General features: G+C 43.9%; 3 protein-coding genes across 12 annotated transcripts in view; 1 reads left to right on the forward strand and 2 right to left on the reverse strand.

The window, feature by feature from the left end:
• Positions 1-18262: 18262 nt before the first annotated feature.
• adprhl1 (ADP-ribosylhydrolase like 1) lies at positions 18263-58620 on the reverse strand. Its single transcript, XM_041211893.1, has 7 exons — positions 58325-58620; positions 46623-46787; positions 46380-46505; positions 30926-31066; positions 26428-26555; positions 19761-19893; positions 18263-18625 (listed from the first exon to the last, which is right to left on the reverse strand). The coding sequence occupies exons 1-7, from the start codon at positions 58536-58538 to the stop codon at positions 18477-18479; spliced, it is 1056 nt and encodes a 351-aa protein (XP_041067827.1). The 5' UTR covers positions 58539-58620; the 3' UTR covers positions 18263-18476.
• Positions 58621-73112: 14492 nt separating this feature from the next.
• kbtbd7 (kelch repeat and BTB (POZ) domain containing 7) lies at positions 73113-83309 on the forward strand. The gene is made up of 2 exons (XM_041211914.1): positions 73113-73570; positions 79106-83309. Exons 1-2 carry the CDS (start codon positions 73139-73141, stop codon positions 80597-80599), a joined length of 1926 nt encoding a protein of 641 aa, XP_041067848.1. The 5' UTR covers positions 73113-73138; the 3' UTR covers positions 80600-83309.
• Positions 83310-98324: 15015 nt separating this feature from the next.
• Positions 98325-144179, reverse strand: part of mtrf1 (mitochondrial translational release factor 1) — a 49801-nt gene continuing 3946 nt past the window's right edge. For 3 of the 10 annotated variants that reach the window (XM_041210579.1, XM_041210575.1, XM_041210583.1), the window contains exons 2-10: positions 139773-140229; positions 130677-130768; positions 117740-117821; positions 110600-110707; positions 108621-108793; positions 101575-101692; positions 100015-100151; positions 99326-99424; positions 98325-98506 (exon numbers count right to left, since the gene is read on the reverse strand). In XM_041210579.1, coding sequence (XP_041066513.1) covers positions 98384-98506; positions 99326-99424; positions 100015-100151; positions 101575-101692; positions 108621-108793; positions 110600-110707; positions 117740-117821; positions 130677-130768; positions 139773-140184 — 1344 coding nt within the window. In that variant the 5' untranslated portion in view covers positions 140185-140229 and the 3' untranslated portion in view covers positions 98325-98383. Of the gene's footprint in view, positions 98507-99325; positions 99425-100014; positions 100152-101574; positions 101693-108620; positions 108794-110599; positions 110708-117739; positions 117822-130676; positions 130769-139772; positions 140230-143180; positions 143235-144179 lie in introns of those variants that run through there. The other 7 variants (XM_041210581.1, XM_041210582.1, XM_041210584.1 and 4 more) reach the window with 6 other exon arrangements.

A 144179-nucleotide genomic window follows, 5' to 3' on the forward strand; every position in this document is an offset into this window, starting at 1 on the left:
CCCTGGGACACTGCACTCAGTACATCTCCCAGCACCGATCCCTGGGACACTGCCCTCAGTGCATCTCCCAGTACCGATCCCTGGGACACTTCACTCAGTACATCTCCCAGCACCGATCCCGGGGACACTGCACTCAGTGCATCTCCCAGCACTGACCCCTGGGACACTGCACTCAGTACATCTCCCAGCACCGATCTCTGGGACACTGCACTCTGTACATTTCCCAGCACCGACCTCTGGGACACTGCACTCAGTACATCTTCCAGCACTGATCCATGGGGCTCTGCACTTAGTTCATCTCCCAGCACCGATCCCCGGGACACTGCACTCACTCATCTCCCAGCACTGATCTCTGCTACAGTGCACTTAGCACATCTCATAGCAATGATTCTTGGGACACTGCTCTCAGCACATCTCCCAGTGCCAATCCTTGGGAGACTGCACACAGTACCTCGCCCGGCATTGGTCCCTGGGACACTTTACTCAGTACATCTCTCTGCATCATTCCCTTGGGCTATTTGCTTACTATATCTCCCTGTATTGCTCCCTGGGATACTGCCCTCAGTACATCGGCTGAAAATAATGTATTCCTTAATTGATAGCTTTCCATCTAAAGTTTTTATTTCTCTTTGGACCAATTGTTTGATCCACTTTACTTTGTGTCATTCTGCATTTAGCTACCTTGTTGAATTATGTCAAATATTTTCATCAAGTCCATTTACACATTTTGGGAAAGACAATGGCACAGTGGTAATGCCACTGGACCTGTAACCCAGAGGCCCATGCTAATGTTCTTGATATAAATCCGACCCTGGCGCTGTTACCAAAGTACAATAATTTTCATAATATTTTTCTGGTTTAATGTAAAATAGGTTTATAGGGGTTGTGTCTTTCTCTCTGTGTGTGATTTAATTACACTTTGTAGCCATGCAGACCGCAAGTTGAAGTTATCAAAAGAAGCAAGGTGTAGAAGTGTCTCTAAAATGCTAATTAGTTAAACATGTTGGGGTTTTAGCATATAAGGTGTGAAGGGAATTTTCACTTTGAGATAGATGAAGGGTAGTTTGGATTTCAAAGAGTTTAGTAAGAATATTGGCATCATAAAAGATTTATATTATGAGAAATTTAAAGTTCCAAAGACATGTGAAAACAATGGAATTTACATATTAAAAAGAGAGAAACATATATAAATGCGAATGAGGCTATGTGTCAGACAAAGACACTGTGAGATCTAACAGAAATGTATGAAGTAGCCTTAATGAAGCCTCCAGCATTTGTGCATAAGCCTGCTGTCTACAGAAACTGGAGCTGGAGAAGAGTCACTTTGAATTCCACTGTCCAGGGTATTGTGTTAATCTGCTGGATCTGTTTTAAACTTAAAACTATTTTTGGACCATTGCCTTAAAGGGGGTGTAACTGGATGTCAGGTTAAAAAGGAATTTTAGAAGTTATTACAGTAGTAATTTGTAGTCCTATGTATGTGCTTGAAATCTCTTTTGTTAATAAATATTTTAATCTAGTTTTTAAAAAATCTCTAATAGTCTTGGCGATCTTATTACTTCAGAATTCGGTGCACGCATCTCGAAATAAATACAAATTGCAAAACTGTTATGATAGCGGGATCAAGTTTCCCTCAAGGATTTGATCCGCCTGGCACACATCATCTGTCGTGTCATAACAGGCATCTGGTGGAATTTAATTTTAATTAATAAACATTCTGGAATTGAAAGAGAGTCTCAGTAATAGTGACCATGAAACTATCATCGGTTGTTGTAATAACCCAACTGGTTCACTATTGTCCCATTAGCGGAAATCTGCCATCCTTACCAATCTGGCCTACATGTCACTCCAGACCCACACAATGTGGTTGACTCTTCACTGCCTCTGAAATGGCCTAGCAAGCCATTCAGTTCAAGGGCAGTTAGGGATGGGCCACAAATGCTGGCCTTGCCAGTGATACCCATATCCCATAAAAGAATAAATTTTTAAAAACATTGTTTTTATATCAACTTTTCTTATATCAACTTGTGTGGTTGCTTCCCAGGCCTGACAACTGACAGCAACAGTAAGTCTTGTTCTGTGGAATGTGGGTGAGCTGTGGACTAAGTGGGATTTGCATTGAGAGAAGCTCCTTGGAAGCCCCTCATTTCACTCAGAAAGGCTGCGGTACTGCGCATTCCATGAGTAATCAACAATAACTATTGCACCAAACAGCCACTGTTGTTAGATTCTCTCACTGAGTTTATGTAACTTTGCAAAACAACTTTGTTATAAAGTTTAACTCAGTGCAAAGTTAGACAACATGTTTCAGCCTTTTTTATTTAAAAGAAATACCATTCGCTTGTTTTGCTTTTTGTGTTTTTGTGCAGTGCCAGTACATTTAACGTTGCCAAACTTGAAGAGATGGAACGGTTGTTAAAGGAAGCTCAGGCTGAAAAGGCATGGCTAATTGAAAGCAAAGTGAGTTCTAGGCTGTTACATTGGGTTGCTGCAGATAACTCCTCAGTGAGAGCGCATCTCCAATGCGCCTGCCCCTTTCCAGCACTGACTGTCTGTTCTTCCTACACATGGTTAAAAACTCAGGGAGAAAGCTTCTTGGATCATGAAATTCATTTCATTGTAATCTCCTGTGTAAAAATGGAGTGTTTTGCCTGTGGTAAATGTGAGCTCATCCAACACTCTGCTCATTTCCAAACTCGCACAAAGTCCTGCTCACTCACCATCCCTTTGTGTTCAATGACCTACATTGGCTCTCAGTCTGGCAATGCTTCCAATTTAAAATTCTCATCCTTTTGTTTTCAAATCCCACCATGGCCTCACCCACCTCTTTATTCACATCCAGCCCCACAACCCTCCAAGATATCTGGGCTCTTCCAACTCTGGCCTCTTGGCCTTCTCCCACTTCCTTCGCTTCACTAATGGTGACCATGCATTCAGCTGCCCAGGTCCTAAATGCTGGAATTCCCTCCGTAAACCTCTGCGGACTATCTAGATCTCCCTCTCCTCCTTTGCAGTGGTCCATAAACCTATCTCTTTGAGCAAGGTTTTTCCTCACATGTCCTAATGTGAGGTAATGAAATCCCTCTGCCTTCATCACTTGAATATCACCAATGACAAACACTTCTGGCATGGACTCAATGGGCTGAAGGCCCTCCTCCTGTTTCCTTACGACTCTGTGATATGGTATCTCCTCAAGTGAGTAATGTTTGATAATGCTCCTGTTAATGGACATCAATTCGATTGTTTCTGTAAGTATAAGATTTCCATTGGCTTTGTACAGACTATATAAATACACAGAAAATGGATCTGTTCCCAACACGTTTGGACGACATTCCCACCACGTTCGGGCAGTGTTTCTACCAGACTCAGGCAGTGTTCTCATCGGGTTCGGGTGGGTGTTCCCACTGGATTTGGGCAGTGTTCCCACTGGATTTGGGTGGTGTTCCCATTGGGTTAGGATGGTGTTTCCACTGGGTTCGGGCAGTGTTCCCACTGGATTTGGGTGGTGTTCCCACTGGATTTGAGTGATGTTCCCATTGGGTTCAGACGGTATTCCCACTGGATTTGGGTGGTGCTCCCATTAGGTTCAGACAGTGTTTCCACCAGGTTCGGACAGCGTTCCCACTGGATTTGGGCAGTGTTCCCACTGGACTTAGGTGGTGTTCCTGCCTGCTTTGGGCAGTGTTCCAACCCACTTTAGGCAGTGTTACCGTTGGGTTTGGGTGTTGTTTCCACCGGTTTCAGGTGGTGTTTCCGCCGGTTTCAGGCGGTGTTTCTGCCGGGTTCAGACAAAGGACCCTGAGCTCTTGTCTATCCAGTTGGAGTACAAACTCCCACACTTTAAGCCAGCATCTCTTTAAAAACATTTGTTCAAAGTTCTTAATTTAAATCACTGTCAGAAAACAAAACAGCCAGATGGCAGCAAGAGCAGGGTCAGTTAGCTGCAGGGTTCAGAAATGTGCTCAATTGCAGGATGAAGATCAAAGCAACAGGCTGCCGTGTCGTGGAAGAGGAGAGTGAAATTCCTTTGGGATTTTAGCTCAATATAGATCTGTGTAATGTGGAAACAGTGCAGGATAATAGTCCTGTTAGTCATCATGCTTTGAGATTTGTGCTGTGTTTTTTTTCAGAGTCCTAACCCCTTAATTACCTTCAGCACAAAGACATGGGATCGGATCTTCTACATGGTTGCACGGTCACCTGAGACCATGAGAATCTGGATGGATGTCATTGTGACAGGAGCTGAAGGTTATACTCAGTTCATGGTTTAAGTGACTTCATATCATTGTAACCTCATTGTGAATGCAAAGTTTTATATATATATGTGTGTATGGAATTAGACTCTTTCTAGAAACCACTGTCATGGCTTTATCAATGTTATCTTGAAGGTTGTGACAATCATACATTTTTAATTATTAAAGTAGCAGATTATTTTAGACAATTGGAGCAAATTTCAGCCTATAGTTGATCTGGTGTGAACAAGTCACCTGTGTATGACCACCGCCAGTGTTAATTGCTGTGCAAACCAAATCCCAGAGGAAAACTTGGCTTATGGACCATGCCCTTTTCTTTTGTATTCTGAAAATGAGAAGAGAACATACCAATCTCAGCAGTAAGAGGTCCAGTAACACTTCTGAGATTTTTTAAAATGAAAAGTAGAAGTTTTATTAACAAGAATAAAAGAAAACTAAAGCACACAAGATTACAGTTACACAATTAAGGTTAGTCTTAGAAAACATTCCTTTAAAAACTCTCTACTTGTTCAAACCCACAGGTAAACACCTTCTAGGCAACAGCCCCTTATAGATACAAAACAAAAAATGTTGGAAAAAACTCAGCAGGTCTGACAGCATCTGTGAAGAGAAAACCAGAGTTAACGTTTTGAGTCCATATTACTCTATACGGACTCGAAACATCAACTCTGTCTTTCTCTCCACAGGTGCTGTCAGATCTGCTGAGCTTTTTCAGCAATTTTTGTTTTTGTTTCAGATTTCCAGCATCTGCAGTATTTTGCTTTTAGTCCCTTATAGATGTCTAACTATGAAATCAAATAACATTACACAAGACAAACTGCTGTAGCTTCAATAAAGGTCACATGACCTCTACTCTGTTCAACTCTGTGGTGGAATCCACTTCAAAATAAAACTGCTTGTTTCAGCCCAAGACTTTTCTGGCTTTTTTGGATGGCTGGTTCAGATGACATCCTCTCCCAGCCCAGAGCTCCAGCTACAGCTCAAACAGTTCCAACTATCTCTCTATCCTAAGCTCTCCACAGTAACTCTAAAATGCCTTTTTTCCCCTTCATCTCCTGTTCAATTGTTCTCATACCTCTTTGAAACTCAAATCCTTCCAAATTTAAAATCTTTCATGTCTCTATCTAGTCTTTACTCTCGGGTCAATAAAATATAATGTCCCCACTACTATTTACCTATGAAACTCCTGCAAAATGCAAACTTGTTTCGTGGAACCTCTGACTCCCCTTTGATAGTCAACTTATCTAAAAATACAAATGTTAAATGTCTATTTTTGATATAGTATTAAATGGTTAGCTGGTCTACATTATACATAATAAGATCACACATATATTTCAATTAATAATCTGCTTTTGTGATGTGGATTTCCTCTGGGGTCCCCGATTGGACACCAGGCCCCCTGGGTAAACAGGGTTCCTGCCAAAGTTACAGAGGCCCATGGGAGAAATGGCAGTGCCTAAAACTATTGAGGATCTCTGTCAGCGCTGGATTGTGTGATGTTGGGTTTTTGCCCACTCAGTAAGCACACACTTTGTTTCCCCAAATAACTATTATGTTTCAAAGCAATCAGTTTTCAAGATTGTCTTTTTACTGTTCAGGATAAAAGGACAGATAATGGAAGTAAACTTATAAAAGCTCTGTCAGCGCTGATGTGGGAGCCTCTGGCAGGTGCTGACGTTTCTCATGGTCTCTGTGCTCTCAGAAAATTGGTGCTAATACGTTGAGGTTAATTCCCTCAAATAAGGCAAGTGTTTCAGTGGAAGTGGCTGCTTCAAGCACTGAGCAGGAGGTCAACTAGACAGCAGAGATCTCTGATGCTTGGTAAATTCAGGATATTTAAATAGGTTAGAATGGGCGAAAAGCAATCAAGGTGGCAAGTCTGACGGTGTGGAATCTCACTTTTAGCCATCTCAGTCAATTCTTGTAAAATGGCCAAAGTTTTGTGATGAGAACGCCAAGTGTGTCACTGATATTTTATCATTAAGCTAAACAACAAACACCATTATATCATAATCAGCTTAATCAGCTTACTGTGACTTCTAGTGTTGGGTTAGTCAGTTTATCAGCTGCCCCATGAACATGCATCCATGTTCAGTATTTATTCAGTATTATTTTAAAAGTTTGGATTACTTTCCTATTTAAAATGTATTTGATATAAGATTTCATCTTGCAAGGAACCTCTAAGCTTGAATAAAAAATGAATATTTCTTTCTCTATTGCATTTATCATTTTATTTAGTTAAGGATCGAAGTGTGTTGTAAAACATGTTGCTTTAAGTGATAGTTTATTGATTTGTTTAATTTTCATTCTCAGAATGTGGGCTTCACTGGCAAAGCCTGTCATTTCAGTTCCCATTCCTAGCTTCTTTGAGAATGTGGTGGTGAGCTGTTTTCCCTTAAAATCGCTGCGGTCTGTGGTGTAGGTACACCCTCATTGCTGTTAAGGAGGGAGTTCCAGGATTTTTACTGAGGCAATGAAGGAACGGTGATATACATCCAACTCAGGAAAGGGTGTCACTTGGACGGGGAACTTGAAGCTAATAGTGTTCCCATACACCTGCTATCTTTAACCTTGCCGGTGTTGGAGGTCATAGGGAGAGAGGTGCTGTTCAAGTAACAATGCTGGGCTTCCTGAGTGCATTCTGCACATACTGCAGCTGCGGTCAGTTGGTGGAGAGGGTGGATATTGAACCTAGTGCTGTTAAATCCAAGTATCTAAATCAAGTGAAGTTCTTTGCATAACCAGTACATTGCTGCACCAGACTAGGCCTGAGTTGGTCACAACTTACAATGTAGGCCAATCAGCCCCTTGAGTTACATCATTCAATTAGATAATTGCTCCCTATCTTAACTCCATTTACTCCATCTTTGTGCCATCGCCCTAGATACTCTTACCTAACCAATCAGTCTCAGACTTAGAATTTTCAATTGACTCCCCCGACATTTAGACCTTTTTTAGGGGAGAGAGAGTTCCAGATTCCCATTACCCATCAAAGAAGTGCTTTCCCCTGAACAATGCAGCTCTTCATTTTATTGTGCCCGCTTGTCCTGGACTCCCTCCACCCTCAACCAGAGGAAATAGTTTCTCTCTCTCCCAACAATTCCTTTTGTCATTTTAAACACCCCAATTAGATCATCCCTTTATCTTCTAAACTCAAGGAAATACAAAGCAAATTTATGCAACTGTCCTCCTAACTTAAACCCTAAAAGCCCTTGTTGTTTTAAAAATAAAAATAAATATTTCATACTGCCTTTTGGTATGAACGTAGAGTATGATGGAGGTGTGACAGGGTTTAATACTATAACTCATTAGTACTTTAATGCTTGGTACAGGAAAATGCACACTGCATAGATATTAGAAAGTTCACCCAATATATTTTAAAGTACTCACTATTATAGTATTAGAGAGTGCATATTATATAAAGTATACACTGGAAAGTGTTAATGTTGCAATCCTGTAACAACGAAGTGCATGCTCTAGTGAGAACAACAGTTACTAATTGGGGAAAGGTCAGAGTATTATTCTTAAATATATTTAAGAATCGGTTTCCACCTGTTGTGGGGGGAGGTGGTGGCTGGGGCGGGGGTGGGGATGGGAAAGGAAATGTGAGTCAGTGCCTGTGTTCTCTGAGTTTTGTGACTAAACCTATGTTATGGAAAGACTGGCTCCAGATTCCTCCTTTACTCTGTGATTGAGCAGCAAATTATAACATGGGAGCAGACAATCAACATCGAGTGATTAGAAGCTGAATAAGGAACTTTGTCTCTATCTTCTGACAAAAGTGCTGCTCCCAGCAACCTATGGTACAACATGGCTGAGGCTCGATGCAAGTTTTCAAGCTTTGATTATTCACCTTTTTTCAGAGTCTGAATCATATGAGGAATGGGTAAATGAGGTGGAAATGTGGACTCAGGTTACCTCGTTATCCAAGAGGAAGCAAAGTATGACTTTGATTTTGTCAGTGCCAAGATAAAGGTTAGAAGTAGAGTATTAGGAAAATAGGAGCGGGAGTAGGTTATTCGGCCCTTCAAGCCTGCTCTGCCATTCAATATTAGCATGGCTGATCCTCTGGCCTCAACGCCATTCTTCAACACTCTCCCCATACCCCTTGATGCCTTAAGAGTCGAAAAATCTATCTAATTCCTTCTTAAACATATTCAGTGACTTGGCCTCCACAGCCTTCTGTGGTAGAGAATTCCACAGGTTCATCTTCCTCTGAGCAAAGAGGTTTCTCTTCAGCTCAGCCCTAAATGGCCTACCCTGTACCCTGAGATTAAGATCCCTTGTCTAAACCCCCCAGCCAGAGGAAGCGTTATCCCTGAATCCAGAATTTGTATCTTGTTGAAATTGAAAAAGAGTCCTAATTGTGGTAAAGGGAATGTTGATTTGTCTTATATTTGTGTTTCTTATAAATTAGAACTAAATAAAGAAATATATACTCAGAGAAGTATTAGGACCACTGCTGTTATTGACATGTATTGATGATCTGTATCCATATAGGGGACATATTTCAAAGTTTGCAGATAGCACAAAAGTTGGAAACGTATCTAACAGTGAGGAGGATGGTAGTAGATTTCAGGATTTTCCCTAAGTGCAGTAGTGGGTGGCAAAAATGTCATTTTTCCTGACGGCTGCAATGGCGGCTTTTCACTCCATATCATCCCAAACCCGCTGCTTTAATTATGCATTCCTGGGGTACACGCCATTTTGGTGGCGGGCAGGCTCTGATTCGCCTGCCACATCATCACCTCGCTGCTTCATCACACCAGGCACCACATTTAAAGTACAGCTGCATTCAGTGCTTCCAGCCCAGGACTGCAACAAAGAAGACATGGCCCCAATAGGTGCCTTTTGGATGCCGTGAAGGCCCACTCTGATGTCCTGTACCCCTGCTCTAGCCACAGGAGGGGCAGCAACATGTGCTCCACACATGTCCTGGGATACACTCCTTCCCCAGTACAGGCCCCAGCCTCTTCGCTTTCCTGAGGCCACTTCTCCCCCTCCCGCAAGCAAGCCCTAGCCCTGCAGCTACTGAAAATCACCCACATATGGCTGATCTGCTAAGTAGAGACCTGAACATGAGCCCCCTAAAAGTGATGTAGTTCTTTCTGTCTGTGAAGCCTGGCACTGATGTCTGCAAACCCTGAAGTCCCAAGCGAAGTGCAGCCCACCAAATGCTTGCCTTACATATGCTGTTGCAAAACACGTCAGCATGTTTTCCTGCCGACGTGGGTGGATGATCCTGCAGGGATGGGGGATGGGGGTGTGTGGGGTGGGTAGGGAACGTGACTCCAATGGGCTTACGCTGATGTACTACAATGAGGTTCCCGATGTCCAATGGTGGGGAACGGGACCCACCTACAACAGGCTGAGCGGAGGATCGCAAACTGGTTCCACGACATCATGAAACTGATTTTTGGCCTTCTCGCCATAATGTCCGCTCATGCCACTGAACACACCTGACGCCAGTGGGCACGGATGATAAGGAAGATAAAATTGATGCATATTGTGAGGAAGAATGAGGACCATAAGTATGAACTGAAGCTTACAATTTTAAAGGGGGTGCAAGAACCAAATACATAATTGTTTGAAGATGGTAAAACAAGTTGTTAAAAAGCAAATGGGATCCTTTGCTTTCCACATGCAACATAGAGGATAAAGGCTCGGAAGTCATAGTAAAACTTTCATAAATCACTGTTAGGCTTTAACTAGAGTATCATGTCCAATTTTGGGTGCTGCCCTTTTGGAAGGATACAAGAGATGAGGAAATTCAGTTATGTGGACTGACGAGAGATGCTGGAATCGTTCTCCTTAAGGAGAAAGAAATAAAATTAAAAAAGAAATGAAAGGAGGAACGAGATAGTTGAATTTCTATAGTGTCTTTCATATCCTCAGGATGTCTCAAAGCATTTTACAGCCATTAAAGTACTTTTGAAGTAAAAGCAGAAAATGCTGGAAACACTCAGCAGGCCTAGCAGCATGTATGGAGAGAGAAACAGAGTTACCTTTCAGGTCTATGGCCTTTCATCAGAACTGGAAAAACAGGCTTTGAGCAATGAACAGGGGTGGGAAGAGAGCAGTTAATAAAGCATGTAGTATCTTAGGCTTCATTAATAGGGGCATTGAGTACAAGTGTAAGGCGGTCATGTTGAATTTGTATAAGACACTAGTAGGCCTCATCTGGAGTACTGTGTCCAGTTCTGGGTGCCAAACTTGAGAAAGGATGTGAAGTCATTGGAGGGAGTACAGAGGAGATTCACAAGAATGATTCCAGGGATAAGGAACTGTAGCTATGAGAATAGAATGGAGAGGTTAGGACTATTTTCCTTGGAGGAAAGGCTGAGAGGGGACTTGATAGATGTATTCAAGATCTTGAGGGTAAATAGTGAGAAATTGTTCCCACTCAAGACGGCATCAAGAATTAGGATTCAGGTTCAAAATAATTGGCAAAAGGAATAAAAGTGATGTGAGGAAAAATGTTTTCACCCAAAGGGTGCCTGGAGTCTGGAAAAATCTTCCTGAGAGGGTGGTGGAGGCAGGTTCAATCAAGGTATTCAAATAGGAATTGGATTGTTATCTGAAAAGGAAGAATGTGCAAGGTTACGGGGATAAGGCAGGGGAATGGGACTAGGAAGAACGCTCTTTCGGAGAGCCAGTGCAGATTCAATGGGCTGAATGGCCTCCTTCTCAACTGTAAAGATTCTGTGATTCTGTTATCCCTGTCAGAATTATATACACTTCAATGAGATCTCCTCTGATTCTTCTAAACTTCAGTGAATACTAGCTGGCCCAATCTCTCCTCATTTGACACTCCTGCCATCCAAGGAATCAGTCTGGTGAACCTTTGATGCACTCTTTCTATAGCAAATATACCCTTTCTTAGGTAAAAAGACCAAAACTGCACACAATACTCCAGGTGTGGTCCCACCAAGGCCCTGTACAGCTGCAGTTAGACATCTTTGCTCCTGTACTCAAGTCCTCTGGCAATGAAGGCCAACATACCATTTGCTTTCTTAACTGCCTGCTGCACCTGCATGCTTGCTTTCAGTGATTGGCATTCAAGGACACCCAGGTCACTTTGTAAATTAACATTTCCCAATCTATCACCAGTTAAATAATACTCTACCATTCTGTTTTTCTTACCAAAGTGGATAACTTCACTTATCCTCGTTATACTGCATATGCCATCTATTTGCCCACTTACTCAGCCAGTCCAAATCACCTTGAAGCCTCTTAACACCTTCCTCACCACTCAAATTCCCACCAAGTTTTGTGTGGTCATCCAAATCATTGATATATATATTGTGAATAGCTGAAGCTCAAGCACTGATCCTCATTGTACCCCACTGGTCACCGCCTGCCACTTCGAAAAAGACCTGTTTATTCCACTCTCTGTTTCCTGTCTGCTAACCAATTCTCAATCCATGCCAATATATCACCCCCAATCCAATGTGCTTTAATTTTACACATTAAACTCTTATGTGGGACTTTATCAAAAGCTTTCTGAAAATCTAAATACACCACATCCACTGGTTCTCCCTTAACTGTTGTGCTAGTTACATCCTCAAAGAACTCCAGTAGGTTTGTCAGACATGATTTCCCTTTCCATAAATCTATGGTTGACTTTGTCTAATCCCATTGATTTTTTCTAAGTGAGCTGCTATCACATCCTTTATAATAGACTCTAGCATTTTCCCTACTACTGATGTTTGGCTAACCGGTCTGTAATTTGCTGTTTTCTCCCTCCCCTTTTTAATTAGTGGGGTTACATTTGCCACCCTCCAATCTGCTGGAACTGTTTCAAAATCTGCAGAATTTTGGATGATGACACTGATGCATCCACTATTTCCATGGCCACCTCCTTTAGTACCCTTGGATGTAGATTATCAGGCCCTGGGGATTTATTGGCTTTCAGTCCTATTAATTTCTCCAGCACTATTGTTTTAGTAATACTAACTTTCTTCAATTCCTCATTCTCACTAGACCCTTGGCTCCCTAGTATTTCTGAGAAGTTATCTGCATCTTTCTCCATGAAGACAGAACTAAAGTAGTTGTTTAATTGCTCTGCCATTTCCTTGTTCTCTATTATAAATTCTCCCATTTTGGATTGTAAGGGACCTACATTTGTCTTTACTAATCTTTTTCTTTGTATATAATTATAGAAGCTTTTACAGTCCTCTTTTATGTTCCTTTCAAATTTACTCTCAATCTTATTTTCCCCTCAATCTTATTTTTGGAGCTGAATGTGAGTGACTTGGATACTGAAGAGGGATTGACTCTTCTATTACAATTTATTGAAAAGCTTTACTATAAGATGATCTATTGGAAGCCTATGAAGCATGGTCAACTTTTGATAAATTTAAGAAGTCAGACAATCAGTCCATGGAAGAGTATATTATGGACTCTGACAGGTTGTATAAGAGATCGAGAATTTTTGACATGGAGATCCCTTATTCAAGTTACTGGATTGTGCACAGATTTCACACACATAGACTTCTGGTACCTACAAGGATTCAATTTCATGGAAAAGACTCTCTTTTAGACCAAAACAAAACCAGAAACAGAAATAACTGGAAAAACTCAGCAGGTCTGGCAGCATCGGCGGGGAAGAGTACAGTTGACATTTCGAGTCCTCATGACCCACGGTTCTGTTGAAGGGTCATGAGGACTCGAAACGTCAACTGACCAAACGTAAACTGGGCGACCGCTTTGCAGAACACCTGCGGTCTGCCCGCAAGAAAGGCCCAAACCTCCCCGTCGCTTGCCATTTCAACACTGCACCCTGCTCTCTTGCCCACATCTGTCCTTGGCTTGCTGCATTGTTCCAGTGAAGCCCAACGCAAACTGGAGGAACAGCACCTCACCTTCCGACTAGGCACTTTACAGCCTTCCAGACTGAATATTGAATTCAACAACTTTAGATCTTGAACTCCCTCCTCCATCCCCACCCCCTTTCCATTTCTTCCCCCTTCCTTTTGTTTTTTCCAATACTTTATATAATTTTACTTTTCCCACCTATTTCCATTATTTTTAAATCTTGCATGCCGGCTAGTCTTTCAACCTCACCCCCACTGAAGCAGTACCTTGAGTGCCCTGCCATCCATTCTTAATTAGCACATTCATTTAGATAATATCACCACCTTCAACACTTCTTTGTTCTATTGTCTGTGACATCTTTTGATTATCTGCTTGCTTGTCCCTACAACCACACCATGCTTGGCCTAAATAGCCAAGTGGTAATGGTACTGGGCTTGTAACCCCAAGATCAAGAGTTCAAATCTCACAATGGCAAACTATGAAACAATGTAACTTCATCTGAATAGGAACAGATGGAAACGTGTTTGTACTCAAAAGAGTTACAACCACACCACCGCCCCCCCCCACTTCTTTTCCCCACCACCGCCCCCCCCCCCACCTTAAACGAGCATATATTTCACCCCTCTTCTAACATTCAATCAGTTCTGTCGAAGGGTAATGAGGACTTGAGAGGTCAACTCTTTTCTTCTCCGCCGATGCTGCCAGACCTGCTGAGTTTTTCCAGGTAATTCTGTTTTAGTTCAGCAGTATTGTTGACTTCAGGGGATAAGAGTTTGGCTGACAAGCAAAAAATTATTTGGAAGTTACATAGACAATACACACCCTTTGTCACAGAACTTAAAAGCCCTGATGCAGGATACTGAAGTAGTTGATCAGGAATATGTAACTCTTATTGAACAAACTGCGTCTCAATGTGACATTTGTGTCAAATACCAGACAATATTAACATGTCCTGTTGTAAGTCTTCCATGGCCAGAGAATTTAATGACGAAGTGGCTATAGACCTATAGGAATGTGACAAGGATTGAAGTATTTATTTGTTACACTTTGTGGATGAGGCAACTAGATTTGGCCTACCTACAGTGATAAATAGCCAGGGCAAACAGATAATCATGGCCAAGGTCATGGAAAATGGGTTGGTACTGGATCAGGAACCCCAACAAAATGGGGGAGAATTTGCAAATGACGAATTTCAGGACATGAGAGAATTTGAATATTATAGTCATGAATAGTGTGGCTGAGAGCCTGTTCAGCAATGGTTTATGAGAGAGGAGTTACGCAATAATTAATAAGATGTTGCATAAGATATTGGCCAATCAATTGGCTTGTAAGTTGTAAATGGCGCTGGCATGGGCAGTACATGCTAAAAATTCTTTGCAACTGTTTGGGGTTATAGTCCATGCCACTTGGTATGTGGAAGAAATCCAAAGTTGCCTTCTATGCTTTCTGATGTTCCCCCTACCCTGGAATGAACTACCATTAGCTCTATTTTCTCTGCCCATTTGTATGCATTCCATGCAGGCAGAAAAGCCTTTATCAATGCTTTTATGAAGTTTTGGAAAGAATTATGCAACATCGCATAACACCATCTGAAGTAGACTTTATTTCTAGTGATCTAAGAGAGAGAGGGGCATAGAGAATGGAAAGGCCCAGGAAAAATTATAGAATATGAGGGGAAAACAGCGATTATCCAACATGGGAATCAAACAATAAAAGCCCATTCCTTATGGATCACTGGAATGAATTATGAATTTTCAAATACTGACAATGTGATAGAGGATGATAAAGCACTATGTGCATCGCAGACTCATATTTTGATGGGTAGAGCCAGAGGGACAAGATATGATAAATCAGGGGTTAGATGCCAGTAGAGAAACTGATTGTGATGAACAGGAAAGGGTTATTCTGTCTAGAGGTCAATTGCCCAAAGTGGGTTTCCGGGTATTGTACCATCCAGAAAGATCGAATAACTGGAGGGATGCAATAATAGTGGGACAGGCAGGGGAACCTAGAAAATATTAAAATTGGTTGAATGTCCAGCATGATGGACAAACAGTGAAGGCCATGGACTGGGAGAATGGAGTACGAGAATCGAAAATAAGCAAGCATAACTCGAGTTACAGTAATGGATCGGGCAATGAATCCCAGTTGATGAAACATTCACATACAGTGGAAAGGGCCTCAGATAGGGTACGGGGATCTAACAATAATAGCCCAGAAAGATTTCAACAGACAAGTATAGGTCGCAGTTTGACTAGATGACACAGTAGAATGGAGAATACAGAACCATCCAAACAAAACAGTTGAAGTGGAAGTCCCATTGGCCGAGAAACTTATGTAGCTTCCAACAAATTAGGGGATAAAGCCATACGGGAGGCTATATAGAAAGAGTTAGACAGATGGAGAGAGTTTTGTATGTATTCATGGGTTCCAGATAAGGGTCAGCCAGCATTATCACATTGATGGATCTACACAGAAAAGGTCCTACTGGATGGAACTTAAAGGCCAAGGCTAGGTTTATGGCCTAGGGTTTTTAAGAATGCTTAGGAGATAAAGATATCAGTGTGGACTCGCCAACAGCAGGAAAGGTAATTTTGGAACTTTTTTTGGCCCCTTTAGCAACATTTTCTTGGGAATATAAGTCAATTGACATAAAAACTGTATTTCTGCAGGGGGAAAATCACCTCCAGAAGGAAGTGTTTCTCCAACCTCCTAAGGAGGCACTAGATGTAGAAGGAAGACTTTGGATGTTAAATAAATGTGTATATGGTTTGAACAATGCTTCCAGATTATAGTACTTTTCAGTTAGATCAGTTTTGAAGGCAGATCCTACCATGTTTTATTGGTAGCATGGCGGGAAACTCACGGGTACCTTTATGATGCATGTTGATGACTTTCTATGGGGTGGTACTAGCGAGTTCCAAAACTATATTATTGACAGGATTAGAACAGAATTTAAGGTTGGGAGTCAGGCTTCTGGGGCCTTTAAATATATTGGGCTGGAAATAAGACCATATGGGCCTGATGTAACTTTAAAACAACAATCTTACTTAGAAAGTGTTAACCCTATCATAGGCAATCATACCAGGTCCTAACAAAAAGATGCAGATGCTTCCAAAACTGAGACTTAGCAGCTGCAAAGTCTAATTGGACAATTGAATTGGCTGGGCACACAGACAAGGTCCGATGTAAGTTTTGATGTCTTAGAACTGAGTACTGTCATGAAACATCCAAAGGTTTATGGGCATACAAAACACTTAAAAAATTTAAAATGGAGAAATGTATGCTGAAATTTCCATCTTTGGGTGATCCTAAGAATATAAAGTTTATTGTTTTTAGTGTTGCCTCTCATGCAAATCTTTGTGATGGGTTTTCAGGCACAGCTAGTTTTATAATGTTTCTTATGAGAGAAAGTGGGAAATGTTGCCCCTGGGCTTGGGAAGCCAAGAAAATAAGGAGAATAGCAAAATGTATCCTGGTTGCTGAGATTCTCACACTTGTCGAGGCAGTTGACATGGCATTCTTTTTATCAAAGATATTAGGCGAAGTTCTATATCAGGGCGATGCCAAAGAAACCGTACCAATAGAATGTTATATAGATGATTGTTCCCTTTTGGATAATGTGCACTCCACAAAGCGTGTGAATGAGAAGAGATTAAGAATTAATATTCAGAGAGTGAAACAAATGGTGGAAGAAAGGGAACTCTCCAAACTCAAAGCCAACAATTGTCTGATTGCTTTACCAAAAGGAATGCTTCCAGTGAGAATCTTAGAAGGACAGCTCATGATGTGAGTCTTGAGAGTGTATGTTTATTTCTCTTTCTTCAGTTTTCTTTTAAATTTTGTCTGTAAATATGCACTTTTTTCCTTCAAGAAAGGCAATCTGTTACAATGAAGTGCATGCTCTAGCTGTAAGTGAGATCAGCTGTTACTAATTGGGAAAAGGTTAGGACATTATTCTTTAATATATATAAGGACTGGTTTCCACTCCAGGGAAAAGGGTGCCTGTATCCTCTGGGTTTTGTGAACAAACCTACATTAAATGTCATAAATACTTTAATCCTGGAAAACGCTTCATCTCCAAGGTCTAAGGCCATTCTGGAAGAATTTGTGTTTTTTAAAAGACACTGGCCCTTAAAGGGTTAATGCAAAGACTTTGGTTGCTGTTATTCCTGGAGAAGACAGCATTTTACAAGAAAAGGTAATTAAGCAGTTTTAAAGAAGCTGGAAACCTCTTGACCCCAGTGGACTGTTTTCAAGAAGGTCCCTTGGTGGTTTATGGCTTTGAAAAAGAAAATATGCTTTGGAAAACTGTGCTTTAAAAGTTGGTAGGCTGCTTTTGCTTTGGGGAGAACAAGAAAGATCAACTGCTTGGGTAAAGGAGACAACAGCTCCTGAAGCTCCTAACCCAGTCGAAAGCAAAAAGTGAATGCAAATTGCTCTGAAGTCACTCTACATTCTGAAATCGACTGACTGCAAGTTTTCCATGAGGTCTGCCTGAAAAGTAGTGCAAGAATCATCAGTTGTTTCCAGACCAGTGCTGAGAGACAAACCATTTAACCTGGACATCATTTCAAGAACTCCACCATTTATCCTCTCCCCTTGAACCATTGACTTTTAAGCTTTTGACAGAATTCCTATATTTTGTTTGTTTGTGTGTGAGTGAGAGTGTGTTAGGGTATTTAGAAAGAGTAATTGTTCTACTTTCATATTTCATGTTAATAAGCTTTGCCTTTCTACTTGACAAGTCTGGTTTTATAATAAACTAATAATTTTGTTGCTAATTAAGAAACCTAGGCATTGAATGGTCGTTCTGAGATTAATAGGTAATGCACATAATTGGCCTTATAGCTAGGTGGAAAAATCATTTAAATACATGTTGTGACCTGTGGAATAGTGGAACTAGGGACAGACAGTGCACTCCTTCCATCTCAGTCGTAACATAAGGAAAGACTGACTCCAGGTTCTTCCTTTCCTCAATGAATGAGCAGCAAATTATAACAGAAAGTACTATATATAGATTGTAAGGCATTTTGTAAACACTGTGGGGTGAATTTGCTTGGTCTTTCTCTCAATTGGTTACTGTAACTTCAACAGAGGTTGGGCAGAAATTCCAATTGTGCACATGACCTAAAAGTTGAACTTCTGCTGAGAACAGGAGAAGCCCCGAAGAGATTCATGCTCTCTGTATATAGTGAGGTAAACACGTTTATTATAATTATAGCTTTGTGCTCATTCCTAGTTATATTTTTTCATCTGCCCTCATATCAGTAATATTTATTATTGCATAGTTCAGAGAGTAGCTTTGTAGGTTAAGAAAGAGTCTGAAAATCTGAAACTGTAGCTCTCTTAGAGTGACAGGTAGTGTTCCACTTGCCCCCTTATACCTGTTAAGGGGTTTTGCTGTCATTTTGCTGCTTTATATAGTTCTTCTGCAAGCTCCTCCAGTTTCTCCCTGAATTCTAAATTCTCATATAATCCTTTGGGAATGCTCGTCATTCCATAAAGTAAGCCGTAGAGGCAGCCTGCAATTGATCCGGTGGCTCCACTCTCACCTGTTGATTTAAAAATAAGAGGTTAAGTGTTTTCCCTCAGCTGGTTTTGAAGTGTCGTATGGTTGACATGGCAGCAACCAGTTTGTGCACAGGAAGATGCCATATACAGAAGAAAATCACGATGTTAGTTAAGGCTGTAATATTAGCTGATGATATAGATTATACTTGTATATTGATAATTGAATACTAGAGGACGCCCTGATGGGACCAAGTGTCATGAAGCCACAGGGACTCCTCTCACAATGAACATTATGCCCAGAGAGAATACTCCAGAGAGCCTGAAATAAAAGCACCCGTTACATTCCTTGAAAGTTTATTGGATGTAGAAGTCAAGGCATCAAGAGAAATCCTGAACCCACAAACAGATACTTAGTTTAATATTTCTGGAGGAATGAGTTCAGTTCTGAGTATCGTATCTCAGGAAGGATGAACTGGCCTTTGGAAGAGGCACAGCACTGATTCACCAGGGCTAAGTTATGAGGCAAAATTGCATAAACTAAAATTACATTCCCTTGCATATAGAAGTTTAAGGGGTGATTTAATCAAAACGTTTAAATGATTTGATAGGTTAGTTAGAGAGAAATGATTTCCTTCGGTGAGGGAGTTCAGAGCTAGGGGGCTTAAAGTTAAAATTAGAGCAAGACTGTTCAGGAGGGAAATCACACAAAGGGCAGTGAAAATTTGGAACAGAAGGGGTGTGGATGCTGGGGGACGATAGGAGATTTTGAGATGAAGGTCAGTGGAGTTTTATTTGCTGGGGCCATCAATGACTTTATAGCAATGGTGGACAAATGGAGTTGAGGTGTAGATCAGCCATGATCTAACTGAATGACATCTTTATGGCATCCAAATAATTTGCACTATAAGCTGATTAACTTCCTCAGTCATACTCCTAAACATAATGTGCATGAATGACACATAGGAGGAGTATTTTTTGTATTGGTAAGCCCTACCTCTTAATGATTTCCCTCTCCAGAGATTTAGTGGACCACTGCTCTTAAAGGTAGGAATTTGATTAAAATATTTTTGCAGTAACCCAAGGTCACCTCCATCTTTCAACCTCAGACATTGACCACTGATCTGATTCCTGGGAATCACAGTGCAAATAATCCACGGTTGTATTGGAGCCTCTTACCTCCATGAAACATGGCATGATTACACAGTTCTGTCCAGTCACCCCCAGCGAACAGGAGTGCATCATAGGCTATCATTGGAGCATCATGTCCTCTTCTCCCACCCACACCTTCGGAGCTCCATTCCTTGTATACCTTTGGATTAATTTGATTGGATATTATTCTTTTCTCTGTGGTTCTTAATTTGTATCATTTATTCTCTCAGTCCCTCCCTTACATTATACTTAGACAATAACAAAAATCCTGCAGATTCTGGAAATCTAAAAGAAAGACAAAATACTAGAAATATTCAGCAGCCTCTGTGGAGAGAGAAAACAGGGCTAATATTTCAGGCCATGACCTTTCATAAGAACTGGAAAAGTTAAAGATGTGAAAGTTTTGAAGCAAGTACAGAGGCCAGGAAAGGAACGAAGAGGGAGGACAGGGAGAGGGGAGGAGGCAGGAACAATCAAATGAAAAACGGGTTGATGATGCAAGACAAAAGGGGGTGGTGATGGGACAAGTAAAGAAACAAAATATGGGTCACAAACTGAGGTTCTCAAACAGAGTTCCATACAGTATTTCCAGGGATCTGTGAACTAAACCACCTTTGTCACAAGTTTCACCTGAAACATTGAGGTAAAATGGTTTCTAACTGGAGATTGTCTCAATACTGATAAATGTTATTAACACGAATGATAACTTCACCCTGCACCCTCTGCCATGTCAATATCAATAAGCCTCACATCTTTGCATACTGATTGGCCAAAAAGGAACAAAGATTATTGGTTGTTTGTGTCAATAATATGACGTGCTAACATCTAATTGGGAGAGAATAGGTAGAATTGTCCTTTTCAAACCAGGCTTTCTTTTTAACCAATGGAAGCAGTTTTGGAGAGCACCTATCTATAATTAATATCAATCATTATAACAGGAGCCCTAATTCTTATTCTCCAATACCTTATTGGCTGGGGGCTCTCAGCTTGAGGCAGGTGGCGGTTGTCTAATAGAATGCAATCATCCTGCTCACCATTGGAGGCAACTCTTTCTTTACATCAATCGAGTGGGCTTACACTACTACCTCCCATGTTAGTCCCCTCAATAGTGAGAGTAAGGGCGAAGTGTCCCCTCCATTTGTTATTCAGGGTGAAGTGTTCTCTCCATTTCTTTTTTTGGCTGTGTAGCTTGGGCAGGAACCCCACTCGGTTGCAGAAGTTGCCAGAAGTTGCTTGCTTAAAGGGATTACCAGCTACCTATAGGGCTCCACTCCAGTACTTTTGACTCTCCTGAGATAGACCCACAAGTCAGTGGATACTATTTGACCGATAGCTGGGACTTGGTTGGTGGACACCAGGATGTGTCCACATGCCGATGGTCCTGTATATCACAGTTCGGAGGGTCAACGTTTCTCTGACAGTCCCTGCTGTTCAGCTAAGGCCCATAGGGTGCCTAGTTGGAGTGAATCACAGTGACGAGGTACTACAGGGGGTGTTGGTGATGCAGAGGCTGTGTACTGGAAGGTGAGGCTTACATGTTCTGCCAGAAGCAGTGTATCATGCAACTGCACTTGACACATAATATCACCCTGTGCCAAGAGACATAAAAGCCTCAATATCAACCACAAGTAGGAAACTCAAGTAGACAATCGATACGAATGGCAACACCAGCTGTGGAGTATAAATTCGCTACCATGACATGTGATTTCAGAAGCTCCAAAGCAGATGCCAGCCCTGGAAACAAGGCGTCAGCAGAGATCATCCCACACCACTGGCAAGAGGAAGCATCATGTGTGCCACTGTGGTTGACTTTGCCTTTCCAGAGTCAACTTGTTCAGTAATCAAAAGAGGTGCAGCAGTTAACCTCATCTGACTTCGCCAGAGTTCTGAGGCTGCAATCCCATCATCTCTCACAGAAGGAAAGATGTCAGTCACTGCCAATCAGTGAATTATTATACAAACTCTCTCACACAACACACAAATGCACACATATTTTTATACATATACACATATATACTTTTACACATATATATTGAATCATTAATGTTTTTTTAAATAACAAAAACAGTTCATCCCTTTGTCTGATAGTTGGATAGCCATTTATTGGATAAAGTAACTGCCAATGATTACAAGTGTCATTGTCACAAATCACACCAGGATAGACAAACTCTGCAGTGAGAAGCAACCATCTTTCTAAAAGCTGTAAGTAAATATGTAAATAAGTTTTTTTAAAAGCATTATTAAAATGCTCTTTGCCTGCAGTACTTTCATATTATGAGTATTATAACAATATAATTTGAAAAGGGATTCTCCAACCAAGAGAGTTTTCAAAAAAACTGAAGCAGCGGTTACTGTCTGTAATTGTTGAACTCAATTTTGAGTCTGGAAAGCTGTGAAGAGCCTAATTCAAAGGTGAAGTGCTTTTCCTGAAGCTTACATTGAGCTTCATTGCAACAATGTAGGAAGCCGAGAGCAGAGAAGTCAGAATGGGAGTGGAGCAAAGAATTAAAATGGCAGGTGACCGGAAGCCCTGGGTCACACTTGTACAAACCAATCTGCATTTAGTTTCCACAGGAAGAAGGGACCACATTATCATCTACGCTTACCATACGCTAAATTAGAATAAGTACAAGTAGATCAACATTTCACCTGGAAGGAATGTTTGGAACTGTGGATGGTGGGAAGGGAGAAGGTGAAGGGGAAGGTGCAGCACCTTCTGTGCTTGCATGGGAAGGTGCCATGGGAAGAGGATGTTGGGGGTGATTGAGAAGTGGACCAGAGTGTTGCAGAGGGAACAGTCCCTTCAGAATTCTGAAAGGGGAGGGGAAGATGTGTTTGATGGTGAGAATGGAGATAAAACTACAATGGCTGCACTTCGAAAGACATGGCCAATGGAACAGTATGAGATATATATACAATGTTGCAGTCCTGGAACAGGGCGTGCCATGAAAGACAGGATGGTGCCGGGATGGAGTCCTGGACCAAGAGAGCTGCCCGGCAACAACATTTTAATTGGCTCCTGACCAGGAGACCAGGTTTTGTGTGAGGGCAGTGGAGTAGAATTGCTCCTAGCCTGCAAGGAACAAGACCTAAAACCTCTTTCTCCTGTGTGTGGAAGATCCCAGTAATTCCACAATAATATAGTCAGCTGGCTTTTTCTCCTCATATCTCTATAACCTGCTCTCTCTCTGAAAACCCCTGTCAAGAGGCAAAGGGGAAAATCACTGTTAGAGACTTTGAAAGGCAAGTGCTCAAGCAGTGAACTAAACGCAGAAAGTGCTGGAAGACAACTTCTTGTCATCAACAAGAACTGAAAGGAATTTTGAAGACACCAGTCAAAATCAACCAATCAAATCCTGGACTCCGGAATTGGTGCTATTGAACTGTTTTACCCCACCCTTAAAATCCATCTTTTTGTGTGTCATGTTCTTGTATGTGTGTGTACAGGGATTTAAGAAGGGGGTAGAATTTAAGTTATAGTGTTAGAAATTAGCAGTTCATATTTCTTTCTTTTGCCACTGGTTAAAGACAATTTGTTCAATAAGTAGTTATTTACTTAAGTTTACAAACCTGGCGCTCATGTTCTGTTAACCTAAATTAAACAGTTGGGTAGAATTGGAGAAATCTGGTGGTTTGGTCAAACTTTTCATATTTGTTGCAGCTCGGGGAACAGTGGGGCTTGATATTACAGCGCACTATCCCCAGTGAGTCGTGACAGACAAAAGAGCTGAACTCCCGAGGTGAGGTGAGAGTGACCGCCCTTGACATCAATGCCGCTTTTGACCGAGTGTGGCATCAAGAGGCCCTAGCAAAACTGGAGTCAATGAAAATCAGAGGGAAAACTCTCCACTGGTTGGAGTCATACCTGGCACAAAGGAAGATGGTTGTGGCTGTTGGAGGTCAGTCATCTCAGCTCCAGGATATCACTGCAGAGTTCCTCAGGGTAGTGTCCTAGGCCCAACCATCTTCAGCTACTTCATCAATTACTTTCCTTCCATCATAAGGTCAGATGTTTAGCAATGTTCAGCACCATTCACAGCTCCTCAGATACTGAAACAGTCCATGTCTAAATGCAGCAAGACCTGGACAATATCCAGGCTTGGGTTGACAAGTGGCAAGTAACAATCGCGCCACACAAGTGCTGGGCAATAACCATCACCAACAAGAGAAAATCTAACCATCGCCCTTTGATGTTCAATGACATTACCATAACTGAATCCCCCACTATCAACATCTTGGGGGTTATCATTGGCCAGAAAATGAACTGGACTAGCCATATAAATGCTGTGGCTACAATAGTGGGTCAGAGGCTAGGAATCCTGCAACAAGTAACTCACTTCCTGTCTCCCTAAAGCCTGTCCACCATCTCTACGGCACAAATTAGGAGTGTGATGGAATACTCCCCACTTGCCTGGATGAGTGCAGCTCCCACAACATTCAAGAAGCTTGACACTGTCCAGGACAAAGCAGCCCGCTTGATTGGCACCACATCTACAAACATTTACTCCCTCCGCAGCTGACGCACCATAGCAGCAGTGTGTACCATCTACAAGATGCACCGCAGGAATTCACCAAGACTCCATAGACAGCACCTTCCAAACCCACAACCACTGCCATCTAGAAGGACAAGGATAGCAGATGGATGGGAACACCACCACCTGGAAGTTGCCCTCCAAGTCACTCACCATCCTGACTTGGAAATACATAGCTGTTCCTTCACTGTTGCTGGTTCAAAATGCTGGAACTCCCTCCCTAACAGCACTATGGCTTTACCTACACCACATGGACTGCAGCAGTTTGAGAAGGTAGCTCACCACCACCACCACCTTCTCAAGGGCAATAAATACTGGCCCAGCTAGCAAAGCCCACATTGTGTGAATGAATAAAAAAAATCCAACCCAGACAATTCCCGCCTCATCAGTCTACTCTCGATCATCAGTGAAATGATAGAAGGTTTCATCGATAGTGCAGTCAAGCAGCACTTATTCAGCAATAACCTATTCACTGCTCAGTTTGGATTCTGTCAGGGGCACTCAGTTCCTGACCTCATTACAGCCTTGGTTCAAACATGGACAAAAGAGCTGAACTCCAGAGATGAGGCAAGAGTGACTGCCCCTGATATCAAGGCAGCATTTGACCGTTGGCACCACGGAGCTCTGGCAAAACTGGAGTCAACGGGAATCAGGGGGAAAACTCTCAACTGGTTGGAGTCATACCTAGCACAAAGGAAGGTGTTTGTAGGTGTTGCAGGCCAATTATCTCAGCCCTAGGACATCACTGCAGGAGTTTCTCAGGGTAGTATCCTAGGCACAACCATCTTCAGCTGCTTCATCAATGATCCTCCATCCAACAAAAGATCAGAACTGGGAATGTTCATTGATGATTGCACAGTATTCAGTTCCATTCATAGCTTCTTAGACACTAAAACAGTCTGTGCCTGCATGTAGGAATACCTGGACAACATTGGAACTTGGGCTGATAAGTAGCACATTCGCAAGTGCCAGGCAAGGAGTATCTCCAACATGAGAGAATTTAACCATCTCCCCATGACATTCAGCAGCATTACTATCGCTGAATCCTGCACCATTAACATACTGGGAACTTCTACAGGCCAGAGACTTAACTGAACAAGCCACATAGATACTATGCCTACAAGAATAGGTCGGAGGCTGGGAATCCTGCGGCGAGTAATTCACCTCCTGACTCCCCAAAGCCTGTCCACCATATACAAGGCACAAGTCAGTAATACTCTCCACTTGGCTGGATAAGTGCAGCTCCAACAACACAAGAAGTTAGACACCATCCAAGACAAGTTAGCCCACCTGATCAGTACACCAGTAAACATTCAATCCCTCCACTACCAGTGCACAGTGGTACTAGTGCATACCATCTACAAGATGCACTGCATCAGCTCACCAAATCTCCTTCAACAGCACCTTCCAAACCTATGACTTCTACCACCTATTTCTTATGCTGTCATGTAGCACTGATGCAAATCTAACAGAACCCAAACACACCAGATCACAGATACAAAACTAACCAACTCTGATCGTACCAGAACAGATAACAAATCAATAAACCCAGAAGAGCCCCAGAACCCAGATAACTAATGGTGCAACAATCCCAAAGCACAGATACCAATGCAACCGACCTCGACCTTCCACAGAAACTTTACCAACTATTCCACTACCCAGTGCTTATAGACCAATTCAGTGAACCCTGTACTATCCAGAGGATTGGTGCCAAACCTTTCCTTCTAGAATACTGATGTGAAACTAACCAAGTTTGCCTTCCTAGTGCCACACTTGCTAGGTTCCTACATGTACAGATATGCCAACTGACTGTATAATGAGAGAAGATGCCACTGCCTTTCCCTTTACAAAGACCTTTCCACCAGTGTGCTATAAGATCTCTTGCAGTAACATTCTGACACGGTGGCACTGTGGTAATACTGACTCTATCCCTGGTCCTCCACAATGCAAAGCTAACCTACTGGAGTGGGCATCTCCAGTGGTCCTCAGCACCCGGTACACAGTCAATATTAAGTATAATCGTGGCAAAGCAAGGCCACAGTTTGACAAGATGTCCTGCTGGTTGGTAGACCTTTTACCAGATGGGGACCAATTCTATTTGGCCCTCTAGAACTTCAAAACGGCAGAGTTTTAACTCAGGATTCTGTATCAAATGCACCAACCTGATCTCTTTTCTCCGCGTCGTAATTCTTTGGAAAAGTCGGTGTGTTCTGCCCTTCCTGTGCAATTCCTCTTTCTTCCAAATATGATTGCCACTTGGTTTCAAAATAAAACCAATTTTCTTGGTATTCTAAAGCAAAAGGTGCATCTCATTGAGTCCATTCTTACAATTTCAGGATGCTACTGAACCATTAAACAAAGATTACTGTATTTCCTTTTGAATATTGCTAAAAAGGGAGACACGTTGCTAAAGCTTTTCATCTTGCATTCATCAGGACAAATGCAAGAATGCCAAATTTCAAAAGATTACAGCAATTTACACTACAGGAGAAGAGCGTTGATTGGTTAGAAAATTGACTGATTGGCTGTGGTGCTGTCATAGAGAAAGTAATTATTTGAAGTTTGGCATTGTGCTTGTTTGATGAGAACAAGATGAAAAGCTTCAGCAACATGTCTCTCTTTTCAGCAATACTTACTTTTCTTGATTCCTCATCTACTGAAGCCAGGGATCTATCAGAGGCTTCCCCTGTTAAGGCTGTACATCTATCCTAGGCTTTTCATACTGAGGCTTTACATCTATCCTAGTCTCTCATGCTGAGACTGAGGTTTGAGATCTATCCCAGGCCTCCCATGCTCAATGGCTGGCTATTATGAGATCAAGAAAGTACTTGCTGGCAACTGGGTCTTTTTTAACTCTTTCCATCTGGGATAACAATCTACATCTGCCCCTGTGAGGGAAATGGTGTGAGCAAACTGTCCCCTGTCACCAAATAGGCTATTAAAATGAAACAAAGTCTCCATCAGCGTGAGGCAGCCCCACTTGGGTTAATTTGATGTTACTATCGTTCTCCAATTCTGGTGTAAACTGAATAACGCTCTTATAGTTCTGACCCATTTTATATTAATACTATTGACCTACAGCTAATTTAATGGATCAAATTTCACACTAGTTTGGCGGTCAATTGTCGATTTTTCATGGTCAGGTGATACTATCCTTTAGGTGAACTCCCTGACGTTGGTCTGTGATAGGCCACTTGGACCAGGAGAAGAACGGCTAGGCCTCAGGAACCCGCCTGCCACAGTTGGATTTTTTTCTGTTTTGCGAATTGACGGAAATTTTGAATTTCCAAAGGGCCTATTGGGACACTCGTTACTGCTTCCTTACCAGCAGCACCTCAACTTTCCCATCTTCTCTATGCTTCCCTTAACATTGCCCTCCATTTAAATTCTCCTACCATCTCTCATCCTTACCATCTCATGTGGCCTTTCAATTTCTATCATTTCAATCACAGGGGCAGCCATCTCTGATCGCTTTTAACGCTCATCCATTTTCCCTTTCCACCTTCCTCATGTATCAGCCACTAAGTAAAACATTGCCCCATGTAACCTACAACTGTCTGGTCTTTGGTCCTCTAGACATCACATTTCTGCAGCTGTTGATCTTTTCAACCATTTCCTCACTCCATCTATGATGCACTTTGCCTCGGTAAAGCTGTTTCTCTCTCTTACCCTGGTCAATACTCTGGTAAGGTCACCATTACCTTAATTTCAAAGCACAGACTTGAACCCCAATGGTGGACAATCGATTCATTGCCAGATTTGGCTGGACCACGTAAAGTACCTAGGCTCATTAGGGCCCTGTTCTCCTCTAACAAAACTTCTCACTATTCCAGGATCATGCTGAGATGTAAAACTAACCCCCAGCTTCTTTTATCTCCTACAAACTGTTTCATTTAACCGCTCTCTTGCCCACTCCACCCTCACCTCCCACAGGTGCGAGGAGCTGATGGAATATTTTGGGAAATTATCCATTTAGCTGTTTCTGTCACTTCCTTCTCTTTTCTCTAGCCCGCTGAACCAAATTTCCGCTAGGTTTCCACCTTACCCTAACCCTAAACTTTCTCCAGTTTCTCTCCTACGTCTGAGTTCATCTTGTGCATGAGACCCACCTCCTGCTCCCTCAATCCTACTCCTACTAAACTGCTGACAGCCAGCTTCCCCTCCTGGCTCCACATTAGCTGATATCATGAATGGTTCCTTCTCCTCAGGTACTGTCTCCTCCCTTTCAAAATTTGCTGTCATCATATGTCTCCCACCCCCCCCCCCCCCCCCCCCCCCCCCCCCCCCCCACCCCCCCCAACACCCCCACCCCACCCCCCACCCCCCGCCACCTCACCCACAAATAACCCCATCCTTGAATCCTCTGTCCTTGCAAATTAACACCCCACCTACAATCACTCTTTCCTCCCCAAAGCCCAAGAATATGTTGTCACCTCCCAAATCTCTGCCTATCTTTCCCAGAACTTCATATCTGAATTCCTCCAATCAGGTTGCTCCCCCAACCATAGTACTTAAATTGAGCTTATCAAAGTCACAGATGGCATCCTATTGTGACTGCAGTAATGGTTAATTATCCCTCCCTGTCCTTCTTGACCTGACTGCAGCCTTCAAAACAGTTGACCACACCTACCTCCTCCAATGCCTCCCAACTCTTGTCCAGCTGGGTGGAACTTCACTTGCCTGGTTCCATTCTTATCTATCCAGTTCTAGCTAAATTTCACTTGCAATGACTTCTCTCTTCCTGCTCACACACTGTTACCTCTGGTGTCCTTCAAGGATCTATTCCTTATCCACATGTTGCCACCTTGGCGACATATAATCATAAGAACATAAGACATGGGAGTAGCAGTAGGCCATCTGGACAATCAAGCCTGACCTGCCATTCAATAAGATCATGGCTGAACTGATTGTGGCATTTACTCTACTTCCTGCCCAACTGAAACATTTAAGATTTTGAGGGGGCTTGACAGGGAGGTTGCTGGGAGGATAAAACTAGGGGGCACAGATTAAAGATGAGGAGTCTCCCATTTAAGGCAAGATGAGGATTTTTCTCAAAAGGTCCCTGGACTTTGGAATTCTCTTCCCCAGAGAGCAGTGTCAGCCTGCTTGTCCAACATTCAGTCCCCACAAACTCCATTCCCTTTCCACTGACAAATTCCATCCTCCTCCCTGGCCCATTCTCTGAGATGAAGCTGGCTGTCCACAACCAGGGCATCATATTTGATGACATCCTTAACTTCCGACCCTATATCATCTCCACTGTTAACACTATCAATTCCATGTACCCAATAACCCTTGACTCCCTTGTAGATCAAAAATCTATCTAACAGCCTTAAATAAATTGAATGACCCAGCCTTCACTGCTCTCTGGGGAAGAGAATTCCAAAGTCCAGGGACATTTTGAGAAAAATCCTCATCTCTGCCTTAAATGGGAGACTCCTCATCTTTAATCTGTGCCCCCTAGTTTTATCCTCCCAGCAACCTCCCTGTCAAGCCCCCTCAAAATCTTAAATGTTTCAATAAGATCACCTCTCATTCTTCTAAACTCCGAGGAGTATTGGCCCAACCTGCTCAACCCTTCTTCATAATCACCCACAAACTCTGTCAGTTGTTACATGTATGCTGATGATATCTAGCTCTACCTCAGCACCATCTCTCTCAACTCCTCTAATGTTTCTGTGTTGTCAGCCTGCTTGTCCAACATTCAGTCCCCACAAACTCCATTCCCTTTCCACTGACAAATTCCATCCTCCTCCCTGGCCATTCTCTGAGATGAAGCTGGCTGTCCACAACCAGGGCATCATATTTGATGACATCCTTAACTTCTGATCCTATATCACCTCCGCTGTTAACACTACCAATTCCATCTCTATAATATCACTGAACTCTGCCCCAACTTATCAGCTGCCAAAACTCTCACCATGTCTTTGTTACTTCTAGACTCAGCTATTCTTCTCACTGGCTTCCCATGCTGCACCCTCTGTAAACTTATACTCATCCTAAACTCTGCTGCCTGTGTCCTAAGCCACATCAAATTCCATTCATTCATCAGCCCTGTGCTCATTGACCTACATTGGCTCCCATTCCAGCAATGCGTCAATTTTAAAAATGTCATCCTTGTGTAAAAATCCTTCCAGGGACCTCGCCACTTCCTCTCTTTCAAGTAGACAAACCTTCAAGAACTCCCATATGACTTGTGCATTCCCAATTTCCTTCTCTCCACCAATGGCAGTCATGCCTTCTGCTGCCATAGTCCCAGGCTCGGGGTTTTCCGTCTTAAATCTTTCTGTTTCTTTCTCCTCCTTGAAGACCCTCTTTATAACCTGCCTCATTCACCCTGTGTTTAGTCACCTAATATCTTCTTTGGCTTGATGTCAGTCTTAAATTGCCCACCTGTGCAGCACATTGGGCCGTTTTCCCATGCTAAAATCATTATATAAATGCAAGATGTTCTACAGACTATGGCCTGAACTGATGGGAGGTCTGTGCATCATATTCACATCCTGGGAACTCACTTCAAATCCCACATACAAGTAACAAAGGACAATCCATGGAAACACTTGATGGAGTTTCTCCCACAGAATCAGATCTTAAATTTAGATGCTTTTAATACGATGTTTCTGGTAGTCTCCCACCCTGCTCCCACTATAAAGCTCTCACCTGACATATGACGAATGGTTCTCCTACAGTATGCCTCGGCCACACCAACAACCTTTAACATCTCCCTTCCCCACTCCACCATGGGCTTGCGCTGGACAGCATAGGATGCGAACAGAGCTGTGCACAGTGATCCCAGGAAACCTACCATGAATAGAGACGACAATGGTGAAAGGGCAGTGGAAACAGATTTAATAATACCTAACCAAATGAAAGTGAATGAATGCCTGCAAAGGAGAAAAATTACTGGTTAGACCTTCACTGGAGCGATATGTCCAATTCTCAGCACCACATTTAGGGAAGACCTTGGAAAAGGTACAGAATAGATTTACCAGGGTAGTACCAGTGATGACAGACTTACGTGCAGAGATTAGAGAGGTCAAGAGGAGATTTAATAGAGGAGTTCAGAATTACCAAAGGTTTTGATAGAGTAGATACGGAGCTGTTTCCAGGAACAGAAGGCAGATTTAAAATAATTGGCAAAAACACCAGAATTTGTTTTCCCTGGACTTGACACAGCTTAAATCAACTTACTAGTCACTGTGAACTTGCTCAGACTTTACTGAGACTTAATTGCTATGGTGACACCCCACATCACTGTCTATTTAATTAGTCTTCCACTTGCTGTTTCACAGTTTCAGCCTCTTTCATCTTTCATTCTCAGACATTCATAGTTTCCCAGTCAGATGATTGATGAGCCAAGTGAAACATCAGTTCAAATTTCTCAGTATTTAATCAGCTAGAGTAAATAATGGAGCTTCAGGTCATATGAACACAGAAACAGTTATAGGCCATTCAGCAACCCCATAGCCTGATGCATCATTTATTTATATCATGGCTGATTTTTTTCCCAACTCCATTCAACTACATTTTCTCCACATCCTTCATTACTCTTACCCAACAAAAGACATTGATCTCCAGCTTGAAACTCCAATTGTGTCAACATCCACAGTCTTTTGGGGGAGTTTCACACAAAGCTTTGTGGAAATTTGGAGAAGTGTTTCCTGATTTCACGCCTAAATGGCCAATTTTGTGATTGTGTTCTCTTGCTCTAAATTCCCCCAACAGAGACAATAAGGTTATAGAACAGTAAATTACAGAAAGAGGCCATTCAGCCCATCAGGTCTACACTGGCACTTTCCAAGAGCAATCCATTTACTTCCATTCCCACACTCTTTCTCAATATTCCTGCATTATCTTTTTCTTCAAATATTTATCCAATTCCCTTTTGATCGCTATTCCTCAATCTATGTCCAGATAGTTGCTCCATAATCACACTATCAAATTCTTTTTGACATTTTAATCACTTATTAGTTCACCTTTCAATCAACAGCAACAATTTGTACCTATATAGCACTTTTACTATGGTAAAATGTGCCTAGACCGTTCACAAAAGCGATTATCAAAGTTGACACCGAGCCATAAAAGGATATATTAGGGCAGATGACCAAAAGCTTTGTCAAAGACAGAGATTGTAAGGTGTGTCTTAAACATAACATAAGAGACAGGAGAAGTAGGCCATTCAGCCCTTGAGCCTACTCCACCATTCAATAAGATCATGGCTGATCTGATTATGGCCTTAACTATCCTTTCCTGCCAGTCCCCCATTACCCCTGACTCTCCTGTAGATCAAAAATTTGTCTAACTCAGCCTTGAATATATTCATTGACCCATTCTCCATTGCTTTCTGGGGAAGAGAATTTCAAAGATTACCGACCCTCAGAGAAAAAAGTCCTCCTCATCTCAGACTTAAATGGGAGTCTCTTTATTTTGAAACTTTGCCCCGTAATTCTAGATTCCCTCACAAAGGGAAACATTGTCTCAGGATCTAGCTGTCAAGCCCCCTCAGAATCATATATGTTTCAATACGATCACCTCTCATTCTTCTAAACTCCAAAGAGTATAGACCCAACTTGTTCAACCTTTCCTCATAAGACAACCCATTCATCCCAGAAATCAACCTAGTGAACCTTCTCTTGACTGCATCCAATGCAAGTATATTCCTCTTTAAGTAAGGAGACCTAAACTGTGCTCTAGGTGTGGTCTCACCCATGCCCTGTACAGTTGTAAGAAGGTTTCCCTTCACTGTCACTGGGTCAAAATCCTGGAACTCCCTCCCTAAAACTGTGGGTGTGTCTACACCACATGGACTGCAGCAATTCAACAAGGCAGCTCACCACCACCTTCTCAAGGGCAATTAGGGATGGGCAATAAATGCTGGCCTAGCCAGCGATGCCCACATCTCATGAATGAATTTTTAAAAATTATACTCCATCCATTTTACAATAAAAGGCTAATATATCCATTTGCCGTATCTGCATGCTAATGTTTTTGTGATTCATGTACAAGAACATCCAGATCTCTCTGTACCACAGCATTCTGCAGTCTCTCTCAATTTAAATAATATTCTATTTTTCTATTCTTCCAACCAAAGTAGATAACCTCACATTTTCCTACTTTGTACTCCATCTGCCAAATTTTTTGCCCACCTATTAAACCTATCTATATTCCTTTGTGTCCTCCTCACAAATTGCTTTCCTACCTAGCTTTGTATTGTCAGCAAAGTTGGCTACAATATACTTAGACTCTTCATCAAAGTCATTTCTACAGACTGTAAATAACAAGCTTATAATACAATCAGGCAGAGTCAACATGGTTTTGTGTTTGACTAATTTTTTTGAGTTCTTTGAGGGAGTAACAAGCAGGGTGAATAAAGGGGAGCTGGTAGATGTCAAGTATTTAGGGGAAGATGGTGGCATTGTCGTCACTGGACTGGTGATTCATAAACCCAGGGAAGTGCTCTGGGGACTGGGGTGCGAGTCCCACCACAGCAGATGGTGGAATTTGAATTCATTAAATATCTAGAATTAAAAGTCTAATGGTGACTATGAAACAATTGTCATAAAAACTCATCTAGTTCACTAATGTCCTTTAGGGAAGGAAATCGGCTGATCTGGCCTTTATGTGACTCCAGACCCATAGCAATGTGGTTGATTCATAAAAATACCCTCTGAATAAGGGATGGGCAATAAATGCTGGCCTAGTCATTTGCCCACAACACACAAATGAATAAAATAAAAAGCTTGAGGTCCCAACACTGATCCCTGCAGCACTCCACTAATTTCAGCTTGCCAACCCAGAAAATGACCCATTTATCCGGACTCTGGTTCCTATTCATTAACGAATCCTCTATCCATGCTAATGTATCACCCCCAACACCACGAGTTCTTACCTTGTCTTGTTGCCTTTTATGTGGCAGCTTATCAAATGCCTTTTGGAAATTCAAATGCATGCATCCCCTTTATTCGCCCTGCTTGTTACTCCCGCAAAGAACTCGAATAATTTAGTCAAACAATTTCCCTTTCACAACACCTGCCATCTCTAGCCTCTGAAGGCTGTTTGGAAGCCACCCCGCAACTTTATAGCCTTTATCCCCTATCCAATGAAGAGTTGAATTAAGGGCACTAGTAGTGTATTTTTCTTTAGTTGGTGCATGTACACTATTGATCAGAAGCAACAAGAAATATACTAAATGATACCAGGCTCAAAGCATTAAATTATGAAGGCAAGTTTGTATAAACCTGTCTTGTAACCCCCTGACTTCACTTGCCTTATTCCACTTTTATCTATTCAGTCATAGCCAGAGAATCACCTCTATTTCTGCTCCTAAACCATTACCTCTAGTGCTCCCCAAGGATCTATCCTTGGCACCCCCCTCCTATTTTTCATCTACATGCTGCTCCTCAGTGACATAATTTGAAGGCACAGTGTTAGTTTCCACACATAACTAAAGACAGCCGGTTCTACCTCACCACCACCACCTCTCTCAGCTCCTCCCTGTTTCTAAATTGTCACTGTAATCCAGCCCCTACAACCCTTTGAGCTATTTGCACTCCTCCAATTCTGGCATTCTTCCAGCTCTACATTACCATTAAACTTGACTATTCCAATGTCCCCTCTCCAGTCTTCCATCCAACATAAACTTAAGGTTATGCAAAATAATCTACTGTATTACCCTAACTTGCACCAAATCCTCTCTACCCATCATCCCTGTGTTCAGTAAATTACATTAGCTTCCAGTCCAGCAAAGCCTCAATTTCAAAATCCTCATCCTTGCTTTCAAGTCCCTCCTGACCTCACTCCTCTGTTTCTTTGTAACTTCCTCCAGTCCTGCAAGCCTTTGAAATTTCTACACACCTTCAAATCTGCATTTTATGCATACCAGATTTTAATTTCTCTACTATTTGTGCCTATGTTTCCAGCTACTTTTGCCTTAAGCTCTGGAATTCCACTCACTCCATCCAAGCCTTTCCACCTCTTTAAAGTGCTTCTCAAAACCTAACTCTTTGACCAAGATTTTGGCTGTCTGTCTTGATATCTCTATATGTAGCTCAGTGTTAAGTTTTGATTGATAACACTCCTGGTAATCATTTTGGGTGAAGACACTATCACATGCGAGCTGTTGTGATTACATGGAGTTGGTTACCTGAAGGATGATTAACTGTTTCACTAATGTCTTTCAGAGGAAGATATCTGCCATCCTTACCTTGTCCAGCCCAGATGTGACTCCAGATCTACAACAATGTTGTCGACTCTTAACAGCCCTTTAGCAAGCCACTCAGTCATATCAAACCATGACAGAAAATAAACACTGGATGTAACAACATCACATGGACTGCAGCAGATCATGAAGGCAAACTCACCACCACCTTCTCAAGGGAAATTAGGTAAGGGCAATAAATGTTGGCCTAACCAACAATGCTTACATCCCAAGAATGAATTAAAAAATGAGGCTGGTTAATTAGCAATCCTATACTAACTAGTTCTTTAGCAATCTCATACCAATGGATTCTCTGTAGAAGAGTGATCATAATATAGAATTTCATATTGAGTTTGAGAGTGATGTGATTAATCTGAAATTAGGGCCTTAAATTAGAAAAATGTCAATGATGGAGGTATTAGGACTGAGTTGACTCAGGTGAATTGGGAAATTAGTTTAAAAGATACAATGATTAGATAAGCAATTGCAAATGATTAAATAAATAATTCTCAATGAATATACATTCCATTCAGGAGTAAAAACTCCACCAGAAAAGCGTCACAACCGTGGTTAGCTAGAGAAGCTAAGGATAGTAAGAAATTAAATAAATAGATTTACAATTTTGCCAAAAAATGATATTAAGCCTGAGGATTTTAAAAATCAGCAAAGGATGACCAAAAAAGTGATAAGGGAGAAAGTAGAAATATGAGATAAACTAGCAAGAAATATAAAAATTGATTGTATGAACTTTGACGAGTATGTAAAATGAAGAGACTAACAAAGGTGAAATGAGCCCTTTAGAAGCAGGGAAAGCAGAGACCAAAGAAAATGGTACAGACGTTAAACAAATATTTTGTATTTGTCTTCAGAATAGAAGATAAACGAAGAACCAAGTGTTTAATGAAAATGAGGAACTTAAAGTAGTTAATATTTGTTAAGAAACAGTATTGAAGAAATTAATGGGACTAAAAGGTGACAAATCCCTTGGACTTGATGGCTTGCATCCTAGGCTTTTAAAAGGGGTGGCTACAGAGATAGTGGATGATTTTGATCTTCCTGAATTTCCTGAGTTCCAGAATTGTGGATTGGAAGATAGAAAATGTAACCCCGCTGTTCAGAGAAGAAGGGAGAGAGGAAAATAGGGAACTGTAGGCCAGTTAGCCTGACAACAGTTGTCAAGAAAATGTTGGAATCTACTATTAAGGAGGTGGTAACTGGGCACTTGGAAAATCACAATCAGACAGGGTCAACACAGTTTTATGAAAGAACAATCATATTTGACAAATCTATTGGAGTTCTTTGAGGGTAGATGAGGGGAACCTAGTGGATGTAGTATATTTGGATTTTTAGAAAGTCTTTCGTAAGATGCCCCACAAGAGATTGTTATACAAGATTAGGGCTCATGGGTTTGGAGTAATTTATTACATGGATTGAGAACTGGTTAGAGGACAGAAAATAGAAAGTGGAAATAAATGGGTCATATTTGGAATGGGTGTGCCTACTGAAGTGCTACAAAAATTAGTGCTGAGGTCTCAGCTATTTTCAATCTATATTAATAACCAAGATGAAAGGACTGAGAGAAATGTATCCAGGTTTGCCTACAATGCAAAGCCAGCTGGGAATGTAAGAAGTGAGGAGTATACAAAAAGCCTGAAAAGGGTAATAGATTGCTTAAGTGATTGGGCATTAAGCTGGCAGGTGGAATATAATGTGGGGAAGTATGAAATTATCCAGTCTGATAGGAAGAATGGAAAAGCAGAATACTTCTTAAAAGGTGGGAAACAGGTAAATGTCAAAATTCAAAGTGATTTGTTTGTTCTTGTACATGAATCACAGAAAATCAACATACAAGCAATTCGGAAGGCAAATGGTATGTTGACCTTTATTGCAAGGGGGTTGGAGGTTAAGAAAGTAAGGCTACAATTGTATAGGGCTTTGGTGAGACCACACCTGGAATGCTGTGTACAATTTTAGTCTCTTTAAGGAAGGATATACTTGCCTTAGAGGGAGTGCCATGGAGATTCAATTAGATTGGTTCCTGGGATTAAAGGACCATCATATGAGGCGATATTGAGCAAGCCGAACTTACTCTCTGGATTTTAGAAGAATGAGGGATGATCTCATTTAAAAATGTAAAATTCTTGGAGGGCTTGATAGGGTTAATGCTGCGAGGCTGTTTCCCCAGGCTGGAGAGCCCAGAACTAGAATCCATACTCTCAGGATAAGGAGCCAGCTATTTCAGACTGAGATGAGGAAAAGTATTCAATGGAAAGAGAGACATTCAAATTTGCAAAAACTACCAAGGAATTAAACTCCTACCATATACCTTCAAGATATGGGACAGAGTTATGTACCAGAGACTGAGAAAATCAGTGTAAATCCATGAAGATCAGTTCGGATTCATGACCGGAAGAAGCAGCACTGATGCCATTTTTGTTTTGAGACAAGTGTTAGAGAAATATCAGTAAGTCCAATGCAACATGAAAATTGTATTCACCGATCTGGAGGAGGCTTATGGCTGGGTGTCTAGGGAGGAAGATGTACTAGAGTTTGTGCAGTTCCTGAGAACTACGTACAACTATTGCAGGGCATGTACAAGGAGTGATTTAGGTGTTCTTGTACCTCCTCTGGAGGTCTCCACCATCACAGATGCAAGTCTTCAGCCAATTCGATTCACTGCATGTGATATCAAGAAATGGCTGAAGGCACTGGATACTGCAAAGGCTATGAGCCCTGACGATATTCCGACAATACCACTGAAGACATTTACTCCAGAACTTGCCACGCCCCTAGCCAACCCCTAGCTACAACACTGGCACCTCCCCGGCTATGTGAAAACTTGGTATGTCCTGTACACAAAAAAACAGGACAAATCCAACCTGGCCAATTACCGCCCCATCAGTCTACTCTCCATCATCAGTAAAGTAATGGAAGGGGTCATTAACAGTGCTATCAAGTGGCACTTGCTTAGCAATAACCTGCTTACTGCTGCCCAGTTTGGGTCCCATCAGGGCTACTCAGCTCCTGACCTCATTACAGCCTTGGTTTAAATATGGACAAAAGAGCTGAACTCCCAAGATGAGGTGAGAGTGACTGCCCTTGATATAAAGGCCACATTTGACTGAGTGTGGCATCAAGGAGCCCTAGCAAAACTGGAGTCAAAGGGAATCAGGGGGAAAACTCTCTGCTGGTTGGAGTCATATCTAGCAGAAAGGAAGATGGTTTTGATTGTTGGAGGTCAGCAATCACAGCTCCAGGACATCACTGCAGTTCTTCAGGGTAGTGTCTAGGCCCAACCATCTTCAGCTGCTTCATCAATGACCTTCCTTCCATCATAAGGCCAGAAATGGGGATGTCCGCCCCTCGATGTTCAATGGCATTACCACTGAATACCCCATTATCAACATCTTGAGGGGTTACCATTGACCAGAAAATGAACTGGACTAGCCATTTAATGCTGTGGCTACAAGAGCAGGTCAGAGGCTAGGAATCGTGCAATGAGTAACTCACCTCCTGACACCCCAAAGCCTGTCCAACCATCTACAAGGCACAAGTCAGGAGTGTGATGGAATACTCTCCACCTGCCTGAATGAGTTCAGCTCCCACAACACTGAAGAAGCTGGACACTGTCCAGGACAAAGCACTCTGCTTGATTGGCACCACATCCACAAACATTCACTCCCTCCATTACCGACGCACAGTAGCAACAATGTGTACCATCTACAAGATGCACTGCAGGAATTCACCAAGGCTTCTTAGACAGTACATTCCAAACCCATGACCACTACCACCTAGAAGGACAAGGGCAGCAGATAGATGGAAATACCACCACCTGGAGGTTCCCCTCCAAGTCATTCACCATTCTGACTTGAAAATATATTGCCATTCCTTCACTGTCGCTGGGTCAAAATCCTGGAACTCCCTTCCTAACAGCACTGTGGGTGTACCTACACCACTGGGACTGCAGCGGTTCAAGACTGTTCACCACCACCTAATCAAGGGCAACTAGTGATGGGCAATAAATGCTGGCCCAGCCACCAAAGCCCACGTCCCATGAATGAATTTTTAAAAAGTACAAGACAAGAGTAAGATGCAGTGTGGGGGACAACGAAAGTTTCAAAGCTAAAGTTGGATTACACCAAGAATCGACACTGAGCCCCTTCTTCTTCCTGATTGTCATGGGTGTTCTAACTGAGCAAGTGAGATGGGAAGCGTCATGGTCAACGATGTTTGCAGGTGACATTGAGCTATATTGGGGGAGGGGGGGGTGGGGGGTGGAGATGGTCATAAGAACATGACCAAGTATCTGGAGAACTGGAGAAAAGCAGTGGAAGACAGTGGTATGAAGATCAATAGACCAAAGACCGAATTTATGGACGGTCAGTTTGAGTCTAGGGAAGAGTATCAGAGTGAAGGTGTAAAGATTATGGGTGAAGACTTGGAAAAAGTGAATAGTTTCAAGTACCTGGGGTCAGTGATGGGAGAAGATGGAAGTATGGAAATGGTGATTAAACAATGGATTCTAAGCTCCAATTGGAGTCATTGAATGAAATGCAGTGGAGTGTTATGTGATAGAAAAGTATCACTGAATCTGAAAGGAAGAATTGTGAGACCTTGTTATATAGCGCAGAAACTTGGACAAAATCAAGAAGAGAGGACAACTGGATACTAATGAGATGCGGATGCTGAGATGGATGCATGGAGTGATAAGAAAGGACAAAATCAGGAACCACCACATCAGGGGATCAGTGAAGATTGTGGGGGCATCGAATAAAGTAGCTGAGAAATGGTATGGTCATCTGTTGCAGGAAAGAGAGGAAATGTGGTGAGGCAAGTGATAGAGGTGGGACTGCCTGGAAAAATGAAAAGATGAAAGCCTAAGACCAGATGGAAAGATGTGGTGGCAAGAGGGACGGGTGACTCACAGGGGGAGATGGAGAAGTCTGGTCAACCAGCATTGTGGCGACTCTCAGTAAAATTGGAGGAGCCAAAAGAAGAATGAGGAGAAATTTCTTCCCTCAATCTTTACTCACAGAATCTTTAAAGTTCTGTATGCCAGAGGGCTGTGGACACTCATTGAGTATATGCAAGGTAAAGATTGATAAATTTTTTTGGGACTCTGTCATAAATGATCAGCAGTCCTTTTTTACTAACAGGCAACTTGATGTTCATTCTTGATCATGCACAGCTTAGAATTATCAGAAAGCAAAGCATGATTTTCTTTAAAAGATTAAAAAAATAAAATTCAGGATTAAGATCATCAGGTTTTAAGTTACAGCCCAAAAGAAACATGAGAGAAGCAGGTTTGTTGCTGACATACAGCAGGTTGTGGATGGAGATGGTAAATGTAGTGTGATTATAGCCAAGTCCTGCATATTCAATGCACAATCTTTAAGCTTGCTCATGTTTGTGTGCCAAAAGCAGGAGACAAACCAAATAATGCTTTCACTCGAGCCTCAAGAGATTCACATCAAAAATCAAAGTATAGGGTATATAGGGTTGGGGGAAAGTTCATGTAGAAGATCAGTCATTATCTTATTGAATGGTAGAACAGGCTTGAAGGGTCAAGTGGCCTACTTCTGCTCCTATTTCTTATGCTATTATGCACAGAATTTTCTGCCTGGTGGGCAGAGCAGGAATGGCTATGGGCGGGCACGGACCTGATCAGCACATTTCCGACTCCCGTGAATAGCAGGAGTGTGCGGGCTGCGGCAGGCGTGCACAGACCCCCGGAGGTCTGTTTAAAGGAAGGCCTGGCAACCTCCTATAGGCTGCTCACATTGGCCACGTTGAGGTCACACTGCAGGGGGTCTGCTGAGCAGGGCACGCTGGAGGGAAGGGCAGAGGAACAGGGCAGGCTGCAGGGTCTGCCACAGGAGCAGGGCAGGCTGCAGGGTAGGCCACTGTGCCCCCCCCAGCTTTTCTGATGACTGCCTTGCTGCCTTCCTCGAGGAGGTGGCAGCACGGCGGGATGGGAGGAGGAGGCCCCCTACATGACCAAACATGCCTAGGAGGAGGTGGCAGAGGTGGTGAGCTCCTGCGACGTGGTGCGACGCACCTGGATCCAGTGCTGCAAGCGCTTCAACAATTTGTTGTGCTCTGGAAGGGTGAGTACCATGTTGGCATTGGGCATTTAACCCAGCAGGTAGTCTTAGCCTTTGAGACCCCCCCCCCCCCAAGACTTACTGTTGTGACTGCATTGAATCATGTTGGGCATTTCTCGTACGCTGGGTGGGCAAGCAGATAGTGCCCATGCTTACATCAGCCTGAGTGGTTCATGAGATTAGTTCTCCCCGCACCATGTGTTGCTCTTAGTCGCACATGACTAGTCTGGGAGCAACCTGCAGGAGATGCAGCTTGGCGCATACTCAGAGTTCCAACACATGTCCTATTCACGGTTTTGAGATTGTGGAAGGGAACCTCAAGGTCTCGTGGCCAAGAGCCATCTGCTGCCCTCGGCTCTGCATGTAGTTGTGCCTCCTTGCTATGGGAATTAAGACGGCGTGTTCCCTAAAGTGATGGATGCAGAATGTGTCCAAGGTGGCTGTTGGGGGGGTTTGGGAGCAGGCGTACTTTGTGTGACTGATCAGCAGTATTGGGGACAGGAGGCACTGGAGGCCTGAAATGGCCCACTGTGGTAGGGGTGTGGCGTGGGTGTGCAGATTCCATGCGCGATTAGCCGCAATGAAAGATGGTCTCTGTTTTTCAGGAGAATGCTCACAGTGCACGTGAGTGTTCACGGACTGGAGGTGGTCAGGCTCAGCTCATGATTCTAAGCCATTTTGAGCAGGAGGTCCTGGAGCTTGAGAGGCACCATGCACCCAGGTTCACTGGTGTCAGTGAGGCTGGTGTGGAACAGCCAGGTATTTGAGGTCAACAGTGATATCCACTCTGTCTTCCCACCATCCATAGCACTGATGATTGTTTGATTTGTTATTGTTGCAACATTGCTCATTCACAGACTGAGAGAGTCAGAGGTGTGGGTCATAGAGAAAGGTCCCTCAGTCTTTCAAATATGCGTGTGTCAAGCACCTTCCAAAGTCATCTTATCCCATTTCCCACCACTATCCCCATGGCTTTGTATGCCATGGCATTACAACTGCACATCCAAATACTTATTACATGTTAGGAGGGTTTCTGCATCCACCACCCTTTCAGGCAGTGCATCCCACATTACTGTGTGCAAAAGTTGCTCATCACATCACCTGTCAACCTCATGCCCCTTACCTTAAATCAATGCCACCGGGTTACTCATCCCTCCGCCAAGGGGAAAAGTTCCTTTCTGTCAACCCTATCTATGCCCCTCATAATGTTATAAACCTCAATATTGTCACCCCTCAATCTCCTCTGCTCCAGGGGAAATAACCCCAGCCTATGCTATGTCTCCTCATGTCAAACTCTTCAGCCCAGCCAGTATCCTGGTCAATGACCTCTGTACTCTCTCCACTCCAATCACATCCTTCCCGTAAAGTGCATTTCACAACTGCATGCAGAACTATAGCTGTCGCCTAGGCAGCGTTTTCTGCACTTGGAATATGACCTCCCTGTTCCTATATTCTATTCCTTGGCTAATAAAGGCAAGTATGGCATTTACCTTCTTAAACTCCTTATGTACTTGTCCCGCTACCTTAACGGGCATGTCAACATGCCCAGCAAAGTCCCTCTGATCCTCCTTACTTTCCATGGTCCTACCATTCCTCGTGTATTCCCGTACCTTGTTTCTCCTGCCCAAATGCATCACCTCAGACTTATTCACAAAACTTTCCATTTGGCATTCCTTAGGCCATTTGACCAGCCTGTCTGTATCCACCTGTAATGTTTGGGTCTCCTCCTAACTATTTGCCACCCCACCAATATTCGTCTCCATTGGTTCTGGAAGGTTGAGTGCATAATGAGCCTGGGGGAAAGGGATGAAGTGTTTCACTGAGTGCACGCTAACTAATCCACTGTCCTTGTTGTTAATTTCAGCATCATCAGGGCCTGTCCGCCAGGAACAATTCCAGATGCCCCCTCTCATACCTGAGGGCCCTCAACTGTTACCTGCGTCACACCATTTCTGCGAGGCAGGCACCAGCGCACATACTAGCACCTCAGTGGGCGTTGCAACATCAGCTAGTGTCCCGGGGCACAGTGGACAGGGCACTTCACAACTGTTGGAGGAGCCGGCAAAGACAGAGAGTGCTGATGGCGCCAGCAGTCGAACAACTACAGGGGACCAGGCACGTGCTCAGTCAGTGCGTGATGATGTGCCTCTGGAGTCGTCCTCGACACAGCAGCTGCAGGAAATGCGGCCAGGTGTGCAGGAGCATCTGGGAGTGTTACATGAGACCAATCTTCGCCGTGTGGTGTCCGTGGTGGAGGAGTCCACACTGAGCATCACTGATGCAATGAGCCTCATGTCAGAGCATCATGCTTCCTCAATGGAAAGAATGGCGACTCTCGTGGAGAGGGGCCTCCAGGAGTACAAGCAGCTTCTCCTGGGGTTACGCTCAGACCTGCAAGCCCTCACAGCGCCCGTAGCCACAGCTGGTCATTGCCAATGTGGGTGATGGTGTGGGCTTCAAGCTTCCCAGCTCATTGCCCATCCATCGACATTGAGCAGGGATATCAGGGGCGACCTCACATCGGTGCAGCAGCTGCCTGTCATATCTGCGGGCTCCTCTCAAGGCACTCTGGATAAGGGCAACAGTTGCTCTGCCCCTCTCCCAGTGACCACTTCATTAGGTGAGGCTGCAACGACTGGCAGATCACTCCCAGGCAGGGCCAGCACAGGCTCCATGGGCCAGAGGACGGGCTCCAAGGTCATTGAGGCCAACAGGATAGCAGAGTCTGCAGGCTGTCTCTGATACCACTCCGAGCGATGGGGAGGCACCAAGACATAGCACCCGTAAACATAAGCATAAGGCACCCTAGGCACACCACAGTTTTCTCACTGGTGCTTTTGTGTTGGTCATAGATTAGGGAATTATTATTTGTTTATGCTTGAAAAATGTTTTGTTTTGGCTTTGTGTGACCTTATGATGGTGAAAATTAAAACCAGATATGTTACCATGGCTGAGAGTGGCTCCTTTGTTCTGCATTTGTTTGTTTTACATACATGTCATGAGTGTTTGAGTGGACATTGAAGTTTATGTCCAAAGCCCTGAGTTGCAGCTGATGAACTGACAGATTTAACACTTAAGTGCTGAGTATGGAAGCTCTAGGCAAGGCTGGTCCTCGTTGGATTAAAGTCTCCCAGGCGTCCCTGCCTCCTTGGCGTAGTCCCGGGTCAGCGTTTAGCCCCTCATCATTCCCCCGTGCTTCCTCATCCTCAGAATCAGTGCTGGACTCATCGTGTGCAGCTGCATCCACTGCGTCAATGTCTTCCTTGTCCACTCCACCCCACCTCTCCAGCGCAAGATTGTGGAGAGCGCAGCATGCAACCACTATCACCGAGACATGATCTGGGGGTTACTGGAGTGCGCTCCCTGAGCGGTCCAGGTATCAGAAGCGCATCTTGAGAAGGCCGGTGGCTCTCTGCACCGCAGCCTTTGTGGAGGTGTGACTCCTATTGTACCGCTGCTCAGTTTCTGATATTAGTTGGCGGAGAGGTATCATGAGATAATCCTTGTCACCCATCAGCTATCCATCAAGCTGAGCCGGAGCACCTGGGAGTGTCCGAGGATGTAGATGTCGTGGGAGCTACTGGGTACCTGGCACAGACTTGCAGAATCTGCATCCTGTGGTCACACGCTATCTGCACGTTCATGGAATGGAAGCCCTTCCTGTTGACGAAGGCACCGGGCTCACCTGCTGGCGCCTTGATGGCCACATGTGTACAGTCTATTGCACCCTGGACACGGGGGAAGCCAGCAATGGCCGCGAAGCCTCTGGCTCGCTGTGTCTGGCTGGCCTGGTCGCAGCGGAAGTGGATGAAGGTCAATGCACACCTGAACAGAGTGTCTGTAACCTGCTTGACACAAGTGTGCACAGCTGATTGGGAGATGCCGCAAAGATCACCCACCAAGCCCTGGAAGGAGCCAGAGGCATAGAAGTGGAGGGCAACTGTGACCTTCAGAGCCACTGGTTTGGAGTGTCCGTCCACACAGTTAGGAGAGATCTCAGGGCCAATCATCTGACAGATATAGTTGACTGTCTCTCTTGACAGTTGGAGCCTCATTCGACACTGCACCTCAGTCGTACTGAGGTAGCTGCTTCGCCACCTGTATAGCCTGGCAACAGGATAGTGGAGTCTTCTGTGGCCCCTTCCACCTTGGACTACATCTTGGCCCTGCGCTCCTTGTGCCGGTGCCTGTACTCCCAAAGGTGACTCCCCTGGAGGCCGATTGTCCACTCCTGCCTCCTCCTTATTCTAGCCCTCCCTTCCTCCTCAGAGGAGCTGCCTCCAGTGGATATGTTAGAATCGATACCCAGGCTAAAGGGAGACCTCTGGAAAGCTGCAGGCCCGATAAAGATTGCAGAGTACTGACCTGAAGGTTCAAAGTACACAGAAAGCTGCAGGAATTCGTTCTGAACTGTTACAGATCACACAGGCAAGTTTAAAAAACTTTCTGCAATAAATACTCACTGACCAGACTGACAACTCCACTGAGCCCTCTTATCCCACCCGTGGATGAGTTTTATTAAAAAGTCTCTTACCTGCCTGCCCATTGTGTCTGTGCGCCGAGCCAAAGATCGCAAGGGCGCCTGAAAATCGGCGTCGATTGACGATTTAAAGGCCTTAACTAGCCAGTTAATTAATGGCGGGTACACTTCAAACTTCATTGCGCGCCCACTCAGCGAAATATCGTGGTGATGTCAGGTCGCTCACCCAACGTCACTGTGCATCATTTTATGTACTGATGTATGGGGCCCGCCCCATGCACGTCAAGCAGAAAATTCTGGCCTACATTCTTTTGTTTATCTATGGGTGATTACCTGTAGGGTGGTTGTGTGTCATTCGGCCGGATTCAATGCTCACTTGTACAAGATTGTCTAGCTTCTCAGGTTGACAGTATCTCATCCCGATGCACATGGCCTTAGTGGCTGCACCAAATCCTGACCCTTCAGAAAACATGAATTGAGAAGAACAGAGTTCAATTTCTGTGGTCAAACATTAAGATGCTGCTGGTTAGGTTGTCAGGTTAACATCTGGTGATACGTGCAGGTGATTCTACCTACCTTTCACGTTAAAAGGTGTGTGCCATCCCAGGATATAATTATCTGGTTTGAGCTGGGTGCAGCCTTCAACAGTCGCTGGATCTGGTCGCCTCTTATGGATTTTTTCAACAACCTCAACGTAAACCTTCACCATTTCACGATAAAGATCCTCAAAGGACCAGAAATCTAGAAATTCAGTTATGGACAAAGTTAATTTTTGAAAACTCTTTTAAAAATGCAGGTTCAAATCTCTCCATGGGCTCGCCATCCCTATCTCCTCCAGCCCTACAACTTTCTGAGATCTCTGTATTCTTCCAAATCTGCTAACATATGCATCCCTGATTTCCATCACCCTTGGCGGTCATGCTTTCAGCTGTCGAGGCCTTAGACTCTCAAATTCACTCCACAATTCTCTCTGCCTCTCTACCTCACTATTCTCCTTCAGTTTGCTTGTTAAAACATAGCTGTTTGACCAAGAGTTTGATAAGCCTGTCCTAACACCTCTTCAGATGGTTCAGAAAACAAGTGCAGGTGAGGAACTGAGTATATCCCTAGGAGTTTAGTGCGGGGGAGTTTAAAATATTAACCTTGTTCTTGTAAATCTAGTCTAGTCCGTGATTAGCAGTAACTGGAAAGAACTATGTAAGTAGACTAAGCTTCTTTCTTTCTTCCAGCTTTAGACAGGTAAACACACTCTGCTGAGTAGTTAAACAGCAAACTGATTGAATCTGGTTTCTTTAGCCCCAAGTCAGTTTTTTTATTAGTTTGGGGTTCTTTAGTGCAGCCTAGGCAAACGAGTGCAGCTGAGGAACTGAATGCATACCTGAGAGTTTGGTGAGTGGGGGAATTTGGTGAGCAAGGAGGAATTCATTTACTTTTGCATTTTCTACCTTTCCCACTCTGTAGGAATTGATCCTTACTCTCCTATAGGGAAAGGAGCTAGCTGTTTGGTGAGTATCTGGTAATTGGTTAAGGTTGTTCCAATCCTAAGGTTTAAAATAGTATACGAACTGGTGGTAAAGTTAATTAAATATATTTTAAAAGCAACGTAAATAAGTGAATAATATAATTAAGTAATGAATTAAAAACATTAAGGACAGCAAGACTGGTGATGTGTCAAGGTTGCAGCATTTGGGAGCTGCTGGATGCCAGTGTGATCCAGGGCAAACACATCTGTAGTGATCTGGAGGAACAGCACCTCATCTTCCAACTGGGCACTTTAGTTTTCCGGACTTAATATTGAGTTCAACAATTTCAGATCATGAACTCTCTCCTCCATCCCCACTCCCTTTCCAATCCCTTTTTCCAATAATTTATCATTTTTTTACAACTATATTTTTTTTCTTTTCCCTCCTATTTTTAAAATTATTTCAATCTATTGTTTCATCTCCACTTTTTAGTCCATTTCGATCCCTTCCCCCCACTAGGGCCATCTGCCACTAGCTTGTCCTGATTGCTTCCTTAATGTCCCCATTAGCACATCCTCTAGATAATATCACCAACGTCAACACCCCTTTGTCCTTTTGTCTATGACAACTTTGGCAGTCTCTTCTTGGCCTCTACCTATCACTGGCGCCCTATCGAGCACCCCCTTCTACTAGCTTATATTTCATCTCATTTCTATATGTCTTAGTTCTGATGAAGGGTCATATGGATTCGAAACGTCAACTGTATCCCTCTCCACAGATGCTGTCAGACCTGCTGAGTTTTTCCAGATATTTTTGTTTTTGTTCTAGATTTCCAGCGCCCGCAGTATTTTGCTTTTATCTTATTGTAGTGTTTGTGGCTCGAGAATCTTTGCCTCAGAGCCATTGAGCTGCACACCCTGCGACACATCAGAGAGAGGGAAAGTTACCTGGATGCTTTGTGCCAGGAGGCAGACACACCACTTAGGGTAGGGTCTTCTGATTTGGTCAGTAACCAGGGATAGGAGGGTGTGACAGCAAGTGAAGCAGCTAAGGGGATGCAGAGGGCAGGGGTGCAGTAGTGTCATCCTCTGCATTTGTCCAATAGGTCTGAGGTTCCCACAGCTTGTTTGGATGAGAGTGGGGACTTCAAGATGGATAAGCAAACTGACCCATGGCACCGTGGTACAGGAAGCCATGCAAGTGGAGAGGGCAAAAAGGAATGTAGTGGTAGTAGGGGACAGTATATTGAAAGGGATTGATACTGTTCTTTGCAGTGAAGAATGATAGTCCAGACAGTTGTGTTGTCTGTCCGTGCCAGGGTTCAGGACATCTGCTCAGGGCTAGAGAGGAACTTACTGTAGGAGGGGGAGAATCCAGTTGTCATGGTCCATGTAGGTACCAGCGACATAGGTGGAACTAAGAAAGAGGGACATAGACAGCATGAGGAGCTAAATTGAAAAACAGAACCTCAAAGGTTATAATCTCTGGATTATTACCTGAGCCGCATGCAAATTGGCATAAGGTTCAAAAAATTAGAGAGATGAATACGTGGCTCGAAGACTGGTGTGGAAGAAGTGGGTTCCGGTTTGTGGGGCACTGGCACCAATATGGGAAAAATGGGGGCTGTACTGTGGGAAGGTCTACACCTGACTTATGCTGAAAACAATGTTCTTGCAAACCACATAACTAGGGATGTAGAGAGAGTTTTAAACTAAATAATGGGGGCAAGGGATCAAATGTGAGCAGATGTGGTAAATTAAAGAGTAGAGTAAAGGGAAGAGAGGAAGGTATTAATGTGGGAAATGATAAACAGACAGTGACGAGAAGGGACAGAGATACAATTCTAAGACTAAATCAACAGGTAAAGCTAGAAGTTACAAAAGTAATAAAAGGACAAAACTTAAGGCTCTGTCTCTGAATGAACATAGGGCAGAATTTTATGGCCCTGTTTCGGCGCCCGGGGTGGGGGGCGTTGGTGTGGTTGTGGGGACAAGCAAACAGTGATAGGAGCAGATAATCAAAAGATGTCACAGACAAAAGAACAAAAGAACACAGAGGTGTTGAAGGTAGTGATATTATCTAAACGAATGTGCTAATTAAGAATGGATGGTAGGGCACTCAAGGTACAGCTCTAGTGGGGGTGGGGTGGAAAGACTAGCGGGGCATAAAAGATTTAAAAATGATGGAAATAGGTGGGAAAAGAAAAACCTATATAAATTATTGGAAAAAAAAAGTTAGGGGGAAGAAACAGAAAGGGGGTGGGGATGGAGGACGGAGTTCAAGATCTAAAGTTGTTGAATTCAATATTCAGTCCAGAAGGCTGCAAAGTGCCTACTTGGAAGATGAGGTGCTGTTCCTCTAGTTTGTGTTGTGGATAATATCACTACCTTCAACACCTCTGTGTTCTTTTGTCTGTGACATCTTTTGATTATCTGCTCCTATCACTGCTTGCTTGCCCCCACAACCATACCAGCACCCACCCCCCCATAACTTCTCCACCACCCCCCCCCCACCCCCCCCCCTCCCCACCTTAAACCAGCTTATATTTCACCCCTCTCCTTATATTCACTCAGTTCTGTGGTAGGGTCATGAGGACTCGAAACGTCAACTCTTTTCTTCTCCACCGATGCTGCCAGACCTGCTGAGTTTTTCCAGGTAATTCTGTTTTTGTTGTCAGCGGACTTTAGAACAGCTAACTGCATTTTCCGAAACAGCCCCTGCCACAATGGGGCTGTGAAATTCCGCCCAACGTAAAATATAAATCAGCAGGGGGAGGAATAAAGACCAACTCACAAACAGACAAATGAACTCTGGGAAAACTTTTCAAGCAATAATCATGACAAAGAAGGCTGTTAATTATAAAAATAGAAGAGAAGAGACTATTTTTGACTAGTGACATAAGGTTTGATTTCTGAACTATGTGGTTGTCTGTAGATATTGGTATTTTTCGTTGACAAGGTTCCAATGTAAGCCATACCTAGAGCCCTAGTACCCCTCGATAAAGTGAATTACTTCCCCAGTTAATTTTGGAGTTTCCACTTTTAGTCACTTATCCCTAAATTCTCAGCATGTACCCTGGATTAGCTGTCTCAGAGACATTCAGCTTGCAAAAATCCAAACAATGAATTTGAACAGTCACTCAGCCTCGTGCTTAATGAGTGATACACATATGCAATGTTTGGCTCTGTTTATTTTGTGTTACATTAGTTTCCACACTCATCACCTAATCCGCTACATGCTATTCTGGGTGTCCGAGACCATATCTGAATAATGTGAATTATCTCTGGAACAGGATTCTGAAGTCAGGCTGATGAGTGAATACAAATTCACAGAATATCTCACATTCCCTTTAAGTGCCAACTATCCTCAGCTTTGAAAATAAGAACTGGCCAATGATGGGTCAATGACAGTGGGGAAAAAAAGTGATTTGTGTAAAGTACTTTCAAAAACATCCAAAACTTAGGGACATTTTTTAGCCAAATTGATCATCGAGATTTTCCTCTAATCAACGTTTCTGCCATTTCAACTTTAATCAAATAGTCAGTGTGAACAGACAAGCATAAGAAATGAAGATGTTTGAAGAAATCTTTTATATTGCGGTGAGCTCCAGATGCTCCGTTGTTGCGTATATTCAAGTCTGAGATCCATATACTTTTGGATCCTGGGAAATCAAAGATAAGGCAGGAAAGTGGAGTTGAGGTCAAAGATCAGCCAGGATCTTATTTACTAGCAGAAGGGACTTGAAAGGTCTAATGAATTAGCTACTCCTGTACCCATTTCATGTGCTTTTATGTTTAAAGGTGTCATGTCAATGTCAGTTTGCAAGAAAACACTTGAAGATGCAAATAATATGGAAGGAGTGGCCATAAGACGTAGGAGCAGAAGTAGGCCATTCAGCCCATCCAGTCTGCTCCACCATTCAATGAGATCATGGCTGATCTGATAATCAATTCCACTTTCCTGCCTTCTCCCCATAACTCTTAATTCCCTACTGATTAAAAATCTGCCTGTCTCAGCCTTGAATATACTTAACCACTCAGCCTTTACAGCCCTCTGCGTTAAGAATTCCACAGATTGACTACCCTCTGAGAGAAGAACTTCCTCCTCATCTGTGTCTTACTCTGAGATTATGCCCTCTGGTCCAATCTCTCAGCATCTACCCTGTCAAGACCTCTAAGAATGTTTCAATAAGGTCGCCTCTCATTCTTCTAAAATCCAATGAGTACAGGCCAACCTACTCAACCTGTCCTCATAAGAAAATACCTCCAGACCCAGGATCAACCTAGTGAACCTTCTCTGGACTACCTCCAATGCCAGTGCATCTTTCCTTAGACAAGGGGACCAAAACTGTTCACGGTATTCTAGGTATGGTCTAACTAGTGCCTTGTATAGTTTTAGCAAGACTTCCCTATTTTTATACTCCATTCCCTTTTGAAATAAAGGTCAACATTCCATTTGCCTTCCCTATTACCTGTTGAACTTGTATGCTAGCTTTTTGTGATTCATGCATGAGGACCCCCAAATCCCTCTGTGCTGCTTTCTGCAGTCTTTCTCCATTTAAATAATATTCAGCTCCTTTATTCTTCCTGCCAAAGTGCATAACCACACATTTTCCCACATTATATTCCATGTGCCAAGTTTTGCCCACTCACTTAACCTGTCTATATCCTTCTGTAGACTCTGCATCATCCTCACCACTTGTCTTCCCACCTATTTTTGTGTCATCTGCAAACTTGGTGATAATACATTCACTTCCCTCATCCAAGTCACTAATATATATTGTAAATAAGTGGAGGGATTTCTTTTCACTTATTCGTTCAAGGGTTGTGAGTGTCACCGGCTAGGCCAGCATTTACTGCCCATCTCTAACTGCCCTTGAGAAAATCGTGGTGATCTATCTCTTTGAACCGTTGTTTAGCTACACCCACAATGCTGTTAGGGAGGGAGAGAATTTTGACCCACTGGCAATGAAGGAACAATGATATTGTTCCAAGTCAGGCTGATGTGTGGCTTGGAGGGAACTTACAAGTGGTAGTGTTTCCATGCACCTGCTGCCCTTGTCCTTCTAGGTGGTAGAGGTCACGGGGTTGGAAGGGGAGATCGAGACCAAGGGATACTGTGTAACAATGTTTGGATAATGTGAGGGTTTGCTATAGTAAGGGTGTAAATAATGTTTGACCACAGTATGAGGACAGTGTGAGGACAGTTTTAGTGCTGTGATTTACTGTGGGACTATTCTGAAGGTACTGTTTGTATTTTGTGGAAGTATTCCGATGTACTGTGTGTATACTGAATGTACTCTGCAGCTACTGTGAGTATACTGTGGGAGTATTTTGCAGGAATTGGGTGTGAACTGTGGAAGAATTCTGCAAGTGCTATGTGTATACTATGGCTGCATTTTGCAGACAATGGGTGGAATTTTCCAAGCCCGCTGCCGGCGGGCATGATAGGTGGTGTGCACAGAAAATATGGCATGACCTGCTTCACAACATGAAAGCAGGTTGCGATCGTCTGTTCAGCCCACCAATGGCGGGCCGCGTTTCCTGCCATCAGTTGGCAGGGAGCTAATTGTAATACATCAGCATATAATTAAAAGGCCATCCTGCCAGGCTCTTTGAATCCTGCCATATCATCCTTCCCGTGTAAGCATGCTTTCCCGCCGAAGTGTTTCACAACAGCACGCAGGCGACGTGCACTTGGTGGCCTTCACTTTGGGAGAACTGAAGTGAGTGAGCAGCAGCGTTCTCCACAGCTCGCCTGTTGTTTAGAGGGGTGCCAGGAAGTGGGGAGGGGGGCAACTGATGCCTGGCCCCGAAGGTGAATGCTGAGGAGGTGAGGGAGGGAGATGTCTGGGGGCAAGTCTGGCCAACCTTGGAGGCGATGGCCAAGGGTGGGGGGGATGTCCGGGGGCAAGTGGCCAGCCTTGGAGGCGACCGTTGTCGGTTGGGGGGGGGGGTCAAGTGCTGCCCTAGCACTGCATCCCACACACAGGCAATCGCGGTGTGGGGCAGGGTAAGCGAGAGAAGTGGCCACGCGTTAGGGACACCTGTATAAACTGACCATGCCTCTGCAACCGAGACACATCAGGCAAAGCCACAGTTATATGATTGGAGTCAGGCTTCTAGCCTGCCCACCCATGCAAGCAACGCGGAGGCACCAAAGGGCCACCAGTGCTCCATTCCTTACCCAACCCCCTCCGCAACCCCGCCACAAACTTGGAGTCCGCCATCACTTTATTGGACCACAGAGCAGTTGGACTGCACACGTCATACAATCTCCTCGCCAATGCTGGCCATGTAGCAGTCACTGCTGGAGGCGCTCACAGCCCCTTGCAATCTCAGCATCCTAGTATGAACCAGTGTTCCCCATGTCACAGGTTGACAGAGCAGCCATGCAGCACAGTCATCTCTGGCCATCCGAGGGGCTGCCATCACTCTCTGGGAAGTGTTGAGTGGCGGTCACACAGGGCCAAGAAAGTGCTAAGTACACCCACAATAACCACGTCTCTCTCTCTCTCTCTTTCATGCTGCAGGAGGACCACATCAGGATCATGAATCCTGGTGACCTAGTTGTATGGCTGATGGCCTACAAAGACTGTAGAAGACTGAGGAGAGAGCAACCACCAGAAATGCATCCTGCAGGTGTGCCCATGGTTTCCAGGGAGTGTACACGAAGCTCATATCCTGAGTCGCTCGCAGATCTCTGCAGTCTTCCAGGGTCCACAGAGGCTGCAGGGATGGCTCCTCGGGGACAAGAGCTTCCTGCAGAGGCCGAGGCTGATGATACCAGTATGGCGGCCTCCGACTGCAACAGAATGTCTAACTCCTGTCTGGCCGAGAACAGCTCACATACGGTCCGTGATCAGGGCCATCTCAGAGATGCAGCCATGAAACTTTAGATGCATCTGATGCTGTGTCTGCATTTAGCACCTCAGCCCTTCAGGAACTGGTGCACAGCATCACTGGTCGCAGATGCTGGTGTGATGGGGGCCAGCCCCACCTTAAAGGTGCTGAGAGCACACAGAATGAGAGAACTCTGTGGTTCCTGTCCACTACATTCTCACAGCAATGACCAGCACCGCCGAGGTGCAGCCATCAGTAATGTTTACAAGGAGTGTGAGGCTGGACCATCACTGTGGTCTGAAGGCTGCACAGAGCACAGGGAAGAGGCCCTGGACTGAGACACCTGCCTTTATCTTGTGCAGGAACCAAGGTTTCACATCTGAGTGATGAGAATACTGCTCATCAGAACAAGGAGCCACAGGCAGCGAGACATTCTTAGGAGTTTATTGACAATAGTGAACAATATGTACAAACGATCCACACCAGTGCCCAGGCTGCGCAAGCACTTCCCAACCCTGCCTCTATGTCTTGGTGCTCCCCGGACATCCACAGTAAAGGTGGAGGCAGCCTGCTGACTGTGACGCCCTGTCTGTGATGACTTTGGCGGGCGAGCTCTGGAGGGCTGGGACTTGGCAGGTCCCAGCCTGTTTTTGGGGTCCTGCTGTGTGGCAGTGGTACCCTCCTTGGCCTATGAAGCTGGAGCTGCGGAAGTCACAGGAAGAGGGGATTCAGGTGGGCCAGTCACTCCCAGAGTCATCTGGGCGATGAGTCACCTGCTGGTCCTCCTCTATGGGTGCCCGAGGGCCCCTGCCTGACTCCGTTTGCAGAAGGGATAGCTGAAGTGAAATCGAGCTGCCCAGCACCGCTCTCGCATACACACTGTTGGAGGCCAACTATGGCATCAGTGAAGGAGTTAAGCCTGCATTACAGTACAGAAGTGACATCCTGGATCAAGGTCTCCAATGGGGCTGCTATCCCATCAGTGTTGACCTCAAAGCGTTGCAATGCCTTCGCTATCGCCTCAGCTTGAAGACGGGCGGACTCCTTCATCATGCCTTGCAATCTGAGGAGTGCAGCAGACATCCCTTCCTGTTGTTCCCGAGCTTTCCTTTGCAGCTCCAGGAACTGTGACATGACCAGGTCCAAAGGCTTGTCATCTGACTCAGACTCAGCAGATTTCTGGCCTCCAGCAATCCTCCGAGTGGCGGGGACCTAGGAAGTCCCTGCCTCTGCCTGCTGTGGATCAGATAGTGTGATGTGCTCACCAGATTGTGATCCCCAGGCTACTCTAAAGCTAGTTCCCACTGAGATGTGTGTCTCTGTGCTGGTGGAAGGTGTGGGCGAGGGCTCGAACAGGACATCAAGGAGGGTGCCTTTAGATTCCTCTTCAGCGGTTTCTTCGGATTGGAGGCCCTGGGTCATGGACTCTATTGGCTGTTTGGCAGATGTACCTGCAATAGGAAGGGGGTATAATTAGTGTATGGCTGTGGCCTGTGAAAGAGGGCACATCACTCTCGGCATGGTTGTCTGATGGATGTTGCACTGCTGGATCCACACTTCGTACAGCAGCGCCGACCGCATTGTCAGCACAGGACTGATCCTGGTCATTGCCAGCCAGCTGGATGGCTGTTTTCAAATTCTGTGAGTACTTTGAGTTCCAGCATCTCTCCACCTGTCTGCAACCTTTCCCTCCTGCTGTAAGCCAGTTTGTCCTGCATGGATAGAGATGGGGAGAGTGTATCAGGACGCCTGCCAGGCCAGATGATACGTATGCCTGGCCTATGTGGGTGGTGAGTAGTCCCCCGGATGGGATGAGGACAATGATGGTGTGTGTGAAAGAGTGAATGGTGATGTCCCTTGCACTGGCAGTGAGTGAGGGCCCTGTGGATGTGTGATGGGTTTGTGAGTGTGTGAGTTGGGATGAAAAGAGTGACTAACCCTGGTGGAACAGAGGAGATCATTCATCCTTTTGCAGCATTGGGTGGCTGTCTTCCTCTTCAGGGCATTCGCGCTGACCACCGCTGCCACGTCCCAAGCTGGGATAGTGACTTTGCTGTCCATCCTGTGGCCAGAATGGGGGTAGAGCACATCTTGGTGGGCCTGCACGGCATCCAGCGGTTGCTTGAAGGACCTGTTGTTGAAGCGAGGGCTGCAGTATTTTTTCATTTGCTGACTATATATCCTGAGCAGCAGTGGTGAGCTGATGACGATGAGTACTTTGCTGGCAGCTGCCTTTTAAAGATGGTGGCTGGCATGATGCAACAGCGGGGTGATGGTAAGCAGGGGAATGAGAGCCCACACGCCATGGAAACTGTGTGTTTCCCTGGAATAAATAAATATTGAGGCGGGCTCGGGAAGATACGGTGAGAAAACCTGCCATTTTCGTCAGCAGGTAGGACTCCATTTTACCCGCCCAGTACCACACTTACTGCAATTCTGAGAAAATTCCATCGAATGTGTGTATGCTGTGGGATTACACTGCCGATACTATGTGTATACTGTGGGCATATCCTGCAGGCATTGTCTGAATACTGTGAGAGTATTCTGCAGGCACTTTGTGAATACCATGGGAGTATTCTGCAGATACTATGTATACACACAGAAACTGCAAAATGCACTCACAGCCACTATGTGTATACACTAGAGGGGTACCCTGTATATAATGCGGGCAGGATCTTTAGGTTGCCGAGCGGGGGGGCGGGGGCCGCTTGCCGACGCATAAAATGATGCAGGATGATGGAACTCCCGACGTCACACCACGTCATCTCCATTTTCAGGTCGGTGGGGGCGCAGCCGAATCAGCTGTGCGCCCGCCGACCTGTCAAAGGCCTATTGAAGCCATTTAAAAACCTAATTAATGGACCTGTCCATCCAACCTTAGGGTTGGCAGGCAGGCTGGGAGCCCTGGCGGGCTTCAGAAAAAGCATAAAACCTCATCCATGGGCGGGATGAGGTTTCATGAGGGTTTTTAAAAATTTAATAAATGTTTGCGTTAAAGTGTGGCATATCCTAACTCATGTGACAGTGTCACATGAGGGGACACGTCAGGGAAATTTTTTCAACATTTACCTTCAAAGTTTTAATCTGAGCCGATCTCCCTGAGGCAGCACTTAGCCTCAGGGAGCTTAGTGCGCTTTTTCGTGCGCATGCATGAAAGAGTGCACTCCCGGCTGAGGGAATCCACCTGCCTGCACAGGGAGCACATAGCGCTTCTTGGTAGACATCACGCTGGGCGGGCCATGATACCCACCATTGCAGGCTTAGAAACATTTCAAATACAAATTAATAATTGCATTTTACATGACTTACACAAACGGCAGGAGCTAGAATTTTCACCCAGGTATTAGCTCAAAGGGCCTTTACTTGATTTTTTTCCCTACTCTACCACCCCTATGAGCTGCTCCCCTAGTGGTTATGGCATTCGAAGAGGAAAACTGCTGTGTGTTTCAGATGAAGGCTTTTGGGTGTGTGTGGTTGATGACCTCCAGGTACTCAAACCTGCGAGAAGCCACTCAGTTACCGCCTGCCCACACTGCCCCATCAGGTGGGTATTGGTTGGCAAGTTGGCTGAAAACAAATTGCATTTATATAGCGACTATCAGGAACGCAGGGCACCTAAAAGTTCTTTGAAGCTAATGAAGCAATTTTGAAGTCTAGTCGCTGTTGGAATGTAGGATACCCGGCAGTAGCCAATCTGCGCACAATAAGCTCACACAAACAGCAATGCAATAATGGCCAGATCTTTGTTTCAGTGATGCTGGGTGAGAAATAAATATTGGCGAATGCACTGGGAAGAACTCTCCACCTCTTCTCCAAATGGTGTTGTGGCATTTTTTACACCCACCTAGGAGGGCAGATGATACCGCGGTTTAGCATCTCATCCAAAAAACTGCATCTCTGACAGTGCAACACTCCCTCAGGAGTTAGTGGAATTAGTGTAATGAAACGTAAAAAATTCTTACTGAAGTCTTACCTGACACAAGTGCCTCTGCTGTTACTATGTGCATAAGTGTATCATCGCTGACGGGCCAGCTGTCCTCCGTTAATGTAATGCCTTCCAATCCACCCAGAGCTTTCAATTCAGCTAGAATTACCACACCTGAAGGACAGTTCTCCCACATAGAGTTCCTGTAGCCCAGAGCATCTCCAACTCCCCCCAGCACCATGGCAGCCTTATAATGTTCCATTGCAAGAAGACGTGTGCTGAGACTTGCCTTGGTCTCTGCTTTGGACAGTCCCTCAGGAGCAGCTCTCTACTGGTTAGCTGGATATATATAGTGACTCAATCAAAGGCAATGTCAACCTTATGTGGACCGCCTATTGTTATCAGCATTCTCTGGGTACTGCAGGCTGCTGGAGTATTTTTGGAAATGGGAACTCAGGAGATAAAAATTAGTTTATGCACAGCTTATATTCTTCAACAACTCCGAAACAAATGTGGGCCAGAGCCAACTACAGTAGTAAGTTACGCCATGAGCCAAGGATTGCTTTTACTTGTAATTTTGTTTTTATCTAACATTCACCTATCCTTGTCCACCTCAGCCAGGACATTGGGAACACTATGAAATATAGATGTACCACCTCACTAGGCACAATGTAGCTTTCTGAGCATGACAGGTTACAGACTATCAAAACTTGCAAAGGCACAGATTCACTATAAGCATTTGAAACAGCTTATGCCAGCTGTTCATTATTCTGCCATTCATACCTCCTCTTCACTTCCCTCTGTCCCATCCCTTCTTGCAATCTCACCTCTTGTATATTCCCTCCAATCTTGCCCTTTCCGACCTTGAACGATCTGTCCGTAGCAAAGCACTCAGCTTTACCCCCTTACTCCCCCACCTCAATGAATTTCGTACTCAGCATCACGTTGAGCTCTTCTTCCATCACCTTTGCCTCCTTTGGCCAGGAATCTCCACCCTGCTCAGCAAACCCTTTTATCTGACCCCAATATTCTCCCCCCATCCAGATCTCTCCCTCTAGCCTATTACCCTCTCTTGATCTTTTCTCTGAGAACTGCCAGAATGGTACCAGCCATCTCAATCTCTCTGCTAGCCTATTTACTGTAATCTTTTCCTTCACTCATGGGATATAGGTATCGCTGGCTAAACCAGCATTTATTGCCCATCCCTAATTGCCCTTGTTCAGAGGGCATTTAATAGTCACCCACATTGCTGTGGATCTGGAGTCACATGTAGGTCAGAACAAGTAAGGGCATTAGTGAACCAGATGGGTTTTTACAACAATTGGCAATGGTTTCATGGTCATCATTAAACTTATTAAATTCCAGATGTTTATTGAATTCAAATTTTACCATTGTCGTGGTAGGATTCAAATCGGGGTCCCCAGAGCATTACCCTGGGTCTCTGGATTACCTTTCCAGTGACAATACCACTATACCACCGTCTCCTCCCACCTGTGTCTCTCTGAACTCTGAACTGGTAGCACCCCATCCTCTTTTTTCAAAAGTTCTTTCATGGGGTGTGGGCATCACTGGCTAGGCCAGCATTTGTTGCCCATCCCTAACTGCCCTTGAGAAGATGCTGCTCAGCCACCCTCTTGGACTGCTGCAGTTTACCTGGTGCAGGTACATCCACAGTGCTGCTGGGGAGTTCCAGGATTTTCATTCTGCAACAATGAAGGAAGGATGATATAGTTCCAAGTCAGGATGGTGTGTGGCTTGGAGGGGAATTTGCAGGTGGTGATGTTCCCATGCATCCGCTGCCCTTGTCCTTCTAGGTGATAGAGGTCGTTGCTGCATATTAGCACAGGCTGCTTCAGTATCTGAGGAGTTGTGAATGGTAATTAACATTGTACAATCATCAGCGAACATCCCCACTTTTGACTTTACTGTGGAAGAGAGGTTATTGATGAAGTAGCTGAAGATGGTTGGGCCTAGACCACTACCCTGAGGAACTCCTACAGTGATGTCCTTGAACTGAGATGATTGACCTCCAACAACCACAACCATCTTCCTTTGTGCCAGGTATGACTCCAACCTGTGGAGAGGTTTCCCCTTGATTCCCATTGACCCCAATTTTGCTAAGGCTCCTTGATGCCACATTTGGTCAAATGCTGCCTTGATGTCAAGGGCAGTCACTCTCACCTCACCTCTTGAGTTCAACTCTTTTGTTCATGTTTGGACCAAGGCTGTTATGAAGTCAGAAGCTCTGAACATCAGCGAGCAGATTATTGCCTCTTGATAGCACTGTCGATGCTTCCTTCCATCTCTTTGCTGATGATCAAGAGTAGACTGATTATGCAGTAAATGACGAGGTTGGATTTGTCCTGCTTTTTGTGTACAGGACATACCAGGGCAATATTCCACATTGTTGGGCAGATGCCAGTGTTGTAGCTGTACTGGAACAGCTTGGTTAGGGATGTGACTAATTCTGGACCACAAGCACTATTACAGGAATGTTGTCAGCATCCATAGCTTTTGCAGTATCCAGTACCTTCAGTCATTACTTGATATCAAGTGGAGCAAATGGAATTGGCTGAAGACAGGCATCTCTGGTGCTGGGGACATTTGGAGAAGGCCAAGATGGATCATCTCAATCTGGCACTCCAGCTGAAGCTGGTTGCAAATGCTTGTGTTGTCTTGTGCACTGATGTGCTGGGCTCCCCCATCATTGAACATGGGGATATTGGTGGAGCCTCCTACTCCTAGTTGTTTAATTATCCACCATCATTCATGACTGGCTGTGACAATACTGCTAGCTTTGATCTGATCATTTAGTTGTGGGATCACTTAGTTCTGTTTATCCCTTAAGTTCAACCCTTCCATTGTCAACAAACCTGCTGACAAGAATGGTGCTGTTGTCATCTGGCATACTGACCTCTACCTAGCAGAGACTGAGCATCAAATCTCTGATACTTCTTCCTAGCTCCCCCTGCACCATGACCCCACTACTGAACATCAAGTCATTGCATCCAGGACCGTCACTGCCCTCATCTTCTCTGGAGATCTTTCCTCCACAACTTCCAGCCGCGTAGATCCCAACCCTGAACCGCCCACTTCTACCTCCTTCCCAAAATCCACAAAGAAGACTTTGTGGTGAACAGCTAGCTGGTAAGCCCACATTGTATGATGAACAGTTTCACTCCCTCTCCTTGTTTCAGCAATACACCTGTCCCTCACTTCACACAAAACACTCCCTCTGACCCTATATCACAGTGAATTTCCACACCCAAGCTGCTTTCTCATACCCTCTGTGTGTGGGAATGAGGGAGGGGATTTTAAGAGCTAAGAGTGGGTGGGATGAAGCTGGCTAAAAACCAAAGAAAATTAAAGCTTGACTCCAACCTGGCTCCAATGTATCTACCTCCTGGTTTAATTAAGGCCTGTTTGGCTGCATGTGAACAATTTGCCCCCCAGTTGCGATCATTAGGACAGGCAGGTGGATAATTAACACAGCATTTACCATCATAATTACATGGAAGTGAGGGGATTTTACATTAACTTTAACACTCCTTTGGATTTAATGTCTCCCGCACAGGCCTCCTGGGATTCAGGAAGCTCTCCAGTGAAATGGAGGTGAGATTGAGCTATACTTAATGGAGTCTATCAAATTCAGATAACCTAAACTCACTAATTGCTCAGTGCTTACAACTGCTTGGCAGTTCCCTCTGGCAAACACCTTGCAGGGATTTTTGGCTGGATTTTATCATTGAGACCTGTTCACAGCAGGGGACGGCTAGCAGCGTGTCAAAAACTTGAAAGATCTAGGAGTGGGCTTTCTGTAGCTTTTTAACTCAGGCACGATATTATCATCCCACTTTGAGGTTTTCTGACCAATCAGAGCGGGTGGGCATGATGACGACCTGCACCTGACTGTCAAAGAATTTCTATTTAAAGGGACCCTGGCAGGGGTTACAATTCATTTATTCCCCATGTGGCAGCACAAAGAGGGCAACTCTTGTGACGGAGAGCTGATGTGGGATGGTCGCTCCTTTTCAGTTCTCATACACATCCCTGGAGGTAATGCAGCAGGCAATAAGGAACTGTATTGTATCATTTTGAACAGATGGGAACAAGAGGCCAGTATCTCAGAGCAAACAGGTGTGACTGGAAATCACGGAGGAGGCTCCATGAAGATCAACAAACAAAAAGATGTTATGATCTACAGCTGAGGTTAGCACTGGACAAGCCTGATCCCAGGATGGAACCCAGCTTGACACAGATCCGAACTTTAGATATGTAGAGAGGGGCTACTGAACAGAGTCAGGAGTCAGCTGAAAAACTTTTAATAAAAACATGAAGTGTTTATTAAACAAGATGAACTATTTTACAATACTCCTTCATCCACAACTATACCTTTACAGATATATACAGATTTGTAAGGATAACTCTAATATCTACAGTAAGTACACAGTCCATGTAAAACCAATGGGTGACCTAAAGTCAGGCACACCACACTCTGAAACCACAGATGCCACCTCAACCAGATGCTATGCATCTCTCCTCAACTTCCCCCGGACACATGTCACATTGTGAGCCAATCAGTCTCACTGAACTCTGTCTTTCACATGAGGATTTCCAATCTCCATTCTTCAAGAACTCGCTTTGGAAATCCTCCCAAAACGACACTTTCTTTCAGACACCTTCTGCAAGGGTTCACTTCCAGGCTTTCGAATTCACCTTCCAATGTTCCTCAAGTTTTCTTCCACACACTCTCTCTCACTGACTCAGCTGTCAACAGTACACAACTGCTTCACATGCCCATAGCAAAGAGTTACAGAGTTTCAGTTCTCTCTTTGGGCCTTCTGGCATCTTACAAGCTGTTCTTGCTTTAAATCTGTTTTCTGCAGCTTTGGTCTCTTTGAATCTAAAGCTTGAAGCCTTTATCTCTGCCCCTCACTCTAAACTTCTCTTAACAGGACCTTTTCCAGGTTCCTGCCCTTCCTTCGACTAGAAGGTCTGCTTGGAACTTTCTCCTGTTTTACCCCCTGGATTTTGGGGTCTTTTCTTTAGTTTGGGACTGTCGATCTGTCCCCTTTGCTCCAGTCGCCCCTGGCAGCTACTTTCAAAACCAAATGAACTCAAACAGCTTCCAAATCAAACTGCTGTTTCTAGTTTCTTCTGTGTGTGTCTGTGAGAGGGTCCTGCCTCTCTGGGCCCCTGTTGCTAGGCAACAGCCCAGTTTCTCTCTTGTTTGTTTACCTTAGCTGTAACAGTCGTAAAACTCTTATTAGAAATGCAGGTACCTTTTAAAGTGAAACTAAAATTCAATTTGACCTTTTCTTAACACACAGATATAGAAAAACAAATCAAATTTAAACAATAAAGCTAAAACTCATTCCTAACACCCACAAATACCAATATAACTTATTTAAACTATCTCCATTTCCTAACAATGAACCGAATTTACCGAACGACCCCAACAAGAAACCAATGGACAAGATTTCACTTTATATGACTTTGAATTTAACCATCAAACCAAAATCGACATGAACTAACAGGCAAATTGCAGTTAATATAAACTATAAATTACACATCAAAAAGCAGATACAACAAAAATAGATTCCACAGACTCAGCGTATATAAGGCACCAATTTCGGCCACAAACCCCTTCAAGACTAAAATCCTCATGTAGAATTCCAGCTCCTATCCTTCAAGAATTTCACCACCAATTATCATTCGACAGCAGCTCCCAATCAACCCAACTTCTACGGTATGATCTTCACCAAAATGGCAAACTTCTCCAGAACCTCCCCACCTCTACTCTACTATTGATGGCATAGATCAACCATGGTTACCTTTATCCAAATCCTCAGTGACAACGCTGTGCACTGTATGGCTCAGTCTGGTCGATCAATTACTCTAGGTAACAAAAATTGCTGCAGCAACCTTGTATTTGGCTATTGCCAGCTTTTGGAGCCAGCTTTAGTTTGCTTCAGTCTGCTGGATGACCTGAGCTCAGGTGTCTGTGTTTTTATCTAGTTTAAGCCAGTTTCAGTTTCCCCAGAAACCTGAAGTTTCAGTTTCCCTTTCAATTTGGGTCTGACTCAAAAAAAAACAAGCTTTGAAACCAGGGTCAGCGCACCCAACAGAACATCTGACGAGTCATCTGTTTAAATAACAGCTCAAATATGCTCCCACCATCAAGCATCTCCTGCAAATCTCAGATTCCATCACACTTTCCCCTTGGGAAAAAGAAAGCTTTGCTGGAGTAAAGTTTCCTTTCCAACATTTTCAAAATATAATCAGATCTTAACACCAAATTACCATATCATCTTACCTTAATACCTAATTCTTAACATCAAATACCTTGTTATACATGCACAGGCAACATTTTTGTCATATTCCACAATTATACATAGTGCAGTTACAAAATCACAATAACAAAACCAAACAAATGTAGTAATTATTAACAGGGTTCAAATATAGAATTATCATAACTCAGAGCTTTTCTTCTCTCCTACACCCCCTCTTTAAACTCTGGATAGAGCATCAACAATTACAAAGATTTTTTCCCTGCAAATGCATAATTTGTAATGCAAATGGTTGCAATATCAACCTCCAATGAAACAGCCTGTTTTTTTTTCTCTCAACTTTTTAGGAACACAAGTGTGTTGTAGTCTGTATCGACTAGTACTTCCCCCCGACTATGGATTATATACACATCAAACTGTCGAAGCGCCAATACAAGACTTAAAGCCTCTTTCTCAATCGTTGAATACTTTCAAATTCTTATTAATATGAGAGCAGGCACTTTAAAAATCTACCTAAAGCGGATTTGGATTCCTAAATGTTACATGCATTTGGTTGATAAAGGTTAAATATTGTAATACTACCAGGATGGACTGCTTAATGGCAAAACGTGACAGCATGTGGGAAGAATATTACTTGTACTGTGTGTGGTAAGTTAGTTATTAAATGTACAGAATATTATTGTGATGGAATCCGTGGTTTCAAAGCTTGTATTTTTTGAGACAGGCCCTAATTGGAAAGAGAAACCAAAAAGAGAAATTGACCCTCCAGTTTCTAAGGAAACTAAGACTGAAGCTGAAACTGGAAACCAAAACGTCTAGGGAGTCTGGAACTAGTTAAAACCACATAAAAGGACACAGAGCTGTCACAATAGTGTGTCATGACAGTATTATAAATCATGAACACTACATTTATAAAGACTAAATTTTAAAAAGACTGAATTTAAAGATGGCTCTGAGAGCAGCCAGCCAGATTTGTGGATCAGATTTATCTTTCGTGAGGACAAAGACACTTTTTGATACTGATTCAATGCTTATCAGACCAAGAGATGAACAAAACTCCACTGACACCTTCATGGTAAAAGAAATTGTGAATTTACCTCTTCAAGAAACAAAAGGTTTTAGTGTACTGAAACCACAGGTGAAAGAATCCAGCTGCCTAATGGGATTACCACAATACCTTATTTGAACCATAAATCAGCACTAATATCAGGTCACATGATACAGAGGCCATCTTGACTCCCTGTTAAAAATATGGCAAACTGCTAAAAGCAGACAGAATGCCATGAGAGAACTTCATCAGAGAGAGAGGGGGTCCAACAAGCACAGCCAGCAAACTGATGTAATCAACCAGGCTAAAAGAGGGCCACACCACAGTTCCTTGAAAGCAAAATAAAGAACCTCCTCTCCCGTCCCCTTCCCTAAACCTGGTTCCAACTTCAAACTTACCTGAGAAAACCAAACTTCTACAGATCAACTACAAAATCCATCACAGCTGCTGAGACCTCTCTGCAATTTCAAAGCCTTCACTTCAACAGCGTGACTATGAAACAACAGGCTTGCATTGACCTAGAGACTGAGGTTCATTACATTTTTAGAACTACTTTTATCTTCACCTGTACTCAGATTTGTGTGAAAGTGAATGAGAGAGTGAGTGATACATAGTTTCTTTAGTAACCTCCAGGGCAAGGATGTGAAAAATAAACTAACCTTATTCCCTTTTAAACACAACAAGCTTGCTGCTTGATTATTTAAAATGGACTCACTTACTCAAATGGTAAGAAAACAGACACACACATACAAATACAACTGATCATGGGCAATAAAAGGTGACATCTTAAAATTGTCAGTGACAGAGCCATCAAAGCTCAGATGATGGTTCCAGAAGTGCAGGACAGGCAAGTTGAAGAAGACAGAAGCTAGATCCAGAAGCACCTAAAGTGCTGTAACATGCATGGCTACGGACCAGGTGCTGGAATGTGGGATTAGAATAGGCAGCTAGTCTTTTTACTTTCTTTTATTTGGCCGGCACAGATACGAGGAGCTGAATAGCCTCTTTCTGTGCCGTACTTTTTCTATGGTTCTAAGCCAAACATAGGCAAATACACAGTCGTCGCAGCTGTTTCTGTTACTTGAAGATAACTTTGGTGGATCTACACCATCCAGACTAAGTTGAGTAGAGTTGTGGGGATTCTGCAGACATGTGCCACTTTTACTGAAGATCATGCCCATGGAACTCAGGTTGGTTGTGCATTGCTGTCGGCTGGGTTCTGTGCAGAATCCACTATGAGAAAGAGCTTAAATTCTTTGTGAAGGCAGAGTTTTGAAAGACATTGTGAATAAGATTGATGACATATATGCCAAGCCAATTCGTAAGATCTATCTTAGTTGTACCTGCCATTTAATGTGTAATTTATAGTTTGTAATCAACTGCAAATTGCCTGTTAATTCATGTTCATCTTACATTGTTTCTGAGTTCCTATACTATAGGTGGTTGTCTAAGTTAGCATTTAGTGTTTGCTTTATTTGACTCTTGTATAGTAAAAATTCTTCTGTTTTAAACCATAGAATCTTGTGGCTTCATTCTTTCAGTAAATAACTGGGATTTCAGATTTCTTCTTTAAAAAAAATGTTACAGGTCTTGACTGAGATCCTAACATTATAAGTTGTTATAGTTTGGATAGTGTTTTGAAAACACATCCCTTCAATGATGACTCTTCATCTTCTAGGGGGGAGGTGCTACAAATGTGAGGTTTTATAAATTGGTTATGATTCTGGACAGTGTCTTTAATTTAGGGTATTCAATTTAGAGAAATGAAGAGAGTCACGTGATATGTTCTGAATTCTGTTGACAGCAAACCTGGGTGGTAAAAATTAAAGAAAGGTCCAGATTGTTTTACTGGGAAGAAGGTGCAAGGTACTCATGCCTATAAACAATGACCTGTGCTGACAGTGAATAGACTGTTAGGGACAAATTTTTGTAGAGTTGGAATGGCTATTCAAAAATGGCAGGTGAGACACAATTCTGGGATTCCCGCTCCCATTCCCAGCACCTCCAATTTTTGCTGGCATGGAATAAGGGTGCTAGTAATGAGTCCACACTTTGCACTGGGCAGCTCCATTGCAAATTTTATGCGGTTGGGCCAGCATCTGGATGATTTGTGATTCGCAGCCCCTCAGTGGAGTTGTGAACCATGGTCAGGACTCTATTATTTTGAAAGATAAGCTCAAAAGGTCTTATCTATGCCCCCATGTCATCCCCATGCTAATTCATGACCCCCCTACCCACCCCTCATGATCCCTCATAACTTCCAAGCCAACTCAAGACCCTTCCATGCCCATTCACCCAGTATATGTTAAACACAAAAGCAATGAACCATGAAGTAACAATGGCATGCATGGAACAGCTGAGAACCCAGTCTCATGAAATGATTTTCCCAGCAGGATGATCCCACTCCAAAAACACTCAAGTTTGACACAATCCAGAGCAAAACAGCTTGATTGGCACCCCATCCACCGCCTTAAACATTCACCCTCTCCAACACAGATGCACAGTGACAGCAGTGTGTACCATCCACAAGGTGCACTGCAGCACCTACCAAGGATCCTTCGAAAGCACCTTCCAAACCCTCCACCTCTACCACCTAGAAGGACAAGGGCAGCAGATGCACGGGAACACCACCACCTGTAAGTTACCCTCCAAGTCACTCACAATCCTGACTTGGATATATATTGCTGTTCCTTCACTATCGCTGAGTCAATATCCTAGAACTCCTTTCCTAACAAAACTGTGGGTGTACCTACACCACAGGGACTGCGGTGGTTCAAGAAGGCAACTCACCACCAGCTTCTCAAGGGCAAATAAGGATGGACAACAAAAACTGGCCTTGCCAGTAACACTCACATCCCATGAAAGAATATAAAAAAGGTTAGGTCATTTCCACATCCTGCGGGTGAAGCTTTTAGGAACTGTCAGGATTGATTGATAAAGACATCACTGAGAGGCTATAAAACATTTAGAAGGGGGAAGGGACATTATGGTGGACATGGAAATCAATAACATAAGGAGAAGTGTTGAGATATTGCAACCGGAGATTCAGGAGCTCGGTAGAAATTTAAAGAGCATGGCCTCAAGGGTAGTAATTTCTGGATTACTCCCAATGTCATGTGCTAGTGAATCTGGAGCAGTCAGACAAGACAGGTTAACATATAGCCTGCAAAAGGGAGGACTTCAGATTCTTGGATATTGGAACCAATTCTAGGCATGAGGGACCTGTTCAGGATGGACGACTTTCACCTCAACAGAGTGGGAGCGAAGTCCTCACAGGAAGTTTAAATTGGTGAAGGTTTACACTAATTGGGCTGGGAATGGGTGGGCACCAGGATGAAGCATTAGAGATGGAAACAATCTCCAAATCCTAACCACTTGCTGCATCTGTCCAAAATGTATTGGGAGAGAGAACTTGCATCAGAGTAAAAAGTATTTCAGATTTGGGAGGAGTCATACTGGGAGAAAATATGATAGTCTGAGATAGGTTTGAAGTGAATGTACGTGAATGCACTGAAGTGTGGTAAGTAAGCTTGGTGATCTACAGTTACAAGTCACCATATAGCGCTTATGGTATAATGCCAATAACAGGGATCTGGCTCCAAAGAGGGGGATTGGGATTATTAATATTCCTGGGTACAAGATATTCAGGAATTATAGGTAAGGAGAAAAAGGAGGGGATAATCATTGATCTATTAAACTATTGTAGCACTGCAGAGGAATGATATAGTTGAGAAGTCAAAGACAGAATCTGTTTCAGTAGAATTGAGGAATATTAGAGAAGTTATTCCTGGTACTGAGTGTATACTATAGCCTACCAACTAGTGGGGAGGAGAGAGAGGAGTAAATATTCAGGCAAGTTGTTTCCAAGGTTGGCAGTCCTCAAAGTAGAAAAGTTACCTGGTGCTGATGGTCCTGTTGATGATGATCAGGTCAGTGAGGGAAATAAGGATGGAAATTGTGGAGGAACTGGCCATAATCTTCCAATCCTCCTTAGATATGAAATCATGGACACAGAATCATAGAGTTGTTATGGCACAGTAGGAGGCCATTCAGCCTGTCATGCCCATGCTGGCTATCTACAAGAGCAACCCACCTAGACCCAATTCCTTTTCCCTGTAGGCTTGCAAATATTTTTCTCTTCAGATAGTTGTCCAGTTGTCTTTAAAAAGCCATGATTGAATCTGCCTTATTCTCACACTCTCAGCATGTGCATTCCAAATCCTAACCACTTGTTTTTCCTTATGCCGCCTTTGCTTCTTTAGCCAATTATCTTAAATCTGTGTCCTCTGGTTCTCGATCCTTCGATCAATGGGAACAGTTTCTCCCTATCTACTCTGTCCAAACATCTCATGATTTTGAACCCCTCTATCAAATCTCCTCTCAACCTTCTCCAAGGACAACAGGCCCAGCTTTTCCAATTTATCCAGACAACTGAAATTCCTCATTCCTGGAACCATTCAAGTGAATCTTTTCTGCACTCTCTCCAATGCCTTCACATCTTTCCTGAAGTATGATTTCCAGAACAGGACATAACTCCAGTTGAGGCCAAAGCTGTATTTCATACGAGCTTATCATAACTGCCTTATTCTTTTACTCTATGTTCCTATTGATAAAGCCTAGGATACTAAATGCTTTATTAACCACTCTCTCAGCTTGTTCTGATTTGTGCACCTCTACATCAAAGTCACCCTGCTCTTGCAACATCTTGTATTGTCTCTCATCACTCTTTCTACCAAAGTGCAACAGATTTCATCTGCCATGTGTCCACCCATTCCACCAGGATGTCTATGTCCTCTTGATATCCTCGTCACAGTGCACAATGCTTCCAAGGTTTCTGTCATCTGCAAATTTTGAAACTGTGCCCTGTACACCCAAATCTAAGTCATTAACATAGGCCAAGAAAAGCAGGAGTCCTAATACCAACCCCTGGGGAACACTACCAAATACCTTTCTCCAGTCTGAAAAACTGTTCACCGCTACTCTCTGTCTCCTACATTCATACAGTATTGTATCCATGTTGCTCCTGTCTCTTTTATTTCTTGGCCTTCAACTTTGCTGACAAGCAAAGCTTGTCCAAAACTACCATTTCTAAGCATCTTCCCTCCACATCCTCAAACCCCCACAGTCCCCCAACCCTGAACAACTCACTTATTCATCCTTCCCAAGTACCACAAACAGGACTGGCCTGGTAAACCCACTGGTTCAGTCTCTCCCTGCGCCACTGAGGGTATCTTCCTTTTTCAACTCTCTTTTAATCCCCTTGTCCAGTTCTCTTCCCATGCCCTCTGGCACTTGAACAGTCTTCAGTTTCCTAGCCCTAACCCCCTCCTCTTGATTATGGACATCCAATCCCTCTATACCTCCATCCCCAGAAGAAAAGTCTGAGGGCTCGCCACTTCTTCCTTGAACAGAGACTGACTGACCAGTCCCCATCTACCACCACCCTGCCCCGCCTGGCTGAACTTGTTCACTCTTTAAACAACTTCTTTAACTTCACTCACTCGCTCCAAATAAAAGTTGTTATGGGTACCTGCACGGGTCCTAGCTATGCCTGGTCTTTTGAAGGCTATGTTGGAACAAGGAACATTTCTTGTTCCAGTCCTATTCAGGCCCGTCCCACGCTCTTTTTCTGGTACACTGATGACTGTATCTGTGTTGTTTCCTGTTCTCGGCCTGAACTAGAAAATTTTGTCAACTTTGCTTTCAATTTCCACTCATCCCTCAGTTTCACAAGTTTACCTCCGGCTCCCTTGACTTCTCTGTCTCCATTTCTGGGAATAGGCCATAAATCAATATTCATTATAAGCCCACTGACTCTCACAGCTACCTCCACTACACTTCCTGACAATTGATTCCCCTAAGAATTCTATTCCATTCTCCCAGTTTCTCCATTGCATGTACACTGATGATGCAACCTCCACACTAGTCTTTCTGAGCTGTCTTTCTTTTTCTCCAACCTAGGAACCAGCCCCCCCCCCAAAAAAAATGTGGTTGACATGGCCTCCAACCATGTCCAACCCCTTTCCCGTACTCCTGCTCTCACCCCTTCCCCTCCTCCCAGAACCCCTTCCATCCCACCAGTCTCTGTATTCAACAGATCATTCTCCATCATCTCCGCCGCCTCCAGTGTGATGCCACAACTATACACATTTTCCCCTCCCCTTTCAGCATTCCAAAGGGACAGTTCTCCCTGATACCCTGGTCCACTCCTCAATGGCCCCCAACACCCTGCCCCTTTCCCAAGGCAGCTCCCCATTGCAACAGTGGGAGGTGTAACACCTGGTCCTTTACCTCCTCTCTCCTCACCATCCAAGGCCCCGAACGTTCCTTCCAGGTGAAACAGTGATTTACTTATATGTCTTTCAATCTAGTCTGTTATGCTTTGCTCACAATATGGTCTCCTCTACATTGGAGACCCCAAACGCAGACCGGGTGACTGTTTTGCAGAACATTGTCGCTCAGTCCGCAAATGTGACCCTCGCTTCCGATGGCTTGTCATTTTAATTCAGCACCCTGATCCCACCATGACCTCTCGGTTCCAGTAAAACACAGCGTAAGCTCGAGGAAGAGCGCCTCATTTTCCCATTAGCATTTTACAGCCGATTTCGGATTGTGATCTCGGCCCTCATTTTGTTTCCCTTCTACTTGTGAGTTTTATTGACCTGTTTACTCTTTCTGTTTTCAGGTGGCAGCTGTTCATCATCCTGCCATTCACACCTCCTCTAGGCTCATCTTCTGTTTCCTTTTGGCTCAGCGCCACCACCTCTTTTCTCATTTAGTCTCTCCTCTCTCCCACCCTAACATGGATTTTCCCTTTTGATCTTTTTCACCTCCTCTCAATTTACTTGTTTCCATTCCTATTATATATTTTTAACTTTTCCCAGTTCTAATAAATGGACTTGAAACATTGCCCACTCTTTCTCTTTGACCTGCGAAGTCTTTCCAGAATGTTCTCTTTATTCCCCGAGCTGCCGGGAGAGGGCGCCCCACCCTCCCGTGGGCGGGGCCTGCATTAAAGCCGTTGATGATAGAGCAGGGAGGCAACCAATAGAAGACCGCGATGGGCGGACTTAGCGTCAGATGATTGGGTCTGCGACGCTGAGGCCCGCCTCCACGAGGGACAGTGAGCCAATGAGAATGGCGGGTTTGCTGGGGCGCGGGGCCCGTGTTCCCCCCGGGGCCGTCAGCCAATGAGAATGGCGGAATTGTGGGAGCCGGGCTTCAGCCCATGAGAATAGAGGATGTGGGGAGATGGAGTTTCCCTGAAACTGTCAGCCAATAAAAATGGCAGATTTGGAGGGAGGTGCGGTTTCTCCCGGTGGTAGCCAATGAGAATGGATGGCCTTGCGGTGGGGCGGGACATCCACGGGGCTGTCCCCATTTAGAAGGAGGCGAGGTTTTCCCCGGGGCTAACCGCCAATGAGCATTGGGGATTTTCGGGTGGGCGGGGTTTCCAGGGCCTGTCAGCCAATGAGAATGGCGGAGTAGAAGGGGCGGGGTTTTCCTGGCGGCAGCAGGGGGAAGATGGCGGCTGTGAACGGCCTGTCGGGTCCTGAATTGCTGGAGGACGCGGCCTATGCTCGGGCCTTACTCCGCGAGCTCAAATCCTTCTATGACGCCCGGTTGCTGGTGGATGTGACCCTGGAGGTGGAGAGCGGTAGCCGCTTCCTGTGCAACCGCAATGTCCTGGCTGCTGCCAGCCCTTACTTCAGGAGCATGTTCACAGGAGGTCTGTTTGAGAGTAAACAGCAGCGAATCACCATCCATGAGGTGGACTCAGACTCCATGGCCTTGATCATTGATTACTGCTATACCGGCCGGGTCACCGTCTCTGAGGCCAGTGTCCAGAAACTCTATGTTGCTGCCAATATGCTGCAGCTCGAGTATGTTCGGCAGGCGTGCGCCGCCTTCATGGCCCGGAGATTGGATCTGTACAACTGTACCGGCCTCTTCAAGGTGAGGGGGTGGATGGGGGGCTGAGGGGGAGTTTGGAATGGGGGCGGGGGTTTTGGAAAGGGGGAGGGGGCGTGGAGGGTTTTGGAAAGGGGGAGGGGGCGTGGGGGGTTTTGGAAAGGGGGAGGGGGCGTGGGGGGTTTTGGAAAGGGGGAGGGGGCGTGGGGGGTTTTGGAAAGGGGGAGGGGGCGTGGGGGGTTTTGGAAAGGGGGAGGGGGCGTGGGGGGTTTTGGAAAGGGGGAGGGGGCGTGGGGGGTTTTGGAAAGGGGGAGGGGTGCGGGGGGGTGTTTGGAATGGGGAAGGGTGGAAATCGGTGTTGTGGGGGGCTGAGGGTGTTAGGAATGGTGGGGCGAGGGGGGTTGGAGTGGAGGTTTTGGAATGGAGGTTGGAGGGTTTGGAATGGGGGAATGTGTTTTGGAGTGGGGCGTTGAGGGGTTTGCAATGGGGGGGTTGAGGGGAGGGGTTTGGAATGTGGAGGGGGGAGATTGGAATGGGGGCGTGGAGGGGGGAGATTGGAATGGGGGCGTGGAGGGGGGAGATTGGAATGGGGGCGTGGAGGGGGGAGATTGGAATGGGGGCGTGGAGGGGGGAGATTGGAATGGGGGCGTGGAGGGGGGAGATTGGAATGGGGGCGTGGAGGGGGGAGATTGGAATGGGGGCGTGGAGGGGGGAGATTGGAATGGGGGCGTGGAGGGGGGAGATTGGAATGGGGGCGTGGAGGGGGGAGATTGGAATGGGGGCGTGGAGGGGGGAGATTGGAATGGGGGCGTGGAGGGGGAGATTGGAATGGGGGCGTGGAGGGGGGAGATTGGAATGGGGGCGTGGAGGGGGAGATTGGAATGGGGGCGTGGAGGGGGGAGATTGGAATGGGGGCGTGGAGGGGGGAGATTGGAATGGGGGCGTGGAGGGGGGAGATTGGAATGGGGGCGTGGAGGGGGGAGATTGGAATGGGGGCGTGGAGGGGGGAGATTGGAATGGGGGCGTGGAGGGGGGAGATTGGAATGGGGGCGTGGAGGGGGGAGATTGGAATGGGGGCGTGGAGGGGGGAGATTGGAATGGGGGCGTGGAGGGGGGAGATTGGAATGGGGGCGTGGAGGGGGGAGATTGGAATGGGGGCGTGGAGGGGGGAGATTGGAATGGGGGCGTGGAGGGGGGAGATTGGAATGGGGGCGTGGAGGGGGAGATTGGAATGGGGGCGTGGAGGGGGGAGATTGGAATGGGGGCGTGGAGGGGGGAGATTGGAATGGGGGCGTGGAGGGGGGAGATTGGAATGGGGGCGTGGAGGGGGGAGATTGGAATGGGGGCGTGGAGGGGGGAGATTGGAATGGGGGCGTGGAGGGGGGAGATTGGAATGGGGGCGTGGAGGGGGGAGATTGGAATGGGGGGCATAGGGGGGCTTTGGCATGGGGCTGGAGATTGTGGGAGTGGGGGTTGTGTGGGGGTGGGCAGTTTGGAGTGGGGGTTGTGGGGGGAGCAGTTTGGAGTGGGGGTTGTGGGGGGGGCAGTTTGGAGTGGGGGTTGTGGGGGGAGCAGTTTGGAGTGGGGGTTGTGGGGTGGGCAGTTTGGAGTGGGGGTTGTGGGGGGAGCAGTTTGGAGTGGGGGTTGTGGGGGGGGCAGTTTGGAGTGGGGGTTGTGGGGGGAGCAGTTTGGAGTGGGGGTTGTGGGGGGGGCCAGTTTGGAGTGGGGGTTGTGGGGGGGAGAGGGAGTTTGGATTGTGTTTGGAGTGGGAGGAGCCATGGGCCGGGGGAGTTTGGAATGGGGGCTGGGGGATTTTGGAATGGGGGGCCCGGGGGGCGGGAGAGTTTGGAATGGGGGGGCCAGGGTCGGGGGAGTTTGGAATGGGGTGGTGGGGGGGGCGAGGGAGTTTGGAATGGGTGCGGGCGCCGAGGGTGTTTGGAGTAGGGGGAGCCATGAGCCGGGGGTGTTTGGAATGGGGGGGGGGGGGCGGGGGAGTTTGGAATGGGGGGGCGGGGGAGTTTGGAATGGGGGGGTGGCAGGGGATTTTGGAATGGGGGGGCGGGGGAATTTGGAATGGGAGGGCCGGGGTCTGGGGAGTTTGGAATGGGGGAGCCGGGGGTTGGCGAGGGAGTTTAGAATGGGGGTGCGGGGGAGAGCGAGGGAGTTCGGAATGGGGGGGCCGCCTCTCCATTCCAAACTCCACTGCCCCCCCCTCCCCCCCTCCCACCACCACCACCAAATTCCAAACTACCCCCTGGCCCACCCCATTCCAAGGGTTGGGGTGTGTGTTCGGAATGGGAGGAGGGGGGCTGGGGGTGTGTGGGAAATGGGGGGACAGGGGATGTGTTCAGAATGGGGGTTGTTCAGAGAGGGGGATGGGGGGTGTTCGGAATGGGGGAAGGTGGGCTGGGGGGTTTGGAATGGGGGTTGGTGTGGGGGTTTTGGGATTGGGGGGTGGGGGTTTTGGGATTGGGGGGTGAGGGTTTTGGGATTATGGGGTGGGGGTTTTTGGAATGAGGGTGTGTGAGGGTTTGGAATGGGGGGTTGGGGGGTTTGGAGTGGGGGTTGAGGGGGTTTGGAATGGGAAGGGTGATGGGAGGGTTTGGAATGTGGGGGTGGAGTTTGAATGGAGGGGTGGGGGGGCGAGTTTGGTATGGGAGATGGGTGAGATTGGAGTGGGGGTAGTGGGCCTGGGGGTTGTGGAAATGGGGGGTGGGGGAGTTTGGAATGCAGGGGAGATTGGAATGCAGGGGCTGGGGGGTTGAGGGAGTTTGGAATGGGGGAGTTGGGTGGTTTGGAATAGGAGGTGGGGGTGTTTGGGGTGGGATTTGGAATGGGGGTGGGGGTGTTTGGAATGAACGGCCATGAGGGGGTGGGGAAGTTTGGAATTAGCGGGTATGGAACGGGGATGTGGAATGGGTGGTGGGGTGGGGAGTTTAACCTGGGGTGGGGGTGTTGGGAATGGGTGGGTGGGGTGGGGGTGTTTGCAAGTGGGGGAGTTTGGAAGTGGGGTGTTTGGGAACGGGGGGTGGAGAATGGGGTGGAGGGTGGTTTCAGAATGGGTGTGGGGGGTAGTTTGGAGTGGGCAGGTGGAGGGGGTATGGATTGGGAAGGCGTGGAGGAGTGGGCATGTAGTATGCGGGGCCAGGGGGGATGAGGAATGGGAGGGGTGTGGAATGGGGGTGGGGGAGTTTGGAATTGGGGGGGAGATTGGAATGCGGGGCTGGGGGGTTGAGGGAGGGTGGACGTGGAATTGGGGTTGGAGGGTGATTGTGGAATGTGAAGGTGTGGGGGGGTTTCGAATGGGAAGGTGTTGAGTGAGGGTGACGGAGGGGGTGTGTGGAATGCGGGGCAGAGGGGGTGTGTTGAGTGTGGGGGCAGACAGCGGGTGAGGAATGGGGGGCTGGAATGGAGAGATATGGTGTGGAATGGTGGGTGTGGTTTGGAATGACGGGGGCAGAGGGGGTATGTGGAATGTTTGGGGGTGCAAGGGAGGGGGGTGGAATGGAGGGGTCAAGGTGGTGGGGAGGGAGAGGGGAGAGTGTGGGTGCAGCTGAATGATGAGGGGGAGGGTGAATGGTGTGAGGAGGCTGTGAATGGGGAGGGGTCAGGATTAAGGAGGGGAGGGCAATAGTAGAGAGTGAAGGGTGAATGGGATTTGTGGAAGGCTTGGGGGAGGGTGGAGGGGCCGGGATTGGGTGTTGAGAGGTGATGTTCGTGGCTGGGGCTGTAAGACATGGAGAGGAATCCGGGGGAGGGGTGGCAGTGATGGCTTTGAAGGAAGAGATGGTTGGGTGAGTTTGAGAGGGTTAGGGATGTGCAGTAGGGGAGGGGCTTAGTGTGATAGGGGATAGAAAACTGGACAGCAGCAGGGAAGCTAAAGACGGAAGTAGAGGGGAGACATTGAGCTGGGAGGTTACATTTGAGGAAAGACTAAACAGGCTAGGGGTAACTTAGGGACCAATAGTATTAAATGGTCACAAGTAAATCTGTTTGTGAAACCCCTCCACCCGAGTAAGAATGTGGGGAACTCATTAGCGTACAAACATTTTTAAAAAGCAGCAAATAGGGTCAAAGGGGAGAAAAAAGCAAAATTATTGGCTCTTTACTTAAATGCACATAATATTCGGAACAAAATAAATGAATTAATGGCTCAAATGGATGGCGGTTGGGGGGTTCATTGGAGACCATAACGGAGACATGGCTACAAGGAGATCAAAGCTGGGAGCTAAATATTCAGAGGTATGAGACTTTTCAAAAGGACAGGTAGGAAGGTAAGGGTGGTGGGGTAGCTTTGTTAGTATGAGATGGAATAAGTACGATAGCAAGAAATGATCTTGGAGGGGAAGATGTAGAGGTAAGAAGTAACAAGGGGAAGACGACACTGGTGGGAGTAGTCTATAGGCCCCCTATCTGCAGCCTTACTGTAGGACAGAGAATAAATCAGGAGATAATGAGAGCATGCAAAAAAAAAGGCAGCACATTAATCATGGGTAACTTTAATCTTCATGTAGATTTGGAAAATCAAATTGGCAGTGGTAGCCATGAGCAAGCATTCAGAGTATGTTTGGGGTACCTACATAGATAGTGGGTGCACTGGTAGTAATCTTCCAAGAATCCTTAGGTTCTGGAAAAGTCCCAGAAGATTGGAAAACTGCCAATGTAACGCCTTTATTCAAAAAGGGAGGGAGACAAAAAACAGGTAACTAGGCTAGCTAGCTTAACATCTGTCATTGGGAAAATGTTAGAAGTTGAGTAAGGGGGCAAAAACTTGATTTTTAATCAGTAATGGGATCAAGGGTTAAGGAGAAAAGACGGAAAAGTGGAGTTGAGGGTTATCAGATCAACCGTGGTCTCATTTAGTGGTGGAGCAGACTTGATGGGCCGAATGGCCTACTTCTGCTCCTGCGTCTTAGGTCATTACCACAGGGAATAGCTGAGGTGACTACTGTAAATGCATTTAAGGAGGAGCTGGATAAAGACATGACAGAGAAGGAATGGAAGAGTGTGTTGATAGGAAGAGATGAAGGTAGTGGTGTGTGTTTTGCACAAACATCAGCATTGACATCACTTCTCTTGATATGAGTCTGTTGTAGATAGATTGTTCATCATGACTAATCAACACCTTCAAGATCATTGGGCATTATCAAGATGGTGGGACGGGGAGGCAGATTGATCACAAACTTTCCCATTAGCAATCCCTATGTATTAAAAAATGTATTTTTTTAAACTTCTTATTGATTGTTCGGCTTTTATATCTTTTGAATCTTTCGGTCCACCCAAGCTTACTATGCCCTGCTCGCTATTTAAAGAGGAGAAGGGAGAACTGACCAACATTCATCCAACAACCAACCCCACCAAAGTAGATTATTCCATTCACTGTGGAACCTCACTGTGTGCAAATGACAGCTGGACCTGCCTATGTGACAGCAGCAACCACATTTCAAAAAGTACTCGATTAGCTGGAGGCACTTTGGGACATCTTGAGACTTTGAAAGATACTTATCAAATTGTAAAACTGCATGCAATTACTTGCATGCAGAGATGCTTGTCAGCCCTGTAACTGTGCTGTTGCCTTAGTTTGCAGATGCCTTCGACAATGTGGAGCTAAAAGAGAAGGCGCTTGCTTTCATCGCACGCAACTTGCAACATTTGTGCAGAACAGAGGAATTGTGCGAGCTTTCGCCTGAGCAAATGAAAGAAATCCTGAAGCTGGACACATTGGATGTTGACAGTGAGAGGAAGGTCTGCATGGTTGCAATTCAGTGGGTTAAAGCAAATATTGGTGAACGTGCTGCACACGCACTGGATGTACTGAAGTGTGTCCGCTGGCATCATTTCATCGAGAAGGACAGAATGTACATCGATGCTCTTAAATCTCAGCCCTTTGTCAAAAACAAGCCTCTTGGCTCTATTGTAGATGACCTTTTTGCATCCCATGGTGTTGATGTGCCTGCAGCTCTTCAAAACACTACAAAGAGGATCGGATTTAGCGCTAAGGAAATGGTTATATTCTTTGGCCATCGAAAGGAACCTTTTCTCTGTTACGATCCATATTCTGGCGACATTTATACAATGGCTTCACCCTTGACTAGTCCTGCTCTTACCAAGTCCATCAGTTCACTTGCTGTCTGTGTTTCACCAGACAATGATGTGTTCTTGGCAGCACAGCCAACCAAACAGCTTTGGGTCTATAATGCAGTTCAGAACAGCTGGCAACAACTTGCTGAGCGGCTGCTGGCAAGAGAGAGGATGGATATTGCCTATCTGAATGGATATATTTACATTCTAGGCGGTCGAGATCCATCTACAGGCCTGAAAATTAAGGAGGTTGAGTGTTACAGTATTCAGAGAAACCAGTGGATTTTTGTGACACCCCTGCCTCATGCGTTGCATTTATTTGAGCTAATTACAGTCGGAGATTGCTTATATGCTGTTAATAATAAGAGGATGCTGTGCTATGTGCCAGAGAGGAATCAGTGGCTGAACTGTGCCTCCTTAAAACGGAGTGAGTTCCAGGAAGCTTGTGTTTTCAACGATGAAATCTATTGCATTTGTGACATTCCTGTCATAAAGGTTTACAACCCTTCGAAGGGTGAGTGGCGAAGGATTAATGATATCCCGATCGATGGCAACATCCATAACTTTCAGATTGTTTGCCATGGGAACAAACTGCTTCTCATAACCACCACAGTTCCACAATGGAAGAAGAACAGGGTGACCGTTCATCAGTATGATGTAAATGGGGATCAGTGGGTCAACATTGGTACAATGTTGGGATTGCTGCACTATGATAGTGACTTCATATGCCTTTCAGCACGGCTGTATCCTTCGTGCTTGGAGCCAGGCCAGAGTTTCATTAGTGAGGAGGATGATGTCCGCAGCGAATCGAGTGCAGACTGGGATTTTGAAGGCTCGAGTGATATTGACTCTGAGTCAGGGAGCTCAAGTTCATTTTCGGATGATGACTGGCAGCCACCAGAAGGACTGAGAGTTGAAAGAATACAGCAAAATGGCCACGTGGTCCCGCCAGACAACAGAGCACCTCATATCAATGGCCAGATTGGGAACTAACTGGCTCCATTTTAAACGATCGTTTAATGAGACAAATCAAAAATCCTAAAAATAACTAGTATTTTTTTCTGATTGTTGCAAATATGGTAGTTTTTGGACAAATAACAGACAGTTATATTTTGCAGTACATGTTAGTGTCTTTGGAGGAACTGAAAAAATAAAAATTGCATTGAAATTATTTTTTTTCCCTTATTGGCAGGTGTGCCATGAATTTGTTTTGCTTTCTGTTTGATCCTTTTCCAAGTAGCCCACATTTTTATTTAAAGAAATGATTAAGGTAGTTTAAATAGATTGAGTTCCCCTTCGTAACAGTGGAGACCTGAGTGTTAGGTGTGCAGTATAATAGCAAAGAGACCTATGTATGATACTTCATGAAATCTCAAATCTTATACAATTAAAGCACTCGGAAGATGTCTTGCAGTTTGGATGCTGCTGAATTCATGAATTGCTGGTAATGTAAATCAAATGGCTGAGTTGAAGAGACACAGTGACATTGGCTTCGTACAAGCCTACAGGAGGGACTGGCTCTAGTTTATTGGCGGGGCGCCCTCTACTTTCAAGAGTAAGAAGGAACCCAGAGTTCTATCCTGCCACCTTTTAATGAGGTTAAAGTAACTTCAGTTCATGGCACTGCAAATTGCAAGTAAGCAGACTTATTGGGTTAAGTAGTCATGTTTCACATTTCCTGATATAATCCAATTACACTCCATGTGAATTCTTCTATAAAGCTGGCCGTTTAAAAACTTTGGTAATGTTTGAGAAACTTAACAACTTGTTGAAAATCTTTTGTGTATTTTTATATAAACTTATAATCCATTTTGTTTTGTTTCACTGCAAGTAACAATGTAGATGATGACCAGTGATAGTGCTGTTTCTCTTCAGCCTGACTGCATATAGTACAACATCTAAAGTAAAGATCTACGTCAGGAAATATGTGTAAATGTAAAACTTTTGAGCACAGAACAAGGCTACTTGGTCTGTTGTGTCGCTGCTGGTTTTTTACAAGGGCATTTCAGAAATAATCCCACTGCTCATGCTGACTCCCATAGCTCTACATTGTCCTCTGCAATATTTATCCTGAACAGATGGATCTGCCTCAACCTCTTTTATAGTTTTCTTTTTTGTTAAGCAAAGGTATTGAGGATTGGAGCTCTTGTGGCACAGTGGGTAGCGTCCCTGCATCTGAGCCAGAATCCCCAGGCTCAAGTCCCACTCCAGGACTTGATGGCCACAGAAGGTGTCTGCATAATGTGGCCAAGCAGGTTGATTATCAGCCTGTAAATCCTTCTAATACGCCTGATGGCAGTTAGTAAGAGTGGGAGAGTTTCCTGGTCAGTCATATTGCAGAAGGCAATAGCAAACCCCTCCATTATTTCGCCAGGTATAATCATGGACCAATCCAATGGAAGTCCACGGTTGCCTGAAGGAGGAAGAGGATTAGGAAATGAAGGTGGGTGGAGATGAGTTACAGATCAGACCTGATCTAGTGGAATGACAGTATTTGTCGGGGGTGAATGGCTAAATCCTGTTCCTTTCTAAAGCTTTTTATGTGTAATTAAATTTCAGCTAACCTCTGACCATTTTAAAAGTTAATGAAACTGATGGATGCAGACTAGAATAAATGCCTGCAATACATCAGGTTAGAAGGATCCAAATTGGGATGAGGAGTAGCTGGACACCTTTTAAAATAAAAATCCAATCTGCAGTATCTGTTTTAGAATTATCTCTCTTCTATTAGCTCCCTGTGTGACATCATGCTGTCAGAGGCTGGTCGTTCAACACTTGGGCTTCTTCAGTCACTTTATTCTGTGACATTGAAAGAGCTTCGGAAATTGTGTGTGCAATTGAAACCTATAGATATTAAATGATATCTTCCCGTATTTTTAAAATCACTGAACTGGCTTTCTAAGTCCATACTATTGTTTTAAGAAAGAAAATTGAATTATATGGTCATTTAAACAGTTGAATTACTGTATTGACCTGTTGAATTCAATGTCATTCATTGTACCTTGAGATCCAAAGTTAGACAAATGGAATATATGGCATTTCAAATGGGACTTTTTAAATGTTTTTATTCCTTTTTTCAAATTAATGCTTATATAAGTAGCTTAGAACTACAGTAGACAAAAGGAAGCATTGAAATGAACTCTCATCTGCCCCAACTTAAGCTTTTAAATGGAAGTATTGGACACTGGGTGGGTTTAAAGAAGTATTTTCTATTTATTTACCTGAAAGTACATACAAGCAGAAGAGTTATAATTTATTCCAAGGGATAACTTTCTGTGCACCTGATCCTACCTGTCAGTGTTTTGTATAATTGGGTTTAAAAGAAAGTGTTTTGACTTTCAACTATCAGTAAATAAACTAAACTTAGTGAACTTATTTAAAGCCCTTTTTCCTGAAATAGGCCTCCCTCTCTCCAAGGTATAAAAGATATTTTGTTTTGTTTACAAAACCCTCACTAACTCTCCCAGCTTTCAAAGGGTGGTTTCATAGCTTGAGTGCAAATATGGATCAATAGAAATCGGCAGCAATACAGAACATGTGGATTGTTTAAAATTCAGTTTAGGGAGCAAATGCAAGGCATGGCACATCATTTGGTATTTTGTAAGGTGGCCTGTTATGTGATAGACAACTAGCCCATAACCCATGGACAATTTTGCTTATCTGTAATATCGCTACTTTTAATAAAGACTATCTTTTGTGCTTGTCCAAGTATTGAGAAATTCATTACTTGGGATGTTCTCAGTATCAAATTGTGCCAGTCTTAAATGGGCATTTGCTGCTTTATGCATTTGATTTGTTTGCAAGCATTAATATTAGTCCAATGCGTTATTGTATAATTATCTTTGGTGATGGAAGAGATGTGCTACCTTCCATCCCCAAACACTATCAGAAATTTACCCTGCACTTCTGAAAATGGAGGTTAGAAAATGAAATAGACTGGCCATTATTTGATTCCAAGATTATTGTATTTGTCTAAAACTTATGGTGTGGCAGCTAGCCACTAATGTCGGGTGGGGGGGGGGGGGGGGGGGGGGGGGGGGGGGGGGGGGGGGGGGGGGGGGGGGAGGTGGGGGGGGGTGGAATTTGGCACAAAATTTGATGAATTCTGTGTCTCGGGGATTGCTGGGGATTTAAAAAAAAAGACAACTTGAGTTTGAAAAGGAGCTTAATTGTGTTAGTTTGAAGACTTAGTTGACTTTGATCCATGCAGATTGAGTCATTGCAGTAAGAAAATGGCCAATAGAATGGAAGCTTTAAGTAGCAAGCATCTTTTGTTACCAAACTTTGCAGGTTGTTCTACTTTTCCAGCAATTGTTTTTCTGTGGTGTTACCAGGCAATCTCCAACAATTCCACTTAATAGTTATTTTAAATCAAAAACCAGCACAATGGAAGTTGTCCTTATTTTCCCAATACTTCTGACCTCTTGTATCAGTATTCAATAAATTTACAACCTACATTTATATAGCACCTTACTTTAATGTATTAAAATGTCCAAAGGAGCATATCCTTTTAATTAAAAAACCTAGGTACCAGGCCTAAGCCAGCCATAACTAAGGTTGTAAAAGGTGAAATAGAAAATGACCTGGGTTTTCAAATGCTTGTTCAGATAATAAAGTTCCAATTCGTAGAGCCATAACAGGGCAGAAGGAGAACAGTTGACTGTGCTGGCTCTTTTAAAGAGCAAAGCCAATTAGTCCCACTCGCCTGCTTCTTTGCCATATCCCTACAAAATATTTCTCCTTCGAGTATTGATCCAGTTCCCTTTTCTTTTGAAGACTACTAGTGAATCTGTGATGAAATGGTAAAGTCCAACACCTCAAGATGTGTTTCTGTTGTCTTTCAAAGATGGTAAGGTATTTATTACAAACTCTCTGCCTGTGTATGGGGATTCTAATGGATCCTAATAAAGCTCATCTTAAATGTTTTTTATTGTTGATTTATTACTAGTTTTTCTCCCATATCTTGATGTTAGACTGGCATCGTGCAGTGCCGTTGCAGGGCTCAAATCCATCGGCAAGGAACTAGAAGCCAGGCTCTGATTCAGCAAAGCTGGCACTGAACACTTACCTTGAAATGCGAATGGCATAAGAGATTACTCCCATAGTGATCACAAAGGGTGGGAGGGGAGGGTGAATCAAGGAGTTTACTTCTAGTTTGGACACAGATTTAACTTCATTCTAGCCAGGCAGAGTCCTTCCCTTTCATTAGGTAATTTTCCATCGCAATGTTATATCTCTTACTTTGTCTACTTTGCCATGGGTTTGTTTTTACTTAAACAAGTGCAGTATATATAAATAGTCACTTAACTGGAGGTAGGCTGTATCACTTCTCTGCCACTTTGTATCTACAGTATATAAAATGTCCTTTCTTCGCAATCATAGTTCTGACTTCAATCATAACCTTTGTGGAAGTTAGCTTGCTAATTTCAATTTGCTTAAATATTAATTGGGGGGATATGATTTAAAAGGTGGGAAAAATGGACTTGAGATCCATTTGAACATATGAACTGAATGGTTGAACGGGCTTTAGTGGCTGAATAACACCATTACTTCTAGTGTACATCTTCGACAGAATCATAGTTTTTTAACAGCGAAGAAGGAGGCCATTTGGCCCACCTTGTCTGCCCCAGCTCTCCAAATGAGCAATTCACTTAGTGCCATTCTCCTACCTTCTCCCCATAACCCTGCATATTCTTCCTTTTCAGATTGTCAAGAAGATATAATAATTCTCAATGTTATTGGAATTTATTGTAAAATAGAGTAATAGTGGAATGTGTCTATATGTATGTGTGTGAGATTAGTCTGGGTGCTTTGATCTAAGAAGAGAGGTTAGGTTTGAAATGTTAATTAGGTAAACTTGGGGAAGTCTAGAAACATAGGTGTCAAGGGAGTATTTGCATTTTGAAATAAACCAAACTAGATTGTTTTCAAAAGAGGGGTGAAATGTATCACCTAGCCAGGTGAAGTTTAGAAACAGCGCATTTATTTTTCCCAAAGATTACTGATAAAACTTAGTGCTATGAGAACATTTTATTATCAGGGAGATAAAGTCTGAAGACATAGCGAAACAATGGGTATTTGCATTCTAAGAGAAAGAAATGTATAAAGAAGAGAAGACTTTGTAAGGGAAGACATTTTCAAGATCTTACACATGTGAAAAAGCCTTCATCTATGCCTCAAGCTACTGTCTTCAAAGTACTGAAGTTAAGAAAACTCACTTGGAATTCGACATATTCAGGGTATCATGTTTCTTTGCCGGGGTCTTTTAAAATCTGTGTGTCTTACTCTTGCCTTAATGAAAGTGTAATTGGGGGTTAGATTGATTAGGTGATTTAGAAGTTATAGTAATTTGTAGATCCACGTGTGTATTTAAAGTCATTTCACTTATTAATAAATGTTTAATTTAGTTTTATTAAAAAGCCATAAGACATGGTGGTCTTATTACTACTGAATTTGAGGCATGCTTATACAAACTGCAAACAAGTTGTGGCAGTTGTTTCAAATTTCCCTTTGGGATTTGAACAACTCAGCATTTACCATCGGCTGTGTCATAACAAAAATTGGGGACTCTTAGCAGGTTATATTTGAAATCTCTTGAATTTTTTTGAGTTTGTGAATCTTAAGGTTACGAGTATGAGAAGCACTTTGAATTCAGGAGTTGGTGTGAGGTTCTTTTGTAGTAGTGAGACTGCAAGATGGCTTTGGCAGTTGCTCAGACTTGTCTGGAAGTTGAAGTTACAACAAAAATGAAAAATGCTGGAAAAACTCAGCAGGTCCGATAGCATCTGTGGAGAGAAAGACAGTTAACGTTTCGAGTCCGTATGACTTCTTCAGAGCTTGAAGTTATAACTGGTTTATAAAAAATAAAGCTAAGTTAATGGAATTGGCAGATAAATTACAACTGGAGTTACTTGCAGGGGCTAAAAAGCAGATACTGAAGGTATAGCACTGCATTTAAAATTGTAAGACACCTGATACTGAGTTACAGCTGGAGGTAGTGAGATTTCAGTTAGAAATGAGGCTTGAATTTGAATAAGCAAAGAAAATGAGAAAACTTGAGCTAGAGGCAGAAGAAAAAGAAAAAGGAAGAGCACTTCAAGAGGAACAGGCAGAAAGGCAAGGGACAGAAAGAAAAGAAAGGGAATTAGAAATGCTGAAGTTAGAAAAGGAGGAAAGAAAAAAGGAGTTCCAGCTTAAAATGCAGGCAGTTAAAAAAGAGATTCTACTAGGTGAGGAAGGGCTATTTCCAGATCAGAACCCACTGGGGAGATTTTTAAATTTGTACACGCTCTTCCAAAGTTTGAGGAAAGTGACGTTGAAGCATTCTTTGTTTCATCTGAGAAAATAGTTAAGCAGATGAAGTGGACACAGGAAGACTGGATATTGTTGTTACAATCCAGGTTGGTGGGTAGAGCACATGAGGTTTATGCTTCACTGTCAGAAGAAATGTCAGTGAATTATGATGTGATTTAAAAAATGTTATTTTGAGCGCATATGAGTTGGATGCTGAGGCATACAGGCAGAAATTTAGGAATATGAGCAAACAGCCTTGGCAAACCCTTATATTGAGTTTGAAAGAGTAAAACAGTAATTTTGATCGGTGGATGTGGGCATTAAAAATAGAGACAACATATGCAGCTCTTAGAGAAGTAATTCTTTTGGAAGAATTTAAAGATTTGATTCCTTCAGCAGTGAGAACTCTTGGAGGAACAGAGTTGAATCTGTAAGCAAACAGCAGAGATGGCTGATGATTGAGTTAGTTCATAGAGCCAAACCTTTTACCTGTCACTCTTTTAGATTAGAAAAGGATAAAAGTGGGAAGGTGAAAGGAAGGTGGGTAGTCAGGGAAGAGGAGTAGGTGAAATTTCGCAGCAAGTTTTTTTTCTCAATTTTTAAAAAGAAAAAGAAAGGTGCTGAGGGTAGAAGTGACATTCGAAAATTGAGGTTTTTTCCTTGTGATAAAGTTGGACACGAAGTCAGTGTGCTGGAAATTGCAGGGAAAATCTGGAATTACAGGGGTGCAGAAAAGTTCTGTAAGAGTACTGTGGGTTCTGAGATTCAGGTATAGGAAAAAACAGTGGTTTGTGTACAAGTAAAACAGTGAGAATCAGTGTAAAGTGGGAATGTGGTCATAATTTACCCGAGAATTCTGAGAAGGTTGCAGAGATGTTTAAAGAAAGTGAAGGGAAGGTCTTTCCATGTGTGCAGGGTGGAGTAGGTAAAGGTCTTAAAATTTTAAGAGACACAAGGGCGGGTCAATCCTTAATGTTGCGGGATAGTGACATTTGTTGTTCAGAGGGAGTATTGCAGGAACGGGAGATTAAAAGTGGGGTCATGGGGATGCTCAACCTATTCCCTTGTGGAAGGTAAATTTAAAAAGTGGAAAACAGGTGACTGTTGGAGTGGTGGAAAACTTGCCCATTGCAGGTGTTCAATTTATTCTGGTTAATGATATAGATGGATCACAGATGTGGGTGATGCCTGTGGTAGTTGAGCAGCCTGTAGAGGTGTCTTCAACAGAAGTACTGTAGAGAGAGCATCCTGGATTGTGATAACAAGATCACAGGCTCATAGGTTGAAACAGGAAGGACAGGCAGGAAGAAGATACTGAAACCCAATTAGCTGACAGTGTTTGATAACATTGTTCAGGAAGAAAGACTAAAGGACAATTCAGCTGAAGTGTTTAACTCAAGGCAGTTAGTGGAGTTACAGAAAAAGATTTGCAAATGCAACATTTATATCAGACTGCTTACTCAGAAACAGAGGCAAAATGTATTCCAGAATGCCTTAAGAATAATATTTTAATGAGAAAGTGGAGGCTGTATCATGTTTCAGCAAATGACAGCTGGATGGAGGTATATCAGATTGTTATCCCAGTTGGGTGTAGAAATGAGATTCTGAGGATAGCTCATCAAATTCCAATGGAGGTACAGTTAAGAATTAGGAAGACACAGCAAAAGTACAAAAACATTTTTTTGGGCCTGGATTGCGTAGGAATGTAGTCAAATTCTGTAGAACATGTCACACATGTCATGACAGGGAAACCACAAGCAGTGATTAAGCCCGCACTTTTAATTCCAATTCCAGCACTTGAAGAACCTTTTACTAGGGTCATTATTGGTTGTGTAGGATCTCGCCCTCAGACGAAAAGTGGGAATCAGTACTTACTGACAATGGATGTGTCTACCAGGTTTCCTGAAGCAATACCTCTGAGAAATGTTACAACAAAGAGAATTGTGGAAGAGTTAACCAAATTTTTTAAGATACGGTTTACCTAAGGAAATACAATCAGATCAGGGTTAAAATTTCATGTGACAGCTGTTTAAGGAAGTAATGAACAGTTTAGGGATAAAACAATTTAATTCAACAATTTATCATCCTGAGTCACAAGGGGCTTTGGAAAGATGACATCAAATTCTAAAAACTATGATGACAGCGTACAGTCAAGATTATCCACAGGATTTGGTTAGAGGAATTCCATTCTCCTTATTTGCTATTCGGGATGCTTCTAATGCATCAACCGATCTTAGTCCTTCTGAACTCGTCTATGGTCATGAGTTAAGGGGACCACAAAGTGATTTATGAAAAATTGTTGATCGAAATTCAGAAACTACTCTTCTGGGTTACATATCAAACTTCAGACAGATTAGGCAGACGTGAGTTGGCTAGGGAACATTTAAAGATATCACAGCAAGTGATGAAAATGAAAACAGACAGGAAGATAAAGCTTGGAATTTTGTTGTTGGAGAGGTAGGACTAGTTCTGTTACCAGTACTGGGTGATTCCTTAAAGGCAAAGTTTAGTGGGGCCTTACACAATTGAAAAATAAATTTTGATAAATACTCCAGGTAGAAGAAAGAAGCAGAGGGTGTATCGTGTAAGTGCTTTAAAAGTACTTTGATAGGGAAGATGACCAAAAGGAAGTGTTTGTGCTAGTTAAGTAGAAAGAAGTAGAAATGCAGGATTCTGAAATTGATTTTCTTCTAATCAGATTGGATAGAGGGAGTACTTGAAAATTTAAATGTAATATTGAGTTACCTTCCACACAAGAATCTAAGAGATCTGGAAAAGCTATTGCAGTCTCTCAAATCTTTTTGTAGAAATAAGTTGGGGAGGACAGATTTAGCTATACATGTTGTGTCTGTAGAAGGTACATCTTCGGTAAGGCAACATCATTATAGATTAAATCCAGTGAAGTTAACATAAGTACAGAAGGAAATTGACCTCATGCTTCAAAATTATATCGAGTCTAGCTGCAGTAACTGAGTTTGCCTATTGTACTGGTACCAAAACCGGATGGAACACAAACGCTATGTGGGGGCTATCGAAAGGTGAATGCAGTGACAAAAGCAGATTCATATCCTATATCAGGTTGGAAGATTTCATTGAGAAAGTGGGACAATCAAAATTTATCACAAAGATTGACTTGCTAAAAGGATATTGCCAGGTAGCATTGTCGGAGAAAGCAAAGGAGATATCGGCTTTGTGACACCAAATGGATTATATCGGTTTAAGTTCATGCCATTTGGCATGAAGAATACACATGCGTCTGAGCAATTGTGCTGTTTATATTGATAGTTTTCAGTCCTATGTGGGAGGAGCATTTACAGCATCTTATACAAGTTCAACATAACCACCTTGCTCTTTTACTCAATGCTCCTATTAATAGAGTCCCTATTAATAGATGTCCTGCCATCTTCAATGACTTATGCTAACTCCACTACAAATCTTCATCCAGCCTGAAAAACATCCATTAACCACTACTCTTTCCTGTCACTCGGCCAATTTCATCTCCATGTTGCTACTGTCCCTTTTATTTCATGAGCTGTAACTTTACTCACGAATCTGTTGTGCGACACTATCAAACACCTTTTGGAAGTCCACGTACACCACATAACAGCATTGCCCTCATCAAAAACAAAAATAAGTACCTGGAAAAACCCAGCAGGTCTGACAGCATCTGCGGAGAGGAACACAGTTAACGTTTTGAGTCCGTATGACTCAACAGAACTAAGGAAAAATAGAAGAGAGGTGAAATATAAGCTGGTTTAAAGGGGGGTGGTGGGACAAGTAGAGCTGGATAGAGGGCCAGTGATAGGTGGAGATTGCCAAAAGATGTCATAGACAAAAGGACAAAGAGGTGTTGACGGTGGTGAGATTAGTTAAGAAATGTGCTAATAGGTGACATTAAGGGTAGAAAGCAGGACGAGCAAGGTACAGATGGCCTTAGTAGGGGTGGGGTGGGGGGAAGGGATCGAAATAGGCTAAAAGGTAGAGATAAAACAATGGATGGAAATACATTCAAAAATAATGGAAATAGGTGGGAAAAGAAAAATCTATATAAATTATTGGAAAAAAGAGGGATCGGAAAGGGGGTGGGGATGGAGAAGAGAGTTCATGATCTAAAATTGTTGAACTCAATATTCAGTCCGGAAGGCTGTAAAGCACTTAGTCGGAAGATGAGGTGCTGTTCCTCCAGTTTGCGTTGAGCTTCACTGGAACGTTGCAGCAGGCCAAGGACGGACATGTGGACATGAGAGCAGGGTGGAGTGTTGAAATGGCAAGCAACAGGGAGGTCTGGGTCATGCTTGTGGACAGACCGAAGGTGTTCGGCAAAGTGGTCACCCAGTCTGCATTTGGTCTCTCCGGAAACCACATTGGGAGCAGTGAATGCAGTAGACTAAATTGAGGGAAGTGCAAGTGAAATGCTGCTTCACCTGAAAGGAGTGTATGGGCCCTTGGACGGTGAGGAGAGGGGAAGTAAAGGGGAAGGTGTTGCACCTTCTGCGGTTGCGTGGGAAGGTGCCGTGGGACGGGGTTAAGGTGTCGGGGGTAACGGAGGAGTGGACCAGAGTGTCCTGGAGGGAGCGATCCCTGCAGAATGCCACCAGGCGTGGTGAAGGGAAGATGTGTTTGGTGGTGGCATCATGCTGGAGTTGGTGGAAATGGCGGAGGATGATCCTTTGAATGCGGAGGCTGGTGGGGTGATAAGTGAGGACAAGGGGGACCCTATCATGGTTCTGGGAGGGAGAGGAAGGTGTGAGGGCAGATGCGTGGGAGATGGGCCGGACACGGTTGAGAGCCCTGTCAACCACCGTGGGTGGAAAACCTCGGTTAAGGAAGAAGGAGGACATGTTTTTGAAAGTGGCATCATCAGAACAGATGCGACGGAGGCGAAGGAACTGAGAGAATGGGATGGAATCCTTACAGGAAGTGGGGTGCGAGGAGCTATAGTCATGGTAGCTGTGGGAGTTGGTAGGCTTGTAATTAATATTGGTGGACAGTCTATCACCAGAAATTGAGACAGAGAGAGGTTAAGGAAGGGAAGGGAAGTGTCAGAGATGGACCACGTGAAAATGATGGAGGGGTGGAAATTGGAAGCAAAATTAATAAATTTTTCCAGATCCAGACGAGAGCATGAAGCAGCACCGAAGCAGTCATCGATGTACCGGAGAAAGAGTTGTGGGTGGGGGCCAGAGTAGGACTGGAACAAGGAATGTTCCACGTACCCCATAAAGAGACAGGCATAACTGGGGCCCATGCGGGTACCCACAGCCACACCTTTTATTTGGAAGAAGTGAGAGGAGTTTAAGGAGAAATTGTTCAGTGAGAGAACAAGTTCAGCCAGACGGAGGAGAGTAGTGGTGGATGGGGATTGTTCGGGCCTCTGTTTGAGGAAGAAGTGGAGAGCCGTCAGACCATCCCGGTGGGGGATGGAGGTGCAGAGGATGTCCATGGTGAAGAGGAGGCAGTTGGGGCCAGGGAACTGGAAACTGTTGATATGATGTAGGGTGAGAGAGGAATCACGGATGTAGGTGGGAAGGGACTGGACAAAGGGAGAGAGAATAGAGTCAAGATAGCAAGAAATGAGTTCCGCGAGGCAGGAACAGGCTGACTAGATCGGTCTGCCGGGACAGTCCTGTTTGTGGATTTTGGGGAGGAGGTAAAAGCGGGCTGTCCGAGGTTGGCAGACTATCAGGTTGGAAGCTGTGGAAGGAAGATCTCCAGAGGAGATGAGATCAGTAACAGTCCTGGAAACAATGGCTTGATGTTCAGTGGTGGGGTCATGGTCCAGGGGGATGTAGGAGGAAGTGTCTGTGAGTTGACGCCCAGCCTCTGCGAGGTAGTCAGTGCACCAGACAACCACAGCACCACCCTTGTCAGCAGATTTGATGACAATGTCAGGGTTGGACCTGAGAGAACAGAGTGCAGCAAGTTCAGAGTGAGACGGATTAGAATGGGTGAGAGGAGCAGAGAAATTGAGATGACTGATATCACGCCGACAGTTCTCAGTGAAAAGATCAAGAGAAGGTAAGAATCCACAGGGAGGGGTCCAGGTGGAGGGAGAATATTGGAGGCGGGTAGAAGGATCCGTTAAATGGGGAGAGGACTCCTGCCCAAAGAAGTGAGCACGGAGGCGAAGGCGGTGGAAGAAGAGTTCAGCATCGTGCCGAGCCCAAAATTCATTGAGATGTGGGCGTAAGGTATAGTGAATACACGGCCGGGGCTGGGATTGGAAGACAGGATGGGGACAGAGGGATGAACAGGGATGGAGGCTCCTGGATGGGTGTTGGTGTTGATGAATTGTTGAAGCTTGCGTTCGTTTGCACTTGAAAGAAAAAGACAAAGTTTCTTGTTGAGGCATCAGATGAGATGAAGAATAAAATGAAATTGTGGGCAAGGGCAGCTTAGAAATAGGGTGTGTCTGTGCTGCTGGAGGGAGAGGTTGAGTGTGTTCATATGGCAGCGCATGGCACTGAGTGTGGATCTCAGGATGCGACGAGAACAGCAGTCTGAGAAGCATTGTATGTCCTGGAGATACCTGTAATCCTGGGTGGGTTCGAAACATGAGGGATGGAACTTCAGCTGAAATCCACGTGGGGTAAGTCGGAGATGGAGACAGTTACTGAGGAAGGAAATATGGCTGTGAAAGCGGGTTTTAGCAAACACCAGGAGAGAAATGGAAAGCAATGAAGGTGAACAAGACAAAAGAGAGAGGCAGGAATCCTGTCGGAGAGAAGAGCAATACTTCCATAAGGTAGGCATTCCTTGAAGAGAAATGGCAGTCAATTAAACACTAAGATAAAAGCAAAAAACTGCTGATTCTGGAAATCCAAAACAAAAACAAAAATAAAAACACCTGGAAAAGCTCTGACAGCATATGCGGAGAGGAACACAGTTAACGTTTCAAGTCCGTATAACTTCATCAAACCTGTTACCTTCTCAAAAAGACGATTGATTTTGTCCCAAATTATTGTTTCTAGAAGTTTCCTCACCACAAAAGTTAAACTGGCCTGTAGTAGTTGAGCTTATCTTTACACCCTTTTTTGAACAATTTTCCAGTCCTCTGGCACCACCCCTGAGTCTAAGGAAGACTGAAAGAATTATGGTCAGCATCTCCACAATTTCCACTCTCACTTCCCTGTCCTTGGATGCATCTCACCCAGTCTCGGTGCCTTGTGAGTACAGACATCCGATCCAATGCCACCTCCTTATCAATTTTAAGCCCTTGTGTCTGAATTACCTCCTCTTTCACCATGGCTTCAGTAGCATCTTCTTCCTTGACAAAGATGCAAAGCATTTATTTAATATTTAAACTATGCCCTATGCCTCTGTGTGCAATTCCTCTTTTTAGTCCCTAATTAGCCCTACTCCTCCTTTTACCCCTCCCCTTCGTACTATCTGCATACCTATAGAAGACTTTGGGATTCTGTGAACTAACAATGAGGGCCAGTAAACTTGTTCACACAGTCTAGATACCATGCCAAGAGAGTCATCTTATACTTCAGGCTCCAATCCACTGCACCTTCATGCATGGAAAAACTTGTATTGTTTTAGGATGGAGAGATTACCCATCTGTTAGCTACATCTTCAGTCTTCAAATCATGTCATTCATCCACATACTGTACGAATAGAGGCCAGTTATCAGGTTCCTGGAAGTTCATCTATCTAAACTACATGTTGACAGGGGTGGTCAGTATGATGGGAGAGTAACTTGTTTTTCATTACTAAACATCCATTGTCACACAAATTTGGGTGGGGCAGAGGAGAGACCATGCCTTAAAGGCACAATGCCAACTGCCAGGATCAATGTTTAGGTTGTAAAGTTTAGTATGTGGAAACTTGCATGTTATCGATTGAAATCAAATGTCAGTTCCCCGAAGTGACCTGCCTCCTGGGCTTTTTCCCTAACTGATGGTAGTAGCATAGAATTCCTGACTTTCTGCTACTCTTGGCATGGGTTAGATAGGTGTTCTTGTACTGAAGGAAACTACTAACTGCTGAGAATTGTGAAGATGCACGGCAGAAAATCAATCATGGTACATTGGATGTGTCTGACTGATGTGTGGCAGCTAAATTAGTACACAATCAAGATGAATTGAGAATTGTCTTCATAGACTAGAAGTGATTTTAAAAATGCTCTGTCTGTGGCAGAAGTGATTGGTGCAGTTCTGTAGGGAGTTATTCTGGGATCCCTGCTGTTCACTGATAGTAAATGACTTGGGGGGGTGGGTGGGTGGTTTAGCGTGTGTCAAATGTGCTGTTAATGCTGTTCCAGGCAGTTTGCAGGAGACTAAGTAGCTTCAGAGTGAACCCATTAGAAAGGCTGGTTGATGAGGTTTCCATTTATGGATAAGCATGCAATATGTAAAAATAAACTCCATTGCAATAGAAACAAGCATCTCCCCTTAAATGGTTGAAAACTTTGAACTTTGCAGCGATAAGCTGAAAGGGTCACTGGTGCCAGATGAACAGGAGCCAGGAGTTATTCAGTCAGGGGCTTCAATTTAGATGAAGGGACTACTATTTAATAGGATCCCAAATATTTGACATCCTTCCTGGAATAATTCTGGAGTTTCCAGCAGATAACTTGGAGAGATGGAAATATTTGAATAATAATGGAATAGTTTTTTGGATAATAAATTCAATTCTGTTCAGTGTGTGACATTCCATGTCATTTTTTTAAACAATATTGTATCTCTTATTTTTACACAAGGTGTAAATGTCACTGGAGTCTTCCTTACTGAATCTTTTCCAGTATAGCCACAGGTTGCCGTCACAGGGTCTTGAAAGTGGATGGTGGTGAGCTGCTGCCTTGAACTGCTGCATTTGGTCAAGGTACAGCCATGGTGCTGTTAAGGGGTTCCAGGATTTTGACTCAACAACAGTGAAGAAGTGGGTGATATATTTCCAAATCAAGGATGGTACTTGGAAGGGAACTTACAAGTATCTGGCCCTTGTGTAGTGCAAATGTTACTTGCCACTAATCAGCCCAAGCCTGCATGTGGCCGTGGACTGCTTCATTTGAGGATTTGTTAATGGTCCTGAACACCACAAACATGTGAATATCCCTATTGTTGACCTTAATGTTTTTACTAATTCATGGGATATGGGTGTCACAGGCAAGGCTAGCACTTATCACCCATCCCTAATTGCTCTGGAGAAGGTGGTAGTGAGCTGCTGCCTTGAACCACTGCAGTCCCTGTGGTGTAGATACATCCACAGTGTTGTTAGGGAGGGAGTACCAGGATTTTGACTCAGCAACAGTGAAGGAAAAGCTTGTAAGTTCCCTTCCAAGACACACCATCCTGATTTGGAAATATATTTCCAAGTCAGGATGGTGAGCGGTTTGGAGGGAAACTTCCAGGTAGTGGTGTTCCCATCTATCTGCTGTCCTTGCCCTTCTAGTAGTGGTCATGGGTTTGGAAGGTGCTGTCTAAGGAGCCTTGGTGAGTTCCTGCAGTGCATCTTGTAGATGGTACACACTGCTGCCACTATGTCACTGGAGGGAGTGAATGTGGATGAGTTGCCAATCTAGTGGGCTGCTTTGTCCTGGATGGTGTCAAGCTTCTTAAGTGTCGTTGGAGCTTTACTCATCCAGACAAGTGGAGAGTCTTCCATTACACTCCTGACTTGTGCCTTGAAGATGGTGGACAGGCTTAGGGGAGTCAGAATAGAGTAAAAGCAGCTGAAGAATGTCAGGCCTAGGACACTTTCTGAAGAACTCCTGCAGCAATGTCCTGGGTTTGAGACGATTGTGGTTTTTGCCCAATTATTATCCTATGTATTAGGTTTGACTCCAGTCCCTCGAGTTTTCTCAGATTTCCATTGACTAGAGCTTGATGCAAAGGGCAGTCTCTGTCCTCATCTCTGGAATTCGGCTCTTGTTCACTTTTGAACTAAGGCAGTGATGAAGACCAGAGCCAAATGGTCCTGGTGGAACCCAAACTGGGCTTTGGTGAGCAGATTATTGGTGAAAAAAAATGCAACTTACTAGCAATGTCAATGAAACCCTTCCAATACTTTGCTGATGATTGAGAGTAAACTGATGTATGATACCAGACATCAGATTGAAGTTCAGTCCCAAAACACAGTGTGGTAGGAAGAGCTAATTTGTGGCATATATTGTGCACTTCACTTTACCCTTTTCAGTCCTGGTGAAGAAAAGCAGCACTTTAGCCCCTTCAACTTCCAAAGGGCTGTTTGACCAGACTGCATCTAAAGAACTGAATTCTAACTGGCTCATTTATTAACAAGGCCCTGAATGGAGTAGGGAAAATAAGACGAGTTCTCCAATCCAAATGGATGGCAAGGTGTGCCGGCTTCGAATCACGAGATTAGATGCGTCGTGCTGTCTAGTCTGGAACAATGGCTTTACTGGTGTTAGTGGAAACTCCATTCCTGCATCACAATGCAACCATTCAAAAAATTCACATCTTTAATGCAGGAAACTTTGCCAGGGCTTGAATAGGAAAATTTGTTTCCGGAATGGATATTGATTACTTTGTCAAGTAATATTATTAAATTATTAATCCCGCATCATTCATGTTATACAATTTTATCTTGCATAATTGCTAAAAGAAATTTTTCAGTTATGATTATAGGACTGCAGCAGATAATTCTCTCGTGCTCTGTGCCATCAGCTACTGATCCCAGTGGATTTTTACACGCTAACTGGTAATAGTGTTACTAGGGTTGAACAGATAACCACTTTCTTTAATTGGTTCATTGAATTGATATGTTCTAGTCTTCAACAGTGGAAGAATAAACACAGCCAGACTGTACAATTTGGTTGATAAACTATGTTACAAATATATACTTTTTAAACTTGCTCAGATATTTAAAAAAGTAATACTCTAATCTCGTCCAGTGTTATGGTTTTGGTTAACCAATGGATATCCAGCTCTACAGTGACGGTTAAAGAGCTGGAGAAATGGAGCTGTTCAGCAACCATCCCCTATTATGAGAAACTCTGCCAGTGCATAGCAGTCTCACATTTAGCCCATATCCTGCACTAACAATGGCTCCTGGGCTGGCCTATGCAATGGAAAGCGATTGCATATTAGTAAGCAGCTTACGTCAGCTTTTCAGGACAGCAAACAGGCAATGTTGAACTGTTTCTGGTTGCTTTCCATACAAAAGGTGCTTCTATCTGTGTAAATGGCTCCATGACAAGCAATTAACAGCAACACCACCCTACCCAGCCCCACCCCCACACCCCACCGCCCTAAACCTAGACAGACTAAGTTTACAGTAAAGAAAATGAGCAGCAACATCTCAAAACTAATCAAATTAGACAGAGATTTGATGTCAAACATGGTGCCACATGATCGTCTCCTTATAGTCATAAAATGATAACTCTCTGAAGGAAATTTTGCAACTCCCAGCAGCCAGTACTTGAATCTTAGTATGAAGTAGCTACTTGAGGTAAATCTAATTGTAATCAGTTTTGCATTTTATTTGTTTTGAACAGTTCACGCTTTGACTATTTTAGCTTTAACTCCTCTCTGTTGTTCCTTTTTTACTCATTTCTATAAGTTCCAGGAGAGCTTCCTTTTCTGCTGACTCCAGAAGCTTATTGATCAGTTCATCCAGCTGTTTTCCACCACACAGGAGCTCCTGGAATAGAACAGAGGTGTAAGCCAAAGGACAAGTTGTGGGCTGCTTGAAAACCTGTTGCCAATTTATTAACTGAAAGATGGGCTGACAATCAAATGTACTAAAATGCTGCTTTTTGTAATTCATTATAATGGTTTGCGAATCTCCAACAAAACAGCAGACTGCATTTAGTCTGCAAACTGTGGCATTAGCAGTTCACTGTTATCTAATTGTGGGCACTAAAACTCTTTTATAAAGCCTGTAACTTCACAGAATTGTTAAGGTGCAGAAGGATGCCATTCGGCCCATTGTGTCTGCACTGGTTCTCCGATTAAGCATTTCAATTAGTGCCATTTTCTTGCCTTCTCTCTGTAGCCCTGCAGATTGGTGTTTTTTCAAATAATCATCAAATTCCTTTGAATGCCTCTATTGAACCTGCCTCCGCCATGCTGTCAGGGAACTACAGATTTACAATCACTTGAGGGGTGGGGGTGGGCTCAGTTTCGCCAGATCTGTACAGCCTATGTAGTTCAGCAAACCCCAGAACCTAACCTCTCGCTGCGTGAAAAAGTTTTCATATCGCTTTTGATTCTTTTGCCAATGACTTTAAATCAGTGCCCTCTCATTCTCAAACCTTTCACAAGTGGGAACAGTTTCTCCCTATTTACTCTCTCCAGACCCCTCATGAATTTGATTATCTCCTCTCAGCTTTCTCTTCTCCAAAGACAAGCGCCCCAGCTTCTCCAATCTCTTCATAATTGAAGTTCCTCATCTTGAACCCACTCATTCAGAGAGCTTTATTCCCCAATTATTAATTAACCTGAATGATATGTCCCTCACCTTAATATCCCTCACAATGTAGTTAATCCGATGATCTGTAACCCTGTCTTGGGTGAAGTTATAGGTACGAATTCTCTCTGACTGTGCTCTTGTTCCAACCTATTGGAAACAAAGTTCAAGTGAATCCCTCACAATAGCTCAAAGCTGCTATCATTTAGTAAAAGCTATTGTTCTGAACTAGAAAAGTAACAAAATAAAATGTTAAAACACCCAAGTAAAAAGTGTGAGGATTATTCATTTATCTATCATTTGAACATATGTTGTCCAATGAGAAAGCTGCAGTTTTACAATCACTTTGAGTTGGGGGGGGGGGGAATGGTGGGACAGCACAGTTTCACTAGATCTGCAAAGATAATGTAGTTCAGCAACCCCCAGAGCACACATGTTATGAGGTAGCTGTAGACGTGTATAAGGGATCTTGGGTCTGCTTTGAGATATTTCAAAGTCGTTAATACGTCAAATCACAGCAGAGCCGATGACCAAAATAAGAGCCCATGCTTTTAACCCCTTCCACAGTGTGGTCTTGGAGCCAGCACAGCAGAGAAGAGAATCAGATACTTGGTAGATCAGCATCCTAGTGTATCCAAAGTGCCAGATTTCATGAAAGGACGAACTCTGGCCAAATCCAAAACCTGCCCTTCACTAATGATTTGGTAGGTGAGATTGAACGTTGTTCTTTATGAACTTACCTGCAGTTTCCGGGTACTCTGCTTCTGCTCCAGCTCCTTCTCTGCAACCTTCCTGTATAGCTTTGCTTTCAATATGCTCATGGCCAGCTTTCTGTTCTCTAACTGTGATCGGTGCTGTTGACATTCTATTGTTAAACCTAGGAATGTTAGACTGCATTAGTGACAATACGGTCATTACCACCAAAAAATACATGTTTTTCAGGAGTGTCACAAATTGCAGATTTGCCTTAGTTACTCCTCCTTAGGTTCAGTGGTACAGGTCAATCCTGCAAGCGAGCTTGGTACATTGAGGAATGTGCCTGTACTACCCAACATCCAATCACAGGTGTAACAGCAGGATCCCCTTGCAATCACAGCCAGCCAGTATCTCTTGTTTGTGACCAACTCCAATTTGACAGTAGGCAGATTGAAACATTTTAGCGAGATGAGACCTGGTATAAATTGTTAAGCCAGTTTATCTCACAGGCAGCACACAGGGTAACAGACATAAGTAAATCTAACTTAGGTGGCTAACTGACTTTCTCGTCTTCTGTCCCATTTAATGACTGACCAATAGACCTGTCAATAAAGTCAGCTCCCTCTCTCCTGCCTTGCTGAATTGAGGGAGTGCTCTTCTCAAATGAGTGTGAACCATGCCGAATTAACAGCCTCTATATTAACCTTCTGTCCCCCCAGGCTACAAGAGGCAGGAGAGGTATTAGCTTAAATATGAAAACATGGGAACTCTGTTCCCCTTCCACTGGGTCTGATTGGGTACTTCATTAACATATTTAAATCAGGCTTCTACTGCGCAAATGAGAACCAATTAAAACTTAACAGCTGAGGTGTAGGATTCCCAGGGCTCGGGAAAGCTGGCAGTGAATGGGGGGGTGCTAGCTCCACAAGCTAAGTGGTTTTAATGAGTCAGGAGATGCAGGAGTGCTCCCCCAGCCCCTCAAGGAAGCTGCCTACTCTGGCATCTCCACAGCCTAACACAGCTGATCTCCCACAAGCACCGAACATTGACCTACCACCTGCCCCCGACAACCTAAGAACCTTCCCGATGGTGTAGAGCTGCAGCCTCCTGATCGATTTTTCCTCCAAACTAGTCTCAATTTGGCTTTCTGTTGGGCAGGAAATGGAAGTAAAAATGGCGATGAGATCCTGCTATTAAATCCTGCAGGACCTCCACATGCCCTGCCTTGCTGGGTTCTTCAGCCATTTCTGGTTTCATCCACCACTCTGTAAATGTCATGACCAATGAGTCAACTGACTCCTGTCTGAGTTTAAACATAAGCCATTAGCATTCAACAAACTGATTTTTCTAGCTTTAATACATATGTTCAATGCCTGATCCATTAACAAATAAACCTACACTCTTAGTGGATCCAAGGAGACCTAGATCCACTTGAACTTCTTAAATGTAGCTTGTTTTCAAATCTTTGTGGGAAAATGGTCCAAAAATTCTAATAGTGGTTGGTAACAGCAGCAGTAATATTGGTGCAGCTTGTTCCTCGGGTAGGAGGCATATTATTACACAGGAAAATCAGAATTTGACAGGAAACATGGACAGTTACTCACTTGTTGGAATATGAACAATTCTCACTGCGCTGTCTGTTGTATTTACGTGCTGTCCCCCTGCTCCTTTGGCTCGAAAGGTATCAATCCTCAAATCACTGAGGTCTACTTTAATATCTACCTGAAACAGGGAGTAGGTCAAAACAAAGCATTAACTCTTTGTGTTTTGAAGTGACTGTAGCAATCTCAGTTACAGTGTACTCCCAAAAATCCACTTTTTTACACTAACATATTTTGAAGTGCCCAGTAATTTAAATGCAATGACTAAGTTATCAAGAACACTATCAGTAATATGCAAGGAATACTGCACTTGACAGAATCTGAGGCTCAAAAATGGACACAGACAGAAAGCAAACTAATCCTAGCAGAGTCACTGGCAGAGTTTCTGTCACATTCTTGATTTGGAAGTGGTGGTGGCAGCCCTCTGTCTCATAAGATGATGGTTTGTGCTATGGTGGTCAACTTGTGTTAAGCATCTCCTGGTGAGGCTCAGAAGTCCCACTCTGGCATAGCAGTCTTTGCCGCATTTGTTGCAGAGGAAGACATTGGGCTGCAAAGGTGCATAATCCGTTGGCCTCTCTGAACCCTCCTCTTGGCCAGTTGAGCTTTTCGCTTCTGCTTGTCACTTCCAATGGCCTTCAAACAGTCGGCCTCCAGAGGTCTCGACTGTCTTCCTGTCAACTGACTTCACTGACAACTGTCAGTGTCAATGTCCACCATCTTCATATATTGCTTGCTGGTGCCCTTGTAGCGGAGGTGTGGATGTCCAGGAGATTGTGACCAAATAACGAGTTCACTGTACAGGAGATCTTTGGGTATATGGCTGTCAGCAATCAGATGAAAATGGCAGGGCCTCAGTGCAGATGTCGCTGGCTTAGTAATGAGCATATGTTGGGGAAATTAGCATACTACAGGACCTCTGAATTGGTGACCTTGTCCTGCCAAGAGATGACAAGGATATGTCTGAGACAGCAAAGGTGAAAACAACTCAGCACTTTCTTCTGATTACCATATGTTGTCCAGGCCTCACCACTGTAGAGGAATACGCTGAGGACACAGGCTTGGTAGACTTGCAGTTTGGTGTTCTCAGTCTAGTTGCTGTTATTCCACACTCTCTTACTCAGCTTGTACATAACAGCTGCAGTTTTTGTGATATGTGTGTTGATTTCAGCATCAAGTGACACATTGCTGATAATTGTAGAGATTAGATATGTGAAGCTATCAATAACTTCCAGTGTCACATTGTCAATGCTGATAGATGGTGGTGTGGAAACATCCTGGACAACGACATTTGGCTTCCTGATGCTGATAGTGAAACCAAACTCTTTACAGGTATGAGACAGTCTGTCCATTTGCCACTAAGGTGTTCCTCGGTATGGAATATTAGTGCAGCATCATCAGCGTAGAGCAACTCTCTAATGAAGACCTGGGGTGCCTTTGTCTTGGATCTCAGGTGGGTAAGGCTGAACAGCTTTCTGTTAGTTTTGATGTGCAAGCAGACAGCCTCTGTCGAGACTTGAAGGTATATGACAGCAGCAAAGAGAAGGGTATGCCAGAGTGTGCCAGTGCCAGAATACAACACTGTTTGACCTCAATGCAGTTCTCAAAGGGTCCTGATGTTGTCCCATCATCACTGACCTTATCCATTGTGGAAAGAGGAGGTCACATGGAGCAGCTTCAGTGGGCAACTAATTTTCTCCAACAGCTTAAATAGATCACCTCTGCCCACATGGTCAAATGCCTTGGTGAGATCGATGAAGGCAGTCAAACTGGAGGAACAGCACCTCATCTTCCGACTAGGCACTTTACAGCCTTCCAGACTGAATATCGAGTTCAACAATTTTAGATCATGAACTCCCTCCTCCATTCCCACCTCCTTTCCGATCCCCCCCCCCTTTTTTTCCCTCCAATATTTTATATAGATTTCTCTTTTCCCACCTATTTCCATTATTTTTAAATATATTTCCATCCATTGTTTTATCTCTACCTTTTAGCCTATTTCGATCCCTTCCTCCCCACCCCACCCCAACCCTACTAGGGCTATCTGTATCTTGCTCGCCCTGCTTTCTACCCTTAATGTCACCATTAGCACATTTCTTAACTAATATCACCACCGTCAACACCTCTTTGTCCTTTTGTCTATGACATTTTTTGGTTATCTCCACCTATCACTGGCGCTCTATCCAGCTCTACTTGTTCCACCCGCCCCCTCCCCCTCTCCCGGCAACCAGCTATATTTCACCTCTCTTCTATTTTTACTTAGTTCTGCTGAAGAGTCATACGGACTCGAAACGTTAACTGTGTTCCTCTCCGCAGATGCTGTCAGACCTGCTGAGTTTTTCCAGGTATTTTTATTTTTGTTTGGGATTCTGGTATACGTGTTCAGCCAGGATCTGCAATGATCTGCATTCTGACAATGCTCAGCAGGGGGATGTGTCAATAGTTGTTGCAATGGCTGTGGTTGCCCTTGTCCTTGTACAGGGTCACAATCTTTGCATCACATATGGTGGAGCACAGCCCCATCCCTCCAGCAGAGACAGAGAAGTTTGTACAGATGCTGTGGGAGTGCCAGTTTCCTGTGCTTGATGAGCTCAGGCGGTATAGCATCAGCACCTGGAACTTTGCCTATGGCAAGCGAGTCAATAGCTTTGCTAAGTTACACCACTGTGGGATCAATATCCAGCTCTGCCATGACAGGCAGATTTTCTAATGTGTCTAGAGCTTCCTCGGTGACAGTGTTCTTCCTAGAGTACAACTCAAGGTAATGTTCCACCCATCTCTCCAACTGTCTATTGCAGTCGATGACCTCCCTTGCCTTTGTTTTCAATGGAGCCCTTTTCTTTGCTGAAGGACCTGTTACCTTTTTGATCACTTCATACGTTACTCTAGCATTTCCTGTGTTGAAGGACATCTGGATAGTTTGTCAGAGTTGTAACCAGTAATCATTGGTGAACCACCTAGCAGTCTGTTAGACTTCACTTCGAGCAGCTCTTAGTGCATTCAGAGTCTTCCCGCTCAAATTTCTCTTGTAATTAAGAACGGACCACTTGGCCTCAATGACAGGTTCTGTCGCAGTGATGTTAGCCTCAAACCAGTCAGAAATGTTCTGTTCTTGCTTCCCATATGTTAAGAGTGCATTATTGTAGATGGTGTTTGCTCCATTCTGTTTTTGCACTCCATGTGGGAATGCTGGAGAATGCCTGTTTGTTCGAGTCACGGGACAGTTGGTTTTTATCTGGGTAGGTAGTACAGCTGATTTTGACATGAGGACAGCATTTCTGCTTTGAGAAAGCTTCAAGGTACCCTAACCCTGCACATCAGGGAGTGATCTGTATCACAGTCAGCACTGTGGTAGCTGCGTGTGTTGAGAATGCTGTTGAGAGAGTCGGCTCTGGTGATGATCAGATCCAGCTGGTATCAATGTCCTGATCCAGGGCACCTTATGGCATGGTTTGTTCTTAAAGATGGTGTTAGCTGCACAAAGCTTATGGAAGCAGCTCAAGCAGTCTCTGTCCGTTCTCATTTATCTTTCCCAGGCCATGAAGTCTGGGGCAGGAGGGCATGCCACATGATCCACACCCTAGTGTTGAAATCTCCCTGTAGGTAAAGATGTTCTGACTTAGGGATTCTGCTGATAGCGGTGTCAAACTCCTCATAGAACTGGTCTTTTGCCTCTGTAGTGGAGCACAGCATTAGAACATAGATACTCATGAGGTTAACTGGCTCTGTTTGAATTGAGAAGCAGATGGAGAGAACACCTTCTGAACTATTTGTGGGGGGAGTTCTATCATCGAGACTAGTGAATTCCTTACAGCAAAACCTACACCTTGTTCACATGCTTCCTCTGAACTCTTCCCCTGCCAGATGAATATGTAATCTTTTTCTTTCAGTGATCCGCTCTCAGTGATTTTATGGGGAAGCTGTATCAATGTTCAGCCTATCAAATTCCATGTTGATCACAGCTATCTTACACACGTTATCGACAATCTTCAAGTCATCTATCAATCCCATGCATATGATCCTCACGTTCCAATGGCATCTTCTTCCCTTTTGTTTGGTTTCCTGGTATGATGGATTCCGTCCACTTGTTGGGCAGACACTCTAAGCTCCAAAAACTCCATTGAAGCAGATGGATATTGTGGCAGGTCAGCAGCTTACCAGTCCCGGCTGCCCGACTTGAGGTGTGCAGTGGATGGTCTGCTGGAGACAGCCTGTAGCTCCCGTTCTTTATGCCAATCGAGTTGGGCTTATCGCTCATAACTGCTGTTTGCCATGTCACTCTGCAGCAAAACTGGAGTGTCCTCTCCATGGTGCAACCTGAGCAAAATTTATAGAGACCCTGGGCCACCCAACATCAGGGTCCCCATCCCAACTTCCCTGGTTGAGTTCAAAGGAATGCAAAGCACTACATTTGGCACCGGCTTGGTTGCAGGAGTTGCTGGAAAGTAACATATTTGGACATGAGCCGCCTTCAAAAGTGCAAACATTCGGAAACAGCGGGGAAATTACAAAAAGTCTGGAATACAAAATTATTCAGGATCCAAATTTCACAGAATTTTGGGAACCACTTAGGTTGGAGATTATCTGCCTCCCACTCCCATAGAAATAAATAGATGTAACAGCATGGAAACTGGTCATTCAGTCCAACAGCCCTGACCAGAAGTCTGAGGGCTACGAGCACACATGAACAGGAGTAGACCATTCAGCTCCTTGAGCCTGTTCCATCATTCAGTTAGACAATGGCTCATCTGTATCTTAACTCCATCCACCTGCCTTGCTTTCATATTCCTTAATCTCCATGCCTAACAAAATTCTATCAATCTCAATTTTAAACTTTCAACGGTTTTTGGGCTGGGCGGGACAGGACAGGATGGGGTGGGGGGTGGTGGGGGAGGTTTCAAATTTACATTACTCCTTTGTTTGAAGAATTGCTTCCTGATATCATCCCTGAGCAGCCTAGCTCTAAGTTTAAGGTTCTTCCCCTTTGTTCTGGACTCTCTTCTACCAAAGAAAATAGTTCCTCTCTATCTAACTATTAAATCTTTTGATCATTTTAAACAAATCATTTAGGTTACCTCCTGATCTTCTATATTCAAGGAAACACAAGCCTAGTCTGTGCAACTTGTCTTTGTAATTTAATCCTTTAAGGCTCAGTATCTTTCTCATGAATCTGCTCTGCAACCCTCTCCAAGGCCGATTATCCTTGGTGGGGTGCAGGACCCAGAACTGAACATAGGATATGCTGTTTTATGTGGAAAGGAACTCTCTAACCATACCGTATTAGATTTGCCGTAGAGATTAAACATTTCTAATCTGGGCATGTCCATCCAGTTATAAGTCTTCGAGGTGCCCTGATAGGAGTCATCCATTATAAAACAACCTGTCCACCACGAGGTAGAATTTTGAGAGCTCCAAAAGCTAAGTCACTCAGAAAGCAGGGAGGGAGATTTACTTTATCCAGGCACTCCATGCTCAATGCTTATGGGCCATCATCGCAAGAGCGTACAATCACACTGTGAAAAGTTAACATGGGCAGTTTCCACTGCAAACATGGGAACAGGAATTTATAATGGAAAAAGATGCCAAGAAGTGTAAGCAGACACCTATGTGGGGCTTCAGCTTTGAGTGCAATCAAGAAATTGTGATGGTTAGTTTACAGTTCAAATTTCTGATAAAAATCATTTGCACAATCCCAATTGTAAAATCTTCCGCGAACCAGAACAATCAGGCAGTCTAACAGAACATAGTCATTTACTGTTTCCTTCCATTAAATAGTATTCCTTGACATTCTGAAGAGCCGGAACTTGGTGCAGTCTTACTAAATACATCTGAGGAAGGATTTATCACCAAAAAGAAGCAAAAGAAGTGTCCCAGCCTCCACCTGCAAATAAGCCGAATTAAAATAACTGCAAATGTCTTTAAAAACTAATTTTTCTTTTCTTTATTCTTTCTTGAGATGTGGGTGTCACTGGCAAAGCCAACATTTGTTGCCCATCCCTAATCGTCCTTGAACTGAATGCCAAACCATTTCAGAGGGCAATTAAAAGTCAGCCACATTGCAGTGGGTCTGAAGTCATGTGTAGGTCAGACCAGGTAAAGACAGCAGATTTCCTCCCCTAAAGGGCATTACTGAACCAGATGGGTTTTTTGTCACAACAATTAACGATAGTTCCATGGTCACCATTACTGAGACTAGCTTTCAATTCCAGATTTATTAACTGAATTTAAATTCCAGCAGCTGCTGTGTTAGCCTGGGCCTCTGGATTACTAGTCCAGTGACATTACCACTACACCACCATCTCCCCCGAACCACTTACTACCTTCCCTACTTTCCAATACTAAATATTGTTTGATATGAAAAAAACACTCTTAAAAAGATGCCGACTAGTGCCTGGGAGCGTGAACAGAATTTAAAGAGCCCCTTGAACTTGAGTAATTCCCCAATATCAGCCTGGAGGTGTGGTCATTCTTATGAGCGGTGCCTGATCCAGCAAATTACATCTTCAACTAATGTAAAGGATTGTGGAAAACGTGACTGTAAGCTTTTTGGGGGTCTAATTCACTTATGTTTAAAGTTCGCCAATGTTTTCCTCTGCATCGGCTCATTCCATCCAGATAGCGTTGATATTATTGGCAAAACCAAATGGAAATTCTACCCAATGATTTTTATTCATTTACAGATGAAGATTATAAATGGATTTTCTCATTAAAAATCAAGGCACTGAAAGTATTTCAAACCAGCATGAAACAGTATGATGGGGTCATAGGGTCAAATAATCGGAGGTCATTCGAATGCAAAAAAGGTGACCATGCAGATAATGAAGTTTACTAAAATCATTAATGTTGGAGTATTTACATTCAAAAGAGACTGTGTTTACTTGGCCACCACCCCTTCCCCACACCACACTGTATTACACAGAATACCGTTCGCTGCCAGTTCACTTCAGTGATACCTTCCAACTCATCTCATCAATATGGGGTAAAACGTGGTGTCAGGGTGGGTAGTGCCAGGGTGAATGGTGCCAGAGCGGATGTGCTCTCTATCTCACCTCATCAATTTGGGGTAGGACGATGACTGTCATGGTGCCAGTATGGATGCGCTGCATTCGCGATGACAGGCCCACTTCGGGAATCCTCTGAACTCTGTGGGTTCCACCTTCATATTTTAAAAAGCGATAAACACTCTCCCCTGAAATACATGCTGATGCATGATGTAATCCTCCTTAACAGGGGAGAAGACAAGTAAAAACAGCTTAGTAAAAGGAATGCACCAACTGTCCATGGTGTGGAGCAACAAAACTGCTCCGCCCACCATACATACCTGGAACGTGGGACATGGGGACATGTGCCTGTGTGTGAGGGAAATGGTCAGGAAACCTGGCTGTGCTGCCTTCAGAACATAACGTTAGGAATAGGAGCAGGAGCCAGTGGTTCCCAGGAATCATTGTGTTAACAATAATGATTCAGCAGTCACCTAGGGAGGCACCCAGGCAACAAAAAGTACCTTTGAACTACCATTGAATCATAAAATGGCTACAGCACAGAAGGAGGCCATTTGGCCCATCGAGTCCATGCTGGCTCTCTGCAAGAACTATTTAGTTAGTCCCACTTCCCAGGTCCATTCCCGTAGCCCTGCAATTTGTTTTCTCTTCAGACAATGATCCAATTCCCTTTTGAAAGCCTTGACTGAATCTGCCTCCACCACACTCTCAGGCAGCGCATTCCAGATCCTAACCACTCACTGAGTAAAAAAAAAGTTTTTCCTCATGTGGCTTTTGGTTCTTTTGCTAATCACCTTAAATTGGCATCCAATGGTTATCAATCCTTCCACCAATAGGAACAGTTTCTCCCCATCTACTCTGTCTAGGCCAATCATGATTTTGACGCCTCTACCAAATCTCCTCTCAGCCTTTTCTTCTCGAAGGAGAACCACCCCAACTTCTCGTAAATCTTCTCCACACCCTCTTTAAAGCCTTCACATGCTATCTAAAATGTGGTACCAAGAATTGGATGCAATGCTCCCGTTAAGGCCAAACCAGTGTTTTATGAAGGTTCATAACGTCCTTGCTTTTGTACTTTATGCCTCCATTTGTAAAACCCAAGATTGTGTTTGCCCTTTTAGCCAGTTTCTCAACCTGCCCTGTCACCTTTAACAATTTGTGTACATATACCCCTAGGTCACTCTGCTCCAATAGCGCCTTTACAATTGTCTCCTTGCCTTCCCTACAAAAATGTATCACTTCACACTTCTTTGCATTTAATTCCATCTTGTCATGTACCTGTTCATTCCACCCAGCCTGTCAGTCAGTTTGAAATTGTGTTCCGTACAGCTAAATCTATGTCATTAATATATATAAATAGAAAGCAGAGGTTCTAATATCAACCACCTGAGGAACTACACTGTACACTTTTCTCCAATCCGAAAATCAACCATTCATATCACTACTCTCTGTTTCCCGTCACTCAGCCAGTTCTGTATCCATGCTGCCACTGCCCCTTTTATTCTATGGACTTCAATTTTCCAGGCCATTCTCTTTCTCCAGCAGTTAAACTCTCCTTAAAAATTACTGTTACCCCACCTCCTTTCTTCCCTTCTATATCTGAACACCTTGTAATCAGGAGTATTTAGCACCTTGTTCTGTCATTTTTTTGAGCTAGGTCCTCATTATTGCTACAACTTAATATTTCCATGAGGCTATTTAAGCCTGCAGCTCACCAGCCTCATTTACTACACTTGCATTTGCATACATGCACATTAACCTAATTTAGATCCTAATTTGGCCCCAACTAACATCTTACTATTTTTCTAACTCTAGTGCTATCTGTCTCTTCCACTCCTTTCTGAGCCTTATTTCTTCTTACTAATGCCATTCAATAGATGGTCTTTCTGGAATATTGGAGATTATGGGAGAATAGTCTCCCTTTGCTCAGCTTTCTTGCATATACTTGCTCTGTTTTAGCAGGCAATGTTTACAGGTTGCGGAGGGTTTGGTAGCTTTGTCACCGCTCTGGAATTAAAACAGATTACCATAATCAGCAGGTGTATAGTTCAGCACTTCAAAGTTCCAGTCTTTGAAGTCTGCGTAACGCTCGTACATATCAAAAACCTCCCTCGTAAACTGCTGGCAAATGTCACCTGGAAGAACAATGAAACCAGAAGTCAACAAAAATTGGTTTCAGAGGAACAGTAAAGGTCTTTTTCTCTGATTTCCTTCCCTTCTCTGATGGTCCATATACAGCATTCACCCAGGAGCAGCCTTGAAAAAGAACAGGTGGACTATTGAACTAGAGGTTGTCACAGTCGAGCCAACTCTACTCACATCAGAAATCTATAACCACATTTTGCAGCACGGCTCACTGGACAGAAAGCAGGTCTGGGAACTGATTCTTTTTCTCTCTAAATCAGGGCTAGTGAGGGTAAATGGCACTGTAGCCATTGCCATGAGTGAAGCACAGAGCAGGAATCGAATCCAAGACCTCTTAATCTGTAGTGTTTAGTGTTAGTCTAGCGGTGACTACATGCACTGCCATAGAGAGAACTCAGCATTAGCTTTTCAATGAAAATGCTTAACTGGGTGGTACTGCAAGATGGACTATCTCACGTCAGAGATTGATAGTAAACAAGCAAATCTTGCAGTAACAGAGTGTCTGGATAAGTGTGAGCTGAGAAGACATTATGGGAGAAAATCAAACATGGAATGGAAAATATACTAAATGAGAAGACACAAAAGGTGTTGATTAATAGAGGGGCTTAAATACAGAATTACAGAATTCCCTGAAGCTATAAATGCATCGAGATAAAACTATAAAATGGAATTTTGTGTTTTATAGATAGGGACATAGAATACAAGAGTCGAGACATAATGATAAACTTGTACAAAATTATCGGTTAGGTCACAGTTAGATTGTTGTGTTCAGTTTCGGAACCCCCCACCCACCCTTTATAAAAAGGATATTAAAGCCAGGGATAGTGTACAGCATTGATTCAACAGGGGTGGAAAACTATATTTACAAAGAGGACTGACGGTAGTATAGTAGTAATGTCACTGGACTAGTAATCCAGAGGCCCAGGCTAATGCTCTGGGGACATGGGTTCAAATCTCACCAGAATTTAAATGCAATTAATAAATCTGGAATAAAAAGCTAGTCTAAGTAACGGTGACCATGAAACTATCATCAATTGTTGTAAAAACCCATCTGGTTCACTAATGTCCTTTAGGGAAGGAAATCTGCCATTCTTACCTGGTCTGGCCTCGATGTGACTCCAGACCTTCGGTAAGGTGGTTGACTCTTATCTGCCCTCTGAAATGGCCTAGGGAAATTAGGGATGGGCAACAAATTCTGGCTTTGTCATTCATTCTTTTGAACATGGCTTGTTCATCTCCAATAGCCCCAAGAAGCTTTTTGAACTGGTTTGCTAATTTAGAGTCAGCCATGTTGGTGTGGGACTAGGGTCCCATGTAAGCCAGACCAGGTAAGAACAGCAAATTTCCTTCCATAAAACACATCAGTAAGCCAGTTAGGTTTGATGACAACTCAACAACTTTGTGCTCACTTTTACTGATACCAGCTTTTCAAAAACTAAACAGAAATTCTCTAATGGCCTTGGAGGGATTTAAACTCTCATTCCCTGGGTCACTGGTCGAATAACAAAACTACTACACTACAATGCCCCTTCGGCAATGAGCAACACATATATGATGGGCCAAATGGCTGTCTTCTATAGCACAATTTATTGTTAGCATAACTGTTTGTAGCAGTGATGAAGCTGCAAAACGCACCAAATGCTGCACTGCTCCCTGGTCAGAGAGCAGTGAAGTGAAGCCATCACTGGCACGACTGCAGCAGCATCTGAATAGCCAGGAGGTGCTGTGGGCAGGCAGCTGTAGCCACAATCCCACTTCCCAATCTCAAAAATCGACAATTCCAAGATACAGTCATGTTCATCAAAAATACATGCAAGAAAAGATGACTACATGCTCCCAAAAAGTAGACTCAGCCCCTGAAAAATGGATAACTCAAAAAAGTCACTGTTATAAGCCTCTGACATGAAAAGAAGCTGTTACGTGTTACCTTAGGCTTAACTATTCCCAGTCCTTCATTACACTGGGAAAAAGCTGAAGTCCCATGCAAGACTTAAGAAGCGACCCAAAGGGACACTCCCTTCCCAACGACATATGCACAGTTGGATAGTATTGTAGCAACTGGATATACGTTGCTGGATAGTATAGCAGAGACTGGATTATTCACAGCTGGACAGTACAGCAGAGACCTGAATATTCATTGCTGGATGATATAGCAGAAGCCAGGTAGAATCACAGAATCATTACAGTGCAGGAGGAGGCCCATCGAATCTGCACTGGCTCCCTGAAAGAACATTCCACCTAGTCCCACTCCACTGCCTTATCCCCGTAACCTTGCATATCTTCTCTTTTCAGGTAGCAATCTAATTCCCTTTTGGATACCTCAAGCGAACCTGCCTCCAGCATCCCTTCAGGAAGGGTGCCAGACTCCAACCACTCTCTGGGTGAAAAAAATTTTCCTCGCATCACTTTTACTCTTTTTGCCAATTATTTTGAATCTGAACCCACTAGCTCTTGATGCTCTCTGGAGTAGGAACAGTTTCTCACTATTTAGCCTGTCCATACCCCTCAGGATCTTGAATACCTCTATCAAGTCTCCTCTCAGCCTTCTTTTCTCCATGGAGAACAGTCCCAACCTCTCTAACCTATTCTCATAACTACAGTTCTTTATCCCTGGGATTATTCTTGTGAATTGCTTCTGGACGCTTCCCAATGCCTTCACATCCTTCCTCAAGTATGGCACCCAGAACTGGATGCCGTACTCCAGATGAAACCTAACTGGTGTCTTATTCAAGTACAGTATGACCTCCTTACTCTTGTGCTCAATGCCCCTGTTAATAAAGTCTAAGATACTATATACTTTATTAACTACTCTCTCAACATACCCTGCCATCTTTAATACCTATGTATGTATACACTGAGGTACCTCTGTTCCTGCACCTCCTTTAGACTCTCTCCCCTTGTTACATACTGTCTCACCATATTCTTCCTGCCAAAATGGATCACCTCACACTTCCCTACATTGAACTTCATCTGCCCAGTTCACCAACATGTATATGTCCTTTTGAAGTTAAAGACTATCTTCACCACAATTGCCAACTTTTCCAATCTTCATGTCATCTGCATATTTTGAAATCATACCCTGCACACTATAATCTAGGTCATATATATCAGGAAGAGCAAGGGTCCCAACACTGATCCCTGGGGAACTCCACTACAAATCTTCCTCCAATCTGAAAAACAACCATTTATCACTACTCTCTGTTTCCTGTCACTCAGCCAATTTCTTATTCTAGTGCTTATTTTCTCTTTTATTCCATGACGTAGAATTTTGCTCACAAGTCTGTTGTGTGGCACTGTATCAAATGCTTTTCAAAAATCCATATACACTTCAACAATGTTTCCCTTATCAACCTTCTCTGTTACTTCCACAAAAAACTCCAGCAAGTTAGTTAAACATGATTTTCCCTTAATGAATCCATGCTGGCTTTCCTTAATCATCCAGCATTTGTCTAAGTGACTATTGATTTTATCCTGAACATTAATTTCCAGAATTTTCCTGACCACTGAGCTCAGACTGACTGGTCTGTAATTGACAGCTTTATCCTTGTTCCCTTTTTTGAACAAGGGTGTAACATTCACAATTCCCCAGTCCTCTGGCACCTCCCCTGTGTCTAAGGAAGGCTGGGAGATTATACACTGGAAGATTATTAATTTCCACTCTCACTTCCCTCAGTACCTTTAGATGCATCTCATCCGGTCCTAATACCTCATCTATTTTAAGAAAAGATAGCCTTTCTAATACCTCCTCCTTCTCAACTGTAAATTATTCTAGTGTAGTTACCTCCTCTCTCACCTCGACCTGGGTAGCATCTTCTTCCTTTGTAAAGACTAATACAAAGTACTCGTTCAATATCCCCGCTATTTCTCCACCCTCCACATGCAAGTCCCCTTTTTTGTCCCTAATCTTTTTATTACCACCCTATTTTTATTTACACTCTTATAGAAGACCTTGGGATTCCCTTCCATGTTCGCTGTCAGCTTCCTTTCATGCTCTCTCCTTGCTTTTCCTATTAGTTTCTTCACTTCCCTTCTGCCCTTCTATATTTAGCCTGATTCTCCATTGTATTTTCTACCTGACATCTGTTGTATGGGCACTTCACAGAATCACAGAACTTTAACAGCAAAGAGGAGACCGTTCGGCTCATTGTGTCTGCACCAGCTCTCCAAATGAGCCTTATGACCTGGTGCCATTGCCTGCCTATTCCCCGTATCCCTGCACATTGTTTCTATTCAAATAATCATCCAATGCCCTCTTGAATGCCTTGATTGAACCTGCCTCCACCACACTTCCAGGCAGTGCATTCCAGACCTGAACCATTCATTGTGTGAAAAAGTTTTTTCTCACATTACATTTGCTTCTTTTGCAAATCACTTTAAATCTATGCCCTCTCGTTCTTGATCCTTTTACGAGCAGTAACAGCTTCTCCCTATCTACTCTGTCCAGCCCCCTCATGATTTTGAACATTGCTATCCAATCTCCTCTTAGCCTCTTCTCTCTAAGGAGAACAGTCCCAACTTCTCCAATCTATCTTCATAACTGAAGTTTTACATCCCAGGGACCATTCTTATAAACCTCTTCTGCACTCTTTCCAATGTGTTCACATCCTTCCTATAATGTGGCATCCAGAACCGTACACAATACTCCAGCTGAGGTCTAATGAGTGTCTTATATAGATTCAGCATAACCTCCTTGCTCTTGTACTCTTGTGCCCCTTTTAATAAAGCCCAGAATACTTTATGCTTTAGTAACAGCTCTCTCCATCTGTCCTGCCACCTTCAATGATCTATGCACATATACAGCCAGGTCATTCTGCTCCTGCACCCCCTTCAAAATGTCACCTCTTATTTTATATTGTCTGTCAATGTTCTTCCTAACAAAATGCATCACCTCACACTTCTCTACATTGAACTTCCTCTGCCACCTATCTGCCCACTCCACCAACTTGTCTATGTCCTTTTGAAGTTCTGCACTGTCCTCCTCACAGTTTACAACACTCCCAAGCTTTGTATCATCCACAAACCTTGAAATTGTCCCCTGCACACTAAGGTCTAGATCATTTATATATATCAGGAAAAGCAAGGGTCCCAATACCGACCCCTGCGGAACTCCACTACAAACCTTCTTCCAGTCCGAAAAACATCCACTGACCATTACTCTCTGCTTCCTATTTTTCAGCCAATTTTGTATCCACATTGCTCCTGCCCATCTTATTCCATGAGCAATAATTTTTCTCACAAGTCTGTTGTGTGGCACTGCATCAAATGCTTTGTGAAAGTCCATGTACACCACATCAACAGCATTACCCTCATTAACCTTTTCTGTTACCTCTTCAAAAAACTCCAGCAAGTTAGTTAAATATGATTTCCCCTTTAGAAATCCATGTTGGCTCTTCCTTATCAACCCATATTTTTCCATGTGTCTACTGTGTATCCCGAATAATTGTTTCTTGCCCACCACTGAAGTTAAATTGACTGGTTTGTAATCTCTGGGTTTATCCTTACAATCTTTTTTGAACAAGGGCATATTGTTTGCAATTCTCCAGTCCTTCTTCCTTTCCATCTTCACCTTTATCTTTCTCGTCACCGAGGGCGCTCTGAATTTATTTTTCCAACCTTTCCCCTTCAAGAGTATATACCTTGATATTGCCTGCAATACTTTTTCTTTGAAGGTGGCCTTTTGCTCAGCCACTGTCCTTTCTGCCAACAATTGATTCCAACTCACTTGACTCAGATGCATTCTAATCTCATAGAAGTTGGCTTTCCCCCAATTAATTAACCCTGCTCTGGATTGTGCCTTGTCCTTTTCCATGACCAATCTAAACTTTATGATACAATGATCACTGTCCCCTAGAGGCTCTCCCACAGATATTTGATCTAACTGTACCAACTCATTCCTCAGAACCAGGTCTAAAAGTGCATGTCTTCTCACTGGACCAGAAACATTCTGCTGCGGAAAATTATCTTGAACACATTCCAGGAACTTTCGCCCCTCGTCCCTTTGTACTACTCCTATCCCAGTCTATATGTGGATAATTGAAGTCCCCATTATGATTACTCTATAATTTTTGCATCTCTCTGTAATTTCTTTGCAAATTTGTTTCTTCACATCTCTTCCATTAGTTGGTGGTCTATATGCTACACCAATCAATATTGCACCTTTCTCATTCCTTACCTCTAGCTAGAGAGATTCTGAGCTTGATCCCTCTGGAACATCCTCTCTCTCCAGTACTGTAATGCCATCTTAAATCAATATTGCCACTCCCCTGCCTTTTCTTCCTTTCCTGTTCTCTCCTTGTACCCAGGGATATTTAACACCCAGTCCTGCCCTTCTTTGAGCCAGGTTTGTGTTATAACAACATCATAATTCCATTTGTCAACCTGTGCCTGCAGTTCACCAATCTTTTTAACCACACTCCATGCATTTACATACATTAGCCCTGATTTAGGCTTTTTTACTTTCCCCCTTATTCTGACCCCATCTAATGACTTACTATTGCCTACCCTAATTCTATCAAACTCACCAAGTACTTTATCTACCTTGATACTACTCTCTGATATATCCTTGTTATCCGTTGATACTTATCTATTTCCCACTGCCAGTTTTCCTGTTCTCCACTCTGAATTTCCCCTCAGGTCCCCATCCCCTACCAATCTAGTTTAAACCCAGTTTATTCACAGTTCTAGTTTATTCACAGTTGGACAATTCCACAGGCATTGTTCACCCTCTGGTATGGTGCCATGCAAGCATTATTTGGAGGTGCCACTGATCAGTGAGCGCTGACAGATTGTTTACTGTATGTGCCACTGTGACTGTGCTCAACACAGGAGTGGTCAGAGCGAAACCCAACAATATTTTCCAGCAGGAGCGTTGACTCCACTGACTGTACACCAACTGCTGGTACAGCACAGCGTGGGCACATCTTGTGCTGCTAAGATTCAAGCCCTGATCACATGAGAGCATGGAGTCAGAGAGAGCTTGGGTAAAGTATTTAATGGCGATTCTGTCTTATGTCAATTCTCACCTCCTGTTGTTCTTCCGGCTGTCACCTCAAGAATCACATTGCTATCATCATGTTCCTCCTTTTGCACCAAAGTTTGAAGGAGCTGAAGGTATAGAAAAGAAAGCAATTTAAACTGCACACTAAAAATATTGCTGACATGCAGTTTCTTTTATAAAAGCAAACTACTGCGGGTGCTGGAAATCTGAAATGAAAACAGAAAATGCTGGAAAAACTCAGCAGGTCTGGCAGCATCTGTGGAGAAAGAAACAGAACTAATGTTTCAAGTCCATATAACTCTTCTTCAGAGCTCTATACACTTGGAGAGACACGGATTAATCAGGGATAGTCAGCATGGATTTGTTAAGGGAAGGTCGTGTTTGACAAATTTGATCAAATATTTTGAGGAAGTAACCAGGAGTGTTGATGAGGGTAATGCATTTGATGTGGTCTACATGGGCTTTAGCAAGGTTTTTGATAAGGTTCCTCATAGCAGACTGGTGAAGAAAGTAAGAGCCCATAGGATCCAAGGCAAAGTGGCACATTGGATCCAAAATTGGCTGAGAGGCAGGAAGCAGAGGGTGATGGTAGAGGGATGTTTCTGTGACTGGAAGTCTGTTTCCAGTGGGGTTCCGCAGGGCTCGGTGCTGGGGCTCTTGCTGTTTGTGGTATACATAAATGACTTGGGCTTAAATGTAAGGGGTATGATCAAGACGTTCACGGATGGCATGAAAATTGGTAGGGTGGTAAATAGTGAGGAGGATAGCCATAAAGTGCAGGAGGATATCAATGGACTGGTCAGGTGGACAGAGCAGTGGTAAATGAAATTCAACCCAGAAAAGTGTGAGGTACTGCACTTGGGGAGGGCAAACAAGGCAAGGGATTACAACTATGAATGGTAGGACCCTGGAAAGTACTGAAGATCAGAGGGACCACGGTATGCATAACCACAGATCCCTGAAGGTAACAGGGCAGATAGATAAGGTGGTTAAGAAGGCAAATGGGATACTTGCCTTTATTAGCCGAGACATAGAATACAAGAGCAGGGAGGTTATGCTGGAACTGTATAAAATACTGGTTAGGCCACAACTGGAGTACTGCGTGCAGTTCTGATCACCACCTTATGGAAAGGATGTGATTGCACTGGAGAGGGTGCAGAGGAGATTTACCGGGATGCTGCCTGGGCTGAAGGGCCTGAGCTACGAGGGAAGGTTTGATAGGCTAGAGTTGTTTTCCTTGGAGCAGCGAAGGTTGGGAGGGGACCTGATAGAGGTGTATAAGGTTATGAGCGGTATAGATAGGGTGGATAGAAAGGCAGTTTTTCCTTTAATAGAGGGGTCAATAACCTGGGGGCATAGATTTAAGGTAAGAGATAGAAGGCTAAGAGGGGACTTGAAGGGAATTTTTTTCATCCAGAGGGTGGTGGAAGTTTGGAACTCACTGCCTGGAAGGGTGGTTGAGTCAGAAACTCTCGTAACATTTAAGAAGTATTTAGATATTCACTTGCATTACCATTGCCTCCAGGGCTATGGGCCAAGCACTAGAAAATGGGATTAGTGTAGTCAGATCTTTGTTGACTGGCATGGGCACAATGGGCTGAATGGCCTCCTTTTGTGCTGGAAACGTCTATGAGTATTAATCAGCAGCAAATATGAACATACAAGGGGCAGGGAAAGAGATTCCGAGATGCTGACTGTTTGTTTTGTGATAAAAGTCAGCGATCCTGAGGTGCTGTCCACAGGATAGTGCTGACCAAAATGCATCGCTGCGGTGACCTTTTAGGCCAAGGATGGGCAGACTACAGCCCACGGGCCACATCTGGCCTGTGGCAACTCTTTATCCAGCACCTCAAGCCGCATTCAGTTTGAACAATTATTTAAGTGCTTGCACTGAGAATCGGAGACTTTGATAGGCGATGGAAATCAGATTATCTGCTTTTATCTGTACAAGTAAAATGACCTTTAATGAATGTGGTCCAAGGTTACCAATGAGTGGCAGTTGGCTGCTTGTCATGTGAGAGGAGGGGAGTGCACATGGAGGAGCAGTAAGAACAGCATAAAGATTTACAATATCAGTAGCCCTCTGATTGATTCCTGCTGAGTTTGTATTGAGCACTGGAACAGATTTAACTGAAGTTTTAAAGTGCCAGTGAGTATAGCATAGATAGGTTATTGATGAGTTACTGTGCCTATCAAACATTTTCACTGATTTGGCATCAAGCATTTATGAGGTTCTGTTAAAATATTTTTAAATAGATAAATAATTGTTAGCATGAAATTTGTTTATCTGTAATTGTTAGAATTATATCTTCTGACAGTTTAAACTGTTTACATTTTTTTTTTGTTTCACAAAACTTTACAGCATTTGTCAAGTAAACAGTTTTACAGTTTGAATAAAGGCATACTATCAAGTTTTGGGTAAACCTGTATCATGTTCAGTAGCATGTCATTAAGTGTCATTTTTCTTCAGTGTGGAAATGATCATGGAGGGTTCTTCATAACAATAAATGCCCATAACAAATTTGAATGGCAGTTGTTAGCATAATTCATTTGATGTGTGCAGCCCTCCACAGCTCACCAAAACTTAAGTGGTTCAATTAATTGCCCAAATTTTTTTTAGGTTGTTTTTCCATTGAGACTCCCTCAGATGTTTTCTGGGCACATGCTGAGCTTCAGGTGCAGGAGTAGTGGAAGGAAAGGTGGGGAACAGTTTGAAGCAACGTTACCTGGGGCTAGCTTTAGATTTCTGACGTGTTACAGTTTACGAGCAAATGAGATTTGAAAAAGACATTCTTAAAATCTTTAGAAAACTCTATATTCAGGGAGTGTGTTAAACTTTGACTCACTTTAATGTAATTTTTATTTGGATGTTACTCTGGAATGCTTGTGAATTGAAATAGGTCAAAGTATTGGTAAATCCTAACAAGTTAGCCCATTCACAAAAATGACCTCTGGAAGCAATCTTGTTTCTGGACCAATGTTTTGTGCTCAGTTGATGGAACACAGTCTTCCACTATATTCTTTAGGTGTATTAGTCTGCACTTACACAATTGTTACTGTGTTCAGATCAATAAAGACTTAATGCCTGGACAGAAATTCTCCTTTTGCTCCTTTGTATCTTCTCACCAAAGTGCAGATGTGGAATTTGACTGAAAAGTTCAGGATTTCAAGTCCCATTCACACTGGGCCCAGAAAATTGGCTTACTTCGGGGCACTCCAAGCTCATGAATGATAACATCATTGTGTTATACTACAACAGTAAGAGTGATATAACATCCTTAAAATTACATCACAGAGCATTAGGTAAGGTGTTAAGTGTTAAGGTAAATGAGCTTGTGGTGCAGATTGAAATTGGCAAGTATGATGTGGTAGGCATTACGGAGACATGGCTGCAAGGGGATCAGGACTTGGAGCTAAATATCCAAGGATATACATCCTATCGAAAAGATAGGCAGGTTGGCAGAGGGGGTGGGGTTGCTCTGTTAGTAAGAAATGAAAGTAAATCAATAGCAAGAAATGATGTAGGGTCAGATGCTGTAGAATCTGTGTGGGTAGAGTTGAGGAACCACAAAGGTAAAAAAACCATAATAGGAGTTATGTACAGGCCTCCGAACAGTAGTCAGGATGTGGGGCACAAGATACACCAGGAGATAGAAAAGGTGTGTAAGAAAGGCAAGGTTACAGTGATCATGGGGGATTTCAATATGCAGGTAGACTGGGAAAATCAGGTTGGTAGTGGATCCCAAGAAAAGGAATTTGTGGAATGTCTACGAGATGGCTTTTTGGAGCAGCTTGTGGTGCAGCCCACTACGGAACAGGCAATTCTAGATCTAGTGATGTGTAATGAGGCAGATTTGATAAGGTGAAGGAACCCTGAGGAGGAAGTGACCATAATATGATAGAATTTAAAACAAAAACAGAATTACCTGGAAAAACTCAGCAGGTCTGGCAGCATCGGCAGAGAAGAAAAGAGTTGATGTTTCGAGTCCTCATGACCCTTCAACAGAACTGAGTGAATCCAAGGAAGGGGTGAAACATAAGCTGGTTTAAGGTGTGTGTGGCCGGGGGGCGGGCGGGGGGGTGGTTTTGGGAGAGAAGTGGAGGTGGTTGGTGTGGTTGTAGGGACAAACAAACAGTGATAGAAGCAGATCATCAAAAGATGTCACAGACAACAGAACAAAAGAACACATAGGTGTTAAAGTTGGTGATATTATCTAAACGAATGTGCTAATTAAGAATGGATGGTAGGGCACTCAAGGTATAGCTCTAGTGGGGGTGGGGGGAGCATAAAAGATTTAAAAATAATGGAAATAGGTGTGAAAAGAAAAATCTATATAATTTATTGGAAAGAACATAAGGAAGGGGGAAGAAACTGAAAGAGGGTAGGGGTGGAGGAGGGAGCTCAAGACCTAAAGTTGTTGAATTCAATATTCAGTCCGGAAGGCTGTAAAGTGCCTAGTCGAAAGATGAGGTGTTGTTCCTCCAGTTTGCGTTGGGCTTCACTGGAACAATGCAGCAAGCCAAGGACAGACATGTGGGCAAGAGAGCAGGGTGGAGTGTTAAAATGGCAAGCGACAGGGAGGTTTGGGTCATTCTTGCGGACAGACCGCAGGTGTTCTGCAAAGCGGTCGCCCAGTTTACGCTTGGTCTCTCCAATGTAGAAGAGACCGCATTGGGAGCAACGAATGCAGTAGACTAAGTTGGGGGAAATGCAAGAGAAATGCTGCTTCACTTGAACGGAGTGTTTGGGCCCTTGGACGGTGAGGAGAGAGGAAGTGAAGGGGCAGGTGTTACATCTTTTGCGTGGGCATGAGGTGGTGCCATAGGAGGGGGTTGAGGAGTAGGGGGTGATGGAGGAGTGGACCAGAGTGTCCCAGAGGGAACGATCCCTACGGAATGCCGATAGTGGGGGGTGAAGGGAAGATGTGTTTGGTGGTGGCATCATGCTGGAATTGGCGGAGGATGATCCTTTGAATGCGGAGACTGGTGGGGTGATAAGTGAGGACAAGGGGGACCCTATCATGTTTCTGGGAGGGAGGAGAAGGCATGAGGGCAGATGCGCGGGAGATGGGCCGGACACGGTTGAGGGCCCTGTCAACGACCGTGGGTGGAAAACCTCGGTTAAGGAAGAAGGAGGGCATGTCAGAGGAACTGTTTTTGAAGTTGGCATCATTGGAACAGATGCGACAGAGGCAAAGGAACTGAGAGAATGGGATGGAGTCCTTACAGGAAGCAGGGTGTGAGGAGCTGTAGTCAAGGTAGCTGTGGGAGTCGGTAGGTTTGTAATGGATATTGGTGGACAGTCTATCACCAGAGATTGAGACAGAGAGGTCAAGGAAGGGAAGGGAAGTGTCAGAGATGGACCACGTGAAAATGATGGAGGGGTGGAGATTGGAAGCAAAATTAATAAATTTTTCCAAGTCCCGAGAGCATGAAGCAGCACCGAAGTAATCATTGATGTACCGGAGAAAGAGTTGTGGAAGGGGGCCGGAATAGGACTGGAACAAGGAATGTTCCACATACCCCATAAAGAGACAGGCATAGCTGGGGCCCATGCGGGTACCCATAGCCACACCTTTTATTTGGAGGAAGTGAGAGGAGTTGAAGGAGAAATTGTTCAGTGTGAGAACAAGTTCAGCCAGACGGAGGAGAGTAGTGGTGGATGGGGATTGTTCGGGCCTCTGTTCGAGGAAGAAGCTAAGGGCCCTCAGACCATCCTGGTGGGGGAGGGAGGTGTAGAGGGATTGGACGTCCATGGTGAAGAGGAAGCGGTTGGGGCCAGGGAACTGGAAATTTTGATGTGACGTAAGGTGTCAGAGGATCACGGATGTAGGTGGGAAGGGACTGGACAAGGGGAGAAAGAAGGGAGTCAAGATAACGAGAAATGAGTTCTGTGGGGCAGGAGCAAGCTGAGACGATCGGTCTACCGGGACAGTTCTGTTTGTGGATTTTGGGTAGGAGGTAGAAGCGGGCCGTCCGAGGTTGGGCGACTGTCAGGTTGGAAGCTGTGGGAGGAAGATCCCCAGAGGAGATGAGGTCAGTGACAGTCCTGGAAACAATGGCTTGATGTTCACTGGTGGGGTCATGGTCCAGGGAGAGGTAGGAGGAAGTGTCTGCGAGTTAACGCTCAGCCTCCACGAGGTAGAGGTCAGTGCACCAGACAACAACAGCACCACCCTTGTCAGCGGGTTTGATGACAATGTCAGGGTTGGACCTGAGAGAATGGAGTGCAGTAAGTTCAGAGAGAGAGAGATTAGAATGGGTGAGAGGAGCAGAGAAATTGAGACGACTAATGTCGCGCCGACAGTTCTCAATGAAAAGATCAAGAGAAGGTAAGAATCCAGAGGGAGGGGTCCAGGTGGAGGGAGAATATTGGAGGTGGGTGAAAGGATCCGTTGAACGGGGAGAGGACTCCTGCCCAAAGAAGTGAGCCCGGAGACGAAGACGGCGGAAGAAGAGTTCAGCATCATGCCGAGCCCGAAATTCATTGAGGTGAGGGCGTAAGGGTATGAAACTAAGTCTTTTGCTGAGCACTGCACGTTCAGCATCGGCGAGGGGAAGGTCAGGGGGTATAGTGAATACACGGCTGGGGCTGGGATTGGAAGATGGGGTGGGGACGGAGGGTCAGGCAGGGGTGGAGGGTCCTAGATGGGTGTTGGTGTCGATGAGTTGTTGGAGCTTGCGTTCCTTAACACTTGAGAGAAAGAGAAAAGGTTTCTCGTTGAGGCGTCGGATGAGACGAAGAAAAAAATGAAACTGGGGCACCCGCAGCTTTGAAAAAGGGTACGGCGGTGCTGCTGGAGGGAGAGGTCGAGTGTGCTCATATGGCAGCATGATGCCACCACCAAACACATCTTCCCTTCACCCACCCTATCGGCATTCCGTAGGGATCGTTCCCTCCGGGACACCCTGGTCCACTCCTCCATCACCCCCTATTCCTCAACCCCCTCCTATGGCACCACCTCATGCCCACGCAAAAGATGTAACACCTGCCCCTTCACTTCCTCTCTCCTCACCGTCCAAGGGCCCAAACACTCCTTTCAAGTGAAGCAGCATTTCACTTACATTTCCCCCAACTTAGTCTACTGCATTCATTGCTCCCAATGCGGTCTCCTCTACATTGGAGAGACCAAACGTAAACTGGGTGACTGCTTTGCAGAACACCTGCGGTCTGTCCGCAAGAATGACCCAAACCTCCCTGTCGCTTGCCATTTTAACACTCCACCCTGCTCTCTTGCCCACATGTCTGTCCTTGGCTTGCTGCATTGTTCCAGTGAAGCCCAACGCAAACTGGAGGAACAACACCTCATCTTTCGACTAGGCATTTTACAGCCTTCCGGACTGAATATTGAATTCAACAACCTTAGGTCTTGAGCTCCCTCCTCCATCCCCACCCCCTTTCTGTTTCTTCCCCCTTCCTTTTGTTTTTTCCAATAAATTATATAGATTTTTCTTTTCCCACCTATTTCCATTATTTTTAAATATTTTTAAATCTTTTATGCTCCCCCCACCCCAACTAGAGCTATACCTTGAATGCCCTACCATCAATTCTTAATTAGCACATTCGTTTAGATAATATCACCAACTTTAACACCTGTGTTCTTTTGTTCTGTTGTCTGTGACATCTTTTGATGATCTGCTTCTATCACTGCTTGTTTGTCCCTACAACCACACCAACCACCTCCACTTCTCTCCCCCCACCCAAACCACACCCCCCCACCCCCCACACACACACACACACACACACACACCTTAAACCAGCTTATATTTCACCCCTTCCTTGGATTCACTCAGTTCTGTTGAAGGGTCATGAGGACTCGAAATGTCAACTCTTTACTTCTCCGCCGATACTGCCAGACCTGCTGAGTTTTTCCAGGTAATTCTGTTTTTCTTTTGGATTTCCAGCATCCGCAGTTTTTTTGTTTTTATATATGATAGAATTTACCCGGCAATTTGACAGGAAAAAGCTGGAATCAGATGTAACGGTATTACAGTTGAATAAAGGCAACTACAGAGGCAAGAGGGAGGAGCTGGCCAGAATTGACTGGGAGATGAGCCTAACAGTAAAGACAGTGGAACAGCAATGTTACTCTGGGAGTAATTTGGGAAACACAGCAAAAATTCATCCCTAGGAAGAAGAAGCATACTAAAGGGAGGACAAGGCAACCATGGCTGACAAGGGAAGTCAGGGACAGCATAAAAGCTAAAGAGAAAGCATACAATGCAGCGAAGAGCAGTGGGAAACCAGGGGATTGGAAAGCCAACAGAGGACAACTAAAAAAGAAATAATGAGGGAGATTAAATACGAGGGTAAACTAGCCAGTAATATAAAAGAAGATTGCAAGAGTTTTTTTTTAGATATATAAAGGGTAACAGAGAGGTAAAAGTGGACACTGGGCCGCTGGAAAATGACGTTGGGGAAGTGGTAGTGGGGAACAAAGAAATGGCGGAGGAACTGAATAGGTACTTTGCGTCAGTCTTCATGGTGGAAGACACGAGTGACATCCCCAAAGTTCAAGAGAGTCGGGGGGCAGAGGTGAGTGTGGTGGCCATTATCAAGGAGAAGGTGCTAGGAAAACTGAAAGCTCTGATGGTGGATAAATCACCTGGACCAGATGGATTACATCCCAGAGTTCTGAAGGAGATAGCTGAAGAGATAGTGGAGGCGTTAGTGGTGATCTTTCAGGAATCACTGGAGTCAGGGAGGGTCGCAGAGGACTGGAAAATCGCTAATGTAACCCCCCTGTTTAAGAAGGGAGTGAGGCAAGAGACGGGAAATTACAGATCGATTAGCCTGATGTCAGTAAGATTTTAGAGTCCATTATTAAGGATGAGATTTCAGAATACTTGGAAGTGCATGGTAAAATCAGGCAAAGTCAGCATGGTTTCATCAAGGGGAGGTCATGCCTGACAAATCTGTTAGAATTCTTTGAGGAGGTGGCGAGTAGGTTAGACAAAGGAGAGCCAATGGATGTTATCTACTTGGACTTCCAGAAGGCCTTCGACAAGGTGCTGCACAGGAGGCTGCTCAGTAAGATAAGAGCCCATGGTGTTAGAGGCAAGATTTTAGCATGGATAGAAGATTGGCTGTCTGGCAGGAGGCAGAGTGTGGGGATAAGGGGGTCCTTCTCAGGATGGCGGCCGGTGACTAGTGGAGTTCCGCAGGGGTCAGTGTTGGGACCACAACTTTTCACTTTATACATTAATGATCTAGATGAAGGAACTGAGGGCATCCTGGCTAAGTTTGCCGATGATACAAAGATAGGTGGAGGGACAGGTAGTATTGAGGAGGTGGGGAGGCTGCAGAAGGATTTGGACAGATTAGGAGAATGGGCAAAGAAGTGGCAGATGGAATACAACGTGGGGAAGTGTGAGGTCATGCACTTTGGTAGGAAGAATAGAGGCATGGACTATTTTCTAAATGGGGAGAGAATTCAGAAATCTGGAGTCCAAAGGGACTTGGGAGTCCTAGTCCAGGATTCTCTTAAGGTTAACTTGCAGGTTGAATCGGTAGTTAGGAAGGCAAATGCAATGTTGGCATTTATTTCAAGAGGACTAGAATATAAAAGCAGGGATGTGCTGCTGAGGCTTTATAAGGCTCTGGTCAGACTGCATTTAGAATATTGTGAGCAATTTTGGGCCCCGTATCTCAGGAAGGATGTGCTGGCCCTGGAGAAGGTCCAGAGGAGGTTCACGAGAATGATCCCAGGAATGAAAGGATTAACATATGATGAACGTTTGAGGACTCTGGGTCTATACTCGATGGAGTTTAGAAGGATGAGGGGGGATCTGATTGAAACTTACAGAATACTGAGGGGCCCGGATAGAGTGGACATGGGGAAGATGTTTCCATTAGTGGGAGAGACTAGGGCCCGTGGGCACAGTCTCAGAGTAAAGGGAAGACCTTTTAAAACAGAGATGAGGAGAAACTTCTTTAGCCAGAGAGTGGTGAATCTATGGAATTCATTGCCACAGAAGGCTGTGGAGGCCAGGTCATTGAGTGTATTTAAGACCGAGATAGATAGGTTCTTGATTGGTAAGGGGATCAAAGGTTACGGGGATCAAAGGTTACGGGGAGAAGGCGGGAGAATAGGGTTGAGAAACTTATCAGCCATGATTGAATGGCGGAGCAGACTCAATGGGCCGACTGGCCTAATTTCTGCTCCTATGTCTTATGGTCTTATGGTTAGCAGACAAAATTTGGTGTTGAGCCACATGGCGATATTAGGACCAGGCCAAAGAGACAGGTTTTAAGGAGTGACATGGCGAGGGAGGTAAAGAGAAGTAGTTCAGAGGGAATTCCAGAGCTTAGGGGCCCCAGCAGCTGAATTGTCAACGAAAATGGAGGATATGCAAGAGGCTGGAATTGGAGATGCGCAGAGACCTTGGAAGGTTGCAGGGATGGTGGAGGATACAGAGGTAGGGAGGAGCAGGATGGAGGATGATGTAGAAGTGGAAGAGGAGGAGGACAGATTCCACAGCCTCACTGGCAATCGATAAAACAACTGCTGGTGTGTGATTTGGTTCAAAGTCAAATCCATTTCTGCTCACTGACAATTTATTTTTGACCAGTTAGGAGACCAATCACTGATATGATCATTGATTGTTTGATTACAAAAAAAAAATCAAACTTTTGATGCTTTCTCAAGTTTGACTAGGCAAATGGCTGAAGTAGACAAGAAATGCAGATGAACTTGTCAGAGATGTGCGCACAGGTGTACAGTGCTAGTAGGAAGCTGATTTTAAAAGGGACCAGCTTCCCTCACCAACAACCTGTAACCAATTAACAAAAACTTGGACAAAATGTTTCGGAATTAGTGCTGAAAAGTGTGTTACAAAATACTCCTGTTATATATAACAGGAGACTTTCAGAATTATCGGCGGTTAGGAAAAAAACAACTAAAGGAACTAACTTTAGAGTCACGTAACCTGCTTGCACCTCCTAGAAAATAGAATTGCTGTGACACAGGATTCAACTGGAATTCATCACTCCTGCCCATCATCATCGGCTGTTCATTTTGAAATGCAGCCAGATTGGCAGAAAGAGAGGTTCCTCTCTGTCATGTGTAACTTCAATATGAGTTTCAACAGTAAATTGGCCATCTCGCTTAGAGAAATCAGACAACTAACTGGTGAAGGAAATAGAGAAAAACGCACTGACGCAGTAGTTCAAAGACAAGCTGAACCAATCACATTAAGATTTCAATATCTGAATGGAGTGGCTTGGTTCTCCCTTGTCTGCAGATGTCAGAACAAAGCTTTGCAGAGACCACCAGTCTTACTGCAGCTGTTTATTTAGACTCCTTCAGCCAATGGAATGAGTTAAAGAAACTACCACCAAGCTAAGACAAAACAACAAATCTTCATTTTTCTCACAATCCTCACGTTCAGCAACTCTAAAAACCATCCTTGCATGGGCACATTCACTTTGATGGAGGCATGAAGCGGAGGTTAAGAAGCAAGTGGATAATGCTCTAACACATATTACGATGAAGCGTACTGCTCACCATGACCTCGAGACATTCCTGATTGCTGCTCTCTGCCTCACTCATCAGTTCTTTACTTCTTGGCTGGGTGTGGGGAAGAGGACAGTAAACAGGGCTCCTTGGTACATTCGGCTCTAAGATGTCGTGGTCATTGACTGAAGTTCGACCCTCTCAAATGATGGCAATCTACTACCCAGGCCAGTACCCCAGGACACTTCAACAAGCTAGTGCATTATGGGAGGTCTGCAAGCAGATGGAGGTGGTTAGGGCAATGAAGGCTGTTTTTTTCACTATAGCTCTGGAAAACAAGAGGCTAATGCCCAATTTGTGGTAGAGTGTACTTGGCTGGACAGGCAATGGGGTGTTTACTGGATCTTGCGTCTGGAAGGCTGTGGAGGTTAGGTACGTATCTTCAGGAGTACCCCTGCATTTTCCTTCACCCAGAAGCCTTTCCAACATATACCTAAATTCTCTGTGCTCAGGTTTAAGTAGCACGTTAAGTGGGGTGGGTGTGGGGATGGAAGAGAGAGGGCAGGAAGCGGAGAGGGCGGGAGGCGAAGAGGGCAGGAGGCGGAGAGTGCGTGATTCAGAGGGGGACACAGAGACAGAGAGAGAGCAGAGAGCGCAGAAAGAGCAGAGAGAAAGTGAGCAGAGAGAGAGAGTGGGAGAGAACTCCAAATCAGACACACAGTTTTTCAACAGGCCGATGGATTTCTACTCCATCCTCTATGTGCCTTCATAATTAATTGCTGCACTTGCAACCAACTTTTTGTGACTCATGTACGAGGGCACCCAGATCCCTCTGTACCATTCTGCAGTGTCTCTCTTCATTTAAATAATATTCTGCCTTTCTAATCTTTCTACCAAAGTGGACAACCTCACATTTTACACAATATTTGCCAAATTTTACACACATTTTCCAAATTTTAGCCCACTCACTTAACCTTTATCTATATCCGTTTGTAGATCCTCTGTACCCTCCTCACAACTTGCTTCCCAACCTATTTTTGTCTCATCAGCAAATGTGGCTACAAACATCTCCGTCCCTTCACCAAGTCATTAATAGATTGTAAATAGTTAAAGCCCCACAACTGATCCCTGTGGCACTCCACAAATTACAGTTGGCCAACCTGAAAATGACCCATTTATCCCGACTCTGTTTCCTGTTAGTTAGCCAATCCTTTATCCATGTTAATATATTACCCCAACATCACGGACACTTACATAGTAACCCTTTATTGACACCTTACCAAATGTAAGAATCTGGTTCAGCCTCAGCCAGAAGTGAGAAAGAGGGATGGTATCAGGGGCTGGAGAACAGAGATTGTGAGGTCAAATAAAGATAATTGTTTCAGTCTTCCCAATATTTAGTTGGAGGCAATTTCTGCTCAAGCAGTACTGGATGTCGGACAAGCAGTCCGACAAACTATTTGTACCACTTTATGAAGTGTTTCCTAGATACACAGTTACACTCACTTTTCCCTGTAAAACTGCAATGCTTTTGCTGAGCTGCTCGCGTTCTTCAACAACCAAAGGTACCAGCTCCCAGTCATCTCTGGCCTTCAGACCTGAAAGTAAGTAAGTTAAAAATTAGAAATAAGTAATTGTTTTAAAACTAGCAATGAAATTTAAAGTTGTTGTTGTTTAATTTCAGGTTCCTTAAATTGACTAATAGCCAGTGTGTAATGGTTCTGCTTACTCCACAAGTGGTTAGTGTTAAGTCAAGCATCAAATGGTCAGCATTGGGATCTAACAAGCAGCATTTCAATCTCACCTATTTCAGCTTTACTTGATCACTCATATCATCACCGTTCTTAGTTTTTACATAGGATTTTACAGCACAGAACCAGGCTATTCAGGCCAAGTCATGTTAGTGTTGAAACTCCACATGAGCTTCCTCCCTCCCTTTATCATCTCACTGTCAGAATATATCGCTCCAGTCCTTTATCCCTCATGTACTTATCTAGCCTCCCTTTAACACGTTGATACTATTCACTTCAATAGTGGGAGACAATGGCATAATGGTAATGTCATTGAAATAGTAATCCAGAGGCCCAGGTTAATGCCCTGGGGACATGGGTTCAAACCCAACCACAGCTGGTAGAATTTAAAATTCAATTAATAAATCTGGAATATAAAGCTAGTTGACCATGACAACTATCACCATGGTGAAGAAATATCTTTAAAAGCAGTCACAGTTGTAATGTGGGAAATGCAGCAGCCAATTTATGCACAGCAAGCACCCACAGATAGCAATATGATAAAAATTATACAATCTGTTGTAGTACATGGTTGAGGAATAAATTCAGTTCAGAAACTAAGTTCACAAACAGGACCAGCCATATAAATAGTGTGGTTACAAGAACAGGTCAGAGGCTAGGAATCCTGCAGTGAGTAACTTCCCAATCCTGACTTCCCAAAGCCTGTCCACCATCTACAAAGCACAAGTCAGGAATGTGATGGAATACTCTCCACTTGCCTGGATGAGTGCAGTTCCAACAACACCCAAGAAGCTCAAAACTATCCAGGACAAGCAGCCCGCTTGATTGGCACCCCATCAACCACCTTCAACTTTGACTTCCTCAACCACCAACACACAATAGCAACAGTGTGTACCATCTACAAGACGCACTGCAGGAATTCACCAAGACTCCTTCGACAGCACTTTCCAAACCCACAACATCGACCACCTAGAAGGCCATGGGCAGCAGATACATGGGAACACCACCACCTGGAAGTTCTCCCCAAGCTACTCACCATCCTGACTTGGAAGTATATCACTGTTCCTTTACTGTCGCTGGGTCAAAATCCTGGAACTCCCTCCCTAACAGCACTGTGGGTGTACCTGCACCACATGACTGCAGCAGTTCAAGAAGGCAGCTCACCACCTCCTTCTCAAGTGCAATTAGGGATGGACAATAAATGCTGACCTAGCCAGCAATGCCCCCACTTCCCATAAATAAATGAAAAATAAAATTAATAATTAGGACTTTAAAAGCCTTTTTTTAAACACAAGTGGTAATACTCATGAGGCTTGTGGAAGCAGTGACAACCAATGATTTCAAAAGGAAATAAACTTGCAGGGCTATGGGAATAGAGCAGGGGAATGGGTCTCACTGGACTGCTTCACAGAGAGATGGCACAGGTTCAAAGGGCCAAAAAGCCTCCTTCTGTGCTATACATGGCTCTATAGGACAAAGGGAAGATTTCCCTGCTCTTCTTTGAAATAATGCCATGGGATCTTTAACATCCAAAAGGACAGACTGTTTAACACTGCATCCGAACATATGGCATCTCTCACAGCACAGCACTACCTCAGTGCTGCATAGGATTTTCGGCCTAGATTTTGGCGCTCAAGTCTCTGAAGTGAGGCTCGCTGCCACAGTGATGACATGAGAGATGTGTTTTATGGTTTTGATGGCAAAGCTGTGGAAATATCACAGAACGTACATTAGAATTGAGCCCAATACTCTGTGCAGTAGGGAGAACAGCTACCTATTTTAATTGTGCCAAAAATACTTCAGGATCTTGGCATGGAGTCAGTTTAAATCTTTAGCTTTACAGCTCATCCATAGGATTTATTCCTTATCAACGGGGATTTTGAGCACCCTTTTGAGATACAGTAAGATTGAACCTAACTGTGGCCATGATTAAGTTCAAATTTGTAGGTTCACAGAGAGAGAGGGACATGAGTTGTCGCATAAAACGTCCAAATTTTTATTTTGTACCAGCCTAATTTAATTTGTAGTTGGCATTAAACTGAAATCTACAGTTTAAATTCTGTTGTTGACAGCCTTAAGCAGGGTTTTTTCAAGGGTTCCAATGAAAGAGCAGCTTAATTAAGAACCAGATGAAATGGGATCCTCATTGAGTGACTCAGACAGGCCTTTTGTGTTAAGAGCATACGTAAGTAGCCAACTTAGTGCAACTTACAATAGAGTGCCGGAGTTGAGCACTTCAGGGAGTTAAGCGGAGAAAGGGAAAAAGGTGTTTGGTTGCTTTTGCCTAAACTTTTTCAGTCTCCAAGAATTGATTCTTGCTCTGCAACAGGAGAAGAAGCTGGTTAATCGGTATCTGGTTGGTGATTAAGGTTTATTCTATTCCGAAAGCTCAAAATAGTATATTTTGAGTGAGAGGTGAATGGGAGGGAATAAAAGGCATGGATTGAGAGGCCTACCTGCAGTGAGACCAGCGGTGGAGTGACATCACGAACCACAATGTGACACGAGTGCAAGGAAACAGATGATTGGTGAGTATTTCTAGTCTTTAAAGTAAAAGTAAGGTCTTTCGTTTGTGTTTAGGTCCCTAGTCTTTCTTTTTTCTCTTTTTCTTAAAAATAAGTTAAGTATAAGATCAATAGTGGTGTAAAAAAAATTAATTACAATAAAGTGTAAAGAGCGGGAGACTCTTCAAGTGTAAAGAGCAGGGATACCAGAGTTATTAATTAATAAATTAAATAAAATATGATTGCAATGGCGGCAGGGGTGATGTGTTGCTGCTGCAGCATGTGGGTTCTGCTGGACACCAAGGTGATCCAGAGCGAACACATCAGTATTAAGTGCTTGCAGCTCAAGGAACAAGTCGGCTTTTGACAAGGTCCCACATAAGAGGCCAGTGGGCAAAATTAAAGCACATGGGATTGGTAGTAATATACTGGCATGGATTGAGAATTGGTTGACAGACCTGACACAGAGTGGAAATAAATGGGCCTTTTTCCAGGTGGCAGGCGGTGACTAGTGGCGAACCGAAAGGATCAGTGTTGGGCCCCAGCTATTCATGACATGTATAAATGACTTGGATGAGGGAACCAAATGCAATATTTCCAAGTTTGCTGACAACACAAAACTGGGCAGGGTTGTGAGTTGTGAGGAGGATGCAAGGAGGCTTCAGGGCGATTTAGACAAGTTGTGAGTGTGGGCAAACACATGGCAGATGCAGAATAACATGGATAAATGTGAAGCTATACACTTCGGTGTGAAAAACAGAAAGGCAGAGTATTACTTAAATGGTGATATATTGGGAAATGTGGATGTACAAAGGGATCTGGGTGTCCTTGTATACCAGTCAATGAAAGTAAACAGGCAGGTGCAACAAGCAATTAGGAAGGCAAATGGTATGTTGGCCTTCATTGCAAGAGGATTTGTGTTCAGAAGTAGGGATGTCTTATTGCAGTTATACAAGGCCTTGGTGAGACCACACCTAGAGTATTTCGTGCAGTTTTTGTCTCCCTACCTAAGAAAGGATATACTTGTCATAGAGGGAGTGCAGCGAAGGTTCACTAGGCTGATACCGGGGATGGCAGGGCTGTCATAGAAGGAGAGATTGGTTTGACTGGGCCTGTATTCACTAGAGTTTATAAGAATGAGAGGGGATCTGATTGAAATAGAAAATTCTAACATCTAGACAGATTAGCTGCAAGGAGGATGTTTCCCCTGGTTGGAGAGTCTAGAACCAGGGGCCACAGTCTCAGGATACGGGGCAGGCCAGTTAGGACAGGAGATGAGGAAAAATTTCTTCACTCAGCGGGTGGTCAACCTGCGGAATTCTCTACCACAGAAGGCTGTGGAGGCCAGGTCACTAAGTATATTCAAGAAATTGATAAATTGTTGGATATTAGGGGCATCAAGGGTCTGGAGAGAAAGTGAGAATATGGTGTTGAGATAGAGGATCAGCCATGATCACATTGAATGGCAGAGCAGACTCGAAGGGCCGAATGGCCTACTCCTGCTCCTAGTTTCTATGTTTTCGGATCCAAGTTGAGGAACTGGAGTCTGAGCTGCAGACATTGCACCACATCAGGGAGGAGGATGTTACCTGGACACTTTGTTCCAGGAGGCAGTCACACCACTCAGATTAGGTAATTAAAATTTGGTCTGTGATCAGGGACAGGAGAGTGTAACTGCAGGTGAGGCAGGTATGTGGACCCAGGGGACAACGTTCAAGGAGCTGTGACCCCTGCAATTGTCCAACGGTTATGAGGTTCTTGCAAGCTGTGTGGACGACAGCAGGGACTGCAGGAAGGAAGCGAACTGACCATGGCACCGTGGTACAGGGAGCCATTCAAGTGGGGGAGGAAATAGGAACGTAGTAGTGGTAGGGGACATTATAATTAGGGAGATAGATACTGATCTCTGCGGCCGTGAACGTGAGTCCTGAAGGCTGTGTTACCTGACCGGTGCCAGGGTTAAGGACATCTCCTCAGGGCTGGAGAGAGACTTGGAGTGGAAGGGGAGGAATCCAGTTGTCATCGTCCAAATTGGTACCAACGACATTGACAGGAATAGGAAGGAGGTCCTGTTGAAAGAATTTGAACAGTTAGGAGCTAAATTAAGAACCAGAACCTCCAAAGTAATAATCTCGGGATTACCACCTGAGCCACTGGCATAATAGGGTAAATAAAGTCAAGGGGTTAAATACATGGCTCAAAGATTGGTGTGGGAGGAATGGTTTTCAGTTCATGGAGCACTGGCACTAGTACTGGGGTAGAAGGGAGCTATTCCGGTGGGATGGGCTTCACTTGAACCATGCTGGGACCAGTGTCCTGGTGAATCGAATAATTAGGGCTGTTGAGAGGACTTTTAACTAAATAAAGTGGGGAGGTTTCTGGAGAGGGGATACATAGGCTTACAAAGCAAAAGGGTATGGAAGGATAGCTTTATAGGTGATGATACCCAGAGTATGACAGGAAGAGACAGCACATACAAACATAAAAAAGCAGCAAACAGGATCAAAGGGGGAAAAAATGGTAAAAAGGCTAAATTAATGGCTCTGTACTTAAAGGCACGTAGTATTCGGGAAAAAATTAATGAATTAACTGCATAAATAGAGGCTAATGGGTATGATCTTATAGCCATTACAGAGACATGGTTACAAGGAGATCAAACTAGGAACTGAATATTCAGGCGTATGTGACTTTTTGAAAGGACAGGCAAGAAGGAAAGGGTGGTGGGCTAGCTTTGTTAGTGTGAGATGGAATAACTACGATAGCAAAAAATGATCTTGGAGGGGAAGATGTAGAATCCATATAGATGGAGGTAAGAAATAACAAGTCGAAGAAGACACCAATGGGAGTAGTCTATTGGCCCCCTTACAGTAGCTATAAATCAAGAGATAATGAGGGCATGTAAAAAAGGCAGTACATTAATCATGGGTGACCTTAATCTCCATGTAGATTGGGAAAGTCAAATTGGTAGAGGTAGCCACAAGCAAGAATTCACAGATTGTATTTGGGGCAGTTTTCTAGAACAATATATTGTGGATCCAACCAGGGATCAGGCCATTTTGGACCTGGTAATGTGTAATGAGTCAGGTTTAACAAACAATCTCAGATTAAAAGATCCCCCAAGAAACAGTGACCATAATATGGTAGAATTTAGCATAGAGTGTGAAACCTGGGTCAGAAACAACTATGCTAAACTTAAATAAGGGCAATTACAAAGGAATGAAGGCAGAGTTGGCTGGAGTGGACTGGGAAAGGAGTTTAGTAGAAAAGACAGTTGATGAACAATGGCAGATGTTTAAGAAAATAGTTCATTACTCACAACAAAAATATATCCCAGTGAGGAACGATTCTAGGAAGCGGATAAACCGATCATGGTTAACCAAGGAAATTAAGGATAGCGTCAAATTGAAAGAAAAAAACATACAATGTGGTAAAGATTAGTGGCAAGCCAGGGGATTGGGAAAGTTTTAACAACCAATTGAAGATGACTGAAAAAATAAAGAGGGAGAAAATAAACTTTGAGGGTAAACCAGCAAATAATATAAAAAGTAAGCGCTTGTTTAAATATATGAAAAGGAAGAGAGAGGCCAAAGTGAACACAGACCCCTTAGAGAATAAGGCTGGGGAAATAATAATGGGAAACCAGGAAAAGGCAGAGGAGTTAAATAAATACTTTGCATCAGTCTTCACAGTAGAAGATACTAATAGCGTTCCAAAAATATGAAATAATCAAGGGACAAAAATGGGGGAGAAAATAAATATAGTAACTATCACTAGAGAAAAAGTACTAGGGAAACTAATGGGGCTAAGGCCGATAAGACCCCTCGACCTGATGCATCTCAGGATATTAGCTACAGAGGTAGTTGATGCAGTTCTAGTAATCTTCCAAGAATCCTTAGATTCTGGAAAAGTCCCAGAGGATTGGAAAACTGCCAATGTAATACTCTTACTCAAAAAGGGAGGAAGACAAAAAACAGGTAGCTATTGGCCAGTTAGCTTAACATCTGTCATTGGGAAAATGTTTGAGTCTATTATAAAGGATGTAATAACTAAGCACTTAGAAATACAGAATATAATCAAACATAGTCAGCATGGCTTCATGAAGGGGAAATCATGCCTGACAAATTTATTAGAGTTCTTTGTGGAGGTAACAAGCAGGATAGATAAAGGCGAACCAGTAAATGTAATATATTTGGATTTCCAAAAACGTTCAATAAGGTACCACACGTAAGGCTACTTAATAAGAGCCCATGGTGTTGGGAGTAGTATTTTAGCATGGATAGATGGTTGGCTAACTAATGGAACACGGAGAGTTGAGATAAGGAGGGCATTTTCAGGATGGCACCCTGTAATTAGTGGAGTGCCACAGGGATCAGCGCTGGGGCCACAATTATTTATAATATTACTGACTTGAATGAGTAAAGTGAATGTACTGTTGCCAAGTTTGCGGATGACACAAAAATAGGTGGGAAGGCAAGTGGTGAGGATGACACAAAGGGTCTACAGAGGGATATAGACAGGTTAAGTGAGTGGGCAAAAGCTTGGCAGATGGAATATAATGTGGGAAAATGTGAGGTTATGCACTTTGGCAGGAAGAATAGAAGAGTTGAATATTATTTAAATGGAGAAAGACTGCAGAAAGCTTCAGCACAGAGGGATTTGGGGGTCCTCATGCATGAATCACAAAAAGCTAGCATACAAGTGCAACAGGTAATAGGGAAGGTAAATGGAATGTTGGCCTTTATTTCAAAGGGAATGGAGTATAAAATTAGGGAAGTTTTGCTAAAACTATACAAGGCACTAGTTAGACCACACCTAGAATACTGTGAACAGTTTTGGTCCCCTTATCTAAGGAAAGATATACTGGCATTAGAGGCAGTCCAGAGAAGGTTCACTAGGTTGATCCCAGGTATGGAGGGATTTTCTTATGAGAAGAGGTTGAGTAGATTGGGCCTGTACTCATTGGAGTTTAGAAGAATGAGAGACGATCTTATTGAAACGTATAAGATTATTAGGGGGCTTGACAGGGTAGATGCTGAGAGGTTGTTTCCCCTTGTGGGAGAGTCTAGGACCAGAGGGTATAATCTCAGAATAAGGAGTCACCCATTAAAGACAGAGATGAGGAGGAATTTCTTCTCTAAGAGGGTAGTGAATCTGTGGCATTCTTTACCACAGAGGGCTGTAGAGACTGCGTCATTAAGTATGTGCAAGGATGATATAGATAGATAAGACCGAGATAGATAGGTTCTTGATTGGTAGGGGGATCAAGGGTTACGGGGAGAAGGCAGGAGAATGGGGTTGAGAAACTTATCAGCCATGATAGAATGGCGGAGCAGACTCGATGGGCTGAATGGCCTAATTTCTGCTCCTATGTCTTATGGCCTTATGGATATACAGATTTTTAATCAGTATGGGCAAAAGGCAGGAAAGTGGAGTTGAGGATTATCTGATCAGCCATGATCTCTGAGTGGCAAAGCAGACTCAAGAGGACAAATGGCCTACTTCTGTTTCTATGTCTTATGGTTGTGGGAAATTAAATGCCACACTTGCACTTCTGAAGTGAGGGTATGCCACGTTATTGAGGAATCAAACACTGTACAAAACAGATACTTTACCCAACAAAGATTCTTGTGCTGAAATTGGGTTCAATCAACAGACAGTTGTTGCATTTGCCAGCTCTGATAATCCTACTTCTCTGCTGGGGAATGGAGTTACTTTACACTGTTTGAATCCAGTGTCGGCATCACCGTTATCACTCAGAATTTAGAAATAAATTAAGATTGTGGCCAGAGCGATTGTCAGTTTCCTAGCTTCCACCTCCATTGGCTTTTGCTCTACTTCTCCTGGAGACCTCTTGTTGGGATCAGGAAGTGAGTGAGTCTGCATTTCAACTAACCCATTATCCATGCTATACCCTGGAGCATCAACATCCCTATGCTGCTACCATCTGATAAACTTTGATAGAATTCACAGCACAGAACCAGGCCATTCAGCCCACCTGCTCCATGCTGGTGTTACGCTCCACATGAGCCTCCTTCCACCCTAGTTCATTTCACCCCATCTGCATTTCCCTTTGACTTTTACCTCTCATTTAGTTTCTTACTGCATCTCTGCCATTTGCCTCAATGTGGTAGTGAGTTCCACATTCTCACTATGCTCTGTAGTTTCACCTAAATTCCCCACTGGATTATCTTATATACATGGTCTCCAGATTTGGACTCTTACACAAGTTGGCTTAAAACAGGGAACAATTGCTTATCGGAGGTCATTAAACAGTAACACAAAATGCCAAAGACTAATAAAGGACATGCGATTTCATGGCAAAATGTAAAAACTGGAACTTTGATTACTGTTGTACATTGATTCCAACTCGAACAAGTCTTTTTCTGATGACTGCAGCTCTTCCAACAGCGGAGCAAGTGGAGCCAACTCAATGTGACGTCTACTTAATGACTTTCCATCTTCATGGATGCTATTTAATCTGCTGCTAATTCCTTTGTATTCTTCTTTTAAGTCCTCAATGTATCTCTTTACAGCTTCCAGCTGAAGTAGTTTACTAAAATAATGACAGTGCCTCTCTGACTGTTGCCTATAAATAGAATTTGGGACATTTCTGGAGAGGTACGATGACCAAAGCCTGGCAGTCTGTCTGCGTGCTGCTACATTTGGCTTCAGCCTGCAAAAACGTCTGCAGGTCCTTCCAAGATAACTCTGCCTCTGGATTAAGTTGGTAATGAACCAATCGAGTCCGTGTTTCATCATCTGAACACCTTCTTCAAGCTCACCAGAGGAGGATGTGGTTATCTGCTGGAGTTGTGAGAATCAACAGATCAGATGGGGTTAAACACAAGCACCATATTGTCAGACTTTTGGCATGCAATGTTTTGAAAACCCGTAAGAGAGGATGCAGAGGAGGTTTACTAGAGGGATGAGAGACTAGAGGAGCTGGGAACGTTCTCCTTAGGGTAGAGAAAGTTAAGAGATGTTCAAAGTAAGAGGGGTTTGACATGAAAGGAGAAACTGTTTCCACTTACAGGAGTGTGAGTAATCAAAGGATATGGCTTTAAAATAATTGGCAAAAGAGCTGAAATGGCAAGGAGTCTTTTTTTTTTTACATATGTCATTGCTATAACGGAGACCTGGCTAAAGGAGGGACAAAACCAGCAGTTTATAGAGTTGTAGAGTTATAGAGTCTTCAGACACGATAGAGTAGGAGGTTAAAAAAAGGAGGGGGGTAGCACTAATGGTTAAAGAATCAATTCCAGTTGTGAGAAGGGGTGATATATTAAATGGGTCAACAAACGAGGCCTTATGGATTGAGCTTAGAAATAAAAAAGGGGCAGTCACACTACTGGGAGTATACTACAAACCCCCAAATAGTGAAAGGGAGATAGAAGAACAAATATGTAGGCAAATTTCTGCTTGTAAGAACAAGAGGGCAATAATAGCAGGAGACTTCAACTATCCTAATATCAACTGGGATTCAAACAATATAAGGGGCACTGAAGGAGAAAAATTCATGCAGTGTGTCCAGGAAAATTTTTTCAACCAATTAGCGACAAACCCAACGAGAGGAGATGCAATTTTAGACCTAGTCTTGGGGAACGAAGAAGGGCAAGTGGGTGAAGTGACAGTTGGCGACCATATCGGGGACAGTGATCACAATTCAGTTAAATTTAGTATTACCATGGAAAAGGACAGAGATAAGGCAAGAGTAAAAGTCTTGAACTGGGGGAAAGCAAATTTTGCAGAAATGAGAAGGAACTTGGCTGAGGTAGACTGGACAGCCTGCTGGAGGGTAAAACAGTGGAAAACCAGTGGGAAGCACTAAAAAGCGAGATCCTAATTGTACAAAGTAGACATGTGCCCTACAAAAATAAGAGTGGTACTGCCAAATCTAGACCCACCTGGTTGTCTACAGGAATACAGGGGAAGATCAAACAGAAAAAGAAAGCGTACGATAGGCACAAAGAACTAAGCACTGCAGATTGTCTAGACTAATATAGGAAGTGCAGGGATGAAGTAAAAAAGGAAATAAGGAAATCAAAGAGAGGGCATGAAAAAAGATTAGCAAGTAAAGTTAAAGATAACCCAAAGATGTTTTACCAATAAATTAATGCTAAAAGGTTAGTTAAGGAAAAAGTAGGACCTAGCAGGGATGAAGACGGAAACTTGTGTGCAAATGCAGAGGCTGTGGGAAGGTTTTTGAATGAATATTTTGTCTCTGTGTTTACAAAGGGAAGGGAGGATGTAGATATAGTAGTCTAGGAGGAAAACTGTGAGATATTGGACAGGATAGTCATAAAGAGAGAGGAAGTATTCGAAGGGTTGAAATTCTTGAAGGTTGATAAGTCACCAGGGCCAGATGGATTGTTTCCGAGGCTGCTGAAGGAAGTCAGGAAGGAGATAGCAGATACTCTGAGGATGATTTTCCAATCTTCACTAGATACAGGGGAGGTACCAGAGGACTGGAGAAATGCAAACATAGTTCCAATGTTTAAAAAAGGATCAAATGAAATGCCAAACAATTATAGGCCAGTTAGTCTTACATCAGTGATGAGCAAATTAGTAGAATCAATCCTGAGAGATAGGATTAACTGTCATGTGGAAAGGCATGGACTAGTCAGGGATGGTCAGCATGGATTTGTTAAAGGAAGGTCTTGCCTCACAAATTTGATTCAATTCTTTGAGGGAGTGACAAGAAGGGTTGATGAAGATAGTGCAGTGGATGTTGTGTACATGGATTTTAGCAAAGCATTTGACAAGGTCCCACATGGCAGATTGGTCAGGAAAGTAAAAGCCCATGGGATTCAGGGTAATGTGGCAAACTGGATAAAAGGTTGGCTGTGTAACAGGAAACAAAGGGTAATGGTTGACGGATGCCCTTGCGAACAGAAAGTTGTCTCAAGTGGTGTTCCACAGGGCTCGGTGTTGGGACCCTTGCTGTTTGTGTTATATATTAACGATTTGGATATGAACGTGGGGGGCATGATTGGGAAATTTGCAAATGACACAAAGATTGGCCAAGTAGTGGATAGTGTAGAGGATAGCCATAATCTCCAAAACGATATAGATGGGTTGGTGGAGTGGGCAGTAAAGTGGCAGATGGATTTTAACATAGAGAAGTGTGAGGTCATACATTTAGGGAGGTCAAACAGTTACAGGGATTACACAATAAATGGGAGTATACTAAGAGGGGTAGATGAAGTGAGTGATCTTGGCGTACAAGTACACAGGTCCCTGAAGGCAGCAGTTCAAGTAGATAAGGTTGTAAAGAAGGCATATGGAATACTCTCCTTCATTGGCAGAGGTATAGAATATAAAAGTAAGGATATAATGTTGGAATTGTATAAAACACTAGTGAGGCCACAACTGGAGCATTGTGTGCAGTTCTAGTCACATTACAGGAAGGATGTAATAGCTCTGGAGAGAGTGCAGAATGTTGCCAGGGTTAGAAAAGTGTAGCTACGAAGAGAGAATGGATAGATTGGGGTTATTTTCCTTAGAACAAAGAAGGCTGAGAGGTGACTTGATTGAGGTGTACAAAATTATGAGGGGAATAGATACAGTGGACAGGATAAAATTGTTTCCCTTGGTGGAGAATTCTAGAACCAGGGGACATAGATTCAAGATAAGTGGGAGAAGGTGTAGGGGGGGACATGAGGAAGAACTTTTTTACGCAGAGGGTAATGGGTATCTGGAATTCGCTGCCCAAGTTGGTGGTAGAGGCAGAAACTCTAAACTCTTTTAAAAAGTACCTGGATCTGCACCTTAAGTGCTGTAAGCTGCAGGGCTATGGGCCGGGTGCAGGAAGGTGAGATTAGAAAGCGCACCTGGGTGTCCTCGGGCTGGCATGGACAAGATAGGTCGAATGGCCTCCTTTCATACTGTAATTTTTCTATGGTTCTACAGTACAACCCTGAAAGGATGGTGGAAGCAAATTCAATAGTAATTTTCAACAGGGGACTGGATAAATATTTGAAGGGCAGAAAAATATAGGGCAATGGGGAAACTCTTAAACTCAAACTTTTTCTCCCCAAACACAGAATTTTGAGTGAGACTCCCTCCTCAACCAGCAAAGTCACAGAATCACAGTGCAGGAGAGGTCCTTCAGCCCATCGAGTCTGCACCAACACGTGAGAAACACCTGACCGACCTACCTACCTAATCCCATTTACCAGCACTTGGCCCATAGCCTTGAATGTTATGACGTGCCAAGTGCTCACCCAGGTACTTTTTAAAAGATGTGAGGCAACCCGCCTCCACCACCCTCCAGGCACCGCATTCCAGACCATCACCACCCTCTGGGTAAAAATGTTTTTCCTCACATCCCCCCTAAAATATCTCAACGTAGAAGCCTGGGTGGCCAGGAGCCCTCTGGTCAGGCAGCCCTCTCCTCCACAGCAGAGACTGTTCTTGAAGATGTTACACAGACTTTCTCCTCCCACTACTCCTCATTAAAACTGAAAGCACACTGTTGGGGACTGTATCAATTGACCAAGAGCTATCCAGACAGAAGTTAATAATTATTAAGGGTGAAACAAAAAAGATTAAGAAACAGTCACTTTCCTTTTAAATCATGAAGGCAAAAGATATTGAAGGGACTGTAAAAAAAAAAATGCACCTGAGTGGCACACAGCATGATGTGTTTTGTTTGCACGCTTGTACTCTAGATTGTGCTGTATAAGTCAACCCAGCTTTTAAGACAACCCCATATTCTTGGTGTGTTTAGGTCTGTACTCAACGTATAAGTCGAC

This window comes from Carcharodon carcharias, chromosome 18 (genome assembly GCF_017639515.1).
Source record: "Carcharodon carcharias isolate sCarCar2 chromosome 18, sCarCar2.pri, whole genome shotgun sequence".
In the NCBI taxonomy this organism is placed as follows: domain Eukaryota; kingdom Metazoa; phylum Chordata; class Chondrichthyes; order Lamniformes; family Lamnidae; genus Carcharodon; species Carcharodon carcharias.

Excerpts from the sequence above, each read along its gene's own strand:
- kbtbd7 (XM_041211914.1), top strand. The coding sequence starts at position 73,139 with ATGGCGGCTGTGAACGGCCTGTCGGGTCCTGAATTGCTGGAGGACGCG. Across the intron at positions 73,571-79,105 it reads ACTGTACCGGCCTCTTCAAG|TTTGCAGATGCCTTCGACAA; the intron begins GTGAGGGGGTGG and ends CTGTTGCCTTAG.
- adprhl1 (XM_041211893.1), bottom strand. The coding sequence starts at position 58,538 with ATGGAACATTATAAGGCTGCCATGGTGCTGGGGGGAGTTGGAGATGCT. Across the intron at positions 46,788-58,324 it reads AGCAGAGGCACTTGTGTCAG|ATTTCTGGTCCTTTGAGGAT; the intron begins GTAAGACTTCAG and ends CTGAATTTCTAG. Across the intron at positions 31,067-46,379 it reads GACACACAACCACCCTACAG|GTTTCCTGGGATCACTGTGC; the intron begins GTAATCACCCAT and ends TATTCATGGTAG.